The sequence below is a fragment of the Benincasa hispida genome, chromosome 12 (assembly GCF_009727055.1).
Source record: "Benincasa hispida cultivar B227 chromosome 12, ASM972705v1, whole genome shotgun sequence".
Lineage (NCBI taxonomy): Eukaryota > Viridiplantae > Streptophyta > Magnoliopsida > Cucurbitales > Cucurbitaceae > Benincasa > Benincasa hispida.
The window spans coordinates 57968708-58112886 of record NC_052360.1 but is presented as its reverse complement, the minus strand read 5'-3'; the positions used below and the strand labels follow the sequence as shown (position 1 = coordinate 58112886).

The following is a 144179-nucleotide window of genomic DNA, read 5'->3' as shown; positions in this document are numbered from 1 at the left end:
CAGGTTTTGATAGGTAAGATTGATGATGTTCTATGCTCGAAATGATGCGATACTACTTATAAATATGCGTTAATTATGGATGTTCATGTAGTATGCCATGCGTTGTCACAAGTTTCCTTACGATGGAACCAAGTGTAATTCCACCGCAAGTTTCTCGATGTGATCCAAGGTCGAACACGGGGACTGATTTAGGTTATTGTGGTATTTCATGATATATGCGACCAGGTTTTCAATCTTTAAAAATGTGTTTGTACAGGTATATAAATTGCGATAAAATAAAGTAAAGCAGTAAAGATGCGATAATAAAATGAAATACAATAAACCTAAGCTAGATAATACAAGATACAGGCTTCATGTACAAGATGCTGGGGTCAAGACTGGCTGTGAAAGTTGTGCAAAGACGTGGAATGCGGCGACAAGTCTTATGAATAGAATAGAAAGAGAAAGACAAATAATATAAACAATGCAAGTTCTCAATTGCATTGAAGCTACAAATGTTGTTTCGCTCTTCTCTTGGCGTACATTTTTTAGTGATCGGCCGCGCTCACACATGTCTGTGGTGAAATAGAGACTAACGTAATGAACGCAAGATTGCTTCCATGTCTGGAAGTACTACTTGCTTTAGTTAACGCATTCTTCTGACTTTCTTTGGATAGATCAGAATGACATCTTCACTTCTACTCTCACAGATGAAGATGACATCTAACATGCCTTAGCTAAACGCATTTTATATCTTTAACACAGATTAAGTACTTAGTTAATTCATAGTGCTTATTAGGGAATTAAGAAGACATCATGAAGAAAGTGATTGACGGGTGAACGAAAAATAGACAGAAAATGGTAAATGAAAGCTATCGAAACATTTAATATCTCTATTAAGCGTTTGATACATGGTGTGAATGTAGAGGTAAAGAAACAATGAAAGAGATAGAACAGATACAAACAAGGGCCAATGTCTTGGCACTGATTCGATGGAGATCTGCTTGCCGGATAGGATGGATTTGATGGTAGAAAGAGCTTCCCTCTCAGGCTTGCTCCACTGGTAGCAGGGATCTTTACACAGAGCTTTCAATCGGGTGTTTGGTAGATTAGATTTGAGATTCACCTCTCAGCCTCATCTCGTCTTCTTCCCGGATTTCTTCACTTAAACACTCAGCCCAGCCTTTTCTCTTAACAGTTTTGCAGCATTTACCTCGTATCCCGTAGCTTAATTTTCTCTGAAATCAATGGAGTATTTATAGGTGCAGATTTTTTACTCCGACCTTGTGGTCCCTACTTGATTGTCATGGTAATTCCGAAGATGAAGGGATATTATTCCTTCTGTTATGCAATCAGACCGTCAATTCTGCAAAACCATTAGTTGTATGCGTGTCTCAATCCTTCGCTTTTGCGTTGCTCAGCTGCATATTTCGATATGGATTCGCATGCGGTGTTGTTTTTATTACTGTATGCAGTTGCACACAGCTCTGGATCGACTGTCGCATTGTGCCGTCATTGCGATAATCGTCTCTTCATTGTTAATTGACGAGTGTAATGCGACAGAGATGCGTTGATCAGTTTTTCGTGAGCCTTGAGCGCAAGTGGTGACTTGGTCTCCTGCAGAATAAAGTAAAATTTGGCTTGTATTCCATCTTTATGGTGTTAGTGGGTGTAATTGCAAACATTTATAATTATTGTAATACCAGGCTAATTTTCATACAATCGGCGCATATTCACTAACTTTTGGCCGTAATATCTAGATAAGGTGGCATAAATAACTTGTATTTCTACAAGTTATCAATAGACTTCATTTTGGGATCTATAACTTTGATCCATTCATCTTTGTCAATATACTCCATTGCGTTATTGCAAGACAATAGATCTTTAACATCTTCGTCAACTACCATAGCTAGGATTTCTGGTAAACCTATATAACAGACAGGTGGGTTCACAACCCTCTCAGTACATCGAGGTTCCCTTAACACTTGAGGTGGATTTGAATTGCTAAATGAACCAACTTCAACAACTCTCATTGAGGTGTTGGGATATTCAACAACTCTTGTTGAAGATTCAATAGTTTCCTTGAAAAGTTCATTCAACACAATTTTACTGTGGGGTTTATGCTCCCTTATGTGGTCCTTTTCTAAAAATGTAGTGTTTGTCGACACCAACAATTTATTTTCTTTAGGATCGTAGAAGTAACCACCTCTCGTTCCTTTAGGGTAGCCTACAAATAGACACAATTTTGAACGAGGTTTCAATTTCTTAGGATTTGCCTCAAGCACATGTGCTGGGCAACCCAGATCCTAAAATAGTATAAACTTCTTTTATGGCCATTCTATAATTCCAAAGGTGTTCTCGCAACACTCTTGGATAGAAAACAGTTCAAAATATAAATTGTAGTTTGTAGTGCATATCCCTAAAATGAGTCAGTTAAGGAAGCATAACTCATCATAGACCGAACCATGTCCAACAGGGTTCGATTTCTCCTTTTTGATACACTATTTTGTTGAGGTGTACTAGATGTTGAGAGTTGAGATACAATTTCAAGTTCTATCAATTAGTTCTAGAATGTAAGATCCAAAAACTCTCCACCTCTATCAGATCGAAATGTCTTAATTGTTTTATTTAATGCATTTTCAACCTCAGCCTTAAACTCTTTGAACTTTTTAAAGGATTCGGACTTTTGTTGCATTAAATAAACATACTCATATCTTGAACAACCATCAGTAAAAGTGATGAAATATTCAAACCTTCCTCTTTCTTTAATATTCATCGGCCCACATAGGTCAGAATGTATAAGCTCTAAGGGTTCTTTGGCCCTATGACCTTTTCCAGTAAAAGATCTTTTAGTCATTTTGCTTTCAAGGCATGACTCACACACATAATTTTCTTCTAACTTGCTTAGAAGTCCATTCTCAACCAATCTCTCAATCCTATTAAGATTGATGTGTTCTAATCTTAGGTGCCAAAGATGAGCATTTTCTTTAGGAGAAAATTTTAAGTCTTTTATTTTGAGTTACCTCAGTTTTAAACATTTCAGTGTTTAGGAGGGCTTTAGTTGATAACGGTCTTAGCACATATAAACTACTTTCCAGCTTAGTAGAACAAATATCTACACCATTCTTGGAAATAAATGTTTTATTTATAGAGAAAGTAATAGTATAGTTTTGTTCAATCAAACACTTTACAGAAATTAAGTTTCTTTCTAAATCAGGAACAACAAATACACTTTCAAGTAAAATATATTTTTCTGTAAAGTAAGCTAGAGTTCTTCTATTGACACAACTGAGACGACGTGCCCAGTTCCAACACGCATCGTCATCTCCCCAGCTATTAGTTGCCGCTAGGAACTAATTCCTTGAAATGAAGAACAAACATGGTTAGTGGCGCCTAAATCAATTATCCAGGCTGAATCATCATTCTCCATTAAACAAGTCTCCAATACAAGTAAATCACATTTACCTTGCTTGACCTTCTTCTTTTCTACCAAGTACTTGGGACAACTCCTCTTCTAGTGTTCCTCGTGGTTGCAATGGAAATAGATTCCCTTTGCAACCTTGGCCTTCTTGCCCTAATGGGAAAAAGCTGGTTGATTAGCTTTCCCCTTTCCATTGTTTTCTTCTTCCACTTTTTGGTGCCAGAAGAAGAAGATACAGACTTAGTTCTAAAGGACGATCCTCTGTAGAACTTCTTAGAGGAAGAAAAAACATTTTCCTTTCCCTTTTGTTCCTTTCTTTTCATCAAGGACTAGAAAATCTGTAACTCATTGAGCAAAGTGGTTAGGTTGTAGTCAATCCTGTTCATAACTATATTTCTTTGCTACAAAATTGTAGGAAACTTTCAGGCAAAGATTCCAAGATGAAGCTAACCTGACTGGTTTTATCAATGACAGACCTATTCATCTCCGCCACGTTGAAGTGGACCATTATGTTGAGAACGTGTTCTTCAATAGATGTCCCCTCTTGTATACGTGCATTGAAGATATGCAGACAATTGTTCGAACATCCCCCACAGGGATTCAGAAAGGCTTGTCAAGATATATGCTCGGGCCTTTTCATTTCCACTTATCCAGCTCTCGTATGCCTCTCGAATGTTTCGAGTGGCATTTTTAGTAGGAGTAGGAGGACAATCCTCCATAAGGACAAAACAAAGGTCATCGATGATAAGTATTGTATTGATTATGTTTTTCCATGTTGTATAGTTTTCACCGGTAAGTTTGTTGGCCGCGAGTAAATTCAAAGTCGTGGAAGTCATATGTAATTTACTAAAACCATACAATTTATTTATATTAGTACTCTATGCATTAACCCATTTGCAAAAACCAATCAAATTTAGTAAAATAATCTAATACACCCAAAGTGACATCTATTTTGCAATAATATTTCAGTGAGATAGGAAAAAAGCCGCCGTAGGGTGATCAGGTGCCCCTTCACTGAAATAAGACTATCTCAATCAATAGACAAAACAACTCCTTATTACTGTAACCACCAGTCACCATTGTTCGGTCCAGAAATTTTTAAACTCGCTTAATATTTTCTTGTAAATGTAATCCCTCATTTTAGATTCTAGAGTTTTGCCCCAATGAGCCAATCGTAGGGAAAATCTGATTAGGACAAAAACTAAAGTAACCTTATCCATTTCTGGAGTTTGAAATAAAGAATCATGCAAAGGTCATCCGTAGGGGGACAAAAGCAAAGATGTCTTGAGCCTGAGCATGAAAATTTGCTACAAATTAATGAGAGAGACCGTGGGATGTGTTGACACACATCCCGCTCCCATTTACTATAAACACTCTCTTCATTCACCTTAATATTGATCTATACAAACACCATCCATAAGGGGACACAAGCAAAGGTGCCTCGAGACCGAGTATAAATCTCACAGTGTGAACTTTTAGGGAGAAACGTGAAAAAGGTAAAATGAAGTATCATATACCTCATTTTCCTCCCACTAAGTGTTCTACCTAAGGTTATTTGACTTAAGAAAATCTGGCTACCAATTTTAACTAAGTGATTGTTTAAATTTTTCCAAAAGTAACACTTACTTTGGATGGTTAAACAACTTTGATTAATGTTTATTAAACACTTTAATAAACTTCAATCAACCATTTCCTACTTGTAGAAAATTTATATAATTCACCTTTTCAGGTAAGTTCCTAGGTAGGGGTGTTACGTTTCCATCAACTTAAATATCCCAGCCTAGACAGAACTAGCCTTAGACAAAAGGCCCTTTATAGATACATTTTCTACACATTTAATCTTTTAATTAAGAACCAATTTAATCCTATTAAATTGATTAAAAGATTAAACTTAATTTATAATCTTATTAGAAATATGATCTTAGGTCTATGTGAATTATATTTTAAAACTATTTTAAAAAATGATTTTAACCTAAAGTTTGTATGCAATTCTGAATTATTGATTTTAATTTCTAATTTCATTTAATTATAACTTTTATAAAATAAATGAAATAAATTAAAACCATACTATTGCATTCATTGACACACTTAATAAAAATATAACAATTATAAAATTACCTAAAGTAGTGTCATACTTCAAGCAATTCCATTTCATTAGTAAACATACATGACACTTATATATTAAAGTAATGAAATAATTAATAAAATACAACCATTCATCCGTCCATACTATATATTATAACTCTTATAATATAAATAATGCATGGATACACTATTAATGCATGCATGCATATACTATAACATTTATATTTCCAGAAAGCGTAATAGGAACAGAAGGGAATTCGTCTACAAGATAGGGCGCCAGGGATTATAGGGTTATAGGCTAAGCCGGAGACAAGATATACTGCTTATCCTACAACAAGGCTGTTTACTATCTATCCTCTTTCTACCTTTCAAGCTACTACAACACGGGGAATGACTAGCTCTTGCTGCAAAACTAGCACCTTAAACAACCAATCTCAACCAAAGACGCAGCCCTTGCCTTAACCCGCATCTCTCATGTCATTCGCGAGTATGGCAAAGCAAGGAAAGTGACTAGAAAGACAAAGAGCTAATGATGACTAGCCTTAACAGGCGCGGGAGAGTCCCAAGGTTCGTTCATTAGTAAGTTGTCGAAAGCAGTAAACTCCCTACGGGCGGTTGTTCGTCGTTGTAAAGTAGTCCCCGCGAAACTTATATAGCATAACATAGTCATAGAAGTGCTATCTGTTTACTATGTATTAATTGTTAATTAAGTGGGCAAAAGAAAGATTATTGATCAATTGCTCTTTTATTTGAAGTCAGTTCCTTAGGATGAAATCTCCTTCCTAAAGAGGTTTGAGATCCAGTTTCAGTTGGAGAAGCTTTTCTTTTGATGGTGATCCCCGTTTATCCAGCTAGCTTTTCTCCGTGGTACTCAAATTCTATTTGTGAGAGCTCCTATACACTCTCTTTTTTATTTCTTTTTCGATTTCGTCTATAGGCGTGAAATGAAATAAGGTGTATTATCGACCTCTCTATATGATACTTGAGTATGCTATAAAAATAAAATCAGACAACTATATATTATAACATTTATAATATAAATGATGCATGAATTGTGCATAACCCACGGTGAGATTTTTACTATATGACATACATTATGACATATAATAATAAAATAAATCGTATATCAAATGCATAATTTTAAATAACAATTATTGGACAGCGATTGGATTCCTAAACAAATAATTAAATTAATATAACATTTATATTAATTTAATTAATTAAAACAACTAACTATTAAAACTCAAAAGCCAAAACGTTTCAAAATAATTGAACTGGGTCTTGAATCGCATGAATCAAACCGCCCAGCACCTGAACCACTCGAACTGCTCAAATCAGACGAGAATTAGTCAAGCCATGAATCGAATCGTGTGCGAACCGGTTCATCCTTTCCATCTTGGAGCGTTGCAACGCTGCGGAAAAGATGATATGTCTGCCTTTCGTAGCGTTGCAACGCTAGGGCACAATGTTGCAATACTGTTATACAGTCGCCTATTGTACAGACACGTTTGTCATCGAATTTTCTTTGATTTAGGCCTCGTTTTCTCCAGAAAATCATCAGAAACAACCATGAGTGACTTAATACATTCAAATACAGACTCTATTGCAAATTATGCCAAAAAAAACAAATGGTCCTTACAAACCAATTTGTAAAATAAACGGTAAATGTATACAGCCTAATTCCACATACATCAAAATTGCAAACTATCATTCAACAAAATATTCATTGCATGAATAAATTTTATAGATTGAACACCCACAAAAACTGTAATTCAATTATGGAAAAAAAAAAATGGGACAAAAACCTGGCTCTGATACCACATGAAGAACCCTATGAAGGTTCTGAGTAGAAACGTGGAGATTAGTCCCAATTTCAGTTTTACACAGAATACCAATTACAAAAACAATTATGCAATCCAATTAAAATTTACAGCATGCAATAAAAATTGAGAAAATGATTAGAGAGGGAGGCTTGCCCTTGAAGAACCTTTTCTTCATATATTTCATTTTTTCCAAAATTGCCATGTACTGCAACAAACTCAAAACCCTAATAACACCACCAATTGGAGCCTTCTGTATTCTCTAGGATGAGAATCACAGGAGTTTGTGGATTCTTTGATTTTGGAGAGGGAAAGATATTGAGAGGAGAAGAATTTATTGGGAGGAAAAATTACAGAGAGATCTCTTAGAGAACTTTTCTTTTATGTTTCCTGTAAAACTAAGATGAAGAAGAAAAACCGTATCACTTCTCAACTCCCACCTTGATCGTGAGTCTAAAGAGAGAATTAAAGGAAGGGAAGTTATTTCCCTCACTTTAAAATTTAAATTCAAATTAATAAAATAATAAATTAATTTTAATTTAAAATTATATATATAATAACTAACTTATTATATATATATAACTATATGGTATATCATATGTAACATATAACATATGGCTTAATATTGTATTGTATACAATATAACCTATAGTTTTAATTCTCTCATTAATGGTAGTTAATATAAATCCCATTTATTTTAAATTCAATTATATGAATCCAATTCACATAATTAATATTTGAATCATATACAAATATCTATTTCTTCTCAAATAAACTTTATATTATAATGTATCAAATACATCATATTAATTATATCATATATAATTAAACTAAATTAATTATAACATATATAATTAAATTAAATTAATTAATCATAGATGATTAATTCCCTCATTTAATTGAACAATTCAAATTAATCCAAAATTGATTTTCATTAAATCCCTATTGAGCTACAGACGGGATCTTACGGACCTGTAGATTGAAGCTCTAATGGTACTTGAATAATTAATTAAACATTTTCAATTAAATTATTCAACATTATGATGGAGTAAACTAATATGCAGCGAAAAAAATTAGAATAAATAAACACTCTAATTACGAATTCTAGTTCCTGCTGCTCGACCTTCTCCACTTCTTTCTTCAATTACATCCTAATTGCAACTCTAATTACTCCAATCGAATTACAGACACTTAAGCACACATTAAGACCCATCAGTCAAGAGCCAATTACAAGAATTACAACATAATTAAAGAGATTTAAATGCCATAACTTAGAAAAACCATATCAGTTCACCATTTTTATACAGTTTATGAAAAACACAACCAAACTCAAATTAACAATAATTAAGTACTTAAATCATGCTCTGATACCAATTGATGGAGTAAACTAACATGCAGCGAAAAAAAATCAGAATCAATAAGTACTCTAATTATACTTAATTTGAGTTTAAAATATGCTTTAGAAAAACTATTTCACAAGAGAGTTTGCTGAACACAATACCTTTGATGAATCTTCTTTAAAACCAGCTGAGTTCCACAAAATGATGCTTCAATCTTCAAGCAGACAACCACAAAGATCTTTTCTACTATTTTCTTACAAGGATTGTGTGGTGGAAACACTAAATTGAGCTAAATTTGAAGGATTTGAAGAAGGTAACTTGAGGGTTTCAAATTCTGCAGAATTTTGGTAAAAATTCTGAATGCATGGCTAATCATTCAGCCTAACACTCAAATTTATAAAGCTTTTAACATGCAATCACAAAGCTTGCATGAAGGCCAACTTCTTCTTCATGAAGTTAATAGAGATTGATGGAATTGGATGAATAAGGTGTTTGCACTTTTAGTGGAGATTTCAAACTTTTGGAATTTTTCTTTTGTTTTTCAAATTGAATTTTCAAAATTGATTTCTAAAATCAATTTAATAAATAAACTGATTTATTTGTTTATTAGTTTTATAAAAATTAATTCAATTAATTAATTTTTAGATAAAACTAATTAATTAAACTTTTTAATTAATTTTGTTAATTTAATATCTAATATTAAATTAATAAAACACCAATTTCACGATAATGAATTTAATTTCATATAATTTAAATATTAATTGATTCTCCAATTTTGTTTAATTTCGATAAAATTAAACATTTCAATTGTATCAAATACAATTAATAGAAACCCTAATTGAATTTGAACATTTCAAATTCTAAACCCTAATTTCAAATCTCATCAAGATTACTCAATTTACTAATCCATTTTACGAGCTAGTAGAGGGACCTTATGGACCTATGATCATGAGCTCCAACGATTTGCAATTAATCGGTTAAACTCTTTAAGCTGGATTAATCACTATTCGTTAACCATCAAGACATACCACTATATCTCGATAGTTGCACTCTCCTCACTGTAAATGTATTTCTGTCCATTTTAAACATTTACAACCACAAATTGACGTTTGAATGAAACAAATAGTCAACAATACTTGTTAACTATTATGTGGTTGTACTTGAAATAAATTCATCAACACAGCCTGTACCCTTCAACTTTTCGAATAAATAAGTATTTGTCACACAAATACATCATTTTACTTTGGAATGTTCAAAGGAATATTTAGATATATCTCGAACATTACTTTCAGTAAGGGTTTGTTTTGACACAAGCTCAACTTACCCAAAACCTGAAATATCATAAACAAGTTTTATAACACTTCCATAATACAATAATGTTTCACAAACACGTTGACAGAAATAACGTTCAAAACAATGCAATCTATATCACATTACCTTAATGAAGCCATACAATAATGTAATTTAAAAACACCAGGACTCAGTTCAACAAAGAACTTAAAATGTAGTAAGTTGAACAAGGTCATATTTCTCCTGTAGCAAAATGTCACACAAATTATACCAAATAATCCAAGTGAGATCTCATATCATCTTTGTCAATTAGGCTTAGTACATCAAATATATTGTACTAATTATGATCAGACCATAATGTCACAATACGTTTGCATAAGTGATTTAAACTTTAATCTAAATTCTTTTGAACATTTCAAAGAAAATAAGACCTGAGTTGAATTGGAATAGGGTACATTTATTCATAAATACTCATCAATCATATTAAAGGATTATCTATGAAATCAAAATTATGCTTTCTAATATAGGACCATTTGGGTCAAAGAAAAAGAAAGAAAGTCTAACATTGGCTAGATAACCTTATCTAATAAGGTTTAACAATACACTTGCATGAGAAGCAAGGCTTTTGACAGGTAATGATAATTTAACTCCAACTCTTAGAGAATTATTCGTACCTGTCATTTCTAAAAACCAAAGTCATGTATCCTTCTGGAGAATAAATTTTGTCTTTAGTTTCGGATTCATTAATCCTTACACTCTCACAGTAGTAAATGTGTTAACCTTTAACACGCAAAAATGTGTATATCTAATACCGAACATATTTTCAAAACAACTTTTGAAAACATGTCTAATTACCAAAACTATTCATACGTTTTGAAATATTTTAGTAATTTTCCTTGGAGAAATTGAATGTCTCTCATGGTGATAAAAGCACTATGCTTAACATAAATAAACATCATTACATTTTAATGCACAAAAATGCATTTAATTAAAGCTGGACATGTTTTAAAAAATGACTTTTGAAAAAACATGTCTTATCACTAACTATTCATACACTATGAATATTTAGTAATAAAGCTTGAAAAATTGGAATTTCTCTTATGGTGATAAAAACACCATATTCAGCAAAATTAAATACATTTAATGCCTTCTACTACTTTAACTCAGATGAGCATCCTGTTGTCAATTAGTAGAACCATTCCACTTATACAAGTATTCGCCAAGGTTTATAATCTAATTGTAATGAAGAGGAATTATGATCGTGAATTATTATTCAGCTATCAAGGTGTGAATTTGTATTCTCCAATGTGAACTTAGTAAATTAGATTTACTTGTTCTCATTTTTCTTCTCTTTGAGACATTTCCAAAATCTCTCAATAACTGACATCTCAAACTAATTAGGAAAATTTTTCCTCATTAGCTCTAGTTATTATAATTTTCTTGGAACCCCGATGATACTTAACTTTGTAGATCATTTAACTTCCCATGACTCCAACATACAATATGTTTTGTCATGTTTTTATCTAGACACATCATATGTTATGTAGATAAATACAATAAGCTATCGCTGCAAAGTTTATTTATGAACACTTCATGAAATGACAACAATTCTTTTGAGAATATTTCCCAAATTAAAAGAAAATTACACTTCTCTTATGTGTTGATGAAATTTCAATGTAATATATTCATCAAAATCTTTGACTTATATCGGTAATTAAAACTTTTAGAGAAATTGACATAACTGCAATTTATTATCCATTCTAATTCAGAAAAGAAGTTTAAATATGAACCCATGAATTTAAATATGAATCTTATTCATATAAATGCAAAATTTCTATTGCTATGATACTCTAGTGAGTCAAAATAAAAGCCATTGTAGGATAGTCAGTCATTCCTTCACTGGATTGAGACATTCTCAATCAAATATTACACTAGAATAACTCTTTATTCCTATAACATCTAGTTACCATATTTTGGTTAAGAAACCATTAACTTAACAATTTATTATATGTGTAACCCTTTATTTTAGATTCTAGAGTTCTGTCCTAATGAGCCAATTGTAGGAAAAAATCGATTGAGGCAAAAACTAAAGCAATCCTACCCATTGATGGAGTTTGGGTAAAATTTCATGTAAACACCATTTGTAGGGGGACACAAGCAAATGTGTCTCGAGATGAAGCATGAAAATTTACTGCAAACCAAAGAAGGAGACCGTGGGATGTGTTGACACACTTTTCTCTCCCACTTACTATAAACACTCCCTCCATTCACCCTAGTATTGACCTATGCAAACACCATCTGCAGTGGGACACAAGCAAATGTGTCTCGAAGCTAAACATAGATCTCACGGTGTAACTATTTAGGCTAAGCAAATGTATCATATACATCATTTTCCTTCCACTGAGTGTTTTACAAATGAGGGTTTATAGCTTAGGTAAATTAGTCTAATAAATTTATCTAAGTGAATTGTTAACTTTACCCAATATAATAATTATATTGGATAGTTTAACAATGTTGATTCTTATTTATTAAACACTTTAATAAACCTAAATCATTCATTGTATGCTTATAACATTATTGTCTAATTCACCTTCTAGGTTGGTTCCCAGGTAGGGGTATTCCATTTCCATCAGCTTAAATACCTCAGCTTTAGATAGAACCTTCAGACAAAGGTTCCTTATAGACAATTAAGTTATAAATTTAATCTTTTATTTACTCCAATTTAATCCTATTAAAAGGGAATTAAACGACTAATTCTATTTCTAATCATATTAGAAATAAATATTAACATAGGTCAAGGTGAATTTAGTTTTAAAATATTTAAAATTAATTTTAACCTATGTTTGCATGCAACTCTTGATTAAATATTTTAATTCTAATTTCATATCTAACTTATAACTATTATAAAGTTTGATGAGACAATTAAAACCTAAGCCATGCATCTAATGACATACATAAAAATATAACAATTATATTTCTAAGGTAATGTCATGCTTCATGCATTTTTATTTTCATAATATAACATAACATTTATATTATCAAATAATGAAAATAAGTAACAGACCCATCACATAATATAACACTTATATTATACATCATACAAATATAACATTTATAATAAAGTATGATGCATGGACGTGTTACTATGCATGCAATCATATAATACAACTCTTATATTAAATATGATGCATGAGCATTCTTAACTTAATCACGCAACCATATAATATAATTTTTATATTAAAATGATGCATGATTTTATGTTTATCCTAGGTGGGATTTATAATATATGACATACAATATGACATATAAATAATTAAAACCATACATCATATGTATAATTAAATAAAACAACAATATTGGACCGAGATTGACATCCTAAACATTAATTAAATTAATATAACACTTATATTAATTTAACTAATGAAAATCAAAAGACAATAAATAATTAATTATTACAAATTAATAATTAAGAAAATGGAAACACTGCAAAGAAACCGTTGAGGAGACTTAAACCCACAATCTGGAGGAATCCTGACGCATGCGCTGACCATCCGGAGTGTTGCAACGCTGGCTTTTATGTTGTCGCAACATTGGGCCACGCTGTGGTATGAGCGTTACGATGCTGCACAACATAATGCCTACTCTACTTCGTTGTTCATCTGATTTGCTCCATTCTTGTTCCAAAAAATCACCGATTCGAAGCCAGAACTCCATCACGAATGACACAAACAATTACAGACTTTAAATACTTTCAAAGCAGTAAAATCTAGGCCAATTTCGAAACCATCCAATATGAAAAACATACATTCATAATGTATCATGCACCCACCAAAACTCTGAATTAAAGTTCCAAAAACGAAATTTAGAGATTCGAAATGGCTTTAATACCAATTGAAAGGATTGGAATTCCCCACAGCGAAAGCAATTGGACACATCAATCTCTAAATTTCGTGTTACAAAATACACAGGACTCAGAGTGATGGAAACCATTTAAAAACATAAACCTAAGCATGCTTTCTATAATTCAAATAGTGAGGAAGAGATTAAGAAATCACATACCTTTGAAGACCAAATCTTCACATTCCTTTCAAAATCAAGTCATCTTCTCTCGATCTCACAAACTCGGCATCCATGAACTCAACAAATAGGAATGGACACCACCAAGGAGTCTTCCCTGTTATTCTCAAAGACGAGAACCATGCAGAGGTATGGGAAAAGGAGAACCACAAACAGAAGGAGAACCAAAGAGAGACACAGAGAGAGAATTTTCTCTCTCTTCCAATTTGTTACATGTGAGAGGGAGAGATTAAGGGGTGAATTATATNATATTAACCACTTAATATATATTTAAACTATATGTTATATCAAATATAACATATAACCTATAGTTAATATTATATACATAAATTATAGTTTATTATTCTCTCAAACAACCTAAGATACTAATATGAATTAGTTTTAACCTATAGTTATTATATGAATCACATTCATATAAATAATAATTGAACTATATTCAAATTATAACACTTCTTAATAAAATACATAAATTTAATATGAATCATATTCATATTAATTTTAATATATAGTTCCTATATGAATCATATTCAAACATTTATTTCTCTCATAAAACTATATAAATTTAATATGAATCATATTTACATTAAATTTCAACATATAGTTTTTATATGAATGGTATTCATATAATTAATATTCGAATCATATTCAAATATTTATTTTTCTCATAAAAATGTATCAACATACATTATATTATATAATGTATCAATATACATGATTTAATTGTATCTTATACAATTAATTCCCTTTAATTAATTTGAACGATTCAAATCACAACAAAATTAATTTGATTTCCACTAGTCTTCATTGATCTTACGAGGGGACCTTATAGACCTATAGATTGAAGCTCTAATGATACGAAATTAATTGATTAAACTCTTTTAGTCAAATTAATCAACATTCATTAACTATCGGTCACTCCACTAAAGACCGACAACTGAATTCTTTGCACTATAGATATATTTATGTATCCATTGGATATAACCAATCAATAGTGCATTGACCCTTCACAAATTGCTCGTAAATATAGCTAGGTCAAATTACCGTTTTACCCCTGTAGTTACATCTAACTCTTTAAGTACCACCGATTCTTCTAATAAACAATTAGTCATAGTTCAAATATGACTGAACCCCTCTCAGGTCAGGAGAGGGTGAGACACCTCATTGTTCAAGCCTCAGAATCAGCCTTTAAGGGAGCAATTTATCTTCTTACCCTAACTATAGGGAAAAAGTGAATTCCTTCTTGTGTAGTTGTGTTCCCCAACTCCTAAATTAGACGAATCCCTAAAATGGTAGACTTACTGAGTTGGCGAATCTAGCCACTCTCACCCATACAAATTAAAGGATTGCCCTCATAGACAAGAGTTCACAACTCCCTCAGGATTAAGGTCAAGTCACCTATGGTCATCCTGGTGAAATGTAAGTCTCTTCTAGCAATGATGTTATAAAGAGAGACTTAACATTTCGTGGTCCAGTCTTTATACAAACTCTTTTGTATAAGATACCCCTGCTTACATGTCTCCATAAGAATGATCAGGATCAGATTATTTATAGTACTTTACAACAATTGTAACAACTACAAAGTAGGTTGTATCAGTAGTGTTGCCATGATAAGGCACCCAACCTTATCCATATACTATAGACCATTTAGGTTATCACTTAAACATGATCCATTTGTATGTCTCCACATACATGTTTACGTTACATCAGATAGCCTTGGATCTTAGGTTAATGGATTATTGCACAAGTAATATAAACTTAATCAACCATTGATTTAACTTATATAAAACTATGAGGCTTTAGGGCATACACCCCAACACCAATAAAAACTTATATGTGGTCTCCGACACTACTACAGAAATTGGATTACTTGACGTTTTTTCAATGTCAAATAGAGAGTATACTTGATGCTAATAAAAGCATTGTCTATTCGACTATCAAGTATAATGTCATAACTCGATACTGTAAAAACGTCAAGAGAAATAATTCTTGACACAATTTTCGTGTCAAGAAATATAATACACTTGACACTAATGACATATCAAATGTTTAATTCTTGATACTTATTATTGTGATTACCCTTGACATTTTTTATTTATCAAATATATTTTTATCTTGATACGAAATAATGGTAAAGTAATCTAATTCTTGACAGATGTCATTTATGTTTTTTTTTTCAAATTAAACGATCGAATTTAATTTCCATTTCTCATTTCCTGCATTACATTTGTTCTAATAAGAAATTTCATCAACTAAAATAAACAGTTACACATATTTCAGGTCTACATATCAGTCCAATATATCCAACGTAACAATTCAGAATACTAAAATAAACAATTCCATTCTTCTATTACTCATATCTATATGAACGATTCCAAAATTTACAAGACCAATTGTACAACAGTATATACTCTATCAACCCATCCAAATATATGATAATTCCAAAAAATATAAGACCAATCTATATGTGCTATGTATCCCAAAAATTAGAAGACTAAAATTCTATCATCCACCACACATTTCTTTGAAGTATATAAACTATAATGGCTTAACAAAACATTTACACAAAAAAAGTTTTGGGCATTCCCATGTAGCCACATACATAAAATTTATAGGAAGTTCATCAAATATAGCGACCTAAATATTCACCCCATTCAACGCGTACTTCATCCAATTCAAATTGCGAGTACGAGCTCCTCATATCAATCTATAAAACATAGAAAGTGAAATATATATATTTATTTACTATTTACACTTGAAATATATATATTTATTTACTATTTACACTATCTATAATGTTACAATATATATAAGTAGTTTAAAAACATACTGCATCTGTGATAATATTATTCTCTTTAGTCACGATTTCTCGCATATATCTCATAACGTAATACCCACATTATACAGTTCCCACTTGTAAAAGACACTACAATACAAAGCCAATAATTAATACACATATTATACAGATGCATTAAATAAACATCATTCTATTAATTTTTTCAATGCTCTTATACTTACCTTTACTGTTTTCTAGAATGTGATTCTTCGAGTCTTTTGCAAATTTTTTTTAGACTGAAAAATGATCATTGCCCTACATTCATCAAAGAGTATAGTATAATATTCAGAATGATCACTAAATAAAATACACAACTAATTAGTATGGAACATGAAGGTTATAGTAAATGACCGTGTTCAGAATTCATTAATCTACTACAAAGGTTCCAAGCTCTACAAAAATATACTTCGATCCTTTATTTGAATCAACAATGAACGAGTGTAGGTACCTACAATAATAGATCGAACAAATTAACTTACTACTAATTAATAAAGTGATAATATATCATAAACAAGTAACATTTACTTACGCGATATAAGCCACCATTGATAAAGTCTTCACTTTTGCATGCTACAAAACTCGATCACATGTTCATTCCTAAATAAGATAGAAGAACATGAGACTTATACAATTCACCTTCAAGATTGGTGGTACACTAATAGTAATCACTTCTTCATCTTTTCCCGTATTCTCTGAAACTTTCTCCTAACATCACCAAGTTATAATTTTATAAGTAACTAATAGTAAATTTACCTCATAATATATATAATTCACCTTCAAGATCGTTGTACACTAATAGCTTCCATCTCCTTCACCTTCTTCCCTTCCTCATATGTGGTTGATGAACTAACAACTTCCTTCACCTATGATATAAATATAACAATACAAATTAAACAAGTTAAAAATTATCATAATTAATAATTGTAACCTTAATGCATAAATTAAATAAGATAGAACATAAGACTAACTGTGACCCCTTACCCAAAAAATGAACGACGCACCTTACCCAATAGTGGTTTGATCCAAAACCACCTCAAGATCTCAACTCCAACCTCCAAAGTCGATCACTGAAACAACTGGACAGTAACGACTTCAGATCTTCAGTTGAGTGACGGTGCGACAACGAACAGAGCTATGGCGAATGGCTTCAGATTCAACGAACGGCTTCAGATCCGGCTTGCAGATTCGACAAAAAATGTGTCTGGCGACTGAGAGGGAGAGGTGGAGATGGGGGGGTCTGGCGGCTTAGTGGTCTTCGAAGGTATGAAGTCGAAAGTACGAATCATATAAAGCATAAAAAGGAAGAACAATTAAACATGTAATATTCTACCAAAAAAATATTCAATTCGTTATGTTTATCAACGAGTCAAAGAAAAACCAATTCAATAGTTAAGAAAGGACCATGTCAGAATGCACAAACACTCAAAGTTTATTCTACCAAAAAAATATTCAATTCCTAAAGTCTACCAAAGAGTCAAAAAGAAAGGGAAAAAAACTCAACTTTTAAGAAAGAACCATATAAATATCCACATTTCTCAAAGAACCACACTACATTGAAACTCACTTCTGTCAATAAATTCACTTCATTCCCAGCCAAATTAGTTAATTCAGAAATCATTTTCATTTAAATCTACCAAATACAAATACAACTAAACTCAAACAATAAGCATTCACAAGATTCTAAATCCTCAAACGACTAATTTACCAACTGAAACCAATAACAAAAAGAATTATATCCATCAATAAACTCCATTCCTAGATAGCAAGGGAATGTGTTAAAATAATAAAGGAAAAGAAGAAGAGTTAATTTATAAAAGGAAAGAAATAAGACACAAGTTTTTGTTCAATCCAGAGAGTGGTAGTTAGTACATTTGAATGAACTAAAATAGAGAGAGTGAGAAAACTCTAGTCATATCCTTTTTCTAAATACTTTTCAGTACAAAAGAATGATTAGTTAAGTAAGGTATTACCAACATTATTGTGAAAAAATTAGAAGTTACCGGTGGGCATCATCAAATGCTCAATATTATTGCAATGATCAAAGTCATCGTTCATCAGATTTGCATAATGAGTCATGTAGTTGTCTTCTTCCTCTTCCCCCAACAACCTTTGAAGATACCTAATATTATCGATCTCATCCAATGCCATCACATCTTCTTCATTATGGTTAGCCTCAATCACAAATAAGTCATCAATAAAAGGAATCAATACTTGAGGAATGGAATCCTCTCCCATTTGAACTGAATTTTTCGAACACAACTCCCCAAACAGATTTTCATGATCAGCTAATTCCATGAAATCGATCATTCCATTGGCGGCTTCAATCTTCGCTTCCAGTCCTTCCATGAACTCTCTTAATTTGTGTTCCGAAAAATGATTAAGCCGCTCATCCCACTTAGGGCATATGAATTTATCACGTAGCTTACACGTCTCTGATTCGATTTTCCTCTTCTGATCCGAGAAATAGTTAGTCAACCCGAAACACCAGCATTTCTGGAAATTACAATAGTGGGTGGTTTTGTTATTCCCTAAACCATGAAATTCTTAGTCCCCAGCAAGGGAATGGAAAGCAGTTTCAAGCTCGGTGAGGGCATGTGTTAGGGTCTCGGAAGACCACTAAGCCGCAGAGAGGGAGAGGTGGAGATGGGGGGTCTAGGGGCTGGAAGAAGAAGGGAAGGGAAGAGAAAGAAAAATAGAAAAAACAAGAGAAAAGGAAAGAAAAAATAAAATAAAAATACATAAATAAATATTATATTATAGTTCAACCAATCAAGTTAAGTGGCTTGTGTGTCTCTACGATCATAGAATACATAAATATCTTCCTTTTCCCTCTCAAAATTTTAATCTCTTAGATTCTCTAGCTAATTCAAATCCCTCCACATTTTTTAAAAAAAATTAAACTAAATCAAATCCAAAATTCCAAATATCTTAACCAATATATTTGAACCAATTATCATATCAAATTATCTCAAACTCCAGCTCCAATCAAATAAAAACCCAAATAATTTAATACAATTAAATTAAAATTACCTAAAGTTAGGGAGGAGAGAGGGAGAGTCGGCGGCTGGTGGGTGCTGCGAAGAGAGGGTTTCGAAGGGGGGAGGAGTTTTTTTTACTAGGGCATTTAACCCTTTTACTTGTTTAAAATAATAATTTATTTGATAATTTTGGTAGAAGGGAAACCAAATTTGAGAGGGAAATGAAAATGGGGAGGGAGGGAAACAAAAAATAAAGATTAAAAAAATTATTTTTATATTTTACTTGACCCGAAAAATATGTCAAGTAAGAGTTTCTTATATTTGACGCGAAAAACGCGTCAAGCAATTCCTTATATTACTTGACACGAAAAACGTGTCAAGTAATGGATCGCGTGAAAATATCCAAAACATTCCGTCAATCTCAGCCTTTATAACCCTTTTACTTGACATTTTTTTTTCCCTGAAAGGTCATTACTTGACTTTTTTTAAAAGAAATGTCAAGTAATTAAAAACTACAAGTGTTAAGTAATGTAGATTTTGTAGTAGTGCGAGTCTATGACATGGAACAATATGTGGGCCTTCGGGTTGCCGATGATAAGTTCTAAGCGTATCATGCCTACTGCCCTCTGACTGCCCTAATTGAAATCTTGAATTACTAGCTTGCTGTTTGACAATTCTTCCATCAGGATGCCTAACTGCTTCATAGTTGACTTCAACATTATATTGATGGTTGATCCATTATCAATGAGAATCTGACCAACTCTTTTTACTTGAACATATCTTGAGACGTACAATGACCTATTATGGAGTTTTAATCCCAATAGCAAATTTTCATCTGAGAAGCCTATAGACGTACAGCAAGAGGCACATGTGCACTTCATAGAGGTCGAAGCACTAGATTGAACTTATCAATGCGTCGATGAGAACCGTTTTAGTTGCCGAACAAGTCATTTACGGTGAATGATGGTAAGTCTTTCAATTCTTCCACCATCTCCAAAGAACTTAGAGGAGCATCCTCACTCTTTGCCATACTGACAACATGACATGTGACGACTTCTAGTGCTTTCTTTGAACAATCATTGTAGAAGTTCTCTGGAAAGAAATCTGCTAGTGTCATTTGTCGCTTGGATCGAGAAAAGTCCTCATCTTCATCCTCAACAAGTTTAAGCTTCTGAGCTTTATTTTTTTCCCTTTCTTTTCTGAGTCTTGTTCCCTCTTTTATACCTTTGATAGGAGCGCGACTCTTTTTTTTGGTATAATTCGACTTCCATTTCCTTCTTCGAGTCATAAGGATCCACCTCTCGTTTATCATCATCGTCGACATGCTTATCTTTATTATTAGGATCCGTCTTCGAGTTTTCTTGCTAAAACCAAACAACTACCGATTCGAGGCTCCTAATCTAGACCAAGCTTTCTCTTTCCTCATAAATCATAGTTGATGTTAGAACACTCGGAGTCAATGTGACTGCAACATGATTTGCTTGAGCTACTTCATCCAAATCCAGCTCAATCTTCTTCTCACGAACTAACCTTATAACTAGCTTCTTCAATACAAAGCATTTTTCGACCGGGTGGCCAACGACCCTATGATACTTGTAGTAGTTAGGATCATCCACTTTTTCTGTTTGTTTCGATCGTTTGCATTCTGGCAACTAAATTAGTTGCTTGGGCATATCCGCAACATCCAAATCAAAAAATGGATAGACCTTCTCCTATCTTTCTTTTAGAGTCAGGCGATGCCTTTTACCTCTATCACACCTCTTTTTAACTTTGTTCTCTTTTTCATTGGAAGAAATTTTAGCGGCATCATATTAATGACCATTTATTCCTTTGTGGCACTATTCATAATCTTTTTGGTGTCTTTTGATTCCTTCTTATCTTTTTTTGCTTTAGAGCCATGAAATCTTTATTTTCCCTATTGTGATACTCAGCTTCATATTGTGGGCATGAGTCGCCAACTTTTCAAACATTTAGGTTTTTATCCCCTATAGAATGTAAATGAGCCAGCAGTGCATGCCCTGGGTACACATCTCCACAGTAGACAATTCGCTGAGTCTTCCTTTGCAGTCAAGATTTAGAGCTCTCCATCGGTTGATGTAGTCGATGACCGACTCTCCCTTTCGTTGCTTAGCATTCATAAGTTCCATCATGCTAACAGTATGCCTGGTGCTGTAAAAGCAGTTCAAGAACTCTCTTTCAAGCTGCTCCCAACTGTCGATCACCTCGGGCTCTAGATCAGTGTACCAGTAAAAAACGTTTCCTTTTAGGGTTCGGACAAATTTCTTGACTAGCAGATCTCCTCCTATCCCCGTGTTCTCACATGTTTCAACAAAGTGGGTAATTTGTTACTTTAGGTTGCCCTTTCCATTGAATTGCTAGAACTTTAAGGGTTGGTATTCAGCAGGAATCCTCAAGTTGTCAATTCTTTTAGTGCATGGCTTGGAGTACATAAGAGAAGTCCGAGACGGGCCTCCATACTGAGCTCTAATGGAGTTGGTGATCATGTCCTGTAGTTTTTGGACTAACAAGGAGGCAATGGAAGTTGATTGTTGTGGCAGATTTTTCTGTAACACGGTTTTCCTTTTGTCATGGGTCTTGTCAACAAGAGTTTGGCTCGACTTAACTATTTCACGAGGGTTGGTATCCAATCTCTTAAGGCCGTGACTTCATCATTTCGCTCTTCAACAACTTTCATCAGAAAATTTATTTTCCTCTCCATCTCCGCCATGGATGCTTCGACCATGACGTTTGCCATCATAACAGACATCACATCAGGGTGTGATTCTTTCCTAGATTGATCGGAAGTAGGAGCATAGTTATAAAACAAGGGATTTTCTTTGATGATGATCCCACCTTTTGGAGATCCCGTTAGCTGTTCCCAGATTCTCTTCGCGATGACAAGACTTTGCTCTTGCTCTTGCATGATTCCCTTTGAACGACTGCGGGTGACATGTCTCGTGTAGGTGTCGCTTATAGTAGTAGTTCCGGATGCAGTTTTCTTTGTTGCCATTGATTTGTTTGAATGTTGAGAGAGAGATGAGAGGTAGAGACGTCCCACAGGACGTGCCAATTTGTTCGCACGAGGTTTTTGGAGAAACTTGGTTTGTGGAGTTGAACTTGCTATTTGTGTTGATTTGATGCGGATGTGGTTCGATCTCTAGAACTTGATCCTTTGATTCTCTTTTGATTGAATGTGTATGCTTGATATATGGAAGTGGAGCGTGTGGATGTTCTTGAAATTGGAGTCTTGAAAGAATGCTTGTATTTGATTATATCTCCAAAGGACTTTAATCTTCAAGTGTAATCAGCTTCAAGAGTCAAGGGATTTTCTCATTGTAGAAAATTCTCTCTAGGCTCTCTAGGGTCTACAATTTATGACCCCATAAATGGAGAGAACTCATCTATTTAAAGAGTTCTTAGGTGGACTTTGTGGGCTTAGGCTTGGTTGGTCCATAGACCTAGCCCTTGGGCTCAACTGATTGGATTTGGGCTTTATTTGTCATTTAGGTCAAATTAAGCTTATTTTTGGGCTCAATTGGAATTTAGCTCAAGAAAATAATATCAAATTGGATCAAATTATTTGATTCAATCCAATGGTCATGACAAAAACACGTGGCATCCTCATGATTTGCTAATTTATGTCTTCAATTTTAACTCAAGATACATATCAATTTTTTTAATTAGTACTAAATTAGATTATTTGTAAATTCATCATTAATTTGGTAAATGACGTGACAATTTATGATTGGTCCAAAATTTCTCTTTTAACAGTAATCTTAATAAAGATGCTAAACTATAGCAGTTTAAAATTTTAATTAAAATAATTATATTTTTTTGCACGATATTTTTCGAACTAAGTCTGAAAGAAAGTGTAAATTGATAGACGTATGAACGTTTAAAGTTTAAATTGATACAACCCTCAATAGGTTTCAATTGTACTCTTTAAAGATTGAAATTTTTAATTTCAACCCTTGAAGTTTGAATTTTTTTTCTTTTTCAAAACAACTTTGGAAGGCTTTTGCCTCAAGTAAATTTGGGGATTAGTGTCAATTAACAAGAAAATACATAAAATTGAGAATGCGAGGTTGAAAGTAGGGAAATTACAATAAGTATGGGTACAAACATGTCATACGTCTTTATTTATTTATTTCTTTTATGTATGTATTGAGATTTGCTTACATAGGTCGATACAAAGTTTTTACATCTATGAATTAGAACAACACAGTACCATATTGTTTTGAAACAAGTTCTACATCTATGAATTGAACAGTAGAAATCTACAATGTTGTTTGAAACAAACTTCAAATTTAAAAATTGAAATGAAGTTTTTCAAAATTTTTCAAACTATAATTGAAACCAACTAATAGTTGAGGGATATTTTTTTTTTTATAATTTAACAATTTCATTATAAAAGAATTTTGAGAATGGGAGAGGAGGAGAGAGAAAGGGAAAGAAAGCACTAGCATGGTCAACAAAGGTGAGAGGGAAATGCAATGCATAATGACTTTTTTTAGTAGTCCTTTGTTTGAGCTATGAATTAGATTCTCTAGTCTTTCCCAATAAAGTCTAGGTTGCAATATGAATTTCAATGTTAACTAAAATAATATAAATAACATTTTTTTTAAAAAAAAAAATCAAAGTGTTAACTTTATAGGGTTTTGTTAAATTCACTCAAGGATCATGACGCATACTCCTCTATTATTATTTTAATTATTTTGTTAACTTTTTCTTTTTTGAAATAAACAGTAGTAATCTAATGTGAAAACCGTGTGACTGTTTGTAGGTTTATTATTCATTTTATGGAAAATATGTTCATTAATTTCTCTTTTAATTTGAACCTTGTTATGGATACTTCTGGACTTAATGAAATACAAGTCGAATATATCACTGTTCGAGATCAAGTCGGAAGAAACAAGATTTTCAAGATAAATATCTAGCCTAACAAGTCTTGGACTAGGCTTGCCACGAGCCAATATTTCTAAATTTATTTACTTATTATTCTTTAAAAGAAAATATATATATTTTTTAATTTGTGAAAATATTCTTTAGAAAAATTAGATATTGTCAATAAAATTAAAATATTAATTCTGTTTAAGTTACAAAAATCAAGAATAATATGTTTTGAATGAGAAATTAGTTCTTCGTATCAAATTATGTGTACTCTAATTACTCTTTACAAAAAGTGTATTCTAATTTCTACTTTACAAATAAGCATAGATCTTGAAAATCATCCTACAAATAAAATACTAAAATTAAGAATTCTTTGGCTTTTGATGCAAAATAATATGATTCTCTCCCATATACAAGTTTATTTGTTTTTTTTTTTTTTTTGGATAAATCATTTTCCTTTGATTTTTTAAATTAGTTTATAAACTCACAGTATGTTATTTTCTTTCTTTTTTTCTCCACAAAACCACGTTCTTGAGTTTTCTAATTTTGCTAATTGGAGCTGTAAGTTTGAATAGATTAGAACAAATAAAAATAGTGTATACAAGATGGTGATTAACAATATTATATAAGATAATATATAGTACAAAGCATATGTAATATCATAAAATTTAATTTAAATTATGCCCACTTCATATAAAGTTAGGGGACATGCATACTTAAAAGTTGTAAAGTGTGTCAACTAAGGTATAAAAAAAATATATATATATATATATATATATTACACATGTTTATACAGTTGCCAAAGGTATCTAATTAATTTATGTATATAGTGTTGTAATGGAAAAGAGGGGAGGATCCTAAACATCTATATAGAGAAGGTTGAAGAGCACAACTAGAAAGTTACCCTTTCAAGTGGGCTATGGTTGAAGGGGAAAAAGTACATCCTTAGCCTTTGCCTTTCCTAAATTTAATTTAAATTATAAGTTTAGTTTCTTAAATATATGAACTTTTAAAACCTATCTAAAAATAATAAGATCTCTTAAAACTTTCAATTTTATATCTAATAAGGTTTCGAACAACATAAAGGACATTGAGGATGTTGAGTTGATTATTATAATCTATGAGTTATAATAATTTGTGTTTGCAGTGTAGAATATTTTAGTTTATTTAGGAAATAGTAAACCATGTAACAGAACTAGGGGTGTTCAAATAACCCGGATTATCCAATCCAAAATGTAAGAGTTGAGTTGGAAACTTTATTTGGGTCATTTGGGTAGCCAATCAAACTAACCTGAATTTTTGAGTTGGTCCAAAAAATACCCTCAACCCAACTCATGTACACTCCTCAACAGAGGGAGAGAGGGGATAGATAGAGAATGATGAATATTGTAACAAAGATGAATTTCAAATAGTATAACTGTAGTTAATTGTAGATTATAAATAGTTGTAAACATTACAACACTACTATTTTTGGAACTCCATCATGGAGTGAACTATAATAGTCTACCCCATCAACTTCAAGTCGGGGGCTTAAACAATCCAAGTTAGATTATTAAATTCATTTTTTTTAATAAAAAAAATAGCTAATCTATTAGAGACAAAGATCAATTTTATTTATAATAATATTATTGATTTTAAAAATATCGAGCGTGTTAGGTGCATAGTAGACATAAAAATAAGTTAAATTTCAATTTTATGTTTATGTAGTTCTAGTTAAAAAAAATATTCTAATTAATATTTAAACGGTTCAGTTCATTGTCTTATCCCTCCAAATATCTAAACATATTTCAATTCAATCCATCACATCATCCTTAAAATTAGAAACTATAAACTTTAAACTTTAAAATTAGAAACATAATTAAAAATTAAGTAATCAAATTAAAAAACGTGTAAATAGAACTAGATAAACATAACCTTAAAAATTTCAAGAAACTATGAGAAGCTTTTTAAAAGGTAGAACTCAACTTTGGAAGTTTAAAAGATCAAATTTGTATTTGAACTTATCTACATTTATTAAAGTTGGTAATTCCAAATTTGACTGTCCACATAATCATCATTTTTTACACACTTAAAATGACTGCCTACTGCCTACTGCTAAAGTATGTACGTATATATAAGTATTAATTTATTTACATGTGGAATGTTGTTTCAAAGTAAAATAAAAAATATAAAACATATGAATATAAAAATGACTTGAACTCGAAAAGGAAATGAATATTTATAATAATAATAAAAAAAAAAGAAAAAAAAGAAAAGAAAGCAACATGTTTAGGAATATATATGAGAGTTGAAAGTGAGAGCAGAAGACTAGTCAATAATAACATAGCCGACAAAGAAAAAGATGAGTTTGGGTGGTAGAATTAATCCTTGGTTTGGTCTTTACTTTATGTTATAATAGAGATTATTATTTGTAATGCCTATGTTCTACATAGGGTAATCTAATAGCTGTAAAAAAAGGGCCCTTTTTTAAAAGCCAACAGCTATTAACAAAAAGCATAGCTTTTCTTCCGTATGTTTTCCAAATTAAGGAAGTTTGTCCTTAAACTATTCATTTGAAAATCACATCTTTCCATCAATACCCTTTAACACATAAGGAAATTGATTGTTTTGTTTTATTTATTATTATTATTATTATTATTATTATTTTAGTTAGGTAATTTAAGTATTTTCAAATTGAGGTGTGAAATTGAATATGTAATTATGTAATTGATACTTTTAAGATCAAGATATTATTTTTCCCACAATATTTCAATTCATGTGGGTTAGGTCATTCAAACTATTAGATAAACATGAAACTGCAACAAGATGTATTTGTGAGGTATTCTCATCATCTTGTATATTTATTTGGTTTTTCATGACTCTGATACCATATTAGATAGATATAAAGTTTCATCCAAAAATCAATGATGACAAAGAGGTGAGTAACTCATGTATCTTATAAAGATTGTGGGGGGTTTCTCACCTTTTTAATGTGGAATCCTCAACGCAAACACACAATTTCTTAGAGGAAGTAGAAATACTTAAGATCCAAGTAGCTATGTTCTCAAGTTGGCAGTTAGAAAATGATTTGAAACCTATTGAGAATGCAACTAAAGTCTCACATTATCTAGATACGAGAAAGATCGTATATATATAAACGGGAGACAACATCTCCTTTGTGTTGGAATACATGAACAAGCAACGGAAGAAAACAGGATCATTAAACATTTTAATTCATTAATTTTGACTTCAAATTCAGCATGCTCATAAACTAAAAACAAAGTTTCAACACTAACCTTTGAAATACCTCTTGAATCACGATCTTCAGATGCAATCTCCTTTTCCTTTGGTTGTGAACCACCATAAGGTCTTCCCTACTATTCTCTTGGAGCCTTAGATTGAGTTGTGAGACTCAAAACAAGCTTGAATCGAAGGGAATTGGAGAGGAGGTTACTGGTTTTACACAATGTGAAAAATACTTCTTTAAACACAAATTCTCAATAAAAATGCAACATTTTGCATCCCTAATTTCCACTTAGAATTGAAGTTTATATTACATGACATTCAAGCAACAAACCTTCTGCATGAATTCCAACTCCACCTTCATTATTGAGCTGGAATTGAAGTGAAAATATGAGTAAGATGCTTGGTTCCAAAAGTGGGAAAACCCCACTTTTGGGTTTCCATTTTTTTTTCATTTTGAAAACTATTTTCAAAATTAAAAAAGATTTTTAGTTTTTAATTCAAAAAAAAAAAATGAAATTTTATCAATTTTTCTAATAAAATTAATAATTAATAATTAATTAAACAATTTAATTAATTCTATTAATTTAATATAAAATATTAAATTAATTTAATACTAATTCCACCTTCTTGAAACCTTATTCATGAATTTAATATTTAAATCATATTTAAATATTAACCAATTCTCCAATTTCGTTTAATTCCAAAATTAAACGTGTAATTATATCACATATAATTACTAATTCCTTAAATTCTAATTTGAACATTTTAAATCAACTTATCACGATACTCTAAGGCTAATCTGTTTGTGAGCTAGTAGGGGGCCTAGTGAACCTACAGATCATAGGCTCCAATGATCCGAGATTAATTGGCTAAATTCTTTACACCGAATTAAACCTCATTCGTTAACTACTAGGCCACTCCACTAAAGCTTGTAGTTGCACTCCCCTCATTGTAGATATATTATGTCCACTTGATATAACCATGATTAGTAAGTTAACCCTTTACAGGTTGTTCGTATAACAGCTAGGTCAAAAGGTTGTTTTACCCCCGAGATTACCTCTTGTTCCTTAAGTCCCACTAATCCTCTAATGAACAATTGGTTTGTGATCCAATCATTAAACCAAGTCCCTCTCGGGCCAATGAGAGGCTAGGGCCCCTTGTTCAAGACCTGGAGTCAGCCTTAAAGGAACAACCTCTCTACTATCTCTAAAAGCGGGTAGGAGTGAATTCCATCGTTGCACCCTATATCTTTAGCTATCTATCCGGTCTTACTCCTGAAATGGAGGCTTATTGAGCTGGAGCTAACCCTTACCTATGCAAATCTAAGGATAATCTCGAATAAACAGGAGTTCATAGTTAGCTCAGGATTAAGGTCAAGTTACCTAAGTTATGGTTTTGAAATAGTCAGTTTTAAACAATAAACAACGTTATAAAGTAAGAGTGACTTATTTCTTGGTCCGATCTTGTGTAAACTCATTGTACAAGATGCCCCCGCTCCTCATTTCACTACATGTACGAATCAGGATCACTTCGTCTGTAGCACTTTACAACTCCTTGTAACAACTATAGAGTGGACCGCATCCGATAGTGTTACCAGAATAAGGCACCCAAGCTTATTTATATACTATAGATCATTTAAACTATTTACTCGAACCCAATCCACTTTTATGTCTCCAAATAAAGTTCAAGTACTCATGTAATAATCATGAATCTTTTAGTTTATTGGATTTATTTCTAAAATGATAAGCAATTCATATATTCAATACAACTTTATTGAATCAAACTTCAATAACAACTTTATTTATTTATAGAAGGAGTTTATTATTTACAAACCACGAGTTTTAGAACATAAAACCCAACACTTTGGTATGAGGTATTTTAGATAAAACAAAAAATAAAGCCAATATAATTTATATAGTAAATAGTATGATACTATTGTGTTGAGATATATAGAGTCTCATCAAACAATTGATATCATAGTTGAATCCTTTGACCTAGTTGTGTTGGTGGAATCTAACAAAGAAGTCATGAGCCTCAAAGGATATAGCTAGCCATCGTGGAGATATATGATTGAGGATCAATTGGATCGACAACATATTACAAAAGAAATGATCAATTAACCTAGATAAGAGCTAAACAAAAATAGTGACTATTTGAGGGGAGATTCAATGGTAATTTCTTCAATATATTGTTGAGAATGCAAACCAAGTTCCACATTTGGCCTATTGAACAACATTCTCAATAGTACAAAGCCTTTTGAATGAATCCAAAAATAAAGTCATGAAGATTTACATCCAAAGTGAATAATATCATCTATTGTAAAGATATATAGAGGATTTATTGTCCCTAATAAAACCTAATATCATATAAATTATCCAAAATATGCCAAAGTGAGCTTGGCTCTTAAATAATTGGTATGACCTTTCACTCTAAAGGTTGTTGGAGGTTTAATTTTTCATCCTCACAGTTGTTGTACTAAAAAAGATTATCCAAATGAATCAAATAATCTAAATCCTAGCAACAAAAAAACATGCCCAAATTTCTCACCAAAACACAAGACTCCAATCAAAATAAATATTGAACACAACCATAAGAACTAACACTCACAAAATTAGCATTACCTAGTAGCAATTGGCAAGCATGCACAAAAACCTAGCATTTTTTCCCCTATTTCATGGCTTTCATGACATGTAACATCTTCTTGTTCAATATTAACTTCACTTTTAAGGTTTATTCACCCAAAATTATTTTAAAGAAGCCGTCACAACATAGTCTATAGTTTTGCATCATGAATGCATGAGAGAGAATTGACAAATGTACTTCAAATCTACATTCAATGGCTAATAAACACATACATGTATTCAAATCCACTAATAATTATTAAAAAAACATCGATATTTTAACAATTGTGCTTCATTGAGTAAATTTTCTATCTCGACGTGAACATGCAAGAAATCCAAAAAGGAAAATAACGGCTTGTCAAGAAATTTCTCCATGAATGACAACCTAACTAGCTAGTCGATCATCGAACTTGTTTCCTAATTGAGCCAGTAAAATGGGGAGAAAATCAAGGGAGTAATGATGAGTATGAATTTAGAAGAGAAAAAATGACCTAAATCCAATTTATAAAAATTTCACCTATTGTTTTAAATTGATTGATGTTTCTAAGAAATTTCTTTATATATGAGGTGATTTTGTAAATACCACAAAGGGGAAGGCCATCAATGTCAAAGAAATAAACAGGGGAATCCTATTTGTTCCCTGTCCCTATTATTTTTGTTGTATTTTCTTTTGGAAGAGAATGAGGATCAAACCTTCTGAATCTTCTCTCTCTTTCATATATGTTCATTTAATTAATTTGAAAAGACCTAGCTAGAGAATATTTGGATAAATTATATTGAGAGGCTCAACCTTTTTTAATTTCCTACAACTCACTTGGACTTTCCATTTTGATATTTCTATTAATTCCATTCTATTATTCTCTCTCTCCTTCCATCTAAGCATGGTTGGATATCTCATTTCTATAATGGTTGAACTTAAAAAAAATTAGGAAAAAAAATCTTTGTAGTATTAATAATAACAACATTCAAGTCTCCTCCATAAAAACTTTTATAAAAATAACAATTTAATTAGTCTCTAAATTTTAGTTTATAACGCTTTAATATATATACTATAGATCTGTAACAATTTAGTCACGAAAATTTAATGAGTAATAATGATTCAATCCATATACTTTACAATTTTTAACGATTTAGTCCATATTATAAAAATTTCTATAAAAAGTTCAACTTTTATTAAGTAACAACTTAGTGTTTATATTTTATAAATAAAAATTTTATTTTTGAGTAATTTGTACTGTGTAAAAAAAAAAATCATACTAATATTTTTCATGATAGCGTAATTATTACAAATTGTAAAGTATCTAGATTAAATTGTTACTCAACTAAAGTGTAGGGAAAATTGTACTTTCATGAAAGCGTTTTAGTGACCAAAAGTGTTTTTTTCTGCGAGGATGAGAAATTGAATCTTCAACCTCTAGGGAAGAAAGTAATATCAATTATTGTTGAACTAAGCTCCTATAAGTATTTTTTTAACCTGAAGTTAAAATGTTGTTTTAATTTTTTTACTTTGGATCTCTTATTCCATTTTAGTAATTATATTTTTTAATATCTAAGTTTAGTCTTTTAGTCTCTCAATAAATCTTAAAATTAATCCTATTATTACTTAATTTCTAAAATTAATTAAATGGTATGAAATTGAAAATCTTAGGAATTGAAAATTAGAAATCATGAAACCTAATTCTCAATCACCAAAACCCTCAAATCAACTCAATTTCAACACTAAAAATTGGTTTAGACACGGATTGCCTTAAGATCAAATATATTGAAACAAGAATAGGTTTCTTGTCCCAATATTCAAACACTTCACAAATAGAACGATCAATCTCACCTGAATGTTTTTAACATGTAATCCAATTGATATTATACAGGGAAATGTTACAACATCTTGGTAACACATTTTATCTTACTTTTTTTCTTTAGTTATCACAAAAATTTGATTAGAAAAATACAATTGTTTATATATCAATGTAAAAAAAAAAAAAAAAAAAGGAAGAAAGATACAATAACTTTTTTCTTTCAATTTCATTAAAAAAAAAGGGAAACTCTAAACTTGAAAAGTAAGAATGATATTTAATTCCATCCATTTTCAACTTCATAAAAAAAAATTAACACAATTTTTATAAGATTTTTAATTTGAAAATTGATTATAATATATTGTGTTAGGGTGAAACTATCGACCAGATCTGTCTAAAATCTAAACGTAAGGTAAGTGATACAAACATGAGAAGATTCGAATCCAAATGATTTCTAGATGGACCAATCGAATCTCAAACCTCGAGGTCGATAGTACAAGTATTATACTAGTTGAACTACGTTCTTATTGGCAATTTGATGTCTTTTTACTACTCTCGTATTAGAGTATCATTAAAATCCCAAATTTTGACCAAGATAACAATAAATTCATTATTTCGTTAATCTATGAAACTTATATATATATCTATATGTGCGAATGAGGTATATACAAAATACACTTAAATATCTTATTTTTTATTGTTTAAGTTGTTCCAAAACTCAGTGTTAAATTAAGCATCAGAGAGTTTGTGATTTAACACCATATTAGTGCATAGTTCTTTTATTTTATAAGCTTTGGTTCGATTTCAATTATACAAATTTATCGTTAAATTTTCATTGTCCTCGAAGGATGTAGAAATATCTTAACCGGGGAACTATGCTGGCAAAACCAACACACAAGGGATTTTCTTGGTTGGATATTTCCTCTTTGTGATAAATTCTCCATTTTATTCCATAGTTTGCTTTATAGTATCAAAAACAAAACACATCATTTTTCCCAAAAAGAAAAAAAAATGGTACAATTCAAGTGGTGGCAGAAGGAAGCACCCAAAAAAAAAAAAAAAAAAAAACCCACTTTGTCACTTTTTGAAGCCCTACAAATTCCCCCCCTTCCCCCTTCATTCTCTCCCCATGCCTTTCTCCAATTCCCTTCTTTCCCTCTTCTCCCCTGTTCTTAAAAACCTTCACTTTAATGGCTACCATGGTTTACCGAAGTTTACAATCATGTCTTGACTCTAATCTTGTCGATCAAAGAACCTTCATTTTCCCTCCCTTTGATCTCCCTTTAAAACACCCCTTTCCCGACTCTTCTAAATCCTTAATCCATTCCGATCAATGCCAGATTCCAAATAATTCTTCCCCTGCTGGAATTCCCAATTCCGGAGCCGGAGGCTGGACTTTCCTTCAATCCCTCGATGTCGGCGAGACTCCGGTGAGTAAACCAGAATCTTTTTATGTCCACCCACTTGCTAAACGGTTTAACCCAACTGGCCTGAGCGAGAAAAGCTTGAAACTCTGTACTGAAAATTTGGGTAATGAAACCGGTAGTGATATAATCGAGAATAATATTTTCTCGCCGGAGACTGACGGTGAGGATTTGCAGAGAAAATGGGAAAGAAAATCCCATTCTTATTCTAATTCTCATTCCCATCAATTTCCCCCGCCGTTGACAACGATTGGTGAAACAGAGTCGTTTAGGGTGATGCCCCACCGGGAAGAGGGGAGGCTGATAATTGCGGCGGTGAGAGCTCCGGCGAGGCTGCCGTGTTTTCAAGCAGAGAGAAGTGGCGGTCGCCTGAAGCTCTGTTTCATGACAACAGAGGAAAGTGAAGAAATGGACAGCGGCGATGAGGAGGTCGGAGCTGAAACGGAGACGGCGACGATGATGAAAAATGAAGAAAATGGGGAGAACAATGGTCGAGTAAATTTGGAGCAATTTAGTATTGCTACTTTTTGATTGTATAAAAATAAAAGTCTTCAAGTTTAATTTGTACTTTTTCATCCACAAAAGTTTAAGTTTAGTTTCTTTTTGTCTTATTTATATCGAAATCTTTGTCAATCATAATGACAAATATCAACCTAACTTAACAAGGGAAAAATACCTAAATATTATTAGGTGAATATCATCTCAAAATTCGATAGTTTAATCTCTTAAATACTTCATAATTATTTAAATTTAAAAAGAATTTTGGAATCGCTTTTAAATTTAAAAAGAATTTTGGAATCGCTTCTTACTTTTATCATAATCAACAGTTCAATCTTTTACTTATAATTTGTCAACGTGAGATATACTCACATGCACTCATTTCTTCTATGTCGAAGGTTCAAATAAAATCTCTCGATTCTAGTTTAAGTCTTATTGAACTTGAAAAAGAAAATCCGTTGTTAAAGCATTAAGTATTAAAAATTGAAAGTTTGAATTTTTATTATAAGTTTTATAATGATGTATTATAAAGACCGAAATGTTAATGAAGATAAACAATGGAATCCAAAGAGAAGGTTAGTGGTATATTTGAAAAATCTTAAAACTTAAAAGTTTAACGAATTTGGTGGTCAAAATTCGATTTTCTCTTTTATTTACTACGGTGACGAAGAATCAAATTATCACGAATTTGGTGGTCAAAGTTAGTTAGTGATTTTTTAAATTATTTTTATAATATATGTGGGAAAATATCGAACTTCTGATCTTGAAGTCAATATTACAATTTTTATATTATTTTAGCAAATCTTAATTAATTTAAGACTATGGTAATTACTAAAAAAATATATAAATGATAAAAAAGAGAGATTGATTTTTTTTTTTAAATGGAGTAATTAAAATTGTCATAACAATATGTTTTATTGCTTTGACTTTTTTCTCTTTGTCTGTTCCATATATCCTTTTTGTTCTAAATTCCTTTGTCTCGTAGTTCATGCTTCGTGATAGATTGACAGCCGTTATTTTTAATTTCTTTCTTTTCTCTCATGTAAAAATAAAAATATTGATTAATTAGGAAATTTTCTTTTATCCCTCAACTTTAATTTTGATTTAATTTGTCTAATATATAGAAATCAAGTTAAATAGAGCTGTGAAATTAATACATTTTAAAATGTAATTAAATCTTTAAAAATATTGAAACTAACTATTTGACTGCTTATTTTATCCATACTGGAACTGAATTAAATTAAGAGTTTAAAATTAAATCTATTTAACATCTACGTGTAAGATTAACTAAATAAAAAATTTTAAAATCATTATCATCTCAACATAATTCAAATGAATAAAAAATTATATTTTCAATTATATTTTTTTTAAAAAAATAATTTGTAAAAATAAAAGATTCGAATATTTGACCTCTTGATTATCTATTGAACTTGATATTATTAATCGGGTTGAGAATTGATATAATTTTAATTTTAACTATATCACATCCACTAAATCAAATTTATAAAAATATGTTGATAAAAGTTGAAGGTTTTTTTTTAATGAATTATAACTTCTAAAATTTAAAGATAAATTACATTGGATAACCTAAAAAATGTTAAAAATTTTCATTTTTTTTTTCAATATAGTATGAGACTGCATTTTTCTATAGTTTTGTAAATTACTCAATTATTATTTTTTAATTATTTGGATTATAGTATGTTATTCAATTAAAATTTATAGCTAAACTTGAATATACATATTCATTTTTATACTTTTGGAAAATGTTTATTTTATAATATATATGTAAAATCCATATATAAAATTTAATTTATAATATATTGTGATGAGGATGACGTTATTTTCGTTTGTCTACTTTCAAGCCAGAGTAGATAATGAAAAGGAAACTTATGCCTCTTCTTCTTCTCCAAGTGGCAATATTATAATAACATCTTTTATTTATTTTCTGTCCTCTTTTTAATTCCCTTTTAATTCCATTGAATAAAACAACACTATTTTTCAAGAATAAATTTACAATATTGTCACCGTTAAATTGGTTATAAAGTTATGATACATTTTCTAGTCCAAATTAAGATTCATATACAATTTCGAGAATATGGTAAATATTTGAAATCTATTTTTCTTAATTTAAATTTGGAAAACTGCCATGAGTGGCGATGTAGGAACGGTATATGGGAGGCCGGTCACCAGTGGCGGAGCCAAGAAATTTGCATAGGAGAAGCACTATGTAATTAAAAAATTCTAAAAAAGGTGTAAAAAAAATTCATAACTTCATCAATTAACTAATTTAATACATATTACAACTGTTTTCTACGAGTTTTCATGTTTTAAAATTTATCCAAATTTCTTGAATTAAAAAATATGATTATGAGGCAGATAAAAACATTGTTGTAAATATGCTCTACGAACTTGATCTTAAATATTATCATTATACCTAGAAATTTTAGTTTTTAAACTAGGATCTATAGGTAATTCTTCTAAGTTGATTTCTATATAATATATATCATAATTAGAGGTATGTTTTCTTTTTGAAGATGATGATTATGTAGTTTATATTGTTATTTTTTTAAAAATATCTCTTCATATTGATATAGACCCTACAAAAGTATTATCAATAAAAGTATTATAATTTATTACATAGATTTAAAAGTATGAAAATTAAAAAGATTTAGAAAATTTAGAAATTTACTTGTGAATGATATGAAACGTATATCTGACGAAAAACGAGAAAATTATCTTGTAGTTTAACTCTTAAATTAATTTAAATAAATATATATTAAGTAATACAAACTAAGAATTAGGTAAAAAAAAAAAAAGTTAACAATACCTTTTCAATAAAATGTTGTCTAGATTTGGGAGTAAAAATTTAGGTTGAAAAAAATATCTAAGATCAAAAGAAATTGCTGCTGATTTTTTTCTTTTAAATTTTTATTGGGGCGACAACTAGAAATTTTAAGTTAAGAATTGTTTTTTTTTTTAGAAAACCTAAATTTTTTTTTTATCATTGCCTTTTTTTTATATAGAAAAACTTAAAAGTTTTTTTTTATATATAATATATATATAACACACTAAATTCCTTTAGGCAAGTATTACAACAATAGGTAACACCACTACCAAAATTTGATTTTAAGATAAATTATAAATTAAAATTTAATAAGATGGATTCAAACCCACACCTTTGATAATTAGGGTGTGCCCCCCTTACCGTTGTACCACACTCAATTCGCCTAAAGAATTTTGGTTATATATATATATATATTTTGTTAAATATTACTTTAAAATTTATATTCAAAATACAAAATACGATAAGTCCATGGGGGCATGTGCCCCTGCCCCTATATGACTCTGTCGGTGCGTGTCACAACTTTTTCTATTTCGCAAACACAACACTTTTTTTTTTCATGAGTACTACTGTTATTAAAAATAATGAAAAACAACTTCAAGCTTGTTAGAATTTAGTTATACAAGTTGTCTTTATATACATATGTACTTTCTTATACAAGTAAGAGAGTGAAAAAAAAAAAATCAGTGAGATCAAGATAGCTAACAACTTATCTTGTAAAGTTCTTGTTGTAACTCCCTTATCAGAAATCATCAGCTTCTTCGTGGATGTAGGCTACCTTTGGCTGAACCATATAAAACTTTTGGCGTTCTTTTTCTTCCCTAATCTTCTTTAACTCTATCGTGTACCTTGACACGCTTGTCGTGTAGACTCTCACTCGACAGCAACCTCATCGTCTAGACGATCCTCGACAGAACCTTCATTATCTAGACGAATTTTACCTCATCGTCTAGACGATTCTCACCTTCATCGCCTAGACAAAGACCATCAGCATTTCCCTCTGGTTCTCCTTCTCTTCTCTCTCGGTTTTCTTCTGCAACAAAGAAAAGAAAGGGTTAGTCATTGAAGTGTCTGTATTTTTCCTGAGTGCTTGAAGTTAATCTCGGCCATCAAAGTATAGGGTAAAGATTTTTCTTCACGTGGATTGTGCTTTTAGCACACTGTTTTTGTTCAAGTGCTTTCCATCAGTGGTATTCGATTTTTCTCATCGAGCCAGGCTTTCATCTAAGCCCAATTAATTTTTTGCTTCAAGAAAACAGTGGTTCACACAACCCATTAAACCTATCAAGCCCAACAAGTGGTATCAGAGCCTGCAAGAAAACTTCAAGATTAGTCAAGATTCTAAAGAAGCAAAAATCTCGGAGCTTTCAGACAGAATTTGAAGCAAAAATGGCAGTAGCAAGATATGACATTAAAAAGTTTGATGGGAAAGGAGATTTTGACTTGTGGAAAGCCAAGATCAAGGCTATTTTGGGGCAACAAAAGGCTCATAAGGCCCTTGAGGATCCAGCCAAGCTGCCAATTACTGCAACAGAAGAAGAAAAGGAGAACATGGAGCTAATTGCTCATGACACACTTGTTCTTAATTTGTCAGACAGTGTTCTAGGACAAGTGATCGACTAAGAAACAACATTCAGGATGTGGAGCAAGTTGAATGAGCTTTATGAGACTAAGAATCTGTCCAACAAGCTTTTCCTAAGGGAAAGGTTTTTTTTACCTTCAAAATGAGTGCTTTGAAATCCTTGACAAAGAACTTAAATGACTTCAAAGGATTACACTAAATTCAAGACTCAAGGAGAAGAGATTGAGGTAGATAATGAAGCCTTTGTGCTTCTCAGCTTACTGTCGGATTCCTATAAAGATGTAAAGACTGCCCTAAAATATGATAGAAACTCTCTAACTATTGATATTATCATTTCAGCTCTTAAAATTAGAGAGATGGAGCTCCTAACCAGCAAGGAAGATAAGCCCAGTGCTGAAGGCTTATTTGTCAAGGGTAAGTCAAAGTAGAATAATAAAGAAAAGGGGAAACAAAGCTCAACAGAAGAGGGGAAAGAAAAGCCCAAGGTTAGATGTAAATATTGCAAAAAACTAGGACATCTAATCAAGGACTGCAGAACTTTAAAGTGGAAAAATGAGCAGAAGAACAAGCAACCACAACCTCAACAGAAAGTCCAACAAAATCAGTCAGGTGAAGCCTCAGTTTGTGAGGATTCTTATTTCTATTCAGATGCTTTAGCTACATCAAATTGGAAGGCAGATGAAAAAACTAATAAGAACCTAGATTGGGTTCTAGACTCAGGGTGTTCTTTCCACATGACACCCCACAAAGACTGGTACAGTACTTATAGAGAGTTGAATGGAGGCTCTGTCTACATGGGTAATAATAACTCATGTCCAGTGGTAGGTATTGGTTCTGTTTCACTCAAACTTGAAGATGGATCAGTCAAACTATTGAGAAATATTAGACATGTGCCTAAGTTGAAGAGAAATCTGATTTCACTAGGCATGCTTGATTCTATTGACCGTGAATACAGAGGAAAGGAAGGCTACTGTGAAGTCTTGAAGAACAGTAGGCCTATTCTCAAAGGGGTTAAGATTAATGGTTCCTATGTTGTTTAAGGAGTTCAGAAGATGCATTCAACCTTGTTTGTGATTCAGAAGTAGCCTACTGAAGGAGATCTTTGGCACAAAAGACTCTCACACATTAGTGCCAAAGGTCCACAAGCTCTTGCTAATAAGGGAATTCTACCTAAAGGAATTCATCAAAGCCTATCCTTTTGAGAACATTGTGTAATAGGGAAAACTACAAGGTAGAGTTTTGTAAAGGCTCAGCATACAACCAAGGCCATCCTTGATTATGTGCATTCGAACCTATGAGGTCCTTCACCTTTCCAATCCTTAAGTGGAGCCAGGTACTTCTTAACCTTTGTGGATGATTATTCTAGAAAATGTTGGATATATTTCCTTAAATCTAAGGACTTATTATTTGATAAGTTCAAAGAATGGAAGATTATGGTTGAAAAATTGTCTAACAGTCAAATTAAGTGTCTAAGAACTGACAATGGGCTTGAGTACTGTGTAGAAGAGTTTAATGTTTTTTGTAGACAGCATGGTATTACTAGACACAAGACTGTTAGATATACACCTCAGCAAAATGGGGTGGTAGAGAGATTGAATTGAACTATTATGGAAAGAGTAAGAAGCCTACTGTCAGATGCTATACTTCCTGAAAAATTTTGGGCTGAAGCAGCTTCATATACTTTCTATACCATAAACAGATGCCCTCATGCATCTCTTAACCTTCTAACCCCTGAAGAAAGGTGGACCAAACAACCTCCTAACCTAAATAATCTAATGGTGTTTGGTTTCACTGGATTTGTCCATCAGAACAAAGGAAAATTAGCTGCCCAAGCTGTAAAATGTATGTTTTTGGATTTCACAGAAGGAGTTAAGGGGTTTAGAATGTGGCACCCTACAGAGAAGAGATGTATTACAAGCAGAGATGTTGTTTTCAGGGAGGATGAGATGTTTATGCAGGGATCTACATCTTATGTTACAGCACCTCAAATGAAGAATGATAAAATTGAGGTGGAGCAAGTTCTCAACCCTAGTTCTGATCCTTCAAGCTCAGAATCACCTTTTGATCAACTACCTCATCTTGAAGAAGAAGTAGAAGATGCTATTTTTGATCCCAAGTAAGAAGAACCAGATTTGAGGGGGTACAACCTAGATAGAGATAGGCAAAGAAGAACTATTGTGCCACCTTCAAGATATGATGACTACTTAGCTTTAAATGCTTTATATTTATATAATGATTCAGAATCCTCATCTTTTAAAGAAGCAATGAGTTGTCCTAAAGCTAAGTTGTGGATAGAAGCAATGAATGAAGAAGTTGATTCACTAGTCAGAAATAACACTTGGGAATTGACACTCTTGCCCAAAGGTTGCAAGCCAATTGTATCCAAATGGGTGTACAAATTAAAGGAGGGATTTCCTAATGATCAAGGATCTAGATATAAACCTAGGTTGGTAGCTAAGGGTTTTACTCAAAGACCAGGTGTTGATTTCAATGAGATATTCTCTCCAGTGGTCAAGCAGACTTCTATCAAATTATTATTGTCTATTATGGCTCAGAATAACCTAGAGCTGGAGCAATTTGATGTTAAAACAACTTTTCTACATGACTTCTTAGAAGAAGTTATCTATATGAGCCAACCTAAGGGGTATGAAGTCAGAGGGAAAGAAGACTATGTTTGCCTATTTAAAAGGTCTATTTATGGCCTTAAACAATCCCCTAGGTGCTGGAACAGAAGATTTAGTGACTTTATGCAGAAGAATGGCTTTAATAAAAGCTCCTATGATAGCTGTGTTTACATAAACACTGATACCTATATTCATCCTATCTATTTATTAATCTATGTGGATGACATGCTATTATCAGGAGCAACTATGAAAGAGTTAAATAAAGTCAAAGATCTACTCAAATCAGAATTTTAAATGAAAGACATGGGCATGCAAAGAGAATTCTAGGCATTGATATAATCAGAAACAGAAAACCAAGTATTCTCAGCATTGATCAGTCATAATATTGTCAGAAATTGCTTAAGAAATATTATATGGCAGAGGCTAAATCAGTGTGTACTCCTATTGCTAATCATTTCAAACTCTCAGCAGAGAATTCACCTAAAGAATTTGACATTGAACATCAGAAGGTAATGTCAACTGTCCCCTATTCCCAAGTTGTGGGAAGCTTAATGTATCTAATGGTGTCTACAAGGTCGGATATTGCTTATGCTACTAGTCTGGTAAGTAGATATATGGCTAATCTGGGTAAAAGGCACTGGGAGGCAACTAAGTGGACTTAAGGGTACTACAAGTGCTAAACTAATGTATCAACAGCTTCCAAACAGAGAACTAGAGCTGATTGGGTATGTTGACTCTGACTATGCTGGAGATCTAGACAAGTGAAGATCCTTATCAGGCTATATCTTCCTATATGAAAGGTGTGTTCTAAGTTAGAAGGCTACATTGCAAATAGTAGTAGCCCTTTCTACTACTGAGGCAGAGTTTATTGCTCTCACAGAAGCAGTAAAAGAAGGTTTATAGATGAAGGGTCTCCTAAGTGATTTCGGGATCAAACAGAATACAGTAAAAAAAAATTTGTGACAATTAGAGCACCATAAATTTATCAAAGTATCCACATTATCACAACAGAACAAAGCATATAGATATTAAATATCATTTCATTCGAGAACAGATTGAAGAAAAACAAGTAGAAGTTTTGAAAGTTCATACCTCAGAAAATGCCTCCGATATGTTGACAAAGACTGTCACTCAGCTCAAACTTCAGAAATGCCTCGATATTATAGGGTTTGAGTTAAGAGACAAAGATTAAAGAAGAAGAGATTTAGTACAGAGAAGCTGAAGAAACACTTGAATTTTCTTTCAAGGTAGAGATTGTTATTACAAATAATGAAAAACAACTTCAAGGTTGTTAGAAATTAGTTATACAAGCTGTCTTTATATACATCTGTATTTTCTTGTACAAGTAAGAGAGTGAAAAAAAAACTTTGAGATTAAGATAACTAACAACTTATCTTGTAAATTTCTTATTGTAACTCCCCTATCAGAAATCATCAGCTTCTCTGTGGACATAGGCTACGTTTGGCTGAACCACGTAAAACTTTTGGCGTTCTTCTTCTTCCCTGATCTTCTTTAACTATATCGTGTACCTCGGCACTCTTATCATGTAGACTCTCACTCGGCAGCAACCCCATCGTCTAGATGATCCTCGACAAAACCTTCATTGTCTAGACGAATCTTACCTCATCGTCTATACGAATCACAACTTTACCTCAATCGTCTAGAAGATTCTCACCTTTATCGCCCAGACGAAGACCAGCAGCATCTCCCTCTAGTTCTTCCTCTCTTCTCTCTCAGTTTCCTTCTACAACAAAGAAAAGAAAGGGTTAGTCATTGAAGTGTCTGTATTTTTCCTGAGTGCTTGAAGTTAATCTCGGCCATCAAAGTATAGGGAAAAGATTATTCTTCACATGGATTGTGCTTTTAGCACAATGTTTTTGTTCACGTGCTTTCCATCAGTGGTATTCGATTTTTCTCATCGGGTCAGGCTTTCATCTAAGCCCAATTAATTTTTTGCTTCAAGAAGACAGTGGTTCACACAACCCATTAAACCTATAAAGTCTAACAACTACCATATATGGTGAAGACGAAGATGATAGTGGCCGCTTCCAAAGAATTCTTCATCATTATTATCTCTGATCACTACCATATTTTCAACATTTTAATTTATTTGCTATTTGATTTTTAAATAACAATAAGAACAACAAGTGAGTATTTCAGGTTCAACACACAATCATCTTTCTCTGAATCTTTTACTTCGTTTCCAACGCGAGATTCAGAGACGGACGTCTAATTTCATGATTTCTTCGGAAGAACATCGTCAATCTGTTCCAGAAGGTTTGGCAATGGCGTCAATTGAAAGAGAGAAAGGTTCTAATCTACTAGCATCGAGCGACATAAGTTTTATTATTAGAGATGCACTTATTTAGTGTGGAGTTGTCCCATACAAGTGACCTTCGGTTAGGATAGCTCTTGAGTTTCAATGGCGGCGACATTGTTCTTCCTGACGAAGATTGGACTGAGTGAGATCAGCTGCTTTTACTCTGATTTCTAACATCGGCTTTGAGAAAGTTGATCAATGGCGATGGAAACAGGTTGAATCAAGTGTATCAACTGTACATCAAGTGTGTACACTTGATACAAGTGTGAGAGGATAAAGTGTGTATCAAGTGTATCAAATGTACATCAAGTGTTTATGAAGTGTATCAAGTGCACTTCAATAGTGTATCAAGTGTATCAAAAGGGTATCAAGGGTATTAACTGTATTAAGTGCATCAAGTGTATCAAGTGTATATCAAGTGTATCAAGTGTATATCAAGTGTATTAGATGTATCAAATGTATATTAGTAATGAGACCATTGCGACATTTACATTTTTACATATGGGCTAGGTTGCATTTTTGCCATTTTAGCAAACAATAAACATGTGGGTTATAGGCCTAATTAATATATTTTATTTTTTCCTTTTTGCAAGTGCCCCTTTAAATTTATGGTTGGCAGAATTCGTCGTCTAATTTCAGACCAAATAAAATAGTCGTTTCTACCAAGTTTTATAGTAGTGGTAGCATGAGTCGAACACAGGGAACTGAAAAGTTTCTCATTCAAACAGTTTACAGTCCGAGGTAACCAGAGAAGGGGGGGAGGGGAGGGTTTAAAGTTGGTTTGATTGCAATAAAATGTAAATAATATAAAGTAAAGACACAAATTAAAAGTTTGAGAAATTAGATGAGAAAGTCCTTAGGTTATAATGGAATTTTCTTATTCAAAGTATTTGATCATTGATAGCTCTCAAAAAGAGCTATAATTCCAAGCTTAATTTAGGCTCGTAAATGGATTTTTAATGTTAATTATCCTATTTTGTAGATGTGTGAGTGTCCAAGGGGTAGAACCGAGCATTTGAAGCCAAACAGGGTTAATCTGAAGTAATTTGGAGGTAATTTAAGCTTTTGAGCTTCAAAGGAGGATAAATTACCAAAATGCCCTTGATTGGAGCATCGCAGCCCTGGTGCAACGCTCCCAAGTAACGCTGTAAAATAGAATGTGCGGATGCAGGATCAGCGTTGCAATGCTACAAATTTTGACGGAAAAGTGCTAAAATCCGCATGTGCCTCACCTTTGCATAAGAGTTATAACGTTGCCTCAACCCTACCCCAATGCTCGAGGGTTGGATCGACAAGAGCGTTGCAATGTTGCAATTGTAATATAAATTGTTTCTTTCTGAATTAGGTAAAGAGGGAGGAGAGTTAAGTCGTCTTAGAGAGCATGTTGTTCAGTTGTGGTCATTTCAGGCCAAAACTTATGAGGTTTCTTTTAATTTTGAGTTGTAATTGTAAATCTTAGCTTCATGAGTTAGATTTGATGAATGATTGAAGGTCATGACGTTAGGTTTTTAGGTTTGTAGGGATTTTCTTGAATTTATGAGATTTTCTATGGATTTTTTTATTGGATCTTTTTGGTTCTTTATGATTTCCATTCTTTGATTCAATTTCTAGCACAAACATATAAAATTGATGAATTGACGATTCAAATTTCTTATATGTTTGTCTTTGCTATGTGTGTTTTATATGTTCGTAATTGCATTGAAAACATGCTCAATTCAGTAGCAATAAGTTTTATTTTGAATCATGGCATGATTTTTAGGCTATTTAGGATCATCTAATTGATAACAAAACCTAAAGATTGAGAATGCATTAGGATAGAATTGGCCATTCTTGCTTAATATCTTAATCAATCCATGAACGTAATGCAAATAACTAAGTAAATTACCTTTGTAATGAGCTTAATTAATTTAGGGATTAACGACATGTTGATCTCATTAGGGAGTTTGTATGGGTTTTCCCTACATTCAATTAAGCTTAAGAAATAGTTAGTTCATGATTATTTTCATAATTAACATCAAATGTATGAAGTGTACACCAATAATGTATCAAGTGTATCAAAAGGATATCAATGGTATCAACTGTATTAAGTATATCAGATGTATCAAGTGGATATCAAATGGATATCAGGTGTATCAAGTGTATATCAGGTGTATTAGATATATCAATTGTATATTAGTAGTGAGGCCATTTGCGACATTTTAAATCTTTACATATGGATTGGGTTGCATTTTTGCCATTTTTGCAAACAATAAACATGTGGGTTATAAGCCTTGTTAATACATTTTGTTTTGCCCTTTTTGCAATTGCCCCTTTAAATTTATGGTCGGTAGAATTCGTCACCTAATTTCATACCAATAAAATAATCGATTCTACCAAGTTTTGTAGTAGTGGTAGCATAGATCGAATACAGAGAACTGAAGAATTTCTCATTCAAACAGTTTACAGTCCGAGGTAACCGGGGGAGAGGGTGAGGGGTGGGTTTGAAGTTGGTTTGGTTGCAATAAAATGTAAATAATATAAAGTAAAGACACAAATTAAAATTTTGAGAAATTATATGAGAAAGTCTAACTTAGGTTGTAATGGAATTTCCTTATTCAAAGTATTTGAGCATTGATAGCTCTAAAAAATAGCTACAATTTCTAGCTTAATTTAGGCTTGTAAATGGATTTTTAATGTTAATTGTCATATTTTGTAGGTGTGTGGGTGTCTAAGGGGTAGAACCGAGCATTTGGAGTCCAACGGGGTTAATTTGAAGCAATCTGGAGGTAATTTAAGCTTATGGGCTTCAAAAGAGGAGAAATTACCAAAATGCCTCTGATTGGAGCATCCCAACCCTAGTGCAACGCTCCCGTGCGATGCTGTAAAGCAGAATGTGTGGATGCAGGATTAGCGTCGCAATGCTACGAATTTTGTTGAAAAAGTGCTAAAGTCCGACGTGCCTCAAATTTGCATAAGAGTTACAATGTTGCCTCAATCCTATCCCAATGCTTGAGGGTTGGATTGACAAGAGCGGAGTGTTGCAACATTACCACTGTAATATAAATTGTTTCTTTCCGAATTAGGTAAAGAGGGAGGAGAGTTAGATCGTCTTGGAGAGCATGTTGCTTGGTTGTGGTCACTCTAGGCTAAAATTCATGAGATTTCCTTTAATTTTGAGGTATAATTGTAAATTTTGGCATCATGAGTTAGATTTGATGAACGATTGAAGGCCATAACGTTGGTTTTTTAGGTTTCTAGGAATTTTCTTGAATTTATGAGATTTGCTATAGATTTTTTTTATTGGATCTTTCTATTTCTTTATGATTTCCATTCTTTGATTCAATTTCTAGCACAAGCATATAGGATTGATGAATTGACAACTCAAATTTCTTGTATGTTTGTCTTTATTATGTGTGTTTTTTATATCCATAATTGCATTGAAAACATGCTCAATTCAATAGCAATAGGTTTTAGTTTGAATCATGGCATGATTTCTAAGCTATCTAAGATCACCTAATTGATAACAAAAACCTAAAGATTGGGAATGCATTAGGATAGAACTGGCCATTCTTGCTTAATGTCTTAATCAATACAAGAACATAATGCAAATAACTAAGTAAATTACCTTTTTAACGAGCTTAGTTAATTTAGGGATTAACGACATGTTGATTATCATTAGAGAGTTTGTATAGGTTGTCCTTACATTCGATTAGGCTTAAGAAATAGTTAGTTCATGATTGTTTTCATAATTAACCGATGATTAGATTCATAGAAAACCCTACGATCTCTAAACCGACGTAGGTAATCTTGTGTTTGATCTCTCTCTTTCTCAATATATCTTACTCTTTTGCATTTTAATTTCTGCATTTAGTTACTTTGTCAATCAACAACCAAAACCCCGTTTTTACTACTTTCCACAGTCAAATTTAGCTTAAGAGATATTTAATTCTTGGTCTCTCTGTGGTTCGACTCTGTACTTGCCACTTGTGCTACCTAGTAGTATAAGTAGCAGTTCGGTGATTTTAAAATATATTTTTTTTAGGCTAGGGGTTTAAGAAACAACTTTAAATTCCTGCCCGAATAAAAATGGCACTATTGTCGGGACGGCAAGCTAATTAATCTTTTATAGTTGAATTTGACTTGTAATCTTTAAAAACCCCAAAAATATATATATTTTTTTTTTATGTCTACTTGTTTTATCATAGCAGACGATTTGAACATCGACTATGTGCTTCTTATGAGGTAAGCGGTTTAGCAAAGAGAAAAATAGGTAAGAGAATTTATTGAGCTTAGAAATCAAATATCTAAACTAACCTCTCTTGTTCAAATTTTGACTACTAGGCAATTGCAGGAGCTTGAGACATGTCGAGTCTGTTTACTTCAAGGACATTCATCTAAAGCATGTCCCCAATTTCACGTGGTCCTGTGCGCGATACCTATTTCCTTTGGGAGATACCTAGCCCGAGCTTGATGTTGATGCATGCTTCTTCTGCCAGTTCAGGTGTTTCGTTAGAAGATTTGATCAGGAACTTTCTAACAACTCTAGTGAGTTTGGGCAGGAACCTCTCTATAGTCATTAGGAATTCTCAAGTTACTAGCAGGATAACTTCTATTATGGATCCAAAACTAGAACTGATTTTCAGAGTCTAGGTGACCTTGTTGTTCAGGTCACTGAATTAGTTAGAAGACTTAAAGAATATCTTTGGTGCATCCATCTTCTGAGAGTACCGGATGAGCAGAGAGATGACTGACATCAACCACTCCGTTGAGCAGCTGATTCCTCACATTCCTAGCCAAGGTATTACGTTGTGTACTTTAATGTATGAATATGCTGATAGTTCTTCTCAGTGTGTGCATGAGTCTATTAAGTTTCACTTGGAGACTCAAGCCCACGTGCTAGTTGAGATGGATCCTATTTCTCAACTTGCAATTTCCATGCAGACACTAGAGAGTCATCCAAAACTTCATAACATTTATACTATTAAGACTACATTTGTGGAGGAATTTTACCCTTTCGATGATGACGATGTTTATTCTCCACCATGTCCAGAACAAGTCTGTGAGGTTAAGTATGAGCCTGAGCTTCATCTCGAGGAGCCCCAGGTGATAGAGTTAGAGACTTCTAGGCCTCAATCTATTCTTCCCTCTGGCATCTCGTCGTTTTTCCCTCATAAGTCAGAGTCAATTGAGTTAGTCGAATCAGAGTCTTCAATTTCTAAGGAGTCAATCTTAGAGACTTTTATTTTAATTCTTTTTTTTTTTTACAAATAAAAAAATCATAAATTCAACATGTCTGGTTATTTTCAAAAGATAAGAACTCTTATAGCTTTGTCAAGCTATAATGACTCATCTAAAAAGGGACCAGAAGAATACGAGAATCTTTTTGTGCCTTGATAGGGAATAAATCACGTCGAGCAACTCACGTTAAAAAATTTTCCTTCCTAGAGGGAGTTAGTGAACAAATTTACTTGCTTTCTTTTATTGCTTTCCTAGCTTAGTTTTTAATTTTCTTTTGTAGGTTCCTCTCTTTGGATCTGAAGAAGAAAGAATAATTAGATGAAGTTGCCCTCTTACCTACCATCCCGTGAACGAGAACATTTATAGGGGAGGTTTTCTATTCCCTTGTCTCTTTTTATTTCATTGAGCCTAACTAGGATAATGTATCAACTTAAGTTGAGGGTGGGGTACCTATTGGGTAGTTTTTCTTTATAGCTCGGGGTCCTTGAGCGTTGTGCTTAGAAAATGTTGTGTGTTTAATTGTTTTGTTTGCTCTGTTGATTAGTTTGTTATGATTATAATTTATGACGCACTCTTCTTGTGATAATTTTGCATGAAATAATGTTAGAATAGCATAATCATGATTTTTAGCCAAATTCTAAAAAAAATTATTGTCTCTCATGCATCTTTAAGTCATTACTCTTGCGAAATTAAAGTCTTGCATGCTTAGAATTATTTTATCTGGATTATATTTTTGTTGTCATCACGAAAGGCCCACCTTTGGATTAGAAGTAACCTTACTTGTTTTAGAGCAAAACTAGACAAAGTGGATAAAAAAGGGTCTGGTGTGAATTAAAAAAAAGATTAAAAAAAATAAAAAAAAATGACGCAATTGTTAGCTTGCCTGCAAAAAAGAATGTATATATAGCATGTGTGTGTGCATGGATAAAGGTGAAAAGAGCTACCTCCGCCATGTCTAGTTAGGACCCAACGAGAAAAGATTGGATAGGTTCTCGATGGTTGAGTATGAAAGCTGGCCCTCTAGGTAAAACAAACGCCTTCTATGTTTTGTGTGCGTGAGTTTAGGTACCTTTATCTTATTGTTGCCTTTTTTTTTGTAAGTTTGGTATGTCCAAGGTTGATAACCAAGCCGGAGTAGGGGGAAATGAATTAAAAACCTTATAAAACCTTTCCAGGTTGTACGAGCTTAACTAAGCTTTAGGCTCACTCATGCATGAATAGATTTAGAATTATTCTTAAAAATGTGCTTCATTGATTTATTGTAATCAAATTTAATTACTGATTGTAAATTTTATCCTATTTGACTGTTAAGACTAGAGTAACAATCTTAACAATTTGAGCAAGCATGTTTTGTAAGATTGAATGTATGGCTTGAATGTGTTTTGATCTTACTCGGGACGAGCAAGAATTAAGTTGGAGGTGTTTGATAGCTCTAAAAAAGAGTGATAATTCCTAGCTTAATTTAGGCTCATAAATGGATTTTTATTGTTAATTGTCCTATTTTGTGGGTGTTGAGTGCCCATGGGGTAGAACCAAGCATGTGGAGTCAGACAAGATCAATTTGAAACAATTTGGAGGTAATTTGAATACTTGGGCTTCAAATGAGAAGAAATTACCAAAATTCCCTTGATTGGAGCGTCGCAGCCCTAGTGCAATGCTCTCATACAACGCTGTAAGGCATAATGTGTGGATGCGAGATCAACGTTGCAACATTACGAATTTTGATAGAAAAGTGTTGAAATCTGCACATGCCTTAAATTTGCACCAGAGTTGCGACGTTGCCTCAACTCTACCCAATGCTTGAGGATTGGATCGACAAAAGTTGATGATGTGACATAATTTTTCTCATCAAAGTGAACTAATTGAAAGGTACCACTTGGAGCAATGGAGGAGCGACACATGGTGCACTTTTGATTTTTGGATTGTTTTTTTTAAAAAAAATTGAATTTTAAAAAAATGAATTTAATACTATTTTATGTTTGTGTTTAACGGCTAGTTTTTGACAAATGGTGGACTCTTGTTTTTTTTTGTTAGGCTTTAAAAGAAATGATTTTAAAAGATATATATTATTATATTACTTTTTATTTATGTCTAACAGCCAACATCCAATGGCCCAAAGTAAATTTGGATTTCACCATCCTCATTCTCTATTTAAATACATCTTCTTCTCCAAATTAATACAATAATTTTATACTATTTTTTTAAACCTCCATAACTTAAAGTTATCATTGTTATTCTCTCTCTCTAAGTTTCAATTTTCTTCTTTGTGTGCAAAATCTTGTAAATCTACTCTTCAAAATAGTTTTTCTCATATTGTTCTTCATTTCCAAATGCATTGTAAGGGTTACATATGATCCCTAAAATGAGTGGTTGTAATGGTTTGATGCTCAACCGTGGAAAGCATCGAGTTTGTTCTTGCACCCGAAAAAAGAACGTTGTAGCAGTTCGACTCTAAGTCGTGGAAAGAGTCAAATACTTATAGTAAAGTACCCAAGAGAAGTTGGGGAAGTGGACGTAGGCCGGTTGTATCGATCCACTATAAAATTTTCGATGTTAATTTTTCTATCCCTCTCCTACTTTAATTTTGCAATTAATTTGATGTTATATTTTATTACATGAAATTAATTACAATATTTGTTTCCTAAATTAATTACTTAACTTTTATTTATGTTGGTTGGATTTATCTTTACATATCTAATAACAATTATTTTATAAAATCAAATTGGGTGCTTAAACGTGTTAGTTTTAATTACTTGGCTATTTTGGGTTGAATTTATTTGCATGAATTTATTGTTTAAATTATTTATTAGCGGAAAGTTTGTTAATTTGTTTAATTAGGCCCACATTAGTAGAAATTTTAAATTAGTTTGATTAAACCCTATGCACCTCCTCTAAGATTGTCATACCGATCCTACATTAAGAAACAACATTAAATGCCTACTCGAATGACCCTAGCGTTGGGGTAGGGTTGAGGCAGCGTTGCAACTCTAGTGGAAATTTGAAGCGCGCACGAATTTCAACATTTTTCCGTCAAAATTCATAGTGGTGCAATGTTAATCCTGCATCCACACATTCACCTTATAGAGTTGCACAAGAACGTTGCACTAGAGTTGTGATGCTCCGTATTTTGATAATTTTTCCTCCTTTGAAACCTGGATGCTCAAATTACCTCCAAATTGCTTCAAATTAACCATGTTTGACTCCAAATGCTCGGTTTTACCCTTTGGGCAGTCAACACCTACAAAATAGGATATTTAACATTAAAAAAAAATCTATTTTCAAGCCTAAATTAAGCTATGAATTATAGCTCTTTTCGAGAGCTATCAGTCATCGAATTCTCATTACTAAAATTAAATAATTGTTTACACCTAATCAATTCAATTAGAAAAGCTAATTAAATCCTCCTAATCATCTAACCAGTCCAATTCGAATAGATAAAAAGTATGCAAATTCAAATTGTACTAATTACAATAAGACCTAAGGAACCGTTAGGTAGAATATTTAATTTTCAAACGCCTAATTAAATATTCGTTTGATTCAATTCTAGGTCGATTAGTTCAATACTAACCTTAATCGATTCGCAAACCAACATAATCTATTGCTTCCTATGAATCGACATACGATCAAGTGCCACGAACAATATATCAATTAAAAGAGAAGTCATACAATCCTCAAGAGTACGAAAATATGATAATAATCTCATAAAAATAGAATTGAACCCAGTAATACAATATAGAATGCGGTTCAAAACTCACGAATACATGAAAATAGGGGAAAATCATAAAACTCAAGCTAGACTATGATTACCTTAGCTCATAATCGACATGCCGATTAATGGGGTACAACTTTTATACAAGTACAGATAGAAAGAATAAAAAATAGAGAGAAACCGAGTTCCAATCAGCAAAAATCGAAGAGTCCTCATCCTAGGCAGCTAAACAAATTATTTATAAAATTAACATGATGTCGCGGCACTGCACCTAGTAAATCACGCATGCCCAAACTTCGAAAGGTCGTAACGTTGTGCGCTTTTCACGAAAATATGCCTTCTACCTTGTGGAGTCGGGCACAACGCATAGCTGACCACTACTGTGCTCTCTCTAGGGGTAAAATGGTAATTTTTGTCTTCTCTTTCCCCATTGATACAATTAAGCTCCATTTTAGCCTGTTTTAGCTCCTTTTCGATATTAACGCCCCATTTTACCCTCCAAATGCTTGAAAACTACAAAATGATCAAGTAAACACATAAAATACAAGAACAATCTCAAATTAAGTAGAGCAAGATAGTATATTTTCGGTGCTATCAATTTACCCTTCTAAAATCTTTGCTATAACAAATCAGCTATATAAATGGTATATGACATTTAAATCAAATATACAAGTGTTATTGATTATGTTATTGATTCCTCCATCAATATAATATAGAAAATCAAGTATATCAATATTCATATTAGGTATATATAAAAGACAGACATTGAGAATATAAAAAAAAATATATCTTAACTTTACACAATATGATATAAATCTATCATAGTTATATCAGCACTCATATCATGCATTTCAAGTATAATTGGTATGTCCACACATATATCAAATCATAAATATTAATCAAGTAATTAGCTATTGCTATAAAATTGAGGAGTACAACGGGAGTATGGATATAAAAAATATAATATAATAATATTTTTATATAATAATAAATAAATAAATACCAAAATTATAAAATTGGACAATGGAAAATTTTAGTAGAATTTGGTGTGGATTTCTCACCAATGGCTATATCATTTTAAGATCCACCAAACACTACTATTTATAGGTAAAGTGGCAAGTAGGATATGGACTTACATGAGCACCAAACATGAATTACTACAAGGCACATGGACAACATGAATGGTGACACATGACCTTTGGGACACTAAGCAATGAACATCTATTTTTATTATAATATTCATAATACTCCCCCTTAGATGTTCATATATATATATATATAGATGAAATATGTCTTGTTAGAACCTTATTAGGAAAAATCCAATGGGAAAAAACCCTAGTGAAGGAAAAAGAATACATATTTCATATAATACATACCCCTAAAAGAATACAATATATTTACTCCCCCTCAAGATCTCTGAGTCGCCGCATTCCAATATTGTGCACCAATTTTTCAAAAGTTGCGGTTGGTAATGTCTTTGTAAATAAGTCTGTTAGGTTATCCTTCGAACAAATTTGTTGTACAATGATGCCATCATTTTCTTCAAGATCATAAGTGTAGAAAAACTTCGGTGAAATATGTTTTTTTCTATCTCCTTTAATATATCCTCCTTTGATTTGGGCTATGCAAGTTGTGTTATCTTTGTATAATATTGTTGGAAGCTTTTTATTAGAAGACAAGCCACACGTTTCACAAATGCGTTGAATCATTGACCTTAGCCATACACATTCTTGACTAGCCTCGTGAATTGCAAGAATTTTAGTATGATTTGAGGAAGTGACCATTATAGTCTGTTTCACCGATCGCCATGATATAGAAGTTCCTCCACATGTGAACAGATAACCTGTTTGAGATCTAGCTTTGTGTGGATTAGATAAAGATTTGATTTATTTGAATAAAACAAACTCATATCGATTGTTCCTTGGAGATAACGGAGTATATGCTTAATTTCGTTCCAATGTCTTTTTGTAGGATAAGAACTATATTTAGCTAATAAATTTATTGAAAATGCAATATCTGATCTTATATTATTAGCAAGTGCACTAATTTCACTAAGATATGGTACTTCAGGACCAAGAAGTTCTTCATTATCTTCTTGAGGTCGAAATATATCTTTCTTTATATCCAATGAACGGACTTCCATTGGAATATTTAATGGATGTACTTTGTCCATTTAAAATCTTTTCAAAATTTTTCCCATTGAAGTTGACTGATGAATAAATATTCCATCTGCTAAATGCTCAATTTGCAAACCAAGGCAAAAAATTTCGAGATCTTTCATCTCAAATTCTTTCTTGAGATATTTTATTACCTTTGAAAGCTCTTTAAGAGTTCCAATTATATTCAAGTCATCAACAAATACAGTTATACTAGTAAATCCTTATTGTGATTTCTTTATAAAAACACACGGACATATTGGATTATTTTGATATCCTTCTTTCAATAAATATCCATTTAGGCGATTGTACCACATCCATTCTGATTGTTTCAATCCATACACTGATCTCTGTAACTTTATTGAATAACATTCCCGGGAATTTTATCTATATATTTCAGGTATCGTAAATCCTTATAGGATTCTCATATAAATATTATTACCAAGAGATCCATATAAATATGTTGTGATTACATCCATAAGATGCATATTCAGACTTTTATACACAGTCCAACCAATTAAATATCTTAATGCAATTGCATCCACCACCGGAGAATACGTCTCATCAAAATCAATACCAGGTTTTTGTGAAAAACCTTGTGCAACTAGTATTACTTTATATTTTATGACTTCATTTTTTTTTCTTTTTTTTCCTCACAAATACCTATTTGTATCCCACAAGTTTAACACCTTCTGGTGTTTGGACTACTAGTCCAAAAACCTGACATTTTGAAAGTGAGTTTAATTCTACCTCGATTGTTTCTTTCCACTAAAGCCAATCTTTTCTATGTCGACATTCTTCAACAGATTTTGGTTCAAGATCCTCATTTTTATATATAATATCAAGAGCAACATTATATGTAAAAATTTTGTCAATAATTACATTAGTTCGATTACATCTTTTTCTTGTCATGACATAATTTATTGAAATTTCATAATTATCTTTAGGTATTTCACCTTCCTCACTAGTCATGTCGAGGATTTCTTTATGGGTATTTACATCCTCAACCAAGTTTTTTTAACTATTAATTATTTTTTGTTTTCCAGGATTTTTATCTTTGGAACCTACTGATCTACCACGCTTTTGGTGTGTTCCAGACTCATTATTGACAACTTGTTGTGTTGGAATATCAATTTTCATAGAACATTTGCAACTGGTATATGTGAATTAGTTACATTCTTTGCATCTATAAATGAATCTAGTAAGTGATTTGCTATATTTTGCAAATGAATTATTTTCTAAACTTCAAGTTCATATTGATCTATACGGGGATCTAAATGAAATTGAGGAGCACAACGGGAATACGGATATAAAAAATATAATATAATAATATTTTTATATAATAATAATAAATAAGTAAAAACTAAATTTATAAAATTGGACAATGAAAATTTTAAAGGAATTTGGTGTGGATTTTTCACCAATAGGTATATCATTTTAAGATCCACCAAATGTCACTATTTATCGGCAAAGTGGGAAGTATGATGTAGACTTACATGAACATCAAATATTAATAACTATAAGGCACATGGATAACACGGTGATACGTGACCTTTGAGACAATAAGTCATGAACATTTATTTTTTATTATAATAGCTAGGTCATTGTTTTGGACTCTGTTGGTTAAGAGTATATTAGATTTTTCCTAATTTTTTCTGCGAAGGTGGGTCCTCAAGATTTTTCTATTTGTGCAAAATTATAAAGGAGTTGATAAGTATGAAAAGAAAATACTGCAGATGAATTATTGTCATAAAAGTCTTTAAAGTCAAATGTCGATCAATTTTGAGGTCTAAATTATATGGAAATACTAATAGAAATATCAACAAAATATCGATGTCGATAATATATTTATAAAAAAATACAAATAAAAAGTTAATAAAAAAAATATTTAAATTAACAAATAAACTCTCCATCCATTTTAAATAAGTATAAAATTTGATCTTGTCTAGCTGTCAATCAAGCTTAAATCCCTCTTGGCACGTGAAGCTCTCTGTGTTTGAATCCTTTGATCAGTCATTTTCCTAAGAAAAAAAGAGAGAGCGAGAGAGAGTTTAGTTTTTTTTTCTTATTATAATTAATGATATTTTTGTTGATATTTAGTTATATTTTATTATATTTTTTATGATATAATAGAAATGTCGATGTGAACCTATAAATATATATAAAAAAAAATTACAGAAATATTGAAATTCAAAACATTTTGTTTCATAGTATTCCTTTCACTCAATAATTACCAACAAAATTCATTTGATGTAAAATGGTATTTTCCAAATTTGTATACATATGTGTGTACAAATATATTATATGGAAGTCAACTTTGCATAGGCTATTGAAAGCAATCTAACGTCAGATCAATATTGAAATATTTCTTTTTGTAATTTTGGTGATAAATACCAATATTCAACAGTACCTTAAAATGAATAATTTTATCCAATGCTTTAACTTAAGCTATGATCAAACGATATTTCAAACTACTACAATTTCAACCTTTAACAATAAATCAAGCTTCATCACAAAAGCTAATCAGTATATATATAATATATAAAATAATTTTTATATTATATATTATATTTATATATATTATATATTATTATAACTCAATTCATACAAGACTACATCTCACCATTTTTACTAAACAAAATTAAATCATGATTATCTTTCTTTATTATTATTTTAGAAAACATAACACCATATATGAAATGTGAAAGTCGTCATAGGAGCCCAATTTTTCCTTTTTTTTTTATCAGTAAATGTTCAGACTAGGTGACACACATACTGACTAATCTCATGGAACAAACTCACCTAACCCTGTGTTGATGCCAAAATCTGGAGAGGGGAAAACACACTTGATATTCACGTGACAACAATGGTAAATTTATAGTTTGAAAAATAACGTGACCTACAAGATGGAAAGATCTGCACACCTGTGTAGTGCATGCCACACAAGCTCTAATGTTTAAGTGAGAAAATCTCAAGTATAGCAAATAGAGAGTTTGAGTAGTAGAATGAACTTTTTCCTGGAACTATTATGATATATTTGTAGCTAGGTGGAGTTGATCTATAACCTTCCCATTAAGGTTTCAGAGTTGCATTGGACTTATTCTTTGACTTACTGAATTGGGGCATGGGAGAGGCATACCTTGTTTCGTATTTTGCTGGGATCAATCTCGATCCAAGATCGAGGATAAGCACATTCTTTTAGCTATCTTGGGCCTAAGATGATCCCTCGGGTTGAGGCATGTGTGAGGTATGCCCCATTAGGTAATTGGCGAGGCTCGGCCTCGACCTTGGCTGAGGCTGAGCACATTAGGTTGGGCCAAGCCAACCTCTTTTTCTAGGCTCATTTTGGTCCTAAGTTGTGACTTTTGACTCGAATCATGCTATCTTTTTTACTTCGTTGTTTCTATTATACTCTTTGGATCAAAATCAGTCGTAATACCCTACAATATTTTTTTACACCATATATGCCCCTTATTGAACATTAGGCCGACCCTAATAATGATTTTGTCTAACTCATATGGAATGACGAGATTCTCTAATCTTGTACGTGACAATATATTGTGAAATTTTCTTACTCCGTCACAATATTTATCATCAATCTTGAACAGATAATGATATTTTATTTTTAGAAAATGGCACATGGTAGATAAAACTAGTATAATGTGAGAGAATTAGGAAGGATGACATTGGAGGAAGAGTTTGATGAAAGGAAGAGAAGTTTAAATCGTGGAATTAGGGTATCCATTCATTCACAATTCTAAGAGATATGGTAATGCATATCTGCCAGCCAACTTCATCATTCACATTTCTCTTAGAATTTTTTTAAAATAAATAAATGATATGATAATAATAATAAAAATAATAAATATTTGGATTGTAGGGAAAATTCCAAAACATACCCATTTTCTTTTATATAATACACTACAACCCATCATCCATCTAGAGATTACTTAAAGATACGACCATGAATTTTTTTTTTATATATATTTACAAATTGGGAAGTTATCAACGAAAGTTATAGTAGAATATAAGTTGATTGAACGATGATTTGGCATCTTGCAAATCTCTAGTACTATTATACAATACTAAACTATAATGGTAGTGGGCCTCTCAAGTTATTTTTAGATATTGTCGTGATATATGGTAAAATATAAATGATAGTCCTATGAATTCTGATATGGGATATTGAATTTTTTTAAAAATTAACGAATATAAGATACGTGAATCAATGAAGATATTGAGACCTACGAATCAAGAGAAAAATGTATATATATATATATATATTTTGCTGATGTCAAAGTGGAAGACAAAAGTTGGTGATGCAATGAATTTTTTTAAAATAAAAACATTAGGATTTTGAGATTATTTTATTTATGAATTTGTGATTTATGTGAGAGCATTTTGAATTTTCTAATTTATTTTCCCAATAAAATCTTTCAATTATTTCTTCCAATCAAAGTGTTTTGGCAAACGCTGTCCACGGAGCTATTGTTGTTTGTTCCAATCCAATCCACTATTCGATTGCACCATTAGTCAATCTCCACGTGTAAATTATTATTATTATTATTATTATTAATTTGCAAAAAAGAACCCATACCGTTAGATATTTTGTACTGCACAACAAAAGACAACAATAATTAAATAATGATGATAAGAGTAATAAAGTTGCAGAAATCATTTTTTTAAGCAGAAATTTGTAAGAAACCGAAACCAAACCATCAACAACTAAAAACCATATCATAGCTACTTCGTTCCTCGCCCTCGGGCTGTTAGTTGCGTAGCAACTACAATTTTGAAGAATAAGGAAAACATATAAGTTGAAAAGACATCTTTTTTACGTCAAGGAAGAACAAATTATCTCGTCAGCAGATGACAAGGAGCCATGTAAAAGCTAATATGAATGCTCTCGCTGGTGTATATGCTCTCGCTGGTGTCGCTGGTGTGTATACTCTCGCTGATGCTGATGTGTATGCTCTCCTAACAACCTCTGCCATATAATTATTCTCTACCAGCTGTATAGAAGAATTCGTTTTTTTGTCTTTATTCTAAAACTAAGTGTATATATCTATACATCACTACCTGTATATTGTGGTGGGGAAAAGATTTAATATACGAAATCAAATATACAAAAAATGGAAGAGAAATTGCTCTCCCAGATCTTCATCCTTGTTGCAACATTTTTATTTTTCTGCTTCAAGCTTAGCTTATACAGCAGCTCAATATTGATATCAGAGCTAGGTTAGCGATGGCAAATCAACCTTCTACAAATTTTTTCTCACTTATTTTTTTCTGGAGCTGCTAGTATTGGAATCATCACAGGTCCTCCCCCTAAATCAACTTCTCAACCAAGTGACATCCATCAAAATGGATAGGTTCGAACTTCTTGCTTTGGCAGAATCTTACGTCGCCAATTCTAAGAATCTACAGATTGGAAGGTTATCTAACTGGGGAACTCCTTGCCCAGATCGTTTTATTCAAGTTCCAACCAGTGGTCGATCCGGTGAAAGTTCCAGTGCAGATCCAACCATGTCTCAGTCCAATGTCGAATGCAATCAAATCCAGCTTATGATGCCTGGGATAGCAGTGGAATCAGCTCTTTTGGGTCTGGCTATTAATAACTCAATGAACCAGAAGATAGCAACACAAGTGATGGGTTGAAAACTTCCAAAGAGCTCTGGGAAGCAATCCAAGAGTTGGTTGGAGTCCAATCCAGAGCTGAAACAGATTACCTCAAAAGAATGTTTCAGCAAACTCGCAAAGGCGCATTGAAAATGAGTGAGTACCTTGCTATGATGAAACGTTTTGCTGATGGTCTTGCCCTTGCAGGTTTCCCCATCTCCTCATCTGATCTACCTTCACAAGTGCTAGCTGGTCTTGATGAAGAGTATAACCCAGTTGTAGTAGCAATCCAAAGCAAAGGAACAACACGATGGTCTGATCTGCAATCTGACCTGCTGTCATATGAGAAAAGGCTTGAGTATCAACTTACTATCAAGACAGGAATCACCGGAATAGCTAATGTCTCACTTTCACCCAGCCCACCTTCAGCCAACATTGTGCATAATCAGTCCAATCCTTCAGCACACACCCCTCGAAACTCTTCTGGATATACACAACCACCAAATTTTAGGGGAGGAGGAGGTCGCAACAGGGGTCGTGGTCGTTGGAATAATGGATCCACAACTAGACCAACCTGCCAAACTTGTGGAAAACTTAGGCATACAACTGATGTTTGCTACTTCAGATACAACAAGGAGTTCGACAACCCCAGACAAACTTACACTCGTATTGAATCTACTCAACTCCCACCAAATCGAAGTCAAGAACAGAACACCTTTGTTCTTCTTACTCATTCAGTTGTAGCTTCACCTGAGTCAGTTGCTGACCCCAACTGGTATGTAGACAGTGGGGCGTCCTCACACATCACCAGCAATCCAAGCTTCCTCCAATCCTCATCTGCCTACACAGGTAATGACAAAGTAGTGGTTAGAAATGGTAAATCCCTTCCTATATCTCGCTATGGACATACAAATATGCCTACTAGTTCTGGTGTTCTGTCATTATTAAATATTCTTTATGTGTCTGCCATAGCTAAGAACCTGATAAGTGTATCCAAACTTGCCAAAGATAACAATATAGTGGTTGAATTTCATGGTGACTTTTATGTGGTCAAGGACAAGGAGTCGGGAGTACCAATCCTGAAAGGCCGGCTTAAAGATGGGCTATACCAGCTGGATGATGTCAACCAGTCTATAAATAATGCACCACTTACTTCAAGATTGTCAGATGCTCGCTTGACTGCTCCATCCAAAGAGTTCTCACGTCAGCTTGCTTTTCAAACCAGCAGGACAGTAACCACAATGCTTCTCTACAGGCGACTTGGCCATCCATCCCCTAAATTTTTGTCAAAAGTAATTAGTGGATGTAACTTACAAATTACTGATAATGAGAAGTTATTTTGTGAAGCTTGTCAGTTTGGAAAGTCTCATGCCTTACCCTTTTCTGACTCTCTTTCCCATGCAAGCACACCTTTTGAACTAGTGCATACTAATCTATGGGGGCCAGGCCCAATGCTTTCTGCAAATGGATGTAGATACTATGTGTTGTTTGTTGATGACTGTAGTCGATTTACTTGGCTATACCCGTTAAAACATAAAAGTGACACTGCAATTGCGTTTAGACACTTTCAAGCCTTTGCTCTTGATCAATTCAATAAATCCATTCACATGTTGCAAATGGATGGTGGAGGTGAGTATAAAGCAGTGGCACATTTATGTGATCAGCTTGGAATTCAAATAAGGGTCTCCTGCCCCTACACTTCATCACAAAATGGTCGAGCTGAACGTAAACATCGCCATGTTGTTGAAACCGGTCTTACTCTCTTAGCACAGGCTAAGATGCCACTGCACCTATGGTGGTATGCCTTTCAAACTACTGTTTATCTTATTAACTCTCTTCCTTCTCCTATCCTTTAGGGTCATAGTCCCATGGAAGTGTTACTTGGAAGCAAATTGGACCTGCTATCTCTAAGAGTCTTTAGGTGTGCGTGCTATCCACACCTTCGTCCATAACAGCACCATAAGTTTGTCTTTCACAGCCGCAAATGTGTCTATCTTGGCCCTTCCCCAATACACAAAGGTCACAGATGTCTTACTGAGGATAGGAAGGTCATCATCTCTCGCCATGTCATATTTAATGAAGATGAATTTCCATTCCAAACAGACTTTGCTAACCTTCAAATCTCTACTCCCATAAATATAGCTCCATCAATCTCTACATGGTTCTTTTCACCTCCTGTCCATCCATCCTCTCCACAACCCTCACCTGAAACAAATCCCTCTATCCAACCTCAATCTCCTCACACTTTTCCTACACCAGCCACAAGTTCACCTTCCCCACATCTTAGCCCATTACTGTCTCCCTTAACTACTTCTCAATCCCCTACAGTGTCACCCTTAACAATACCTCTACCCTCCCCTCCACAGCAATCCCTACAACCTACCACTCAACCTCTCATTGGCACTCATCTAATGATCACCAGAGGGAAGGCTGGTATTTTCAAACCCAAGGCTTGGGTTGCTGAACATATTGAAGACCTTACCCATGGTGAACCAACTTCAGTCTCTCAGGCTCTTACAACTCCACAGTGGCAAGAAGCTATGAATGAAGAACTTGCTACACTACAACGTACAAATACTTGGTTACTGGTACCTCCTTCATCTGATTAAACTATTGTTGGTTGCAAATGGGTCTATCGTATTAAACGTGATGCTTAAGGCCTTGTTCAATGGTATAAGGCACGTCTTGTTGCCAAAGGGTTTCATCAATACCCTGGCTTTGATTATTTTGATCATTCAGTCCTGTTGTCAAGATGTCTACTGTTAGAATTGTGCTTACTTTGGCAATGTCTCATCACTGGCTACTTCGCCAAATTGACTTCAATAATGCCTTTTTCAACGGCAAGCTGAAGGAGACTGTCTACATGTCTCAACCCCCGGGTTTTGAAAGCAAAACTCACCCACATTATGTTTGCAAGCTCAATAGAGCTCTCTATGGTCTCAAGCAGGCTCCTTGTGCGTGGAATGATGAGCTCAAAGCATCTCTTTGTCAACTCGGCTTCAAAGTAAGCTCCCTAGACACTTCTCTATATTATATGCGTACCTTATCCTCCATCACTCTGCTACTAGTCTATGTAGATGATTTGATACTCACCGGCAGCGATCCAACTCACATCGATCATCTTGTTGTCCGACTGCATACACAGCTCTCTCTCAAAGATCTAGGATAGCTCAGCCAATTTCTTGGTGTCCAAATCTCTTATACACCCTCCGGCCTACATTTACATCAAGCTCAATACATAACTGAGCTTCTCTCTGAACTAAACATCAACCATATGAAACCTTGTCCAACCCCTACAGTTGCTGGCATCTCTCTGTCCTTGAGCATTGGAACACCCCTCCATGACCCATTTCTATATCGTAGCACGGTTGGTGCTCTTCAATACCTCACTAATACAAGACCGAACATTGCCTTCATTGTTATTAAGCTTGGTCAATTCCTCAAAGCTCCTACTGATATTCATTGGTCAGCTGTCAAACGTATGCTTAGATATCTTGCAAGGACTCTCCACTTTGGCCTAACCATCAACTGTGATACTTACCTCAATTTAACAGCCTATTCTGATGTAGATTGGGCCTCAAGTATTGATGATCGAAAATCTACAGCTGCTTATTGTCTCTATCTTGGATCGACTCTCATTTCTTGGTCATCTAAGAAACAAATGACAATGGCTCGCTCCAGTACTAAGTCCGAGTATCGAGCTATTGCTCATGCTGCAATCGAGATCATTTGGGTGAAAAATCTGTAAACTGAGATTGGTTTCTCTCCAAAGGGTATACCTGTTCTCTGGTGTGACAACATGGGTGCAGGTGCCTTAACTACCAACCCTGTCTTTCACGCACGAACTAAGTATATTGAAATAGATGTGCACTTCATCCATGACCTTGTCCTTCAAGATCAACTGCATGTTAAATATGTACCCTTTGTAGAATAATTGGCGAATTGCCTAACTAAGCCTTTACCTCTTGATACATTTGTCTACCTTCGAAGCAAGCTCGGACTAAAGGACTTACCCTCTTGCTTGAGGGAGATGTCAAGGAATAACAAATTGCCTCGTCAGCAGATGACAAGAAGCCATGTAAAAGCTTATATGAATGCTCTCGCTGGTGTCGCTGGTGTGTATACTCTCGCTGATGCTGATGTGTATGCTCTCCTAACAGCCTCTGCCATATAATTATTCTCTACCAGTTGTATAGAAGATTCGTTAATTATTTTTTTGTCCTTATTCTAAAACCTAAGTGTATATATCTATACATCACTACCCTGTATTATGTGTGGGAAAAAGATTTAATATACGAAATCAAATATACAGAAAAGGGAAGAGAAATTGCTCTCCCAGATCTTCATCTTCTGCTGCAACATTTTTATTTTTCTGCTTCAAGCTTAGCTTATACAGCTGCTCGACTTCTTAGACTTTGTAGAACGACAGAAATCATCTTATTAGAATGTGAAATAAAAAAGAAATTATTGTAAGTCCAACCATAAACTTGAAAAACTAATCCAATTAAAATATGATTGATATTGAATTTAATAGTGGCCAATAATTATGTTAATATTATTTGTGTAAATTAATGTATTTTTGGTGTATTTGGTGGATTGTTAGGATGTTATGTCTATTTCTAGATACTCACATGTGTGTGTGTGTATTTACTCTTTCGTAAAGATTCACAAATTAGTATATCATTTAAGGGTTGTTTGAGGCACTGGGTTGAAATATGATGTCTAAAGTTCATATGTATGTATTTAGGTTGTAGAGTTATTTGGTTTAAGTTAATATATTTGTGTTTGGGGTGTGGAGTTGAGTTCATATGTCTGGGTATCTAGTGCAGTTTTTTTAATTCTAAATAATCTACTTTTATGATGGTTATTTTTGTTTTGAAACTTTTTTTCAATAATTCTATACATCTTTGTGTTGAATAAAATATGGATTGTAATTTTTCTTTTTTTAATTTGTTAAGTTTTTATTTCTTTCTTTCTTTCTTTCTTTCTGGATTATGAATAACAACTAATTCGCTACATTTCTTGCAGGAATATAGTAAAATGAAATGGGAAACCAAAAACAAATCGAAACTTTTGATTTCTAATTTTTCTCCATGAATTTCACCTTCTTCTTTTTCTTCTTCTTCTTCTTCCTCCTGTTGTTGCTCTGTATTTTTATTCTGTCATTAATTTTTTTTAATTGAATCACCCTCATCATCTTAATAATCAATTGAATGCTATCACATTTCTTCAACAATTTCACTTTCAATTCCTCCAAATTTGGAGGATCATCAGAGAATGATTCTCCATTTTTCACTATTTTTTGCCATAAAATATTCTAAGAAAAAATATCCATTTTATGGGTTTTTTTTGTTATATATTACATACTTTTCAACTGCATACATACTTTTCCAAATATCATAAACATTTATTTCATATGTGAGTTCAGTTAAGTAAATACATATTTTACAAATTTCTACATATAAGTATTACACTTATTGTAGACAAAATAATATTACTTATATAATCAACAACCCTACAATACACTTTAATGGTTATCGGTCTTATAATAGTCAAAAGTAATTGTCGAAGTTGATTATCGAAGATGATTTTTTATGGAGTTTGTAGTTGGAGATGGTTGTCAAAGTCTGAAGTTGGTTGCCACATAAAGGTGGTATTGGAGTTGGTCCTCGAAGTTTTTCGTCGGAGGTGGTTTTCGAGCCCGATGTTGGTCGTCGGAATTGATCGGCGAAAGTAGTTGTCAAAGTTAATCATCCAAGATGATTTTCGCTGGAGTTTGTTGTAGAAGGTGGTTGTTGGAGCTCGAAGTTGGTCACATGAAGGTGATATTGAAGTTGGTTGTTGTAGCTACTCGCTTGAATGTGGTTATTGATGTTGATCATCAAATGTGATTTTCATTGGCATTTGTAGCCGAAGATGGTTGTCGAAGCTTACAAAGGTGGTTGTCGGAGTTGGTCATCAGAGTTTGTTGTTGAAGGCGGTTGCTGGAACCCAAAATTGGTCATCGTAGTTGGTCGCGCGAAGGTGGTCGTCTGAGTTGGGTCACTGGAGTTGTCAATGGAAGTGGTTCTCAGAGCCCCGTAATTGGTTGTCATAATTGGTCGTCGGACTTGTCATTAGAGGTGGTTATCAGAGTTGCTTGCTTGAAAATGGTCATCAAAGTTGATCATCGAAAGTGATTTTCATTAGAGTTTGTAGTCAGAAGTTGTTGTCAAAGCCTATGAAGGTGGTTGTCAGAGTTGGTTATCGGAGTTTGTTTTCAGATGTGGTTTCTAGGACCTAAAATTGATCGTCAAAGTTGGTCACGCGAAGGTGCTCATCGGAGTTAGGTCACTAGAGTTATCATTGGATGTGGTCGCCGAAACCTGGAGTTGGTTGTCAAAGTTGTTATCTGAGGTGGTTGTCGGAACCCGAAGTTGGTTCCCAGAGTGTGGGAATGATAGTTGCCGACGGTGGCCCATGGATGAAGCCATTGAAGACATCGGAAGAAGGGAGAGTTGTGGTGAGTGGAGGTAAGTTGGTAAAATATATCAACTCAACTCTACCAACATTTAATGTTGGTGGACCAAATATTGAGTTGGTATATTATACCAACTCAAATCAACTCATGTTTGGTGAACCAAACACTCCCTAATTGTTTTTCGTAATAAGGAAATTCTTACAAACCAAATAAAAAATTATTGTATTTCATAATCTTATTTTAAAAAATCATATTTTCAAGAATTGTTCGATTTTCTTTTTCTTTATAATCAGACCAAGAGTTGGATAACAACCATTTTGGAAATTCGAATGCCAAATATTTTAAATCTTACATTTTTTAAAAAATATATATATAGTTTACTAATTAAATAAAAATAAAACCTATAGAAATTCATCTCAATAATAACAATTAGTGGATATTAGGTTAATAGAATTGAGATGGAGGACCTTTTTTTATTTTTTATTTTTTTTAAATAAAAAAATAAATAATAATAATAATAATAAAACCCCAAAGGAAAGGGAAATTGCTTACTTGATGGTTAAGACTAAGAATTTGTAAAGCTATTTTTTTAGCTCTTGAAAATAAAAGTTCCACCATCTTCTCAAAGTATGGAAAAAGTTAATGTTACATCACAATTAATTTACCTACTTCACACTTTTCCTAAACTTTTCAACAATGTTGTTCCCTCACTTTATTTCCCCTTTTGGAAAGTGAAAAAAATAATAATTATATATATTTGGTAATCAATCTAAAAACAGTGATTCCAACAAAAGCAATGGCCTTAATTATCTCAATAAGAATCAATCTCCTCAAATTATTTTGCACACAATAATTTCATTATAATCCATCATTGTTAAAACTATGTGCTAGAAATGAAATGTTTTACTCATTAAGGAAAAGAAGAAAGGAAATGAAATGTTACCATAGAAACATATATATGACTTTTGAATTCATTATGTTGTTTCAAACATAGCTATAAACTTTTTATGATAATCTTACTGCCTATAGAAAAGTGATCATCAAGAGTTAAAATCTTTCCATTCTAATTGCCCTCTTAAACAATGACTACTATTTTTTGTTCTTAACAACTAAAAATAATAAATAAATATTAAAATATTATTTTCGTCTATTGGTACATACTTGTTCTCTTAAATGTCTAATTTTACTCTTTATATTTTTAATAAATCTTAAATTTAAGGGTAATTATTTTAAATGGTAAAACTGCTAAAATATTTTCAAGTATAGAAAAATGTCATTATCTACAGTAATAGGTTGCGATAAATTGTGATAGACATCTATCACTAACATTAATAGATGTCTATCGCTGTCTATTACTAATAGATAGCAAAATTTTACTAAATTTATAAATAAATTGACTCATTTTCCTTTATTTAAAAGCAACACAAACGTAATCGTACTTTCAATTTGTTGTTTTATTTTTCTTTTAAATCTATCTATAACCACTTTCACTATAAACTTTTGGAAACATATGTACTTATTATATTTCTTTAATATAAAATTATTGTTATTATTTAATCAATTTATATAAAAATTAACTTCAAAAAATTACATTTAAATTCTATTGAACGTGTAGGGATTAAAATTAGATATTTAAAAATATAAGAATTAAAATAGAACAAAACTCCAAAATTTAGGTAAGAAAATAGTATTTTAACGGTGAAGAAAAGAATCTTGTCAAAATGGGCAGGTTCATCTAAATGATGGACATATCATAGACAAATAAAATGCATTTGAAAAGCACAAAAAAGAAAAGTTGGAAAGACCTTTTAGGAGACTTTTCTTTAAAATAAAAAGGAAAAAAATAATAATAATAAACCCACTTATTAGTGTCCTACATTCACTTCCCTCTTTGGCCTTAATTCCATGGCAAAAACAAATATATTTTGTCTTTCTTTTCCTATTATCAATCAATACATGTCTTTTCCTTCTAAAATCTAAAAGTAATTTAAGAAAAACATTGCCTTGATTTCCAATAATCAAGGATGAGATGTCTCACAACATTATACTGCTTGAAATTTGTCTATATATATATATATATACACACACATACAAACATACATCAATATCTACGCATTTATTCATTAATACTAATTAGAGGTGTACATGGATTGAGTTGAATGTATTTTTAGGACCAAATCGAAAATTCGAGTTGATTGGGTTGGCAACCAAAATGATCCAAATAAAATCTCTAACCCAATCTTTAAAATTCGAGTTGGGTTAGGTTGGGATGTTGGGTTAACACATGACTAATAATTAAAATCTCATGAAATTCAAATGTTAAATACCAAATTTCTATTATATTTATTGATAAATATCATAACAATCTTAAAAAAAAATATTAAAAAGTCACAAATTAATCAATACAATAATCAAACTTTAAACAAATTCGGGTTATGTTGGATCGACCCAAATTTTTTTTAGCCAATCTACAACCTATCCCAACCTAATAAAAATAGGATAAGTTGAACAAAACTCAATCCAAGAACAAAACTAACCCAACCTAACTCTTACATTTTGGGTTGGGTAATCCTAATTGTCGGATTATTTGAACACCTTCTAATACTAACACAATTAAATTCTAAAAAGAAAATTTAAGGGTAAATTTAATATGCAGGGCAAACTACTTTTTAGACTTGAGTTTTAAAGAATAAGTGTGTTTGGTCCTAAATTTTTTAGGATAGATGCAGTATTCTCTTTTGTAAAAAATGACATCTTTAATAATACATATTAGGAAAAGTTACTTTTTTTAGAGTTTGGAAGAATATGTGTGTTTGTTCTAGTTTTCAAAACATAATTTTTTAGTTCTTAGTTTTCAAAATGTACATTTTTAGTCCTTAAATTTTTAAGAATATGTTTAAAAAGTCTCGTAACTATTTGTTTTATTTTATATAATTATATGAAATATTGAACTACAAAAAATATGTTTAAAAAATAATTTTAGAGAGAACAAGTAAAGTTGGTCCCCTTTTCGTTTTCTCGAGGCATCAAGCGCTCTTGCTCTTTTGTATTTTTTTAAAAATCACTTTGCTAATTTAAAATAATAATAAAAAAAATTATTGCATGGACCTTTTAAACCTAATTTTTAACTTCGAGACTAAAAAAGATATATTTCCAAAACTCCGTGACTAAATGAATATATTCTAAAAAAACTTAAAAGACTAAAAATGTATGTTTTCAAAATTTAGGGACCAAACACATATTCTTCCAAACTCAGGAACTAAAAAAGTAATTTTTCCTAATATGTATTATGAAAAATGCCATTTTTTTATGAAAAGAAAACTACTTGAGTGTGAAATATACTCACACGAACCAATCTCTTCATATATGCTTATAGTTCAAAAACTTATTAGACAAAACTCATAGTCCAAAACCAAACTTGTAATCTAATCTAACCACCAAGTTTCATAATCTTTTAGACATCAACCTCCAGCCTATACTTCATTTCAAAGATAACAATAACAACAATAATAATAAATAATAATAATAATGGTCTGATGAAGCTGATTTGTGAGACAGAAATTCAAAAGGATGTTCTTAAAGTGGATTAGAGAGGCCCCACAAATGGTTCATTTTGCCATCTAACACAAAACACAAACAGAAACCAGAATTCTTAAATCCTAGGGCGCCTTCATAATTGTCGTTTCAGCCGATGAACTGACCACCATTATCTATCATTTTTCCAACTGTTTACCCATACTAATCACATGATTTCATATTTAATCAAATAATACATCTCTAGAGTCAAATGGACCAAAAAAAGGAAAAGAAAAAAGATGGACCCCTCCCCTCCAAAGGCTTGGAGATTCAATCAATATGCCAAAAGAACACCAGCAAAATAAGAGCAATTTTCTTTCACAGGGAAAGAGTCTGATTCTTCACAATCAAAATCAGCCCCCACCAATCTCTAGATGACATTTGTAACCAAAAAATATTCAACAAGTTTATTGAACTGCTTAGGGAATCAAAATTTAAAGTTGAAACCAATATTCGAACCTGAAACTTCTGTCAGTTTGGTAAATTAATTCTTTTTTCTTTTCTTTTTTGGTAAAAGGGGAGATAATCTATCATTGAGACAATAGACAGAAGGCACTTACAATACATGTTTTTAAGAAACTCTATTTCTTTGTCACACTTGGAACATCAAGTAAAAGACTCTCCAAGCCACAAATTTTCACCAATAACATAGAAGATAACAGGAACCACCATAACCGGGTGTCGTGGGGTGAGGAATGTAGAAAAGCTGGTGAGATGGGGAGGAGGATGCAAATATTAATAATCAAACGAAAGAAGTGTAAATATATATAACTTATCAGGTTTTTCCAGTTGAAATGCTTGGACTTCCCTGTGAGATTGCTATGTGCTGAGAGACCATGAACCGCACCCACCTTTTCTGAACATTGCTGGTGAAGAGTGTACATACATTACTAACAATTGCAACGATGAGAAGGCACTTGTATCCCCTGCATAGTACAATAGGCTACACAGCATTTTACTGCCAGGGGATGTGAGAGTGAGATTCACCGAGATTTCTGTTGTTTTTACTCTGGAAGATATGATGATGTTAGTGAATTGCTCCTACAATTCCTCTCCGCATCATTTCTGCAATATGCAAAGCGTTTGCATCATCACAGTTTCAGTATATAATGCAAAGATATTTCCAGAAAACACTAAAACCTAATATGATTATCATTCCATTTAACAGCCTAATGTAAATGATCCTTTACCAATAAATCAAACCTATATCTCAGTAGGCTATGGTTATTTGATTTGTTTGGTTGCTTTACAAATTGTAAAAATACATAATCTTGTTGGGAAACCTCCCTAGCCCATCGAAGAGGAAAAAATGTCATTGGCCTTTCCCTAAGGCTGAGTTGAGATGGATCATCGACCACCCAGGGGCAGACATGGCTTACTGAGCTAAGTGTTAACCGAGAAGACACATGTGTCTCATCCTTAATCCTAGTCAACTCATGATATGGCACTGATACACATACACATGTCAAGAAGAAAAACATACAAATATCAGGTATGGCTTACCGAGCTAAGTGTTAACCGAGAAGACACATGTGTCTCATCCTTAATCCTAGTCAACTCATGATATGGCACTGATACACATACACGTCAAGAAGAAAAACATACAAATATCAGGTCTTGTTAACAAATGATGCAACGAAAAACTCACACCCCCAAACACTTTGGTCCCTATCAATTGAAGAATGTATCAGACAACTAGCCTACCACCTAACTTTTTCACCAAGAGTCCATCACCCACCTAGTCTTTTCATGTATTCCAATTAAAAATCATCTCTAGGCAACGATGCCACAATCCAACCACCACACCACTCATAGATCACTTTAAGTGGATAGTTGAACTAGAGAAAGTATTGGATCCTCACAGGGATCCAAATTTATCATAATGGGAGCTCCTTGTTTAGAGGAATTCATTCGAGACAATGTAAACCCAGTTTCCCTACTCCACCCTGAGAACAAAGCGGCTTTGACCTAAGGGTAACCACCCCCACCCCCACCCACCCCCCGGTTAATACATCGTTTAGAAGGGAGGAGGGAAGAAATTCACCACTTGCTATGGCTGATTAGGTATGTATGTTGTTATTTAACTAGTTATATTTTGATGATTAAGCATGAGGTAAAGTTAAGTGTGTAAGCTTTGACTTTTAGTGTAAAGACCCTTTCTCCATAAGGGTGTGAACTTTGACTCTTTCAATCATTCTTTAATATATTTCTTTATTATAGTTGGGATAGATATCTCACATAAAAACCAACAAAGATTCATTGAGACAAAAACCAACTTAATATCATAAGATCAAAGTAAACTAACCTCGTTTCCTTTTAAGTTCTTCCTCAAGTTCTTCTTCCCATAGGAAATGCAACAGGAAGATTTATGAATATTTATTCATTCCATTTATTTTTCTTATTTGATTGTTTTGTTCATAGTTAATTTTTCCATTACGGTTAGGCCTCTTGTATTCTTTCCTTATCTTTAGGATAGCAATTTATTGTTTTCCTTCTTTAGTTTTCTCATCGTTGTTTTATAAGGAAGTATTCTTTGTAATTAATAATAATCTATTGTAAAAATATGTTTTGATTGAAAGACCCAATGTTCTTCATGGTATCAAAAGTGATCCTACTTTAAAATCATTCCTTTCTGATCTTTCTAAACACTCTTTAACCCATATCATAGCTAAAACCGCAAAAATTGATGAAATCAATCATAGCCTTGAAAGCCTTGGAAGGATGATGAACACTATGCAACAAGAAATGTAGAAGCTAATGAAAGGAAAAGGGATCCTACCAATGTTCTTGATGGTATCAAAGTGATCCTACTTTAAAATCATTCCTTTATGTTCTCTCTAAACACTCTTTAACCCATATCATGGCTAAAACTGCAAAAATTAAAGAAATCAATCTTAGCCTTGAAAGCCTTGGACGGATGATGAACACTATCCAGAAGCTAATGAAAGGAAAAGGGAGCATAGATACCAACTTTGCTCACACTGCACTTGCAAATTTTTTAGGTACTAATTCTTTTCCTGATAATAAATGGATTGTTGATATTGGAGCAAGCAATCATATAATTCCCTGCTTTTAAACCCTAACGAAACCTCAAACCCTTGAAAAACCAAGTCTCGTTTATCTACCCAACATTGACTCTGTCTATGTTACAGTGTCATTACAATTGCATGATAGTCTTGGTTTGAAGAAAGTGTTGTTCATACCTAAGTTTAGGTACAATTTGCTATATGTTAGTAAGATGACTAAAAATAGTAGCATGAGAGTAATCTTTTACCCCATTGGATGTCTATTTCAGGACCAGGAGAATAGGTTAATAGCCATTGGGAGACTTAATCAGGGCTTATATAAGATTGATGGAACAATGGAAAAAATACAACAACTTTTTGGGAATAATATGATTGTGGATAGACAGTTTCAAACTCTATTTTCTAGAAATGTTAGAAACTTTGAATGTAATGAGACTGATGCTTTGTTATGGCATGCTAGAATGGCACATTGTTCTTTTAATTATCTTAATCATATTAAGGAATTAAACATCCAAATTCCGAAGAATTATGTTTGTAATGTTTCTCCTATGTCTAAGGAGTGTAGAATAACTTTCCTAGAAAGAATTACAAAAATTGGGAAATCTTTTGATCTGATACACACTAATTTATGGGGTCCTTACAAAGTTAAATCCTACTCTGGAACTCATTATTTCCTCACAATTGTCGACGACTTTACTACTTGTCCATATTCAAAAAATCCTCAATGGGGTATTGTATTTTACTTGGCAGCTCATTAATTTCCTAGAAAACAAAGAAACAAGCAATTGTTTCTAAGTCATCGAAGCAGAATACTGAAGCATGGCCACTACTGTAACAAAACTCCAGTGAATAACTTCCATTCTTCAAGACTTGAATGTGAACTACTCTCTTCCAATACAGCTCTTTTGTGACAACAAGGCTACAATTCACATTGCCTCCAACCCTGTCTTTCATGAAAGGACAAAGCATCTCGATATTGATTACCATATAGTAAGAAACAAGCTCAAAGAAGGGTTCATCTCTGCCTCTTTTGTAACTTACTCCCAGCAACTTGCAGACCTATTTACGAAGCAATTGAGCTCGTCCAAGCTTCAAAGCTTTATCTTCAAACTTGGTTTTGGTTACATGCTTACACTATCTCCCAGCTTAAGGGGATATAGGAAATACAACAAAAAGATTTACGAAGATTTATTCATTCCATTTATTTTCCTTATTTGATTGTTTTGTTTATAGTTAGTTTTCCCATTATGGTTAGGCCTCCTCTATTCTTTCCTTATCTTTAGGATAGCAGTTTATTCTTTTCCTTCTATAGGTTTCTCATTGTTTTTTTATAAGGAACTATCATTTGTATTAATAATAGTCTATCGTGAAAATATGCTTTGATTGAAACCCTACCCTAATGTTCTTTGGTATATAATGCAAAGACATGCACAGAAAACACTAAAACCTAATATGATTATCATTCCATATAACAACCTAATGTAAATGATCATTTACCAATAAATCGAATCTATATCTTAGTACATTATGGTTATTTAATCTGTTTGGTTTCTTTCCAAATTGTAAATACATAATCTTGTTGGGAGAACCTCCCTAGCTCATTGAGGAGGGAAAAATGTCATTGGCCGTTCCCTAAGACTGAGTCAAGATGGAGCATCGACCACCCAGGGACAGAGATATGGTTCATCGAGCTAAGTGGTAACCGAACAGACACATGTGTCTCATCCTTAATCCTAACCAACTCATGATATGTCAGTCCACATACGCATGTCAAGAAGAAAAACATACAAATATCGGAAGGTCTTGTAGCCAAATGATGCAATGAAAAATTCACACCCCCAAACACTTTGGCCCCTAGCCTACCGCCTAACTTTTTCACCAAGAGTCCATCACCCACCTAGCCTTTTCATGTGTTCCACTTGAAGTCATCTCTAGGCGACGATGCCACAATCCAACCACCACACCACTCATAGATCACTTCAAGTGGATAGTTGAACTAGAGAAAGTATTGGATCTTCACAAGGATCCAAATTTATCATAATGGGAGCTCCTTGTTTAGGGGGAATCATTTGAGACAATGTAGACCCAATTTCCCTACTTCCACCCTGAGAACAAAGTAGCTTTGACCTAAGGGTAACCACCCCCGTTTAATACATTGTTTAGAAGGGAGGAGGGAAGAAATTCACCACCTGCTATGGCTGATTAGGTATATTGTTATTTAACAAGTTATATTTTGAGGATTAAGCATGAGGTAAAGTTAGTGTGTAAGCTTTGACTTTTAGTGTAAAGACCCTCTCTCCAAAAGGTTGTAAACTTTGTACTCTTTCGATCATTTTTTAATATATTTCTTTATTATAGTTGAGATAGATACCTCACATAAAAACCAACAGAGATTCATTTAGACAAAACCCAACTTAATATCATAAGATCAAAGTAAACTAACCTCGTTTCCTTTTAAGTTCTTCCTCAAGCTCTTCTTTCCATTTCCTTTGTCTTTCAGAGAAACTGCAGGCAAATTTTCCATTATTGACTGTTAAATAACTTACCACAAATAAGGTATACATATAAGCTAATAAATTACAACCTTGGTGTTGAAGAGTCTGGCTGGGTTTGAAGTAATTTGTTCCATTCCCCAAGTTGCGGGGACTGAATTTCCTGAAGAGCTCGATCTTGCAATATGCTAGCTTGTTTTATACGGCTCTGACGGCTGGAACAGTTACCAGCATCAGTTGATGAGAGTCTTTTACCACGCAGTTTACTTGGTGACCCACATTTGGGAGGCAATTTCAAAAAATTAGATACACTCTTGATATTCTCAATTCCAACTGTTCCCAAGGCATTAGCTGCATTAACTGTGCTGCGGAACTCTTCGTATAAAGGTGTTTGCAGCTTCTTCAGTTCTAGAGCCTAATGTTTATTTCAGAGGAGAAATATTAATTCTGACATAAGAAATATCATGCTGCGTTGTGCAAGCTTAATAAAGAAAACAATAATTCCATCACTCAGAAATATCTTGGAGAAATAGAAGTACCTTTTCATCCAGGAAGGCTTTAATCTTTGATTCCGTAACCTCTTCGTCATCCTCAGCTGCTGATTGACCACAAGGAAAAGTGAAGTCACTCCCCTTTCCAGTTTGAACGCCAGACAATTCCATTAAATTCCCTCCCAACTCTGAGCTCTCATCCAAGTCATCAGTGGGTTCACTCATAGGATTGAAACTCTGGTAAAAATGGAAATGTGCTCATTCTTGGTTTTATTTAAAACAAAACAAAATCAGAGAATCAATATATACCTTATTCAAATCAGTTGATGATATAATAGATTTATACTTCATTGATGAACTAACAAATAGATCTTTATCATCTATCTGGCACATATCATCCTCAAAATTGCTCGAGCCCCAGTTGGACCGTGACCCATAGTTCCCAGAAAATACAGAAGAGCACCTCAAGCTACCCATTTCACAAATATTTTTCAAGCCCTCACAGGTTGAACGTTGGATTGTAGACTTCTTACTGCACATGGCCAACAAAAAAACATTAGTCTAGAGTGCACAGTTTGACAGTGGGCAACAAAAATCATCAACTAAACCCAGAAATTTAACAAGCATTAATTGAGGTCCTTACAGATCATTAGAGTTCAGCCTAGAATCAGCAACCTGTTTCCCAGATTCCTGCAATAGCAATGATGTTAAGATGGGATGGTAAAACCATTGAAGAAACTAAAGTTATACAACAACTATACAAACCGCAAAAGAGGCACAGACTGCTGCAACAGGTTCTTGATACTCACATAAGACAAATGGATGCTACATATCCAATGAAAATGGGTATGAGTAGAGCTTTCTCGAACACAGATAAATACATATCTTGACCAATTGATAAGAAACGCCTAAATAATTTAGATATACCTGCAGCAAGTCTGATGCAGTAGGCCTTGAGTTTGGTTCCCTGTGAGCATTTTTGAACAGTTATAGATGAAGTTAAACAGAGTAAATGTTTCAATCAATCTTATTGATAATGAAGATATCATTAACTCTTCCAGGGAAAAAAAAGTCTAAGTGAATAGCAAAAGTCTGAGTTTCGAAAGTACTCTTGTAGACATTTTAACAGAAAATCTTTAGCCTCAGCAGATAGATGCTCAGGAATGGGCGGATGGGACTTAGTATTCCCTATATGGAAAAGAGCAGCAACCTGAAAATAGCATTCAAAAATCATTGATAAATTATTCGAAGAAAATGTAAGAACATACATGCATGTTAAAGTAAATTCACTTTCTAACCTCTTGATACTGTTGGCTCCATGGAGGTTTCCCTGTTGCCATTTCAATAACAGTACACCCCACACTCCATATATCCGCAGAGCTAAGACATCAAATTAAGAAGAGCAAGAGTTCTAAATGTTAGCTTCTTTAGAAGAAAACTTCATGTTTTTCTTCTACTACTTTTGTTACATCACCATTATTATTTAAGAATAAGTTTGAGCACATTTGCATATCTCCCATGCACTACAACAAATTGGTTCACATCAATGGCATGGTTTAGATTTCAACACATTTGAATTCTTCCTATGCATTAAAATATATGTCCATGTCAACGGCATGGAGTGAAACAGTTAAAGCAAACAAGACTGTTCACCATAGGATGATGATTCTTACAAGCTATGTCCAGTCTGGAGAATAACTTCAGGAGCCATCCAATATGGAGTACCCTTCATTGATTTGGCTCCATTTATAGTTGCCTGTAGCATAAATGCTAATTATTATGTTAAGAATACTAATAATTAATTTAGATAACTAAATTAGATAAACAATGGGCAATACCAGCTCAACAACTTTCTTGGATGCACCAAAATCTGCAAGTTTAATACACCCCTTATTGTCTACAAGAATATTTGCACCCTATGTCGAGCAGTACATTATTCAGTTAATTTCTATTTAAAGAAAAGAAAAAGAAAAAAAAAATAGAAGGTTAAAAGTTAAAACTCTTCCTCCTCTAAAAGGGGTTTCACCATCACCTTTATATCCCTATGCATGATGCCGTTCTTATGAAGGTACTCAAGCCCCAATAATAGCTGCTTCGTGTAGGTTTTTATAACCTAATTTAGAAAAAGATCAATAACCATTAGCAAAATTTCAACATTAAGTTTATTCTATTTCAATACTGAGAGGTTCAAAGACTAAAGATACAAATATACAATCACTTACAGACTCAGGAAAAGACCCAAATTTCCCTAACAGAGATGATATTGATCCTCCAGGAACAAACTCCAATAGAATATTTAATGAATCTTCCTCTCTAGCAGTTCCCAGATATCTCTAAAATCACAAGAAGGAAAATAAGGAAGAAGCTACCACAACTCAAGAATAAAAAACTAGTAAATTCCAGTTACCACAATATTGGGGTGAGAAAGATTCTTCAAAAGCCTCACTTCCTCCTCCAGCTCCCGTATGTGAGCCTGAATAGTAATGTTAAACGTAAAGTGTGAAAGTGTGTTCGGGGAACTCAATTCGAACCGAGAAAAGTACAGAAAAATTGCTATCTAATTTCAACTGCAAGTCATCCACATCAAGCAAGCTTCAAATTACTAAACGTTCTCACTTGGGCTTTCTCCCTTGAAGCACTATTAGCCGCAATTGAGACCTGCAACCGACGCAGAGGAATTTAGAAACCAGAATTTCAAAACCGATTACAACCAAGAACTTCATAAAAAATGATCTACAATAACTGACTTGTTTGACTGCAAGAAGCTCTCCAGAATCGAGATTCATCCCCATATAAACTCTACCAAAAGCACCACATCCGATCAACTCTCCCTTCCGCCACCAAATCGGAGGCGCATCTTCCTTTGCAACCGGAGGCAGAGCCCGCAGTGACTGCTTAGAAAACAGTCCATTACGAGATTTACGGATGCTGGAGCCGATCTTCCCTACAAGGCCACCGAACCTCCCACCGTCGTCACCGTCGGGAGCAAGAAATACCAAGGATCGACGAACAGATCCGAAAAAATCTTGCATCGTTGTGAAGACTCTCAGATCGCTAGAAGTTGATGGAATTGGGGGAAATTAGTGTTTAGGGTTCTATGAGACCAAATCTAACTGTGGCCGAGTGGGAATTTGAATGGAGATAACAACGGTCGAATTTCTATTTTCAAAATTAAATAATTTGACGAATTTGATATCTTTGAGATGGTGGACTAATATTTGAGGTTTTTGCATATCTGACCCTATACTTTTTGTATTTTATATTTGCTTCGTCCCCGAAGGTTCCTTTGTTATACCCTATTTTCCTCCGTTTACGTGTCATCAATGGGAAATATTAATTTATGCCCTGGGTTGCATCAAAAGTAATAATTATACCAATTTTTTTTTAATACAAATAATTATACCAATTTAATCTTTAAACATTTACAATTTATATCTTTAAAAAAAAAAAAAAAAAAAAACCTAACGAGAGTTTAAGGACTATTGTTTTTAAACAAGTTTAAGGGTTATATTAATACAATTATTAGTTTGGTTTGCTTGCATACTTAATTATTTGATTAAATTAGTAAATGAGCTACGTGTATTGCACGTATTTTTTAATCTTAAAAATACCTACTTGAGTTGAATTTGAGAAAATCTACGTTTATTATTAAAGATTAAATAAAATAATATTTGAATAATGGCATTGAGAAGATCTATTGATTTTCTTTCACAATATTGTAATTTTTATGTTAATTACATTGATTACTTTAATTGTAGGATTTACAAAATCATTTAAATTTATGTACCATTGGAATTTAGAAGTTTTCAACGTATTTAAAGTATAGATTTCAACCCCGATACCCTACTATTTACCAAGTTTAATTTATAGTTTGTTCATTTATTGGAGTTGTAGATGTTAACCAATTAAGTAAAATCATGGATAGGCAAAACTATGATATAAATTTAATTTTAAGTGAATTGATAAATAGTTATTTTAGAATTATTTAAATCTACAAATGTAATAAATAACCTCTCATTCAAATATTTTATCTAGTTTTTCTGATAAAAAAAATTCTAAATTTTGATTTTTTTTCTTAAAAAAAAAAAATCGATATAGCATGTAGACTTTTAATTTATATATATTTATGTTATTTTTAAAAATTTTGTGATAATCCTTCCTTAGTTTAAAAGAATAATTTTTTTTTTATTTGGATGATTGGATTGTTTTTTTTTTAATTTAAACCAAAATATATATGGTTAGAAATTTCTTGATAATCCTTCCTTTTTTTATTATTATTTTGATTGTTCTCCGAATGGTAAACTTTAACTTAAATTAAAATATTTTTCCTATTTTTTAAAAAAATTCTGTGATTCAAGAAAAACGAAAGGACAAAAAAATGAAAATGATTTTTGACCTTTTTGAGCGAATATAATTCTATGGAAAAATAGAACATCTTGAATCGTCCATTTCGATGTATAAAAAATGAAGAAGAATTTACAAATTGATAAAACCCGACGGGTGATAATTCTTCATTGGTCACAAAAAATCTTAATATTATTTTTTAATATATATATTGAACTGATGATTTGATTATCATCTTAGTTTCAATCTTTAATTTAAAACAAAGTATCTTTTTTAATTTCGTTATAATTTTCTCGTAGTTAAAAAAAATATTTTTAATGTTGATTAAGATGATGTTATTATCCTTTCAATTTCAAACTTTAATTTAAAGATTATTTTTTTCCATTGTTGTAAACAATTTTGTAATGATCGCTAAAAAATTTAATTTTATGAGATGATTTCATTATCCTCCTAATTTTAATCATTTTTAATAAACTAATAATATTTGTATTTATAATCAGAAAACTTTAAAATAAAATTAAACCACTTTTATTAGAATTAAAAATCTTTTTTAATAGGAAAATTGTATTGGGTAGTTAAATATAATTGTGCATTTGTAATTGTAGCTTGAGTTTCTTAATCCTTTGCATCTATGGCAAAGAAAACATGCAACGTTTTTTTTCATGGTTATCACTTGTGTGTTTTTCTTTTTTTTTCTTTTTTTTTTTTGTTGCTTTTTTGCGTTTTTCTTTTTCTTTTCTTCTTCTTTTTTTATCATTTACTTTTTTTTTTCTTTTTCTTTTTTACAATGTTGTGCATGAATTTTTGTATTTCTTAGGTGTGAGGTTTTTTTCTCATTTTTAATTGTTGGTGTGATTTTCTCTCGTATATTTTTTGTTATTCTCTCCTCTAGATCCTGTATGAACCATATTTTGTTCTTTTTCTCAATCTTATGTGATTTTTTTATTCGACTTACCTTTTTTTTTTCTCTCAATTCCTTGTGATTTTGGTTTTTCTATCGATCATCGTTTCTTTTTCATAGTGTGAGTTCTAAAATTTAAATATACAAAAAAGAAGAAAAAAATAATAAGATTTACAAGTGTACCTAAAACCAAATAATGATGTTATAATAATATGCTTGGGAGATAGCAAATCTTCATTTTTATTGTATTCACTTTCTCAAATTTAGTATATCTAACAACAATGTACATTTAGTATATTATTTTGAAGTAAAGTATGTATCACTTAAAATGTGGTATATTAACAAGCATATCTTACAATAATCAACATTTCAAGTGTATCAACATTATATCTAATATTAATCAACATTTAATCAGTAACTTATTTTAAAGTAAAACATGTGTGTTTCATTTTATAAGCATAATATTCCAAGTATATCAATTCTAAACATGTGTGTTTTTATCCTTTTTCTTCTTAGTAATAATATATATATATATATATAGTATAGATATAGCTTTTTTTTAATATAAAAATATGTACACTTTATAGCAAAAATATCCAAAAGTACAAAGCACCTTTGGAACTTTTGGCTATAAAGTGTAAATATTTTTAGGATTTTTCTATTTATAAAAATTTTCCTAAAACGAATAAATCAAAATTTTCTAATTCAATTCTAAATTTCTAAATTCTAAAATTTTCAAATTCTCCAGATCCTCAATTATCAAATCTCATGTCAAACTGCGTCAAATAATTGTTTTATCAATTATCTCAATTATGGCTCCAAACATGAAATAGAAGTTGTATGATAATCAGATAGCAATCACAAAATACTCAATATCAAATAGCAATCGGTATTACTAATTGCTATTTGATTGTTGTAATCAGACAAAATCAGGTAACAATTAGTATAATTGACAATTTGACAACCATTATCATATAGCAATCTGTATCGTTGATAACCATTATTAGATAGTAATCAGACAACAATCAGATAGTAATTGGTATCATTGACAATAATAATAATAAAAAAACATTCAATATCAAATAGCAATCAAACAACCATTAGATAGCAAATAAGTATAAGATAGCAATTAGATAACAATCAGTATCAATTAGCAATCAAAGAAAACAATCAGTATCATTGACAATTAGGATATCATATAGTAATCAGGTAACTATCATATACAATAAAAAATCAAATGAAAATCAGATAGCAATCACATAACAATCACATAGAAATCGGATAGTAATCAAATTCCAGGTGAAAGCCAGTGAATCGTGGCTGCACGGGTGGGATTTTCCATATTTACAAAAAAGCATAAATTAGGGACATACTCTAAATTTTTTATTTATTGTTTTAATTAAAGTTGCAATTGCCTCTTTTTAATATACTACAGCTACTATTCACTTTTTTTTAAAAAAAAAATCTTTTGTTATTCTTCTTTTTTTATATAAAAAGGCCAGTTGCAAGCATATCAAAATAAGTTATAAAAATTAGACACATATCCACATAATATAAATTTTGTAAAAACAACAAAATCAGTCCACCAAGCCCAATTTAAATACTTACACATGGAATTTAATTGTTATCTTATTGCTATCCGATTATCATATGATTATCTTCTATTTTTTGTTACTTCAAATAGCCATTTGATTACTTCTAATTGTCATCTGATTATCTTTTATTCTTTGACACATAGTTACTAGTTTATGATATTATCATCGGATAATATTCTATTCTTTGACACGTGGTTAGTTGTTTATGTCTTGTCATCCAATCACTTTCTATTCTTTGATACATAGTTGTTTATGAAATTGTCATTTGATTGTCTCCTGATTACCTTTTGATATTTATCTTATTACCTTCTAATCTTTGACACGTAATTAGTAGTTTCTAATATTGTTACTTGATTACCTTTTATTTTTGTTAATTAGTGAGTAGTTTCTGGTTGCCTTTTGATTGTCTTGTTCTCTGCTGCGAAAGTAAAAAATGTCTTTATTGACTCAGATACTTATTTGTTATATAATAATTGATTGATTACTAATTGATTGTTTTTTTATTATTATCTGACGTATGCATATTGTTATCTGATTGTTTACCTTGAAAATAAATTCAATTGCATGTTGATTACCAATTACAAGATTCAAAACATGGGAGAGTCCATGTCGCAATTAGGCATCAACTACAATACATCCAAAACAACAATCAACCCATAAATCAAAACCCCAATACAAAACACATCCACAAAATTGCAAGAGAAAAACCACATCCAACTTTCCCAGGAATAATGCAATGCTAAATCATCCAATTATATCACACTTGCATTTACAAAATCATTAACCAATGCAGGGAAATTTAGGCACATACTAAAGAGAGAACTTTGTTTAGCATTATCCAATCTCATGACGCCAAAAAAGATATAACAAATTAGGAGTTATTTGTACAACATTATTAGTTTTTGGTTGAGTTCTTCCTCTAATCCCTGGCTCTTTAGTTCTTCAACCTTTATATTATAAGCAATAATAACCTGTAACAAATTAGGGCTACTCAAGATCAAGGATGATTTCTTGGAATTAGGGTTTTTATTTTAGTGAATTGATTAAATTCAATTAAATTACTTAATCGTATGAACATCCTCTTCAGAGTCCGAGTCTTCCGTAGTGATTCACATATATAACTGTTGTATTACAAGAATAAAGTTTCGGAGGAATTTAAGCGAACTTGAGAAATATGGAAAATGTGCAAAGAGATTAGGGTTGTTCACATTACGAATTCCATGGAGGGCTCGTTTGATGTTTAGAGTCAAAATCAGATTTGTAGGTTTTTCCATGAACAACTTCTTGTAGAAACAAAATTCCAAAAAAAAAATTGATTGCAGAGATGAAACAGAAAGAAGAGAAGTTGAGAATAAGTCTCTGCGACCTAATTTTAATTTCTTAAAATCCAAATCAAAGTAAAGATGAAGAATGTGAAGAACATGTTCCATCGATCGATCAAAACTCACCTCCTTCGAAATTGGAGATTGTGAATAGGAAGTCACGTAAAATAGATTCATGATGGCGATTGTATTAATTTCATCACTATTGACGGACAAAACGAAGGTGATGGTGGTGGGAAGTGATGACTGAAACTAGAAGAAAAGTTTAGAGAGGAAGGGAGAGAGAGCGAGGAACTTGCAGATGAAGGGGGTTTAGAGAGAAAGCAAAGGGGGTTTGAGGGTAAAATGGGAATATAGAAAAATTAAAAATGAAAGTTTGAATTTTTTGCTATTTCAGCAAAATCTAAAACATATGGATGCTATATGCAACTTTAGTTTACTACCTGATACAATTTCTCAAAACAAAAACTATTCAATTTAAATCTCAATCTTAATCTCACACACAATCAATAAAAATAACTACAAAGAAGATTGCCTTCATTAGATATCTCAAATAGAATAAAAATGGTAGAAAAGGAATGGAGAAAAAATATAACAAAATATAAAAATAAGTAAAAGAAATAAGAAAGAAAGAAAAGAGAGAGCTTCTAAAAGAAATTGAGAGCATAATCTAACCATTTATATATGAAATTTAATTTGATTTAATCTTAAATCAAATCTCCAAATTATTAGTTAAAATTATATTTTTATTTTTATTTTTTTCTTTTAACCTGAGATAAAATGTGATATAAAAAAACGGAAACAGAGTATCATACAAAACAATTTCTTTAAAAAATGAGAAACATTAAATGAGAGTTAATAATTGGCCCTAAGATAACAATTTTAATGATACCTATAAGATAGAAAAATGGTAAAAAAAATAATCCTTTTAGAGTTCTACCTTTCACAACTAGCATGTTATTTGAAAACTCTTAAAAATTAGCTTTTTTAGGTGTTTCTTGACCAAGATCGTCATCGAGATTTGTATAAAAAGTAACTTTTTCAATTTATATCCAAACTATTGATTCTTTTGGACTGAAATCTCAATCAGAATGAGATCTAAATCCATTTAGATATCAGTAAATCAATTTGAAAATAAGTGGAAACATAAATTAGGAGTAAAATTTGCAACATTACACAAGATTTTAGATTATTTGAGAAAAACTAAGAAGAGGCAAGAGTTGATATAAGATTTGGAAATATTGCATAATATTTGTAAAAAATTTTGTGAATCTTGGTGTTCATACCCAGCAAATTTTCATCGAAAAAGTTGACCTCGATGTTCATCCCAGACAAAATTGTATTGAGAAAGCTCGTTGGATAGAAGATGAAATTTTATTTTATTTTTTAAAATCTTGATGTCATCTTGATGGAGAAAAATTATTTGAAGTGCTAGTGGTGAAAGATAAAATTTTAAAAAGTTATTTATGATTATTTCCTAATAAGATAAGATAAAATAATTGTTAAAAAAAATTAAAATTAAAATATAATAAAAAATAAAGATAAAAATATCCACGGAAGACGAAGAACTGAAGAAAGCTCAAAAAAATCTTTACCATCTTACTCTGTCTTCTCAATCTCAACCTAACGACGTTTTTCTTCAAAATTCACAGGTAATTGAATTGAAACTCCGCACACAAATTGGATTTCACTTTCGTTCATACAGAGTCCCATAAATTCACGATTCCGATTCCCAAGAAGATACATATTCAACTGCTGCATACCATATATATATATATATATATATATATTCCTTTGTGTCACTTTCATTCGATTCCTACCTGCAATCGGATCACCATAGTACTTCCTTCAATTCCTTGTTGCCGCTTTCATGATTTAATTTCACTCAACACCCATTCGTCTCTCTCTGCCCTTTTTTCCGGTGGGTGGGAATTGGGATGGATCTGGAATCTTTGTCGGAGGCAACATCCGGAGCCATTGGGTCTCTGGTGAGTACCACTGTTTTATATCCTCTTGATACTTGCAAAACTAAGTATCAAGCTGAGAATCAGTCTCAACATCAGCGGAAGTACAGGTTTGTTGCTCTCAATTTCACTCCCTTTTTTGTTGTTCGCCCACCTTTCCTAAAATGTTAATTAGGTCGGATTGAATCTATTCTGTATTATTGATTTTGATGAGGAAGTTCAATTTTTATATTCATGATCTTTACTGCTGCTGTTATGAAATTAGGGCATTTGATCAGTGAAATTCTATTGTATTTGTCCGGGATAAACTTGTAGGGAAATAGAACATCTCTAGCGTATTCCAGGTGTAGGTGGCTCTCTGATTTACATGTTAGATCTACCATTACATTGGATTTTTGGCCCACTAGAAAATTTTGTTTGAGTTCAACAAAATTTGGAGTTGGTAGGTGTCTAAATTAGTTGAGCTATACTTTAGGTTACTTATCCACTAGATAATTCAAATGGTTCGATCATCAATTTCTAGGAAGCTTCACCGATATAAAACTTAGGGACAATATGTGGGACTTTGACCTCTTATCTCTGATCGAGAGCATATGCTTAAACTAGTTGAGCTATGTTGAGGTTAGCTTGTACTTGGGTCTTGTACTTAGGGTGTCAAAGCGTGTTTCCAAATCAAGTCCTTGCTATCAAGGTCAGTTGGACATTGATCCCTGTATTAGGCATAGATGGAATTGGATCCGTCAGTGGCAAAGAGTGACCGTGTATGTCTTTTTGATGGTTGAAAACTGGGAGATTCTCAATAATGTAGATCGTTTGCATAATTGAAGTTTGAATTATGTTGTCATTGGACATATGTTTTTCAATATTTTGATTTAGGTTGTGCTGTGGTTTAAAATTACTGTGATAAACATGACTTAGTGCCATGGCAAGGTTTGATTGAATGAGAAGTTTATGCAATTTTACTCTTTTGTCCTTATGCAGAAACATATCCGATGTGCTGTGGGAAGCAATTTCAACTGGTCACGTGGGTTCATTATATCAGGGTCTTGGCACAAAAAACTTCCAGTCCTTTATTTCATCGTTCATCTACTTCTATGGATACAGCTTTTTAAAGAGAATCTACTTGAAGAGAAGTGGGAATAAAAAGATTGGAACAAAAGCAAATCTGATGGTTGCTGCAGCAGCTGGGGCCTGTACGGTTGTATTGACACAGGTGTAAATAACTAACAACACTTCTTTACTTATGTATATTATATATTTATGCTTTTCATTAAAAAGCCTCTGATTTTAGGAGATATTTTGTAATCAGTCTTTTCTTTATTAACCTCAACTGGAGGTACCTTTTTTTTTAGAGGTAATTTGGCAGAGAACCTTCTTCCTCTGGCCTCTAGGTTGTATTCATAATTTCATATATCATGGCTCCATGACATTAAACTTCATATCATATGGTTCTTCTGGCTATTTCCCCTGAAATTGAGTGGACCAGTTTACGCTTTTTAGGAAAATCAGTGAGGGTTAATCTGTACTAAATTCAATAGCTTCCTTGAACTCCCCCATCTTTTTTAACGGAACACAGATCTTCCAGTGAATTATTTGTTGTTCTGCTCAAGTAATCTTGGTTTATTTATCATTTCAGCCTTTGGATACAGCATCCTCTAGGATGCAGACAAGCGAGTTTGGGAAGTCCAAAGGACTCTGGAAGACACTCGCGGAGGGTACCTGGAGTGAAGCATTTGATGGTCTCGGAATATCCCTTCTTTTGACATCAAACCCATCTATTCAGGTATTTTGGATTCCTTTTGACAATTTTAGATACAAAACAGATGTAGAAGTCATGTAATGCAATTACTGCCGCCACTTCTAGGAGATTTTTGCTCCAATATTCCAAATAGACATTAGTTTCACAAATTACATGCTGGCAGATCAACTATATGCCATGCTTAGTTATATTTCATTTAATAATTTTCCCTGAATGGATACTAGAACGAAAATGTTTATAGATGTCAGAAGAAACTAACATAGCATGTATGTATCACAGTACACCGTGTTTGATCAACTGAAACAAAGGTTACTCAGGACTCAACTGACGCATGAATCGGGTATAGAGTCATCCCCAGAAGCTCTCTCGGCCTTTTTTGCTTTTGCGCTTGGCGCCCTCTCGAAATGTGTTGCTACAATCTTGACATACCCTGCTATCAGGTAAAAAATCAATTTGAGCTACCATCTTAATATTGAGACGTGTTTTCACCCCTAGCTAGATTTTGTTTTAAATGTTCTGCCCCTTATCAGATTTTTTGGGGGGTTGTCACACGTCTAGATCTTTTCTTCTGTAGGCAAAGTAAATTTCACACTTGCTGTAGCTCTGAATTCCTCTACCCTATGCTAGTACATACTCCCATTCAATGTTTGACATGTCATTAAATAATATATTATTTTATTTCATGAACCCACCCCGTTAAGATTAAATAATATATTATTTTATTTCATGAACCCACCCCATTCTTAACGCTTCTTTTATGACAAACAATGGATGAATGTAGGATAGACTGTAATACTACAAATTTTCTCCAATGCTTTATTAAAAAGTGTAGTGAGGTTTGGATATAGGTGTAAGATTGTGATCCAGGCTGCGGAATCAGATCAAGAAAGGAACAAGGACAAACAACAGGACGATAAAAAAACCATCTCGGGTGCACTTAATACTATTTGGAAAAGAGAAGGTTTGCTAGGATTTTTCAAAGGATTAGAAGCGCAAATACTGAAGACTGTGTTGAGTTCTGCATTACTTTTGATGATAAAAGAGAAGGTGGCAAAGACCTCTTGGATCATATTGCTTGCATTTAGAAAGTATCTCTTTGTTACCAATACAAGATTAAAGGGTGCTTGAGTTTAAGCATTAGGCTTAAATTTTTTAGGCGATATCTAAGATTTGATATAGTCCCAATTGGATTTCTGCAACCTATGAAGGAAAACAGAGTTTCTTTTTATTCAGTTTGTTGCATGGTATGCTGTATGAGTTCAATAACTTTACATTTATCTATTTTTTCAGTTTTTAATGGTAGGAATTAGGTCATAGATTCAAAGTGTAATCTAGTATTCTAAGAAAATATCTTGTTAGATTGGATTGGTTGAACATTGTTAATTATATAATAATAATGATTATTATTATTCTATATCTAGTGATTATGGAAAAACAAGTATCATTAACTTGTAAAAGTTTCATCTAATAAGCTTAAAACTTACAAGAAAGTGAGGAAAGCAGTAACCATTGCCTCTTTGCAATATGATTCTCATATCAGACTGTTCAAAATGAAAAGTATGACAGAAACAACGAAGGCAATATACACTTTTGATCAAATTTAAACCTGATTTCCATTGATCTTTGGGTTAACAAAACTAATATTTTTTGGTCATTAAGCTTTCATTTTAGTTTATTTGGTTCTTAAATCTTTAAGTTTTAATTTAATTTGATGTCTAATTAATCTTATATGATCCTCCAGTAGAGTTCAGTGTAAGGAAATGATGGCGTGACATTGAACTTATGCTGACTAGACTTCATTGATGTGTATTTTTAAGATTATATAGATATTTGGTTTTTTTTTTTTTTTTTTCATACTAAAAAACTATCAATTTCAAACTCGAGGACCAATTAAAAATCAAATTCAAACTTCGGAGATTAAACACATTGCTTTTGAAACATCTTGATCAAATAGAAATTAAGGTCATGTTTATATGATGGAAAAAGTAATATTTGAATGATAATCTGAAAAGTGACCTCAATGAATTAAAATTGTACTGACACGTGAAATTTACTATCCGGTATGTAATAAAAAAATGTAAATTGATTGACGAGTGAGGTAATCAATCCATTTGCATTACCGTTAACAATTGTTACAATATGAGAAATATGAATCAGTCACATTTATTGTAATCGTTATTGTTATCATTACCTTTATCGATACCGTTTAGTGTCATTATAACAAATTTATAATTCTCATACTATAACAAACATTAACAATAATGCAAATTGATTGATCACCTTTCACTCATCAATCAATCTATATTTTTTTTATTAAATATTGGACGCATCAAGCGATTATGACCCATTACGATTGTTTTATCAATAGAATTTCATTACGGTTACATCAATTTTCATTACGAATCGGTAAACATGACCTAAATTCAATTTCAATACCATAAGTCTTAGTTTTGGCAATTAACGAACCAACAAGCCACCTGCTTGATGAGCAATATATATAAGTAATTTATATCTTCAACATCAGAGTTAAAGAAAGTGTTATATGAGAAAATCCCAAAGCTCTTTAATCTTTCGTTCATTTTCTCATTTTTGTGTGAAGAAGAAATTTTTCCATACACAGCTAAATTATAAACACATAGATGAGCATGAAAATTACTTAAAACATGTAAAGTACAAATATCATATTATAGTTTGTATTGTATTGCATCGTGTAGCAAAAAGGATCTGGTGATTAGAAGTAGTAAAATCCAAGCAAGACAAGGCAAGCAAATCCTCACAATAGCAAGACAAAAGAAAGAATCAAGAACAGCAACTGAGAGAACAAACCAATCTTAGAAACGGGAGTGGCTGTTGATCCTACTGCTGGCGCAAAACTTCCTTCTGCTGTGCTGGTGGTAAGAACAACGACGACCCAGTTGTCTTCAGTACCAATGCCGATTCCCGTGTACTTGGTATCGTTAAGTTTACCCGAGTACTGAGATTTTGTGAAGTTAGTAAGAACAAGATCAGCAACACGGTTTGGAACACAAGCAGGCATTATGGTTCCATCTCTTGTGTTGGAGACATTCAAATTGCATTTGGCTAACAGGTTTGGAAAGTCAGAAAACTGAGGTTCTGTTCCAGATATTGTGTTGGAACCTGTGGTGTTTGTACAAGGTTGATTTTTGAATTTCTCAGCAATTTCTTCGGCAAGGCACTCTGCGTTGTCGTTCTCAACCAGTGCTGTCAAGTTCAAGAATTGACGATAACTGTTGATGCCTCTATGAAGATCATCGTCTGTAGAAATTTAGTGGCATCAATGTATGTCCAAAGGGAGATTGAAAATCAGACATAATGCATTTAAAGGAGCTGCCTTCCACAGAATCAGCTCCCAGAAATCTATTTAAGAAAGCAACCAAATTATGAACAATGCTTGTTTGCTCTTTACAGTTCTAAGAAAGGAAAACACAAACAGACAAAGCTATAAATTTTGTGAAATATACAAGATGAATATTCACTGCCATATCAAACGATACCAGTTTCCTTATAGAGTGTGCTAACAGTAAGCCCTGTTTGATAATCTTTTAGGGGGCGTTTGAAGCAAAGATTATCATAAGATTATAATAACCACCTCTTACTACGGTAAATACTATTTGAAAACTCCCAATTAGCTAAAGTAAATACTATTTCAAAACTCCCATTTGCTACAAAACTCCATTTGCTACACTCTTGATCAAAGTATTCTAAAATCTAGAGACTGATCATGGGTAGTTGTAAATTGTAAAAGAACCTGCTATGCTATGCCATGGATGCATAAAGGAAGCAGGTTGTTGTAGTAACAATCCCAAGGTTATGCTAAACTGGAAAAATAAAAAAGTTACACAGATCAATAACTTGGCAGCCATGGTATCCTAATTTGATTTCATAAACAAGATCACGAATCTCAAAACAGCCATCTAAACCCATAGTGATCTCCATGCAGACCAAAAAAACACTCCCATTACAATAGATAAAAGACAGCACATTAATATTTCACAGTGCTACTAATTGTGATTAGGTAATTCAATTGTTCAGTTCTTCTATTGAAGGCTTATATGCCAACAATGCATAAATTAACGAGAATTACTCAGTGAGTCTCACCCTCTAGCCTCTACCATCGTTAAGAGACAGACCATTAGAAGCACAAATGTAAAAGATAACCCATCTCATGTGAATCCACCTAATCCAGAGCAAGGAGAGGTCAAAAACTAAGAACAAAGAAACAAAACTACAAAAGAAAAAGAAAATGCTACCCATTTCAAAACACAACGTGATCAAACAGAATCTCCCAAGAACACAAAACCCCAGCATATAAACAATCATTAACGAACCCAGATCTCAAATGACAATGCATGATAAATCAAGATCTAAATTCAAAAAACAAACTAGGAGTCTTTGAATGTTCATTAAAGAATTCAGTTAGAATGAAAGAGAAAGAGAAAGAGAAAGAAAAGAGTAGTACCGTCGCATTGGACAGGGTGATTGGAGAGGAAAATGGAAGCAAGAAGCAAAGGGAAAAGAAAACAGAGTTGGGTTTTCGCCATTGTTGCAGCAGAAGAAAAGGGATCGAAATGGAAGCCGGAAAATGCAGAGAAAGAGATATAAAGAAGGAAGTTCTTAGGTCTGAATAAGTTGTTGGTAGATGGGGATAGGCCTTTTTTGTTAGAGTGGATGTGAAGTTACTTCAAAGGCTACCGCCAAGAATACGACTGCGTTTGGTGCGCCTTTCAGAGGTCCCACAAAGATTTTCTTGAAAGGTTGCTCCCTTCCCATGGTTTTTTGTTCTTTACTCCCCTAATTTATTGTTTTTTTATATAGGATTGCACCCATTTTTTTAAAAAAATATATATATTTTCGATTTGTATTCCTTTACAACATGTGAAAATAATTGTTTAATCAATTTTTATAAAAAATAACTTTGAGGTCAAAATAAATACAATTCAAATGATAGAGTGTTTATACTATTAATTTCGAAGTCAGAGATTCGATTTTCTCATTCTACGTATTTAATTTAATATTTTTGCAAAAAAAAAAATTAACTTTGAAGGCTTATATCCATATACCAGTTAATCTATATACATTTTAGTTTAATTATTCCATTTTGAAATGTTATATTATAACGTTTTAAGTTTTTTTTTCTTTCTTTGGACCACAAAATTGCTATTTTTGTCCTTGTAATCTTACATCTCTAATCATTTAAAGACATAGATATATGAATTTTCGATAACCCCTCTAGTTTTGAGACAAGACAAAAGAATGGGGGCATGGGCTACCTCATCATCTCGATCAAAAGCCTTTTTTTTTAGCAGCAGTTGTAATATAACAATTAAACTAAAAAAATTAGCAAATATAATGCAATACAAAATAATTTATAAATATAGTAAAATTTAGATCTAATTCTCAAAATCTATAATATTGCTAAGAGAAGTCCATCAGTGATTGTTCAAACTAGGGTTTTGCGCTCTAGGGGCAATTTTGTCTTTTTCATTGTACCCTGTTCTCTATTTAAGTTGTTGGTCTACTGTATTCCATTGTATCAGTTTCTAATAATAATTCCCTTATCCCATGGTTTTTCTCCCTAATTAGGGTTTTTCACGTAAATTCTTGGTGTGCTATTTTCTTTTCCCTACTCTTTTTTTCATCATAGTATCAGAGCATGGAGACGAAACCCTGGCCACCATTGAGAAAAATCCAATAGGAGAATCCAAAACCAATAACTCAGATATAACCACTATTATCCAAAAAGCCATTGATAGATACTTCCAAACCATTCTTCCCCACTTCCGTGAAAACTAGTCGCCACTGCCCTATCCACCGCCAACCGTTTCCATCGAGCCAGCTGCCTCCCTCGAAGTCCCAACCGCCAGCTCCCTCGAAGACTCATCCACCAGCCGCACGCGAACGAAGTCCCAATGACCAGCGACTAGCCGCGCGAAACCAGTCCTACCAGTCCCAGACGATGCCGACCGAAGCTGTGGAGCACCGATCTATTATACCCAGGACTGACTAGACCAGATCTGCGATGCCCGAGCTCCGATCTGCTATTTCCGGCGCCGATTAGTCCAAATCTGTGATGCCCAACGCCGATCAGTCAAGTTTCCGTCCTTCGAGAGTATCGTCGGCCTTCTCCTCTCAGATCGGAGCCTCATCCCAGTTTTTTCCGCACCAAAGGACAGATGAAAGAGGTATGGGTATTTTCCAGCTGGGTATAAGCAACCGAATGGAGCAGTTTTCGCCAAGTATGGATGAGTTTGGAGGGGGCGAGTCTTCATCATACCACCAGGACCAAGGAAATATAATCAAAGATCAAGTTACCCAGTTACAATTGCAGATTAAACAACAGAACGAGATGTTTCAACAGCAGCTTGCTGCTATTGAGGAAGCCATGGGATCGAAATCCAAAATCCAATCAGATCTAAATCCATACCCTGAAAACTCAGTAACTTCGTTCCCTACTTACTCCTCAAATTTATGTTCTGGAACTATAGGCAATTCTTTTGGAATTATTATAGGGGAAAAGTTGAATGGTGATAATTACTTGTCTTGGTCCCAATCTATTAAAATGACTCTTGAGGGCCGTCATAAATTTGGATATCTGACAGGTAAAATACCAAAACCAAGGATCGGTGACCCCCAAGAGCGAATGTGGAAAGGAGAGGATTCTTTGTTGAGATCAATTTTGATTGGCAGTATGGAACCTCAGGTTGGAAAACCTTTATTGTATGCAGCTACAGCCCGTGATATTTGGGAGACAGCCCAAAAACTCTACTCCAGGAGGCAGAATGCCTCACGTTTGTATACTCTACGTAAGCAGGTCCATGAATGCAAACAGGGAACGATGGACGTTACCGCTTACTTTAACAAGATATCTCTGTTATGGCAAGAGATGGATTTGTGCTGTGAGATGATCTGGAACTGTCCTTGTGGAGGAGTATTACATTATTAGTCTGAAGAAACGGATCGCGTGTATGACTTTCTTGCAGGTCTCAACTCTAAATTTGATACAGTGCGCAGTCGTATACTAGGGACCAGACCTATACCATCCCTAATGGAGGTCTGTTCTGAAGTTCGCCTGGAAGAAGATAGGTTGAGAGCCATGAATAGTACACCTATAACACCAAAAAATTCCACTGCTTTCAAAACATCAGGCCCGGTACAAGATAAATAGAATAGTAAGTCGCCCCCAGTGTGTAAACATTGCAAGAAACCCTGGCACACTAAAGATCAATGCTGGAAACTCCACAGCCGACTGCCTAATGGTAAGAAACGACAACCAAGTCGGGCTCTCATAGTTGAATCTGTTACTGAAGATACTCAGACTCAGAATCAGGAAACTACTCAAAACACTACTACAGTGGGTGTAAGTGCAATCGCTTATACAGGTACTTTTCAATCTTTTGGTCTTGTGAATATAACTAGTAATAAATCGTGGATATTAGACTCAAGAGCCACAGATCACCTCACTGGTTCTTCTGATTAATTTTTATCTTATCAACCTGGTGCTGGAAATGAAAGAATCAGAATTGCAGATGGGTCCTTTGCTTCTATTGCTGGAAAAGGACGAGTGTCACCCTTTGTCGGCTTAGTACTCCAAGATGTGTTGCATATGCCAAAAGTGTCTTACAATCTGTTATCTATTAGTAAGTTAACAAGAGATTTAAAGTGTTGTGTTAGTTTCTCACCTGATGATGTTGTGTTTCAGGATCTGACCTCGGGGAGGACGATTGGCACTGCCCGGCATGACAGGGAACTCTATTTCCTTACTGAAGAAACTTCCTTTAGGCTATGTGATAAGACTAGTTTGTTTTCTTCTCATTTTTCCATTTCTGAAACTGATTATATGTTGTGGCATTATCGTTTTGGCCATCCTAATTTCCAGTATATGAACTATTTGTTTCCTCATCTTTTTCGCAATGTTAATATCTCTAAATTGAAATATGATATGTGTGTCCAGGCAAAACAGCCTCGTGTTTCTTTCTCTTCTCAGCCTTATAAGCCGTCTAAACCGTTTACTCTATTCCATAGTGATGTCTGGGGTCCTTCACCAGTCACTATCATAACTGGGAAGCGTTGGTTTGTAACTTTTATTGACGATCATACTCGTCTAATCTGGGTTTTCCTGCTGACAGATAAATCAGAAGTCACTTCAGTTTTCCAACAATTTTACAATTCCATAGAAACCCAGTTCAACGCTAAAATTGCTATTCTCATAAGTGATAATGGTCAAGAATACCTTAGTAACACTTTACGAGAATTCCTTACCTCCAAAGGTGTTGTCCATCAGAGTTCCTGTGCGTACACTCCTCAACAAAATGGAGTGGCCGAACGGAAAAACCCCCACCTAGTCGAAGTTGCCCACTCTCTTATGTTGTTTACCTCTCTTCCCTCTTATTTGTGGGGTGATGCTATCCTGACAGCATCCCATCTAATAAATCGCATGCCATCCCGAGTCCCAATCTTTCTACATTACCTGAACCTGAACCCATCCTTGATGTCAGTGTCAACACCAACACACCCATCCTCCCAACTGAACAAGTCCCTTGGATCACATACTATAGAAAGAATCTCAGGAAAGAAATAGCACCACCTGTCATCTCTCCAGCTCCAGTTCATAAGTCTAAACAGAGATCAGTTCCAGGTACTAGTAGTTCTATCCCTGATCATGATAATAAATGTGATAATACTGATGCTTGTGTTGAAAATGTTGAGAGCAAAAGCAGGGAAGATAATGCCAGCAAGGATGTGATTGAGGTTGACGATGGTGCAAAGACAGATGAATGTGTGACTCTTGAGGACATGGTAGAACCTGGAAAAGAAGCCTCTCTTATTCCCACTGGAAAAAATGTTGAGAGTGGGAAAATAACAGAACCGGAGGGAGAATGCAGTATGTCAAAAGAAAATAAAGATAGAGATGAATCCCTTGATCTTCCGATTGCCCTGAGGAAAGGTACGAGATCATGTACTAAATATCCGTTGCAAAGTTACTTGTCCTATAGTAATTTATCTCCTGAGTTAAAAGCCCTCACTACAAGCCTAGACACAGTGGTGATACCAAAAAGTATATACACCGCATTGGAAAGTCATGAATGGAAAGCAACAGTTATGGAAGAAATGAAAGCCCTCGAGAAAAATCATATGTGGGATCAAGTCAATCTTCCAAATGGTCATAAAGCAGTCGGATGTAAATGGGTATTCACAATAAAGTATAAGCCCGATGGAACTGTTGACAGATACATAACAAGATTAGTGGCCAGAGGTTTTACTCAGACATTTGAGGTTGATTATTCAGAGACTTTTTCGCCAGTTGCAAAGCTAAATACAGTTCGGGTCCTCCTTTCTATTATAGTTAATAAGGATTGGCCCCTTCACCAGCTTAATGTGAAGAATGCTTTTCTCAATGGAGAACTGGAGGAAGAAATCTATATGAGTCCTCCCCCAGGATTTGAGAAACAGTTTGATCACCGAGTTTGCAGATTGAAAAAGTTCTTATATGGGCTAAAACAATCACCAAGGGCTTGGATTGGCAGATTTACTATGTTAGTAAAATCTCAAGGATATAAACAGGGTCATTCTGATCATTCTCTATTTACTAAAAAGTCTGTATCCGGGAAAATTGCAGTTTTTATTGTTTATATTGATGACATTGTTATTTCAGGTGATGATACCTCAGAGATTAACTGATTGAAGGCAAAGATGGTTGAGGAATTCGAGATCAATGACCTTGGAAAACTAAGATACTTCCTCGGAATGGAAGTAGCTCGATCAAGAGAAGGAATTTCAGTTTTCCAAAGGAAGTATACTTTGGACTTGCTCAAGGAAACAGGTATGACGAGGTGCAAACCAGTTGATACCCCTATAGAAGCCAATGCAAAGTTAAATAATATGAGTAAAAGTGTTCTAGTGAGCAAAGAAAGATATCAGTGACTTGTTGGAAAATTAATATATCTTTCTCATACTAGACCTGACATCTCTTATGCAGTAAGTATGGTAAGTCAGTTCATGTAGTCACCATATGAAGAACACATGAGGGCAGTAGAGCGCATTTTGAGATATCTGAAAACTTCTCCAGGGAAAGGCTAGATATTCAGGAAAACTGAAAAACGATGTATCGAAGCTTACACCGATGCTGATTGGGCAGGATCTGTAGTAAACAGGAAATCAACATCAGGATATTGTACCTTTGTGTGGGGCAATCTTGTTACATGGAGAAGCAAAAAACAAGGTGTTGTTGCCAGAAACAGTGCTGAGGCAGAATACAGAGCCATGAGTCAGGGAATTTGTGAAGAGATCTGACTTGAAAAAGTCTTGAACGACCTTGATCAAGAGCATACCAGCCCAATGAAACTCTACTGTGATAATAAAGCAGCCATAAGCATAGCAAACAACCCTGTTCAACATGACAAAACAAAGCATGTGAAGATTGACCGACACTTTATCAAGGAAAGACTCGATAGTGGCAACATTTATGTTCCTTATATTCCCTCCAATCAACAAATTGCAGATGTCCTAACAAAGGAGCTTTCCAGACAGTTGTTTGATGCTTGTGTGAGCAAGTTGGGACTTATTGACATCTACGCCCCAACTTGAGGGGAGTGTTGAAATTGGGGTTTTGCGTTCTAGGGGCAATTTTGTCTTTTTCATTGTACCCTAGGGTTTCCCTGTTCTCTATTTGGTCTACTGTATTCCATTGTATCAGTTTCTAATAATAATTCCCTTATCCCGTGGTTTTTCTCCCTAATTAGGGTTTTCCACGTAAATTCTTAGTGTGCTATCTTTATTTTTCCTACTATTTTTTTCATCAGTGATAAAGTCATATATCTGATAGGAGTCTGTCATCGATATAGTCTATCATATAGATTTTGCTATATTGTTATATCCTTGATTATTAACCCTAAAGTGCTATGCATTGCAATTAGTCTTTTTTTTTTTTTTTTTTTTTTTTTTTTTTTTAAATCAATGTTGTAGGGGGTTTCACATACATGGAGGTAGGAATTCGAACGTCCAACTCTCAAAATCTATGATATTGCTAAGAGAAGTCCATCAGTGATAAAATCATATCTCTAATAGAAGTTTGTCATCGGTAGAGTCTATCATATAAATTTTGCTATATTTTTAATTCTTTAAAAATGTTGTTATACCCTTAATTATTAACCCTAAAGTACTATGCATTGCAATTAGTCATTTTTTTTATTAATATTTTGGGGTGTTTAACATACATGGAGGTAAGAATTCAAATGTCTAACCTCTTGATTGAGAAATATATCTTAACCAATTGAGTTATATTGAGATAAGCTATAAAATCATTCCATATGCTATATGTATTTTCTAAACAAAGTTCATGGGATAAAATATGGTTTTCTTAGTTATCTTAATAGTCAATTTGTTTCATCGGTCTTGCCATGGGATTTCAGACATGAAAGGATCAAATCCCAAGCGGAAGCGTGTGATCGTCTTGCAATTTTATTTTCGATTTTACATAAACAAAATACGGTATAAAATAATAATATAATGGATAAACCTTACCTTTGTAGATTCCTAAATTCTTCACGATTCCCTTTGCATCTTCTCCGGAACGTCTCTTCAATGATCAAGGGACACCACCACAAGTGAAATCATGTTATTCTTTAGGAACCCAAGAATTGGATGTGTGATCTCTAAGCTAGGTTCCCAAGAATTGGATGTGTGGTCTCCAAGCTAGGATCCCAAGAATTGGATGTTTGGTCTCTAAGACTTAGAAATAGGGTTGGCAAAAATCCCCACGAGGTCGAGTCCCCGCCCCGACCGGGGATGGGGGTCAAACCGGGGATTATAATCGGGTCCCCAGTGAGGATGGGGAGGGCCTCGCCCCGTCCCCATCCTCGATTAATTTTTTTTTTTTTAATATATATAACGGGGATGGATCCCTGCGAGGACCCGTTTCCCCAACGGAGATGGGGAGAAATACCTTGCGGGGACGAGAATAGGGAGTCCTCCGCCCTGCCCCGTTCCGGTTGCCAACCCTACTTAGAAGAGGAAGAAGAAGTAGTAGAGAAAAGAAGATAGGTTTTTTTAGAGTAGTAGTAGGAGAGTAAGATTCATAATTCCCAATTCAAATGTGTCACAAACATGGGCCATGAAGACTTATTTATAACGAGAAGGGGTGACTCCCTTCTCCCAGTCTTACCTATTACCATTCTAGTTCTAATTTAATTAAATAACCATATATATTAAATCTAATTTAATATATAATAAATAAATAAATAAACATCACATATTTATTTATCTCTACTTTTTAAAAAATAATTAATTAACTAGTAATTAATCAATTAAACAACTATATTAATCATATTTAATATAGAATTAATCAACATATAATTATCACATATTTATATGTATACATCTATTTAATATTTGAATTTTATTCAAATATTTTTCTCTCTTAATTATAGATCACATCTATAATTAACCATATATATTAATCTCACTAATATACAGTTGATTTGAACAATTCAAACCATTCCTCTTATATATCCTTTAGTGAGCCAACAAGAGAACCTTATGGACCTACAGATTAGAAGCTCCAATGATATAGCTTAATTAATTAAAAATTTTAATTAAATTAATCAATTTTCATTAACTATCGGTCAATCCACTAAAGATTGATAGCTACAGCCTTCACATTGTAGATTTATTTATGTGTCTATGGATATAACCAATCAACAGTGAGTCGAACCTTCACAAATTGCTCATAACTATAGTTGGGTCAAAATACCGTTTTATCCCTGTAGTTACATCTAACTCCTTAAATACCACTGATTCTACTAATGAACAAATAGTTTATAGTCCAACTATAAACTAACACATCTCGAGCCAGTGAGAGGTTGAGGCCTCAATATTCAAGACTCGGAATCAACTATTAAGGGAGCATATCTACTTTCCTTAAGATCGGGAAAGGAGTGAATCTCATCTTGTGTAGTTGTGTTCCCAGCTCTTTACTCGGACAAGTCCCCAAAATGGTAGGTTTATTGAATCTACTAACAAGACTACTCTCGCCCATACAAATCAAATGATTGCCCTTATAAACAAGAGTTCACAACTCACTCAGGATTAAGGTCAAGTCACTTATGGGCATCCTAGTAAAATGTAAATCTCTTCCAGCAACGGTGTTATATAGAGAGATTATTCATTTCGCGGCCTGGTCTTATACAAACTCTTTGTATAGAATACCCTCGCTTATATGTATTCACATGAACAATATGATCAGACCATTTGTAGCACTTTACAATAATTGTAACATCTACAAAACAAGTCGTATTCGTAGTTTCACTAGGATAAGGTACCCAATCTTATCTCTCTACTACATACCGTTTAGGTTATCACTTAAATGTGATCTACCTATATGTCTCCACATATATGTTTAAGTTACATAAAATAACATTAGATCTTAGTTTATTGGATTGATTTAATGCAGTCTAAACATTAATAAAATACTTTTTATTTTATTATCTTTACAAACTACAATAAACACTCGTTTTAGGACATTAACTCTAACAAAATAGACGTTTGATACTTTATTTGTTTCATAGAATTTCACCTTCTAAAACCCAAGATATTATTATCCAGTGAAATTCAAAACCCATCAGACACAGGATTTCCAATACCCTTCAAAAAAATGAGATTTTTATGTTGGAGAGATGAACAATAAAAATATAGCTTAATTAATTAATATATATTCATTATTAATATTAATTTCAATTAATTATCAAATATAAATATATTATTTAGACTCAAGAAATTTTAACCAGTACATTTACCATTAATATTTTATGTTATATTAACTATTTGAATATAAAATTTTCTTATTAATTATGTTCTAATTAATATATATTTAATTAATTACTTTTAGTAATTAAATTAATTTTAATTATTGTTCAGCATAAAAACAATAATTTACTTTTATTTTAAGTGATTTAATAATTAATTAACATTACAATATATTAAAAATGATAAATTTAATTTATGACTATATAAATGGTTCTTTTTACATTTAATTAAGTAACTATTTAATTCTGATTTTTATATACAAAATTCGTAAATCGATCACAAATATTTAACTTCTAAATATTAATTATTTTGAATATTCAGATATATACATTAATTATCACAAATATTTATATTCAATATATTTAATATCTATATATATAAAACAATATTTTCGATCCATAATAAAAATGTAAAGAGTTATTAGAAAATTTGGAGAATAGATAGTGTGATAGTAAAGGTGTCAACGTTGAGAGAAACTAGTGAGAGAGAGGTTGAAAGAAAGAGGTTGGATTGAAAAAAAATTTAGACAGGGTTTTACTTTAGAGGACAAAATAGTAAATTCATAATTCTAAAAGTCCTATAAATCTTTTAAAATAAAAGTAATCCAAAATGTATTTAATATTTTTTTGGGACTGTTTTTGGCATAAATAAACCAAAAGCCATGAGCCATATTCTTTTGGGAAGACACTAGAGATGGAAGAGAAAGCTAGATTTCTTGAAAAAAGAAAATTGGTGGATGAAATTGAATTTGGATAAAGTGGACCCAAATCCTTATGTACACACATGCGTATCACTCAACATACAACCAAATACAAAAACTCCATTGCTATCTATATATCTGATTCTTTTTCCCTATCCACATCAAACACTTCCATTCTTCTTCTTCCTCATTGATAAAGCATTGAACCAGAATATGGTAGCCTATGCTGCCGCGCACTTGCACGGTCCAACGACATTGCAGAAAATCAACAACTCCAAGTTGCAGGTGAGGTTCTGTAATGGAGAATTCATGGGGAGGAAGCTTACATTGCAAGTACAGAGGAAGCAAGATGTTGATTACATTCCAAATCTCAAAAGGAAAGTTTGTAACTCGTCTCTTATTGCCAATATAGCGGTTGAATCCAAGGTGAGCTAATGCTAGTCTCTTTCAAATTTTGTTCTATGTGTTTGAGAGAAACAATCTTCATATATATCACTAGCATTTGAGGTTTTAATGGTGTGGTTCAATGTAGTTGAGGGGATTGAACATGGAAAAACGTGATCCGAGGACGGTGGTGGCGATTATACTGGGAGGTGGAGCGGGTACTCGTTTGTTTCCGCTCACTAAGCAAAGAGCAAAACCGGCGGTGATTATTAGCTCTTTTTGAGTTTCTGTTCTTATTGGATTTCTTGTTTATGTCTTGTCTTATCTTCAATTTTCCATAAATTTTAGGTTCCAATCGGCGGAGCTTATAGGCTGATTGATGTGCCGATGAGCAATTGCATTAACAGTGGAATCAACAAAGTTTATATTCTCACACAGTTTAACTCTGCATCACTTAATAGGCATCTCGCTCGCGCATATAATTTTAGTAGTGGAGTCACCTTGGGAGACGGTTACGTTGAGGTCATTTCTTAATTGTTCATGTCAATTCATCGTTTTGCATTTTTCTGGTGAATAAAAAAGACAGGTGAAGGATTTCGATGAGATTCTCGTTATTATGGCTATAGGTTCTCGCGGCGACTCAAACTCCGGGAGAGGCCGGGAAGCGGTGGTTTCAAGGAACTGCTGATGCAGTACGACAATTCCATTGGCTTTTTGAGGTACTTAGAAATTAGAAATTAGAATCACTTTCTTTGTTAAAATTGCACAAATTAAAAGTGCATAAACTTAGCTATGTTAGAGAAATACAAACATTAAATGCATTTTCAACCATTTTTATTTGTATGAAGCACTAATTGGATTTTTTTTTTCAAAACTAGAGCATTATCATCATCTTTTTTCAATTGAAAAGTTGGTCGGTTGAAAACTTAAACAACATAGAGTGTTCATATGGATTTTCTTTCGTTACAATTTCTGAAGGGAAATTAGGATGGTTCACCGCATCAGGAAATCCTTGAGTCTCCAAACAAAGCCCCGCATGAGCTTTATAGACAAACCCTCCTTTTCCTGTCACATTTGTAAGCCCATTGCCTGTGTAAAACTGTAATCCTTCGGCGGTGGTCCACAATTCCAATACTCGTCCGGACTTCCTCTCTCGTAGAGTTGCAGCTTTTTTCTTTTCTGTCCCCTTTAATCCATCAAGCACATAGTAAATGTCAAACCCATTTGGTAATTTGCTCATATTGTTACCGATGATTTGAGGTGTCAGAAAATCATAGGGCGTTCCTTGAACGGCCTTGATTTCACCGGTAGGAATCATCTGGTTATCTACTGGAGTGATTTGGGACCCAAAGATTTGGACCTGGTGAGAGAGAATATCCCCACTAGTGTGGCCACCAAGGTTCCAATAGGCATGTTGCGCTAGGTTCACAGGAGTTGGATGATTTATAGCAATAGCTTTCATTTCTACAGCTAAATGTGTTTCTGAGAGGAGATAATAGCTCACTGTGGCGGTTAAGTCTCCTGGAAATCCTTCTTCTCCATTGAAACTTCTGTAAGTAAAATTAATTTGAGGAATAGGATCTTCAGGATTGTAATTGTTTACTTCCCAAATGACATGACTGAATCCTTTGGAGCCACCGTGAATGGTGTTGTTCCCATCATTTGCTTCCAATCTATATACAGTTCCATTTAAGGTAAATCGAGCATTACTTATTCTATTAGCAACTCGTCCAACAATGGCACCGAAGTTACCTTTTCGCTGAACGTAATCCTGTATTGAATCAAATCCAAGAACGATATCAGCTAGATTTCCATATTTATCTGGTACAACAACAGAGACGATAGAGGCACCATAATTAATGAATTTCACAGAAAAGTTCCCTTTCTTGAGCTCATATACCCCAATCTTTTGACCACAGACATCACCATTAACATATCCTATAAAAACAAAAAGGATCACTTGGAAAAGTGTAGAGAACTTTCCCATGATTTCACATGGAAGTACGAAGCTGAAGATTGTCTTTTCTATGAACAATTGCGGATTTTTCTTTTCTTTTTTCAAGTTGGCATTAATTGTTTTAACTGATTAACAATTTAATTGGGATGTTTGGGATTAGGATTTTTTTTTTTCTTTTACTTTTTTTTCGCTATGTAACTCCAAAGAAACGCATTTGAAAGAAATTGTCTCTCTTTTGATCGTTAATTTTTATTCAACTATCTTGTATATTTTTTTTAATTTATATTTTCTTTTATTTTCTTTTTTTAGAAGTTATATTGTTCCATTAATTCTCTAACTTCAGTTATTTTCTAAAAATTATTCCTTCAATTCTTCAATTTTCTCTTTCTTATATTAATTTCTCTCCCCCTCAAAATCGTTCTTAAATCTTAGGAGACACATTCTAAAAAGTTTTTCTTTTACGTGCTTTTTATTTATTTATTTATTATTATTCAACTTGTTTTTTTTTTTAATTAAAATCTGGATATATAACATAAATCTGGAAAAAAAAAATAGGAGTTGTGTAAGAGTGTGTTTGGTTTAATTTTGAAAATAAATTATTTTGAAAAAAAGTTAGATGTTTAACAACCACTCAAAAGAACTTTATATATATATATACATATATTATCAAAAACGATATTGAAAACTGTTATAAACCTATGCTGAGTTGTGTTATGAAGTAACTAACATAATCAACTAGACGGATATTTTGTAGGTTCATTATTTTGAACTTAAATTCTTCAAGAGTTGGACTATTTTGAAACAATTTTAAAGTTGGGGAGTTAGAATGAAACTTCGGAAGTAACAATAAGATCATTTAAAACTATCTCACTAAGTATTAATTAAAATTTGTCAATGGTGTCTATGTATACCACTCTTTTTATAACTTACCATATCATAATTTTGTCTTCATTTTAATGAGAAAAAATGGATGAAACTGTTCTTTTGAGCGAGATTTAAAATGTCAATGTGTCTTCGTCAATTTTACAGGAATGTTGATTAAAATATTGATATCGATAAAAAAAAATTAAAAAAATTAAATTAATAAATAGATATTTTACACTCTTTTAAAACAATTAAAATGTTTATTATTTATATTAGGGCAAATTGTTAAACCACATTTGAAGTATGGTTTTAACACTTGTATAATTTTGAGGACTTAATTTTTAAAATTGAAAATTTGAGGATTTAATTACAATTATTACCATACTTTAGAAGTGGTCTTTGCAATTTGCATTTATATTATATTCATATTAATGCCATTTTGTTACTTATCTTTTCGTGTTTGATGATTTTTTTACGATATAATGGAAATGTCAATATTCTTTTTTGAAGGGAATGTTGATAGAAATTTAATACCATGCTTTTGAGATTTTTTTTTTTTTATGAGAATCGTATATCTAACTATGAGATTGACAATATAAAATTTATGTTGAGTTAGAGACCATTTTAAAGTTCAATACAAGTGAAAATTTTTAAATTCTAAGATAAGTAAAACGACAATGATTAGGTGCACCTAATCCATATATCATTTTTTTTATTACATAGTAAAAAAAATTAATTAATTTCTTTAAAGAAAAAATGCAACCAAAACATAACCCAAGACTTTTTTTTTTTAGAAAATTGAATTATTTTTAATACAAATATCAATTTATATCCCTAAATTTTGGGGATTATATTAATTTAAACCCTAAACTAAGAATTGCATCAATTTAAACCTTAAATTTTGGAGATTGTATCAATTTAAACTCTAAATTTTGGGAATTACATCAATTTAAACCTTATTTTGATTTTAATTTTTATGTAGAGAAAATGGGGAGTTTGGAATTAGTGCACCTAATCATTTCCATTTTAAAAAAGAATTTTGTGGGGCATAAGATTTTTTTTATACTTATTCTTTGGGAAGAGACTTTACCATTAATGACTCGCCTCCTACCAATGTATGAAATCACATAAGTAATTAAATTTCATATATTTATGTGGATAGCAATCATTAATCATAAAGGGTATGTGAATAATTGATATCCTTACAAAAAGAAACTCATGGCACAAAGATGCAGTCTAGGAAAGTTAATTTGTAAACAAAATCCACCTTAGAATTAAGTTAAAGGATATTGAATAGAACATAACATTGGGGATGCAGTCATCAATGAAGGAAGAAGAGAATACAATATCTGAAAGAGCTACTTCCTTATTTTACTGCAGGATGCAAGAAGCAAAGAAATTGAAGATGTGTTGATTCTTTCTGGGGATCACCTCTACCGAATGGACTACATGGATTTCGTTCAAGTAAGAAACAAAATGAGTTTGAGTTCAACCCTTTTTTTCCTCTCTTTTTCAATCTTTTCTGAACTATTGAATTTTTTGTCCCGATCATCAGAATCATCGGCAGAGTGGTGCGGACATCACTCTTTCTTGTATTCCAATCGATGACAGGTATGCTGGATCACATTAGTTCTTTACATTCAGGTTGGTACCTTCATCTTCAATTGTAGTTTGTAATAATACTATCAATTATTTTATCTTCATTCCTTTTTGCTCAGTTTGTTTATGAGCCTCTAGATTTCTTTACATTTCAAGGGAAATAATTCTTATATGGGTGTATGCCTTGTATCTTTTTTTAAATGAAGTCGAGCTTCAGATTTTGGGCTAATGAAGATCGACAGTAGCGGAAGAGTTCTTTCATTCAGTGAAAAACCTAGAGGGAAAGACCTGAAGGCAATGGTAATAACATAAAAACAGTACTACAATATATGACTGTGCTTTTTGGGGTGTGCTTTTTGGGGGGTTTTATACGGATGACCCAAATTTTTTTTTTGGGAAAAATGAAATTTGCTCTGCTTTTTTAAAATGAGTTTTTAACAAAATCTTTTATCCACGTCAAATTTGAGTGAAATTAACAAAACGAACTTGTGCTTGCGAAAAAGCTCATCTCGCTCTTGCTCCCTTTCTTCATTCACAAATCGCTCTCCTCTCTCTCACTGTCTCATTCTAACATTCTCTTTCACTATCTCATTCTCTCGCTCTCGCACTATTGTTCATTTTCACCCTCTCGTCCTCTCGCACTCTGGCTTTGCCAAAGTTGGTCAAATCTGCTCTCCTCTCTCATGGTTGGACCAACTCCAATGGACTCACTGGAATTGGTGCATGGTTTTGCTGAAGTTGGTCGAGCATGAGTAGTTGTAATCGTGCCAGAGAAAAAGAAGGAAATAGAAAAAAGAAAGAAAGGAAGAAATTTGAAGAAAGAGCAAACTCGTAACTTCCCTCGTCCATGACATTAGTAGAAGGTCATTTAACATTATTAAATAAAGTGGGGCATTTTAGATTTTACATTTTGGGCTCTAAAATCAGCTGGAATTTTCTCAAGCATTTTTTTACGGGCTTAGAAGCTAAAATGGTAAAGTTTGTTAACATATACATGTTATATATATAGGAAGTGGACACAACAATTTTAGGATTGTCAAAGGATGAGGCACTGAGAAAGCCATACATAGCTTCTATGGGAGTGTATGTCTTTAAAAAGGAGATACTTCTAAACATTTTAAGGTATCAACCACTTTTGTTTCTTACTAATAACCTAGCATGTTTTTTGGTTTATATCAATTTAAAATATGAGACTCTAAATGCCAGAAATTGTTTGCGTCAGATGGCGCTTCCCAACCGCGAATGACTTTGGATCAGAGATAATCCCTTTCTCAGCAAGAGAATTCTTGATGAAGGTATGCCTTATTGGAGATTTTTTTTTCGATGCTTTGGCTCATCATATGCATTAGATAAGCATGAAGTTCCAACTCAAAACCAGTTGGTTATGAGAAGAGTAACCTGTGTATCACAATATCTTATAAAGATTGTGATAAGATCTCTCTATCTTTTCGATGTGGGATCTTCAGCTTATACATGCCATTGCTTGCTTCCTAAATTTCATTGATTTAGAGTATGCAGAAAAACTAAGTTGGTCTTGACTTTTGAATGTATAGTTTGGTTGTTGCACTGGCATTGTTGCTCTGCTTGAAGTTTATCAATACATGTTTTGTAGGCATATCTATTTAATGATTATTGGGAAGACATAGGGACTATTAGATCCTTCTTTCAGGCAAACCTTGCGCTGACTGAGCAGGTATGTATCTACTCATTCTGCTATCTAAGAACGCATGTTGATGAATTCAAGTAAAGTTCTGAAGTAAGAAAACAAATAATTGAGGCTCCATTTGATAACAACTTGTATTTAATCTTCTGTTTTGAAAATTTATGTTTGTTTTCTCTCAATTTCCTTACTATGCTTGTCATATTTTTTTAGAGAAATATTTGAATTCTTAGTCAGAATTCTAAAACAAAAACAAGTTATTCAAAACTATTGTTTTTAGTTTTCAAAAACTTGACTTGGTGTTTGAAAACTTGGTAAAAAGTGGAGAATTAAACAAAGAAAATTATAGGTGAAATGAATGTTTATAAGCTTAGTTTTAAGAAATTAATGGTTATCAAATGGGGCTAAACCTTTTCTTATAAAGCAATCCATACAAATCAGTGTTATGCAGTTAAACATGAGTGAAGTTGAAGCTTGTTTTCCTGTTACCACTTCCACTTTTTTTCATTATTAAATGCTGTTGTTGGAAATTGATACTCAACTTGTCTACTCAAGTCTATATTATTGAACATACAGATGTACTTTAATTTCTGAATTGCATTTTATGTTTTAAAGAGAAATACTTTGGTACATCTTGAGATGCACTCATCTTTATGTATCACGCTCTTATCACACATATAAACTATTTCAAAAAAGGAGTAAAAAGAATTTGCAATGTGAAAGATTATGATTTGACAATTTAGTGAGATACATAAAATAGATGCAGCCCAGGATGCACCGAAGTATTATTCTTCCATATATATTATTGTTCGAGAATAATGCGAAATTTATATCTTTCAGCCACCAAGATTTAGTTTCTATGACGAAACAAAGCCAATCTACACTTCAAGAAGAAACCTACCTCCAACAAAGATTGACAATTCCAAGGTTAGCAGTTGAGAAAATCGAATGAATACAATCTTGTCAAGTATGGTTTTATCTCTCAAAATGGCAGACTCACTTCATTCAACTTTGTCTTGACTAACTTCTGTTCAATATCTTCAATTTTCATGCAGATTGTCGATTCAATCATATCTCATGGATGTTTCTTGACTAACAGTTTCATAGAGCACAGTGTTGTTGGTATCCGATCTCGCATAAACTCTAATGTGCACCTCAAGGTTTGTCTACATCTCACTCTGTAAGAAATACCAACAATTCAATTTGGTTAACGTGTGCGTGTCCTGACACATGTCAGACACATAATTAAACATTCCTGGCACAAAAAAATTGTGTTAGACAACACTACACACTAGTTTTACAAAGTCAATATGAATCCGGCTCATGCTTCTTAGAATGGAAGCTTGTTTATCAGTATTGCAAAAACGCATTTCTCTCTAACATTCATTTTGACAATTGCAATTTTTTTACTGCAAAGTCTACAATCCCATCTCATATACCTGTTTACGTAGGGCTGTTTGGAATGACAAGAGAAAAAAAATATTTTTTCTTTTAAAAAAATCATTTTCATTTAAACTCTTTTGATAAAAACGGTTTAAAATACATTTTGAAAGTGTTTCAAATGCTATTTTTGAGTGGTAGTTAAACAGTTCGATTTTTTTTTCTTTTCTAAAATGATTTATTTTCAAAATTAAACACTTGAAAAGTTAAACCAAACACACCCGTAATCATGTCACTATCAATGATTTGGCAAAAAAAAAAAGGAACTAAAATAACAGTGCGTGGTGCAGGACACAGTAATGCTTGGAGCTGACTTCTATGAGACAGATGGAGAAGTTGCTGCACTTTTAGCTGAGGGAAGAGTACCAATTGGAATTGGAGAAAATACAAAAATCAAGTAACAGTCCAAAATCTTTCCTTTGAATTTATTTCTGTTGCTGCTTTCTTGTTCTTATTAACCACTTTACAAATTAATGATGAGCAGGGACTGCATCATTGACAAAAATGCCAGAATAGGGAAGAATGTTGTTATTGCTAATTCAGAGGTACATGCTCTTAGCCAGTTTACCTGAAACATTTTGTTCTATCTGTAGATAGATATGTTTTGAAAAATCTTCTTACCTACCAGACTGAAAGACCCACAGAAATATAAGGTTAAGTTTCTTATGATTAATTTAGGTTTAAATAGTAGGTTGGTTCTAGTACTTCCAAATGCTTTATTTTAAGTTAGATCGATGATAAAACCTGATATCCAAGTAAGAGTTTCTTAGTCCAAACTCATATAATGTTGTTACATTTCCCATTAATGTTAACATTCACCTGTTTCGCTTTCCATAAATTTTCAAGTCCACAAGTGAAATAGTGGTTGCCAAGATGAGCAATAGTTTAGTGATAATTAACATGCACTTCTTTCTCTAAGGTCAGAGGTTTAAATTCTCATATCTTACATTTATTGTATTAAAAAAGCAAGATGAAGGGAGTGTTATTATATCAATGAAAAAAATTGAATTTATAGTAACCCATCCATTTAAACTTTTGAAGGCTCCCAGACCTGGAGATATCAAAAGTTTTTTGGTATTAAGCACACTCAAAGATTCAAACTTGAAGCCTCTAAAATCAATATGACCAAAAGACCCCAAAATCTTGGAAATAGGGCCTTCCCTTGGGCACGGTAATTTAATATGGTATCAAAACAAAAGGTCATATATTCAAGCTCCGGTAATGTCATTTCCTCTCCAAGTGAGGGAGAGTATTACAATATTGATATAAATTTATGGTAAAAACATAAATTACAGTTTCATATGATGTAATGTGAGGTTTCTTGTGTCAAACACACCTATTAAAGAAATACACACCAAAGGAAGAAAATGACTTTCCATTGCATAGTTTATAGAACAAAACATAGAAATTTGAAATAGGATTTAAGTTTACTACTAATTTTATCTTATGACGGTCGAAATGATGACGGTCGAAATGAAATGCAGGGTGTTCAAGAGGCAGATAGGTCCTCAGAAGGCTTTTACATACGCTCTGGTATTACCATTATACTAAAAAATTCAGTTATTAAAGATGGCTTTGTCATATAGAAATTCTTCTTTTCCTTTTTTTTTCTTTTGGGCTGAAAACTACTTTTCATAAATACCATGCTGGCGGAGGGGGCATTTTCCATATGTAAATGTAACATTAATGCCATTTCATCCATGTCACTCACACTTGCATTTTATTAAGAATAGGAAGTCTTCTACTTTTGTGATGGTTTTGGAATTTGCCACCAAATGAAATTCCCGTTTTTTCTTTTATAACAGTTTTGTTTTTAGTTCGCTTGTTTCAAATGATGGTTCGTTCATTTTTCTCAAAGAAACACGTGAATTCTTAATCAAATTTCAAAAAAAAAAAAAAAAAAGCAGTTATTTTCCTCCACAATTTAGCTTGAATGTTTAACGACCTTAGAAAGTAGATAATAGAAAAGTAACTTATGGGAGAAGTAGAATTTATAAGTTTAATTTTAAAAGATCTAAAACTAAAACTTGAGATCATGTTTAATAACCGTTTGATTTTTTGTTTTTAGTTTTTAAATATTAAGCATATTTTCTCCGAATTTATCTTTCTCAATTAAATTCTTAACCAAATTTCAAAAACAAAAACATGTTTCTTTTTTAAATATTGTTTTTAGTTTGCAAAAATCAAAACTTAGTTTGGTTTTTTTAAAACATGTGTAGAAAGTATATAACAAAGCAAAGCAACTTAAATATAAAAATAGTGTTTATAAATTTATTTTAAAGAAGAAATAAATAAATAAATGGGCCTAAGTGGTTGTTAAATAAAGACTAAGGGGGCAAGTGATTTGAGATTATGAAGATACCAATATTAAAAGACATCTAGACATTTCAAATACTTGGATGTAGGGGGGAAAAATCCACAAGGGGCTAAATTTTGCATTCTAACTTTAATATGTATAGTCTTTTCTATTTGTATAACTTTTTAATTTATGACAAGTTAGAGGCATCTCTTCCTTTCTTCATCGCTTCATCTTCTTTCGATATACTTTTAAAAAGATTATTGAAGTAAAAGACAATCCTAACCATTTTATAAGAATCCTAAAGTATCTACAATATGACATTAATGTGTAATTAAAATTTCTCTAAAATTATGTTGAAGTATGTAAATAAATATCTCAAAAACAAGATTGATAAATATCTTAGGTTTTCTATAGGTTCCAAGTTCAAATAAGGATAACCTAAGAAATATCTAGAAAATTTGTAGAATCTAAGACGAACTTAGGCGATCCTTTTACCTGGGCTCCAAGGATCGCATGCCTATAAATATGAGGTATAACTCTATATGTGAGTCAAGTAAAATAAAACTAGAGAGTTAGTGATGAAAAGTGAGTGAGTAAAAGAGTAATCTCTCAAGAGCGTTCGTCTTTATATATTATAAATAAAAAAATATATTTTTTTTATATTTTGAATAGGTTGTCTCTTTTCCTTTTGTGTCATTTCTTCAACAAAAACTAAATTGGCGGTATATAGCTTTTGCATACTTTATAACTTTTTAAACTTTTTGAGATTCTCGTTGTAAGCTTATTGATCTCTCTTTGGTTTTTTTAGATTATATCTCCACTCAACATTTTTATCAACTTTCTCGCATTCATGCAAATTGAATCTAATAATCTTACAATGCCTAAATCCTCTAAAAGTGAGTAGAAACATTACAATATGTTGGAAACGGCTCCCCATGCAGATAGAAGAGGATAGTAATTGACCGACTGGAATGACACTCATCAGAAAAATAAAACTTACAAAACGAATAAACGGTGAAAGCAGAGTCGTGGATATCGCTCTCTTTAAGATAGTTCACGGCTCTGCCCTTTATGCAAGCAGTTCAGAATAAGGTCACGTTGTCCCCAGGATAAAATAGCCCAGAAAAAACATTATCTCAGTCGGAACTGCACTGGAACCGACCGTAATTCTGACACCCCTCTAAATTGACAACCGCTTAGAAACTTGAAGGGAAAGTAGCTGAAGGAAGAAAGAAGTGAATGAATGTTCCTTCTCTAAAGAAAATCACTTCATTTTATAGGTATGGAGTCCAACTGTAAATCGTGCACTGCGCAAAAGTGGAGGATGCACGCGACTGTCGGAAATGGAAAAATGTGGTGGACGACCATGTAAAGTGCGAACAATCACTTCATTTAATAAAGAGAATAAAAATAAAAAAAAAAAAGAAAAGTTATGAAAAGAAAAAAATATATTTTTTATTTTTTATTAAAAAATAATTTCACACACGCGCACAGTGCTGCGCCTTGTCATGCCCGTGTGGAATGTCCATCATACCCACATTTACCTATTCGGATACCCCTCGGAGTCCAAACTCATAAGCAAATGTGGGGTTATATGATGAGGCTTTCCATTGATAAAATAACTAAGTTGGAATTCCTTTTTTCCCTTTTTTTTTTTCATTTTAAATAAATTTTCACTAACATAATATCCCAAAATTCCATTTTTTGAACTGTTTGTTAAAAGAATGGAATTTGAGTCTATAAGTTTGTTAGTCTACAATTTGCTATTAAGTCTATGAAAAAGTGGAATATAAAGTCTTGGCCTGCACCATATTTGGTCCCACCTTTAATTCAAACTTTACAAACTTTTATTCTGCCATTGACATTGATGTTTCCAGAAGACTTCAAAAATCAACGGTCAGGATTCTTCACAGACCATTCATCCTTTTTATTTATGTGGAAAACGTGTCGGTATTTGGTTGGCCTCTTTTCATTGTTATTTCTTTTATACTTGCCTCCAATGTGTGACTCTCATCAATCTTATTAATTTTTAATTTATGTTATGTATTTCTCAATCCATATGAGTTATGTATATATAATTCACAAGAATAAATGTAAAAAAATATAAAATTAGAAAAATAAAAACTCTAAAGATAATTCGTGTATCAAATATGAGATGTGTGTTTTCGAAATCTAATTTAAACCTTTCTAGATTTTAAAATATTATGATCTTTAATTTGGAATCACAATTACTAAAAGATATAAAAAAAATAAACTAAATTCTTTAAAAATGAAAATAAAAATAAAAACTAGACATTGAATTATAAAAAAAAAAATGAGTGCTAGGATTTTTCAATTATATTTCTAAACTTTAAAAGGCCTTTTTTTATCTATGAATTTTAAACTTGTTTTAGAAAATATATTTTCCATAATTAGAGTATAAAAAATGACAAAGCATAATTAATATATAGAAATTAGAAGGGGTGAGTAATATTATTTATAACTATAATAGAAGATTAAGATTGTTATTATCGTTTTAAGTAATTTATATAATCATCTTTTACATCAATGATCACGTTTATTTACGTGAATGATGTTAGAAATGATGTTGTAAATATCTTCAAATTGTTACACATTAACTGTCGCACTAAATTTCATCTTGTTTTAACGAGAAAAGAAAAACTCTCCACGACTCCACCATTAGTTTATGGATAAATACGATAAGAGTAAAAATATAATTGAAAGCTATCTTTCTTATAAAAAAACTATTTTGGTTCCTATATTTCAAATTTTGTTCAACTTTAGTCTATATACTTTCAATTGTTTAATTTTAATCGATGTATTTTCAATAAATATTAAATTTAGCCCCCGATACTAGTTTATTATTGATTTTCTAAAAACTTTTTGTTATCTAATAATATTTTTACTATAAATTCTAAAAATATATTCACATATTATATTTTTTGCATGGAAATTATTATTATTATTTAACTAGTTTTAATGAAAATTAATTTTGAATGACTAAATTTAAGATTTATTGAAATTAGGAAGATTAAAATTGGATAATTAAAAATATAGGTACTAAAATGGAACGAGATCAAAATGATAGTTTAACCTTGTTTTAACTTTTTATTATTTAAATCATTTATTTATTTACAATTTATAACAACGGGCTCAACTATGATGATGCATTAATTTATTTATAATCTATATATAATTAGTTATTGGTCAATTTTCTTACCCTTATTGTCAAACTAAGGGACAGAGGAACAAAAAACCAAAAAAAGTTGTACAAAAATAATAAATGGATGATTGGTCAAACTGATCGATAATAAATGAATTATATATTCATTTATTAAAAAAAACAGAATAATATATTGGTATTGGTATTTAACATAACTTAAATGATACCATATATTCAACAAATAATATATTGGTATTTAAAGATTTCGACAAATTAATAGAAAATGTGGGGAAAAAAAAGAGAAAGGGAGAAAAAATGAAGGAGGAAAAAAAAAAAAAAAAGCTCAATCTATATGCAACTTAGAACCCAGGATTAAATTACTAATAAAAATATCGAGATATCAATTTTACAAAAATGTCGATGGAAATTATTGTATTATAAAAATGAAAAATAAAAAACGATATTTAAATTAACAAATCAATATCCTCGACAAATAAATTTAAAAGTGTATATTATTTATATTATATTTACATTAGTATCGTTTTGCTGCTTATTTGGTATGTCTTATGATTTTTTTTACGGTATAATGGAAATGTTAATTTACTTTTTATGTTAATGTCAAATCCATAAAAATATAAAAAATATTGATAGAAATATTAACCGGTCGAAGAAAATGTAATACCGTAGTTATAATCAATTAATATTTTTTTAAAAAAGTGATTATGAATAAACCTAAATTGTGGTAAAAGATTAATAATCTAAAGCTATTTTAATTGGAAAATTTTGCAAAGTATGTATATAATAGAATAATAAACTTAGTATGTATTAATATATTCAAAATTGTGTCTAAGAAGTCTATAGATTTGGCTACTTAAACGTAGTTCATTGGTCAAGACACCTGTCATCAATAAAAATACTAGGGGTTTGAGGTTGAACTAAGAAAAATATACGTAAACGGTAAGAGAGACAACTTTAGATGTTTAAAGATAATTTACAAGTTTGGTCCTAAAACTTTGATATTTATAGATAATTGGTTTAAGAAGTATATAACAAATAATTAAAGACTAAACTTTCAAGCCTTATAAGTTCTTAAACTTTAAAAATGTTAAACAAAATTTTAAAAGTTTTAACTTCATACCGTGAAGGTCTCTAACAAATTCGATATTTTTTTAAAAAAACAATAAATTCATTTGATATAGAAATTGAAATTTGTGTTTAATGTGATATTAAAATTTCAATTTTCTATCAAATAGGCGTCTAGTTTTAAAAAAAAAATGTTAAAATACCATTTTGGTTTCGATATTTTTAATTGTCCAACTTTAGTTGTTATACCTTCTCTAAATCTTAAATTTAGCCCTCAAAGTTAATTCTGATCAAAATTGGTTAAGTAATAATAATAATTTCCATACAAAAAAAGATACTATGCAAATATTTTCTCACAATTTCTAAAGAGAATGCTAATAGAAACTACATTTTTCTTGGGAAAAAACAACAATAAACTAGCTACACTAACTAACAAACTTAAGATTTATCGAAAACACATTAACTAAAATTGTACATTCAAAATGAACCAAAATGAAATAAAACTCAAAATAAAGGGACCAGAAAGATATTTTAATCTTCAGAATATTTCGAATTGGTCAAAGACACATTTATGAACTTTTTATTAAACACTTTTTGACATCTAAAAATCTAAAAAGATATTTTTTCTAGTAAGGAGTGGAATAGTGAGAAGTAAAGAGTTATGAATAAAAAGGGAGTTGTGAATTCTTGGAGTGTAAGGAGTTGATATAAATTTGGCAAAAATTTTCAAAGTCGACCCCCACAGGTATTTGTCTAGAATCCCTGTTTTGACCGAGAATGTGGTCAAACCGGGAATACAAACAAGTCCTCAAACATAGATGGGACGAACATACCTCTCCATCCCCACCCTCAACCTAACCCTAGATATTTATTATTTTAAACATATATATATTTATATAACAGTAGTTAAGCTATTGTTTCCATTATTATTTTTTATTTTTCTTAATTTTATTTTAAAATCTAATAAACTTTTAATTTTATATTAAAATTACAATAAAAAAAATCTAATTTTCAATTATTAATTTAAATAAATAAAACAATACTAATACTGATTTGTAATCTAAAATATTTACCATTTAATATAAATACTAAATTTTAACTGATTTTAATTAAATAAAAAATAAAAATAAAAATATAAGTGGAAGATTTTTTCTTGCAGGGACCCGATCCTTGAACAAAGATTTTCCGACCTCGATCCCAATTCCCCCAAACAGGAAATGGAGCAGAACTACCATAGATCCACTAATTCCTTGAGTCAAAAGAATGATTGAAGTTCACAACTTACTTTCAAACTCTTTACTTCATAATTGCTTAGGCCAAACATATCTTACAAGTTCAAGATTTAATATTTCAGCAATTAAAGCAAAGTTCGTGGACTAAACTTAAAATTAAAAAAAATAATAATAATAATCAAACTAAAACCACATGGGGTTTTAAAACAAAATTGATATTTGTTTTGTTAAATAAAAAGTTGGGGAAAAGGGAGTTTTGAGAGCAGACTGATTCCACTTCCACCAAACCGTATGAATCGGTTTGTTTGCTGCAAAGTTCTTCAGATTTTTCCTCTTCTCCCCATAAACTCTCTTCTTTGACCATTCTCCTTCTCTTCTTTCTCTACACATTTCTAGGTTTCAGTTTTTCCCCAATTCCCTCTTCTAAAATCCTTCCTTCCTTCCTTCTCCCCTTTGATTTTCTCTGCACTCACTCCATGGCCAATTTCACTTCTTCTTCTTCCTCTCACAATCCCAATGCTGTTTCAGCTTCTGCTGCCTCTGATGATGCGTTTGATGACGCTTGCTGTATTTGCCTAGACCCATTTACCTCCGATGATCCCGCCACTGTAAGTTCATCACTGAAACTTCTTTCTTCACTGCAGATTATAACTTTGTTCAATACTTGTAACGGGGTTTGAGTTTTTGACCTGTTTTGTGTTCTGAAGGAACATTCGGTTTCTTCTTTTTGGAGATCGTGTTCTCTTACCCTGTTTTGCATCTTCAAAATGAAACAGGGTTTTCTTTTTTCCTTTTGAAGTGTTTGATCATCTGAGATTGAAATAAAGGAGGAGACCCTTTTTTTGGGAGAAAATTGTGAAGAAGTGTACCTATTAAGTTTATGCTTAATCTGTTCTATAGTGTATCTTTTTTATGCAAATGGGTCTGAATTTTATTAGCTGGATGTTATTTGAATCATCGACTACTAAATGTACAATGTGATCCTCAATTCTTCAGTGGGTGCTTTTTATATAATCTCCAATTGGAGGTTTACATGATGATTTTGTACCCTGCATATAACCAATGAAGACCATCTCTTGCTAGACTTGGGCTAGCTCTTACTTTTACTCGAGGCAATTAGTTTCAGACTAACATTCATTCGCGTCTTAAGAAAAGGGTTTTGTGCTTTCTTGTTTATTTGTATGAACTTATGAAGTGTTACTGTAGAATGTAGGTGAGCAGGTTTCTGATGATGGTTTTTCAACTTGTGTTCTGGGATTCTTTTGTTTTCTGTCAAACTACTTTGTTTGTATAACGACGTGATATGATTTATTGTACATATTTTGAATAAATAACTTATTCATCGTTATTGGGATATTTAAGTTTGTTGGAATACTTTGAATCTGTTATCTGGCACTTCGAATGACCAAGTACGTGTGTCGTTGTGTCAATTCCCTATTACTTTACGTTTTATGTTTATTTTTTATTGTCGATTTTTTGACAAAGTCAAATGCATAATTTGTAAGTATATAAGTGAGACCGAGATTGGCTGTCCAAGTGAATGATCGTATTACTGTTTTAGAAATTTGAGATCTGATGAAGTGATTTCTTCACTCCCTCTTGCTAAGGGGCTTTTGTCTCAAAGGTGTTGCTGGTTTATTCTAGATGGTTTATGTGGCCTTTATGTTTGCATTAATTGTGGCTATTGTTCAAATTTCAGATTACCAGTTGCAAGCATGAATATCATCTCCAATGTATTCTTGATTGGTAGGCTTCTTGAAGATTTTTCCCTTTTATCTGATCTTCTAAAAGCAGGTTGATGCTAGTCTTACTCTTTGGGTATTGATTTTTCAGGTCTCAAAGAAGCAATGAGTGCCCAATCTGTTGCCAGTTGCTCGTGTTGAAGGATCCTGTTGGGTATGTAACTTTGTTACAGAATGTTTAATTCCTTTCACATTTTCCTCCCAATTCTCGTGCCTCGCTCTATCTCTCTCAATCTATCTACTGAATGAAAATGATGCAAGCTTTCGAATCAAGCATGTGCTAATTCAACTATTCGACAGCCAGGAGCTTCTAGCAGCCATAGCTAGTGAAAGGCTTTTAAAGTTGAGAAGCTTGTCTTCTGCTGCATCCACTTCTTTGCGTTTCCACGAAAACTTTGATATTGATCATGTGAGTAGTTCTAATAAATCTGACAATCTATCGGACTTCCTTGTGCTTAATTGTTGCTTCATTGAAGATCAACCATTACTAAGCAGCAAAATTGATTCCTTCAGGACTCCGCTCACTCGGATGACTCTGACTTTGATGACCTGATTATGCAGCATCTTGCTGCTGCAGCTAGCAGAGCTCGGTATGTTCATAGAAGGGAGAGGCAAAGACATTTTGGACTTGGGCCTTCACAAGTTATCTCTGCATGTCCAGAAGAGGTTCCAATGTCACCACGATTTCAAGATGCAACTCTAATTTCACCTAATAGTGATTCACCATCTCCTGGTTCTCCGCTGTCATCTGTTGGCCAAACTGGAACTAGTAAAATCTCGCATAGGTACATTACATGCCTTGACTAATGTATCTTCTACATGCTTTGCTCCTTAACAGAAACCATAATTAACTTACATTTTAAGTTGGTTTCTTATGCTTGGGATGAAAAGTTAACAGTAAAAGAGAGAGTGCCTCGCCAGTATTCTATCAAGAAATTCTTTCTTCCCTTGATTGCAACCTTAAATTCTCAAGATTCCCTCAAGCTTCAAAACAAGCAAAGCTTTCGTTTGTTTTACTGTCTAACATGCATCAACCTTTTTTGTCATTTAGTGTTATACTGCTGCCACCATCTGGTAGTCATCAGAAAACAAACCAATCTGAGGGGCTCTCTTTCCCAGATTCTATCAAATCCAAATGGTCTGCTACTTCTGCAAAGTAAGTGTAATGGAGTTTAGTTCTGTTAAATTAGTTTCTTTCTACATGTCACATCATCAATGCTAAGTTGCATATCAAGATTTCTAAATTTGTACTAATACAGGTACAAAGAGTCAATCTTGCGAAGTACTCAAGGTATTAAGGAGAAACTGCTTGCTCGTAACAGCTCCATGAAGGAGCTAAGCAGGGGAGTAAAGCGTGAAGTTAGTGCTGGGATTGCTGGCGTTGCTCGAATGATTGATCGCCTAGATTTGACTTCAAAAAGGAATACTGGTTCAGTTTCCTTCTTCAGCTTCAGTGGGGGTACATCAAACTCCCTGAAAGGAAAGAACGTAGTGCAAGAGAGTGCCGTCACTGATGGTTCAGTTAAAATTGATAGAATATGTACTGGTTCACCTTCACAGGTTTCCCCTACTGTTCCAGGCTCCGTCGAAGTTTCTTTAGCTCAGGTACTTCACCTTACATTGTTCGATGATTTTCAACACAAACCAGTATCAAGCTATACCCGTTTTCATGTTAACTTTGTAAAAGACTTTTTCACTTACGCTTGCTTGATGATATATACTTGAGGCATTCCAACAATTTGTGTTTAATGTCTTTATTGATTATCATTCATCTCTTTGGCAGAGAGGAGATTGAAGTGTGGATGTTAGGATTTGACTCATCTAGTTGAACATCTTATCAACTCAACTCAGTAGAATGCACACTGCAGCAAGCGACGTATTACGATTTAGCCAACATCCTTGTTGGTTTGCGTCCTGCATTTTCTTCTTTTTATAAATCTACCAAGGAAAAAGGTGTAACTTTCGTAGTAATTCTATTTATATTTTTAATGTAATGATGATGTTCTGCTTCATGATACTCTATTTCTATGTGGATGAGTTTCTTTCTATCTCTTTGAGATTGGGACTGAAGTTGTTCACTATCAATGGAAGGCCTTGACTGAATGGATGTAACCTCATTGGGATACAAATGCTTCTTTCGAAGGGAAGAACATAAAAAGGGAAGCTGGTTTCTGTTCTGATTTCTGAATACTTTTGAAGCCAACCTAAGTGTAATGTCAAGGGGAATTTGGGTTAGGGGTGGAAGTTGAGATTGCAAATCTCGCTGCATTTTTTTTTCTTTTTTTTTGGGGTGTGGGAGGAGGATAAGCAGTTAACATATTGGAACTTTGAAGATGCTTCTTCACAATTTAATTCCCTAACAAATTTGCAACTTCAAAATTAGAATTGTTCTCATGGTATTATTTTATTTTGTTTTATTTTTGACATGTCGATACTTCTATTTATTTTTCTACGTTTCCTTGGGTGTGACATCGACATTAAAGTGATTCGGCTTTTTTATTATATCATAAAGAGTTATGAAACATAAAAAATAAGTAACAAAATGTTACTAATATAAATATAATACAAATAATAAGTATTTAAAAGTTGATAAAAGTATATATATATATATTTTTTAATTTCAAAAAATATTCTTCAATTTTGACATTTTGAGTATTCAAATGTCGAAATCAACCTTTTACATCTTATTGTTCTAAACACACAACTTTTGTTGGACACCAGTAACTGGGGATAAAATGTCTTTGGAACAGGGTCCATAATAATATATGCTCTTTGGAGATTGAACTTCCATAGCCAAAATTAAAGAGAGGCATTAGTCCCCACAAAAGTAGCAATGGTAGGAAAAATCACTTTACAATGAATTATGGATTGATAGGAATGTGTTCAAAGCAACAGACACAAAAATAAGTAAAGCTTATGCTTTAGGACTTTGGTTTTGAAAGATGTGCAAGAATAAATTCTTTTCTCCCATTGGTGGTGGTTGCAACCTTTGAAAAAATTGATTCCTCCAGGATTATGAGCTGGAAAAAGATGGTCTTCAATGAAATACTTTGAATACAGTAAGGTTGGAGAGTAATTTCTATGTTTAAAATACTCAATTATAATTTCTACAAGTATAAATTTCAATATTACAAGTGCAACATTGTCTTCAAAATATACACACATTAAAATAAAACGCGGCAGAGATGGAGAATGGGTTAGAAATAGGGACGATACATATGAACAGAGTATAGAGTGAAATTGGTAATTGGACGATGGAACCAAGAAATTTTTTTATACTGCGGTCGTGTGGATAATTTTCCATACTACCTCAACTTATTGTATGTCACGTCAATACACATTTAAAAATAAGCTGGGACCCACTGACGTTAATGAGATTTACAAATGTTTATGAAAGCAAATTTATAATATGAACAAGAGGATTACGATACTCCCGTGACACTAGAAAAATTTCAGACTTTCGTATGATGATTTTGTCTATAACACAAATTAGTAAATTGAAATTTTCAGTGAATAAATGTGCTAATCAATCACCTCACTACTGCAGTAGTTGAACTATTTTTTTCTTTTTTTTAAAAAAAAAAAAAGTTCGAAGTCTAGCACTTTATTTTTAATACAATACTAAAAAAGAATAGTAAATATCAAAAAGCATTTAGTAAAGGTTTCCTCTTATATCCATTTTCAAACTGATTTTTATCAACCATAAGAACTGAAGAACCGGATAAAGAAATTCAATCAACTTGATACTGACATTTCACTCGATCAGTTTTATGTAATAAAAGTATCAGATGATGAAATCAAGACCAATCCAGTTTAAAGCTAAAACTTTCTCCTCATCTTAACTAGAGGAGCAAGGAGGTCAACCTCTTTCAAACATACAACATGGATTCTGGCAATGCAATGTAGTTGGACTCTCATGTCGATCCGAATGAATCATCCTTTCCACGGAGGTAAATCTTTGCCACGGTAGGACATGTATTTCTATTACTATGAAATTCATAAATGAAGTAGTTAATGGTGGGGTTACCATTATCCTTTTTGCAATGACGAATCTTGTATGTGTTCCGAAGAAAAGTTGTTCATTTTTCGGGGTCTCGAAGGGGTGTGGAAACACATAAAAACTCTGGAATGGAAATGGAAAAGAGATGTAATTCCAGTTCCTTCGGAAATGGTAAGATCTTTGGCACAAGAAGAAGGGGTTGATCCATATCATCTTGACTGGGTTCTGATTTCTCTATTTTTTTAATAATACCGAGTTGGGTTCTTTTCCTACCCGTATCGAATAGAACATGCTGAGCCAAATTTTCTTCATGTAAAACCTGCTTTATTTAGATCGGGAAAATCATACGGTTTTATGAAACCTATTTACGATAAGATTTAGCTAAGGTTCTCTTGATACTTATCGTTTATTCCCGTTCATGGTTAGAGTTTAGGGTTTAGATTTCATATTCCAATTAAGAAGTGCTGGTTTGGACGGAAGAATTCTCGTTTCTGAATCCAAGTTGGAACGTTTTATATATGAAGAACAATAAGTGAAAGCAAAACATCGAAGCAATTGTCACTTGGGATTTACTTGAGAAAAACAACCAAAAGAAAATCTCTGAAATACATTACTCGTTTACACACATGGTCTTATTCGGAACTTGAGAGCTGGTGTTGGTTGCTATGGAAACTGACTCTAAATTTGATTCAAAATGACCTCTGCCCCAGTAACCTTAAAGTCAGATGGAGCTTCCTCTACGTTAAGAGCCTTAACTTTTCCATCTACAACATATGCTGACCATCTACAAACAAGAAGAATGTCAAAGACAGTACAAATATCTACATAATTGGATCCCATCTAAAACTAAAACATCTTCCAGGCAATCGAAATCTAGTTTGATAACCATTTGGTTTTTGAAAATTATGTTTATTTTCTCTAAAATGATCTTTATATTTCTTAAGAAAAGATTTGAGTTCCAAAAACAAAAACATATTTTTCAAAGCTGTCTTTTTAGTTGTCAAAATTTTACTCAAATTTTGAAATCATTCTTAAAAAGTAGATAACAGAACGAAGAGATCAATAAGTGGAAGTAGTATTTGTAACTTGTAAGCTTAATTATGAAAAACTAAAAACTAAAAAACCAAATGAATATTAAATGGGGGTTGAATAACCAAAATCCAGAAATTTCTTGGCATGTCAAAGACAATATTGATCATACCTTTGAGAACGGGGACCGAGCAAAGCAACAGAAAGATCTTTATCTAGTTCCAAACTCTTGTGAAATCTCCCATCGAAGTCCCCAAAAAATTGTATCTATATAGGAGTAAAAGATGATAATTACAGGAATAAATGACGAAAATCAGAATAGGCCATAATGATTAGGAAGGAAAATAGTTGAGAAATTGTCAAAAATAGCACGTTTAGGTTTCGCTTTTTGAAAACTCATAAAAGTCGTTTTTCTCAGTCCATCTCAAGCGAGATCGACCACCGAGAATTATTATAAAATCAACTTTTTCTAATTGTTTTGGGTCTTCTTGGTACATCTCACTTGTTTACACACGGAGATTTGCTAATTTTTGTATGTAATCTTCCAAAATCTTATAATTATTAAAATAGATTTTTCAAATTGATTCAACATTTTTGAATTTTGGGAAAGATCAAATCTTTTTAAAAAGTTGGTAAGATTTGAAATATATATAGAATCTCGGTGTTAATCTTGCTCGAGATTCCACCGAGAAAGCTCACATATATGAATTTTGGTGTTAATAATGCTCGAGATTTCACCGAGAAAGCTCAAATATATAGAATCTCGATGTTATTTTGTTCGAGATGCACATAGTTTCGTTGTATAATCTGGTGAGATGTACCGAGAAAGCCCCAAACAATCGATAGGTTGGAAAAAGTTCACTTTTTAACTAAAATCTCGTGGTCGATCTTGTCCGAAATGGACCGAGAAAAACTATTTTTTATGAAGTTTCAAAAAAGATGCTAATTTTGTAAGGTAAACACTTAAACGTGTTATTTCTGACAATTTTCCAAAATAATTCCTACTTACAAATAACTAAATTACACACCAAGTAAAGAAAATTATGCAGTTTTCTAATAACTCTGGTCAAGGAAGCTTACGGCATCTTTTGCTTCAAGTTTTTCGGCCCAGCCATTGAGAGTATATGGATCATTAACAGACACACAAATAACAGAATCAATTCCTTTAGCCTTGAACTCATCAATTTTATTCTTGTAACTAGGAACGTGCTGCTGGGAACAAACTCCTGTATATGCTCCCTGGGAATTGGAATATCAACTTTAGAATGTGCATCATATAATTAACTTACTTAATAGTTAAAAAACCAGAGAGAGCAGTTATATCTACTCCATGTTCATCAAAGTTTTTTTTTTTTTAATCTGTGGGTGTCTAACCAGTTTACGTGCACCTTAACTAATCTCATAGAGCAACCTATCTAACTCTACAATATTTGGGCGTCAAGAAATCTCATAGGATATTAAATCTATGAACACATGACCTCTTAACCCTTTATCAAGGTCATGCCCCCTATTTACTATTAGACTAGCCATGATGGTTAAAATGTTAAATGTTGTTAATAATAATAAGCAGCTTGTTTCCATTTTTTCAAATTTTCAGATACAGAAAGAAGACATTTTTCACTCTTAAGTTCCTAACCAAGGAAATAAATAAGCTATCTACCTCCCATAGGGTAACTCCAACTGATAAAAAACTAGTTTAGAATAAAGATCCCACCACGATTCAAATCTCCATACCACCAAAGGCGTTTGTCAAGGGAGAAAAAAATAAAGAGGGAAAATATGTAGTATCATAATAAATAGTGTAATGTCGATAATTCTTTAAATTGTAGAGTTTCCTACCGAGTATAAAATAATGTTCATATATTCTCTGATTTAATTTCGTGGCAATAACTTTAACAATTCTTCTTCCTCAGTACCCCGATCAATCTTATAGAGGTCAGATATACAAGGTATACCACGAAACACTGTTACTGATCTCTAAAATAAATCCTCATTTCACTAAAGGATGAAGGCATTGATCATGAAAGTTCTAGTCACCATCAAAGAGCACACCACGTTGAAAAAGAGATGAAGACATATACGTTGGAAACTATTTGGTATAGAATTCATGATTTCCATAGCATATATACAAATGTAAAAGACTATATAGATTGACTTACAGGAAGCCCAAAGATGACGACCTTCTTGCCCTGAAATATCATGACCAATGAATCAATAAGACAAAGACTGATTAAACTAAAATTATCATTCAACGTAAAGCGTAAAACAGAACATTTAAAGCTCAAATGTGGCCTTTAACGCCTTCAATTTCATGAACAACCAATATTTTTAAATAAAAAGCACAAGAATACTTCAGAAATACACGAAAATTCGAAGAATAGACCTTGAAAATGTCTTTAAGCGGAGTCGTCGAGAACTTGGAGGAGACACCTTCGTCCCAACTCCGAGCCTTCTGGAGAGAAACGTCCGGTGCAGCGGAGATGATGTCAGTTCCGACCGCCACCGCCGCAAAAGCTCGCGATGAAGCTCCGATTCGCGTAGATTCAACCAGGGAGCTCCCTGCGGAGGCACTGACTCTCTTGAGAATCGCGGACGCCATGGATAAGCCTAGCTGATACAAGATCGTCAACTGTCAAATTGAAGAATGGTACTCGGTGTCTGTGAATTGGTTGATGATCGAGAGATTTTGCCGGAAAATTGGAAGGAAATGGCGTAGCGAACTCAGAATTTTCATCTGGGCTTTCATTGGGTGATCATTGGGCTACATGCTAGGCCCATGTGAGAACTGGGCCACAATCGAAACCCAAATGTATCACATAATGTGTCCATGTTTTTTAGGATTGTTTCCATGGTAGGAGTGTAAATGGGCCGGGTCAGGTTGGGTTGATAGTGTTTTTAGGATCAACCTGAAAATTTGGATTGGTTAGGTTGACAACTCAAATAACCCAAAGAAAGTCTCAAACTCAACCCAACTCAACCCTTAAAATTCGGGTTGAGTTGTCGGGTTATAACTTATTCATTTCTTTTTAATTAAAAATATGTAAATTTATATACAATGCATAACTAAAAACTAAAATGTCATAAAATTCAAATGCTAAATACCAAATATCTTTAATATTTATTATAAACTTTCAACAAAGACAAAGATCATAACAATTTTTAAAAAATATTATAAAATTCACAAATTAATCAATACAAAATAGTCAAACTTTAAACAAATAGATATATATATTATTAATATATATAAAATTCAGGTTGGGTTGGGTCAACTCAAATTTTTTTTGACCAATCCACGACCCAACCCAACAAAAATAAAAAAAAAAGTTTAACCTAACCAACCCAAAGAACAAAACTAACTCAACCTAACTCTTATATTTTAGGTTGGGTAATCCGGGTGGTTCGATTTGTCAGGTTATTTAAACATCCCTAATAGATAGCGGGACTAAATAGGTCAAATTACACAATTATCTAAACTTTTTTTTTTTAATTTTTTTTTTATAAAAAGCTAGCAGGCTATTATTTTATACAAAAATCTAGCCTATTTTACTTTTTTTAGTCCTCTTTACAATTGAAATTTTTAAAATAATATTAATACCAAAAAATACATGTATGAAAAATTTCTAACTTTTCAAAATAATATTTTTATTCCAAATCTAAATAATGGTGAAAAGGTTAAAATTATTATTCAAAGCTCTTAATGAAATAATTCAAAATCAATGTAATTTATAAAACTAAAGAGTGTAAAAAGGATTTTTCATACAAAAATCTCTGGTTACAAATAAGAATAATTGTTTAAAAGAAATTTTAGTGAAAAGTAAAAATTGGAATACTTATCAATGTCTAAATTATAAAAAGTTAGAAAGTAAAAATTGATATATTTTGCCAAGTTTTAACCAAAGTCCAAATTTCATTTTCCCGAAAAAAAAAAGTAAAAGAAAAAAAAATGGAGCCACAAATTTGAAGGACTTTTAATATTAATATTGTTGTTTTCAAAACTTATTAGAGAAATATTGTTGTTTTGGGAATTCGAGGCTAGAAGTTGAGGATTTAGGATTCGACTAATGTTGAGGTCGTTGAAAACTCAACAAACAAAGAAAAACTTGGAAACAATACGTAAAATAGGATTGTCGAGGTTGAAGTTTCAACATACATAAGTCGAAACTTCAACCCTCGACGAGAAAGATAAGTGGGTGAAGCAGATTGTAAGAGAGAGCGAGATTGAAAGCGAGATTGTAGGATGGGACAATCTCCAACATCTATGGAATGTATGTGTTTCGATCTCTCCTACAATCTCGCTCTCTCACAATCTCGCTCAAAATCTCGCTCTCTCTTACAATTCAAAATTCTGTTATTGTTGTTATTTTTTCATTAATGATTACTAGCTTTTTTTTTCTCATTTGTCATGTGTATATATATATATTTCTATGGAAAGTAAATAAATTTATTGTATATTCATTTTTTTTATTATAAAGTTGTACATTATTCTTTTAATTAACTTGTACATTATTCTTTTAATTAAGTTGTATATTATTCTTTTAATTAAGTTGTGCATTATTCTTCTAATTAACTTGTACATATTCTTTTAATTAAGTTGTACATTATTCTTTTAATTAAGTTGTACATTATTCTTCTAATTAACTTGTATATTATTCTTCTAATCGAGAAACAAATATTTTTTTAATTGAGAAATAATATTTTTTTTCAAATCATGGCTTTAAACCCAGGACCTGTTGATCCAGGTGTTTTGTACGACCAGTCCACTCATCGATCATCTGTTGTATGGTGAGATCATACTACTGGAGAAATATCTTGCAGGCGTCGAGAGACAGTTCCCTAGCGCACTATCCCGCTCCACCCTCGAATACTACCGCTACTGCGCACATCTGGATTCTATGGGGTTGCCAGATAGGATTTATTTAGTTGGACTGGCATCTGATCGCAACCTTGGTCGAGAGATGGATGCCCGAGACGCATACATTCCATATGTCTGTTGGAGAGTGCACTATCACTCTACAAGATATAGAAGTGTTGTTGGGGTTACCCGTTGACGTTGAGCCGGTCACCAGAGTGATGTACGATAATTGGTTAGAAGTTTGTCAACTGTACCTCGGTGTGACCCCACCTGCCGACAAGATTAAAGGATCGAGGTTAAGTTTAATATGATTAGGAACACAATTTCGTGAGCTCATAGATGATGCAGACGAGGAAACCGTCATAAGATATGCACGAGCATATATACTACAAATGATGGGTGAAAGTCTGCTTTCAGATAAAGTCATTTTATTCATTTGATGTTCCTGCCACTGTTAGCTAACCTCCATGATGCGGGGCAGTATTCATGGGATGGAACATGTTTGGTATGGTTGTATAGACAACTATGCAAAGCAACAAGACCTGAGGTTTAGCTGGGCCTTTCATACTTTTGTAACTATGGGCTTGGGAGCAATTTCCAACAATGGCTCCACAGCTACAACATGTTAATGATGCTCCGTTAGTTGGACGAGCCTACAGTTCTCGATATGTTGTTTTAATTCAATTTAATTTTTATATCACTGATCTAGTTAATTTAAATTCTAAATTATCAATTTAAAAATTTAGGTTGAGAGACAAATTTTGTGTGATTAGGACAGCCACACATGGCTTCTGCTTTAACTTGAACAGGTACATTACACTAAACTTAATTGATTATTTTATACACATTTTTATTGTATTCGTCTTTAATATTCTCTAATATAATATTTTATATTTCAGGTTATTTGGGAGCCGTACAAAATTATTATGCATATTTTGCCTAATTTTTGTACGAATGGTCAAAACATATGGCGAACAAGTCCTCTCATATGTTTTCACATTGGTGAATGGCATCTTCCTGACAGGGTGATGAAACAATTCGGTTTTCAATAGAATGTCCCGTCGCCTTGTAATATTGAACCTGTACTGCATGATATTGACTTAAAGACTCGAGATTGGTCCGAAAAAGTTGCACACACTATCGTGCAAGGTTTATTGCAGTGGAGTTTCTCTTCAACAGTTTGACCCAGGTGTCACTCCAGAATATATTCATTGGTATAATAATATCACGAGGCGCTACGTCACTCGTCCAGGAGCAGCCGTGGGTCATCTGGTAAATGAATATTATCTAATTATTTTTAATTTAAATTTATTTTAAATATTGTCTAATTGTTTTATAATTCACAGTGATCGAACAACCGTAGACTCCGTGAGGTTGCGAATGATCTAAACCAAGTTCTTGCTATATGTAGTGACAACCAAAACTATATGGAGGAAATTCATTATATGTACAATATACCTATTGTTCCTCCACCAGCTCCTAGACGTAGAGGACCTGTTCGGGAAGAGGATGAGTTTGATGAGGTTGCACATAATGTGGAAGAGTTGCCCCTATGATGCAGACGCAGAATCAAACTGATTATGTTAGTCCGATGATGATGATACCAACATTTGGTTCAGAACATTATGACTCAGAGCCTGGTCCTTCGTCTTCATACGTGCATGGACATGGTGGGGGTCGTGGAGAGCATAATGAATATTTATATTATGAAGCGCCTACAGAGGTACTAGAGCAACATCAAGAAAAACCCGAGAAACCTCAAGTTCGAAGTCGACGACGACAACCAGCTTGAAATCGACGACGTCCGCCTTGTGGGACACATTGATTTTTATAATTATTTTTATATAAATGAGATATTTAATTTACATTTTTTTTTATTTTTATGAGATATTATTTTTTTAATTTATTCTTTTATATATTATGAATAATAATTATTTTGATATAGAAGCTTTCAAATGTCACTGACATAAATAATAACATCAGATAGTTTAAATCTAAAAAGTTAGGTAAAAAAACTTCAATATTCAAATTTACATATTTTAGATAATAATTTGGGGACATAATAAATCAAATCAACAATCAAACCTTGCATGTATAAAAAAACAAAAATTTTAATTAGTGAGGTCAAATAGTTTAAAAGATTTTACAATAATAATCTTGGATTCCTTTTGTACATTTGGTACTAAGATTTTGATGGAGTTTTTTTTCTTTTTTCTTTTTAAAATAATTATAAATAATAAAAAAATATTTTAAAAATTATTTTTATAAAATGAAAAATTAAAAAAAAAAAAAAAAGAAAGGAAAGAAAGAAAGAAGAAGGTGGAATGTGTAATAATTAAAAAAAATGAAAAAAATGAGAAATTTGTACGGATATCTCAGTCTCGCTCTCAAGATCTAGCTCTCGCTCTCACATCTCAAAAATCTCGCTCTCTCGCTCTCGCTCTCACTCTCAAAATCTCGCTCTCTCGCTCTCTTCACTCTCTCTCAAAAGATCTGCTCTCTCTCAAAATCTCGCTCTCTCTCAAATCTCGCTCTCTCTCATAATCTTGCTCTCTTTCTTACTCTTCCCTCTTTCGTTCTCTCCCAATACAAAATTATTTTTAACACATCAAATAATTATGAGTGTTATGAGGAAGGTCTTCGGAATGTCTCGAGGAAGGTCTTTCGTTCTCTCCACATCAAATAATTACGAGGATGGTCTCCGAAATGATAATTAAACAGACTCAGTAATAATGTTAGGGCAAGGTCGAGGGTTCGAAGTTCCAAATGTAAAGTGAAAGGGAAGGTTGAGGGTTCAAAATAATTTTGAACCCTCAACTTATTTTTAAAAAAATAACAATATTTTTACAAATAGTTTGAAAACAACAATACTTTCCTAAATAGTTTCTAAAAGGACAATATCCTTTTAATTCTTTTAATTTTACCCAAATTTGAATGGCTATTAGTATTGATGATATTAATTGCTATTACATTTTAATATTTAATTAGTCTTATATATGAGTTTTTTTAGAGCTGTTCATCTATATATATAGGGGTAAGTTTAAAAATATCGTATTTTTGACAAAAATAGGGTAGTAAAATCTTTTTATGTCGAAAAATAAAACAAATCTATGTGAAAAAAAAATAGATTTAGCCTTCATTTGTGGCTACAAATTTGATTCAATTTTTATTTTACCGTAAACCTTTAAAAATTTGAATTTCACAGTAAAAAATTCTCCAAAAATACAAAAAACACTAAAAAAAATAAATGAAGAAGACAGAAGTTAGGGAAAATGTGAAAAACATAGATTTAACCTTAATTCGTGGCTAGAAATTTGAATCAATTTTTATTTTACCGTAAGCCTTTAAGAATTTGAATTTCACAATAAAAAATTATCCGAAAATAAAAGAAACACTAACAAATAAAAGAAAAGACGGAAAAATAAAAGAAGAAACGGGAGAAAATGTGAAAAAAAATAGATTTAGTTTAATTCTTGGCTATAAATTTGATTCAATTTTTATGTCTTTAACCATTTGAATTTTACAGTAAAAAATTCTCTGAAAATCCAAAAAATACTAAAAAAATAAAAGAAAAAGACAGAAGTTGGGGAAAATGTGAAAAAAAAAATAGATTTAGAATTATTTGTGGCTAGAAATTCTATTCAATTTTTATTTAACTTTCTCTGAAAAAAAAAAAAAAAAACACTAAAAAAAAAAAAAGAAGAAACAGAAGTTGGGAAAATGTGAAAAAAAAAATAGATTTAGAATTATTTGTGGCTAGAAATTCTATTCAATTTTTATTTAACTTTCTCTGAAAAAAAAAAAAAAAAAAACACTAAAAAAAATAAAAGAAGAAACAGAAGTTGGGAAAATGTGAAAAAAAAAATAGATTTAACCTTAATTCGTGGCTAGAAATTTGATTCAGTTTTTATTTTAGTGTAGACCTTTGAAAATTTGAATTTCACAGTAAAGGATTATCCGAAGATGCAAAAAAGCTAAAAAAAAATATAAGAAGACAAAAGTTGGGAGAAAATGTGAAAAAAAAATTGTCTTAATTCGTGATTGGCCTTAAATCGTGGACAGGGTACACAATTTAGCCTGTGGATGGAGTACGGGATTTATGTGCTAACTCAAAACTCGTGGATCCCATCCACGATTTCACAACCCTATTTTTGTCAAAAGTTTCAAACCAACCTTATTTTTATCGATAAATATTAAAATAACATTATTTAAAAAAAATCATATATAGGTATACTATATTAATAAGTAAAGATCCTAGAAAAACATTTTTAGACTAAAATCTCATTTTAAATTTTATTTTATTACAATTGTGCTATGTTTATACTAACTAGAATTTTAATGAACCTTTGCAAATTTTAGCAACTTGTGTAACCGAACCTATTCAATGAGTTAAAATCATATAGCATGTTGTTGTTATTAATTTTGAAGCTGTTACAATTTTCTAATTTAATAATAGTTATAATATTATTGTTTTGGTGTTTTTTTTTCCTTTTCAAATTTCAAATGTGAGTTACAATATTTTATTTTCTATTTAAATTTAATATTTTTTAATAGAGACCGGTTAAATTTTTCTTATTTAATATTAGAACATTTACAAATTAAATATTTTATAATGATGGCTTTGTGAAATAGCAATTTGGCGTTTTCTTTAATCAATGATAATGGACAATTTTTGTAATTTTCAATTTTACGAATGAATTATCTATATTAATTATATTTCATTTAATAATGGAATTTTAAGGAACAACTTCTACTCTTATAACTATTGCATGTTTTTCTAATTCTTTTAATTTAAATTTCATGAATGAATTACAAAATTAATTACTTCATTAATTATATTTAATTTAATAATAAAAATTTAAGAATTTCGTAACCTTTCTAAAAATATTTATCGTCTACCATTTTTTTCCACAAATATTTGAGTGTCTCTCTTCTTAGTTTGTTTCATTCTCTCTTATTTTTTTCTTTTATATTTCTAAGCTTAAATAAATATAGATTAATAATAATGCATCAACGAGAAACGAAACGCTTCAACAAAATATATGCTCTCAAACATAAATATCAATGGTTCCTATTAGATATTTTAAGTTATTTTATAATTAATCATGGTTAGGATTTTCTTTAATGGTTAGGATTTTCTATTTCAATGTTTGTGCATTATAAAATTTTTTAATTCAACTTTGATAGAAAAATAATAAAATGAGGAAGAAGCGTTATTTATGTAATAAGATTGTTTCACTACTTTCTCATTCTGAATTACAACTACATAAAAAAATATTTTTAAATCATTATGTTTTTTTTTTATTATATTTACCAAGCATATAATTTTCAATTTTTAATTACTTTGGTTTACATAATGCCAAATTCGAAGAATACGAAGAAAATGTGAGAAGTTTTGCATACTTATATATAGAGACAAATTTTAAAAATATATATATTATTTCACATTAATTATAATTAATAATGTAAGTTCAAAAGTCACATAAATCTCATCCATTGTTGAAGGTATCAAATTTTTATATATTTTAAATCTATTATTTATAATATATTAAATGTTTCAATCTTTTTTAGACAATTATGTTCCTTCCTTAATTTATATGTTTTCAAAATATACCATTTACAATTATTAATTATAAATAATAAATTAGACTTATGAATATAGATAAATAATTAATAAACAACCATGGTAAATTTATAGCTAATTAACAATAGCATTTGAGTTTTGAAAATTTTAAAAATTTTCATATACATTTTTTTAAAGAAACACATATACTCTTTAATTGAATTGATTTTTCAATTATGATACTAAAAATTAAATATAATTCAATAGCTTAAATATAATTTTTTTTCCAAGGAATAAGTTTATTGGTAATTACTAATTTAAGGATTATTTTCAAATATAGAAAAATGAGTCAAATATTACGGTCTATTTGTGATAGATTGCGATAGACTATTGTCTGTGTCTATCCACAGATAGTAGTCTATCACTGTCTATCGCAGTTAGGGTTGGCAACGGGGCCGGGGCGGGGTGGGGAGGGTCCCCCGTCCCCGATCCCGTGGGGAAAATTTCCCCCATCCCGCCCCGTCCCTGCTATTTGAAGGTGGGACGGGGGTGGGGATTCCCTGTCGGGAAAGGGTCCGCGGGAATCCCCTATTAGATCCCTGCGGGGATTCTCCACTTTTTTCTTTTAATTTTTTAAGTTTCGACTTGACTTTTGGGCTTAAATTTAGAACTTAGATATTCAGATTGGGCTCAAAACAATATAAATCTATTTAGTATACATTATAAACATATATATAAATAAGTTTTTTTATATATTAATATATATTTATAAAATATTAAAAATATAACTATATAAAATCGGGGTTGGAGCGGGGATACCATCCCCGTCCCCGCCCCGTCTCCGGACGGGGTTTCGAAAACATTCCCTGGTTTGACCCCATCTCCAGTCAAACCGGGGATTAGGGTGGGGCCTGCAGAAAATTTTGTCAACCCTAATCGCAGTCTATTACAGAAAAACCGTAATATTTTGCTATTAATTATAAATATTTTTAGCAGTTTTATCATTTACGAACAAGAAAATAAATTATTTATAACGGAAAATTTCTTAACAATATAACAACACAATACTTTTAATTGTCATTAATGTTATTATTGTTTTAAAAATAAAAAATTGTTATGGTTATCAAAATAATAATGTAACTCATGTCTAATTTCTAATCTAAGCTATTTAAGGTAGTAAGTAGTCTTTTTTTAAAAAAAAGAAAAGAAAAGAAAAGAAAAAGTAGTAAGTAATCTAAAAAGTTATTTAAAAAAAAATAAAAACAAAAATCTACAAAATTATATAAATAATGATTTTTTTTAAAAGTTTTTTCCGCACAAACTCTTTTTAAATTTAAAATTTAACCAACTGAATTATATTATCTTACATATATTTGCAATACATATATTTGCCTTAGTGATATTGACTTACTTCATAAATGTAACATTTACCTTCTTACGGAACTTAACTAATTGGCTTGTAAATAAATTAAAACAAAATTTATATAATTTCCATAATACACCACCATCTATATGTAGAGATTCAAACGTACATTTCTACTATTACTTTAACGAGATATGTATTATTACAAAATAAAGTAGATATAAAAATAACTTTTAATTAGTTTTAACTATACCCAACATTTTATTGAAAACATTAGGATATTATTTAAAATTAAAAAAAATATAAGTACATGCATTACACGTGGTAATACACTAATATTTTTAATAGAGAAAATGTATTTGTATGAGAGGTTTTGGGTTTAACATTTTTGTTACTTAATTTTTTTTATTAAATTATTAGATGTAAAACACTCTTAACATAAAATATTTCAATATTCTTAACATAAAAAGTAATTGGCTAAAAGAGAGATATTCTTTGTTGTAGAGGTTTGAGCTCACTTTTTTTAGTACCAAATGCTTTGAACTATACAATATTTTAGTTGGATTGTTTTATCATAGAGGGGATAAGCTAGAGAATATTTGTTGCATCGTTTCTTAGTACAAATTGAGAATGGGGAGATTTGAACCTCAGAGCTCTTGGTTTCAATATTTGATAGTATGAGGTTTCATACTAAACCAATTGGTTATAGAAGAAATAGCTCATCTATTTTAATACGAGTGTAGTGCCTCTTTTGGATTCACCATTCTTGTTGGGATCTCAATTTTCTTTTATTGGACCGAATATACGTTTGGGCTTTATAAGCTCTGATACCATCTTAAATCATCAATTGATCCAAAAGTTTAAGTTGATGGGTGAAGACAAATTTAATTATATCATCTAATACTCAACACATACAGATGCCAATTGAGTTGGACTCTTGTTGACATATTTGTTGCATCGTAAGTTGATATAAAGAAATGCAATACATATTTTATATGTCTTGAATTCTCTTAAAGAAAGCTAGATAGTTATGTCTTAACCGTATTTTTTACATCTAAAATTTTTGCAATGACAATTGTCCCCAAATAATAGTTATTCTAAATATGTGGAGGTTATTAGAGTTGAATTCAATCATATTACAAGATTAGAAATTATAAAGTACCCTTAATTGTATTTACCATCCTAGTTTTCAAATACTTTCAAAACAATTTTATATTATATAGTTCTTTAAAATAAATTTGTGGTGGAATAGTAACCATTTTTCCTTCAAGTTATTGTACCTTGCTTTTCTTTAATTTACACAAATGATAATATTGTTATTTCTTTGAATATTACTATTTTTTCTTAAAATTTTTGATGTGTACTATGGATAAGTTTAGATCAAATGAATAAATTCAGAAGAGATAATTGGAAACAAGATTGAGACCAAATAGGACGGACTCTGAAGACTAAAGACTAAAGGCAACTGACCAAAAGAATAAGGAAATTGAGCTTTGGGCCGACCCTCACATCAATTGCTAAAAAGTCCAATTTGTTTACATACTCCGACCTGAGATGTCCACAACATTCCTGTTAACTTAATCTATGAAGAAATGGAAAGAGATCTCGGTCAAACTTACTACAAGTACACTGTTATAACTTCGAGAGAGATAACTCCACTCTTCTATTAATACTCAAACTCCTATTTTCTTATTATTTTGCATGTCATGGTCACTTTCTTTCTCTAACTCAAACAACACTTATTATATGATAACATGAAGTTGAGGTGTATTGTCAAATTTTGGCATCAAGAATGTGTTCCATGAAAGGTTTTGAAACAAATGAGTGGCTGTTTCACTTGATCTCTGGCAGTCCTGCCTCTTTCAATTCATTTTTTCAAAGTATTCATAGTCTTTTCATTGTTGAGTTACATTGTTGGAGTCAATATTGCCTCAACCGACACAAAAACCAATCATTTGGTTTCCCTCCCCCTATTTTTAGACCATATATATATATATATATATATATATATATATATATTATATTATATATATATATATTAGAAAACTTGAAAATTATTCAAAAAAATATTTTTCAATTAAAAAGAATAGAATAAAATTAATAGGTAAAAATTGTAAAATACATCTGTGATACTATCTACCATATATATATATATATGAGATTTTTGTTACCATTTATTTTCTCTCATAACATTGTAATAAATTATTATGAATATAATCGATTTTACACATTAACTTAATCTATGTGAAAGTTGTTTAAAGATGAATGTCACGTTATATGTCTTTTAATTTTATTCATTAACGGTCACATCAATACACATCTTAACTATCAGGACAATAAACTCTCCAAAAATATTTTTTAAAAAAATAAATTAAAATTCAAAAATAAAATGAAACTTTTCAAAGTCTTAAACATAATCTACTTTTTAAAGTTTACAGATATTTTTATAATTTAAACTAAAATTTCTCTTTCTATTCCTTGTATAAAGAACATAATTTGACCCACGCAAATAGAGAGATAGTAGAATCAGAGGAGAGGTTTAAGGAACGATATCTCTTGAGATTCAAAGAAAATGAAAAAGTAAAATATGCTTTGGGATTTTTTTTTCATTTTACTTTTTTTATTAATTTAAAAAAATAACAGCATCTTAAATCGAAGGTTCTTCTAGATAAAAAAAGTACCATAATCTAGTAGGCGAGAGTTTTTTTTTAGTAAAATAATGAAGATATTAAGCTTTGAATTTCTTAAGAAAAAAAAAAGTATCTATCAATTACCACATAAATTATGTTTATTTTTAGAAGTACGCCATAATGAATCGTTATAACTTTTAAAAATATTATTATATCTAAATCTTTTTATCATTTTTATTCTCTCAAGAAAAAAGAAAGAAATTTAGATCTCTAATTCTACGTAGCTTTATTTCATAAGTGATGTTTACCGACTTATCACTATCACAAACGATTTTATCAAACAATTTAATGTTAATGTAGAACTAAAACTCGGACAAAATTAGAAAGGATAGATAATTTATGAGCTTAGCCCTTTTTGGGCTCCCAATAATACATTGAAGATGGTTGATGATCGAGGCTCTTGTTTTTTGTTTTGATTCTATAGCCGGCGACGCTCCTCTGCTTCCTCTTTGGCGGTGGCAACCGTGCTGGAATGAAAACTCCAGTGCCTTTGCTCTCCCTTATGAAACCATTCTCGTAATCCATCATTAATGGAAACTGCCTTGGTCGGAGCTGGTGTACTGTTCTAGTAAAGTCCTGAAATGTTAATAATAGGTCGTGTTACAAGTGTGATCCCTAAATTTTCAAAAGGTTATTTCAATTGTGGGTTTAGCTTCTTAAGTATGCACAACCAATATAGAATTAAGGGGTGAGCATCGGTTGGTCGGAGTCGATTTTTCGACCAAATCATTATCAAGTCAACTATGATCGGTTTTGTAAATATTCAAACCAATTTCGACCGTCGAGGAATAAAAGTTGATCGGTTTGGTCGTAAATTTTACGATTTGGAATGTTGTCAAACCAACACCAACTGACCCTCTCCTTTTCTTACCGATCTGCCGGTTCGATTTTTCATGCTCACCCCTAAAATTAATGGGTATGTAGCTCACCATCCAAACTCATGAAACATATTTTTTCAAAACCTTAAACTTTATAAACTTGTACTTGCCCAAACATGGTCATGTGAAACCTCTATTTAAATTGCAAAGTTACAAAACCTAGTCTTAAGTCGGACTCATTCCCCAAAATTATACATTAAATGGTTTTGAATAGGTTCAAGGCATCTAAACTTTACGCAACAAAATTTTAGCAATGGTAAACATTCAATTTAAGTATCAAATGATTTTTTTAACATTTATCCTTTCTAAGCTTTGAAGTTTCTGTCTAACATTAATTTAGCACTTGTTGCATTTAAGTAACTCATAAACAATTTGTTAACTAAACTTGTTAAACAATAAACAAACACAAACATAAAAGTTGGAACCAAATAACAAGTACACAACTAAACAAACAAAATTGAAAAAGTTGGGTACTGAACTTAATAACCATACTAAAGTTTAAGAATAACTGTATAAGCAAAAAAGGATAAACCGAGAAAAGGGAAAACAAACCGTATGAACAATCGGAAGCTCGTCATCATCCATAATGAGAAGCGAAATCCTTCTAGTAAGCTCTGCAAACAACAAATCGTCATTTTCTACTCCCATTTCCATGTCAAAGGCTAGAACAAAGCCAAAGAAAAGGAAAAGGGAACTCAAAAAAAAAAACTCTACTTTGGTTTGGTTTCATTTCCACTAGATTTAAATAGGGAAAAGAAAAAAAGTGAACATAAGAGAAAAATGTAGATAGCAAGTGGGGGACACCAAAAGAAGAAACCAGCTAGGCAAATTTGTCTATGAAAAAAAACATAAAAGAACAAACAAAAATGAAACTGAAATTTGATGTGTATTATGTTATGTTATCCAAATGGAGAGAAGAAAGGAAGAAGACATGGGTTTAAGTGTAAAGGATCTAATCCAGAGCTTTATCTTTTGTTCCTTATTGGTTGAGGGAGTGTGGTGATGAGGATGTCCTTAAAATGGGCCTCTGACACACTCACATTGTCCACATATTATTAAGGTGAATAAACTTAGTTTTTTTAAAAAAAAAAAAAAATTGAAAATTTTAAAATTTGTACACCACAAGTAATATATTTGTTTGAGTTCTTTCTTGTTTGTCATGACAAAAAAAAGTGTATAGATGGTTGAAGGGATAAATAGATGGGTATGGCTCGAAATTGATGTAACGAAGCTCGTTGTTTGTTAAAAACAATACCTGAATACATATGAGTAAGTAGAAAGTTTTTACTTTGTTACCTTTTTACTTGATATATTTTTATTGACTCAAAAATTTAGTGAAAGTTACTAATCAGTTAGATAGAATTGAAATACAAATAAAAATAAGTCATACGAGAAAGTAAATGAGAGCTTCTATTTATCTATGTGTTGGTTAGCCACCCACGAAACTCAAAAACCAAAGAACCCCCAAAGTCTTCCACGGAACAAGATACACACAAAACAACATTCCTTTCTACCTCAACACTGAACTAAGTAAGGCAATGAACAATAGAATTTCTGAAACAACTACATAAAGAAAAAATAAATTGGCTCAAAGCTTTGGGCTAAAACAAAAATATATCATCTACAATTTTATAAATTTCAGTAAAGTCACAATCTTTTCTGTCAGCAACTTTACCACCGCGAGGGTGTCCAAAATCACATTCAACCTCCTCGAAAAACATAGATCACTGTCGAAGACCCTCGTAAATCTCCCAAGCTTAAAGAACCTATATGCTCTAAAAGAATGGAATTCTCAAGAAGCTTAACATCAAGGGAAGATCTGAGGGAGTCACCAACCACTCACCTAAGAGATCTTGAGTTGAGAGAGTCACTCCAAGATGTATAATGATGCGTCCACACTTAGGTTCCATACATCCGAAGGAGGAGGAGTCCAAGAACCATGACTCACAAACTTCTCCTTTTGTAAAGACAAAATCAAATCCAAATCAGACTCAATCCATTGGTCAATAATCACTTTTTCATTTGTTAAAAAGATATTAATTCTTTTTAAATTTGCAATATTACCTTGTAAATATTACAAAAATAGCTTCATGAAGTCAAATTGAGGTCTAGAATGGTGTGAGTGGTGATTCAAGTACCAATTTTTATTCAGAATTCTAAATGTTTTTTACTCTAATGGTAGTTTTCAAATACTTATGAAATGCATGATATTACAACTTTTGAAAGAGTAGAAGTATGTTATAAACAAAAGATAAAGTTCAAGAGTATTTTTGTGATTCAACCGATTAATTTAATATCTATGATTCATGTGTGATATATCAATAAAAAAAAAACAAGTCGGGAGTCAACTCTTAGATAAATAATTTGAGAATGCTAGTTGACAATTGTACATTGTTAGATGTATGATAGAAAATTTAAAAAGAGCCATATTTCAAACTATATCAATTATTAGACAATCGACTAATAAAAAACAAAAATCTACATTCAACAGTTATTATTGGGCAGTCGTATATTGGATACTAATTGAAAGTACTAAATTGTAGTGGAAATATATGTGAATTGAATAGATTCTCAATGAGAGAGTTTTTTAGCTGTGAATTGAATACATTCTCAATGAGAGAATTTAAAGTACTAACTTTAGATGGAACAGAGGACCTCCCTAATGTCTAAAGCCTTATGTTTTCTTACCTTAAAGAGATGAATCATGAGATCTATGGGCCATTGGGTTTAATCACCAATTCATTCAATACTCTGAATTTGTTCACTTCAAGTTTGGTGAAGAAATATGCTAATTTTAGGCTGGCAATTTCGAGGTTGATTTGTCTTATAATCCGTCTAGATTGACTTGAGAAAAATATATTTTTCAAAAAAATATTTTTATTTAAACTTTTTTATTAAAACTCTTTAAAATACACTTCAAAAGTTATTTTGATTAATTGTCAAATATTCATTTTTTCCCCCAAAATGACTTGTTTTTTTAAAAATTAAACACTTAAAAATGTATTTCAAACACACTCTTTGTGTTTCTAATTTTCTAATAAAAATTTAGGAAATTAGTCTAGTAAATAACTAATGTTTTACAAATGTAATAAATTTTAGTAATAGTCTGTAACTAATTTTAGCAACATTTTAAGACTTTTTTTTAACCATGTGAAAATCTTTCTCATCTTTTACTTTTGTAATATTTTAAAATAAAAAATATTTTATTTATGGATTTTCTATTGATTATATAAGGATTTTAATTTTTTTCAAATACCATTAATTACATTCTCTCTCATTAATAAAATTTTGAAATATTTAATTCTTTACTTACTAATATCATTTCGAATTTAAACTTTATTTTTTTATTTATTAATTTCGATAATATTCATTTATTGCATGATATTTCAAATTAATGTTTTCTTCATTTTAAGAAAAAATAGATCATTCTCCATCGTAATCTCAAGTATATGCCAAATATACTGGTAATATACTGAAAAATATAAATATACATCACATATCTTATTGGGTATGTAAGACTATATATTTTACAAATTGTTGTCATTCACCTATAAAAAATACCCTGGTTTATTTCTATAAAATTCAAA

The 144179-nt window shown here is 32.3% G+C and overlaps 9 protein-coding genes across 10 annotated transcripts; 4 read left to right on the top strand and 5 right to left on the bottom strand.

The window, feature by feature from the left end:
* The first annotated feature begins 33429 nt into the window (after nucleotides 1–33429).
* LOC120067721 (protein FANTASTIC FOUR 3-like) lies at nucleotides 33430–34420 on the top strand. Its single transcript, XM_039019277.1, has one exon. The coding sequence runs from the start codon at nucleotides 33543–33545 to the stop codon at nucleotides 34305–34307; it is 765 nt and encodes a 254-aa protein (XP_038875205.1). The 5' UTR covers nucleotides 33430–33542; the 3' UTR covers nucleotides 34308–34420.
* Nucleotides 34421–70662: 36242 nt separating this feature from the next.
* On the bottom strand, nucleotides 70663–79610 carry LOC120092656 (mitogen-activated protein kinase kinase kinase NPK1). Of its 2 annotated transcripts, XR_005486112.1 has the most exons (18): nucleotides 79136–79610; nucleotides 79005–79046; nucleotides 78796–78861; nucleotides 78611–78721; nucleotides 78421–78501; nucleotides 78227–78304; nucleotides 78062–78144; nucleotides 77687–77768; nucleotides 77498–77598; nucleotides 77316–77355; nucleotides 77154–77213; nucleotides 77032–77078; nucleotides 76698–76920; nucleotides 76437–76625; nucleotides 75990–76312; nucleotides 75849–75910; nucleotides 71759–71950; nucleotides 70663–71444 (listed from the first exon to the last, which is right to left on the bottom strand). XR_005486112.1 is itself a non-coding variant. In XM_039050803.1 (17 exons), the coding sequence occupies exons 1-17, from the start codon at nucleotides 79418–79420 to the stop codon at nucleotides 71407–71409; spliced, it is 1911 nt and encodes a 636-aa protein (XP_038906731.1). In that variant the 5' UTR covers nucleotides 79421–79609; the 3' UTR covers nucleotides 70672–71406. The 2 variants fall into 2 exon arrangements, 1 of the variants encoding a protein (XP_038906731.1); XM_039050803.1 differs by lacking the exon at nucleotides 71759–71950 and having other exon boundaries at nucleotides 70672–71444; nucleotides 79136–79609.
* A 6503-nt stretch (nucleotides 79611–86113) lies between these two features.
* On the top strand, nucleotides 86114–89554 carry LOC120068444 (peroxisomal adenine nucleotide carrier 1-like). Its single transcript, XM_039020214.1, has 5 exons — nucleotides 86114–86624; nucleotides 87496–87727; nucleotides 88151–88297; nucleotides 88553–88713; nucleotides 89122–89554. The coding sequence occupies exons 1-5, from the start codon at nucleotides 86488–86490 to the stop codon at nucleotides 89399–89401; spliced, it is 957 nt and encodes a 318-aa protein (XP_038876142.1). The 5' UTR covers nucleotides 86114–86487; the 3' UTR covers nucleotides 89402–89554.
* A 1359-nt stretch (nucleotides 89555–90913) lies between these two features.
* LOC120067856 (uncharacterized GPI-anchored protein At5g19250-like) lies at nucleotides 90914–92965 on the bottom strand. Its single transcript, XM_039019460.1, has 2 exons — nucleotides 92754–92965; nucleotides 90914–91549 (listed from the first exon to the last, which is right to left on the bottom strand). Exons 1-2 carry the CDS (start codon nucleotides 92833–92835, stop codon nucleotides 91047–91049), a joined length of 585 nt encoding a protein of 194 aa, XP_038875388.1. The 5' UTR covers nucleotides 92836–92965; the 3' UTR covers nucleotides 90914–91046.
* A 9961-nt stretch (nucleotides 92966–102926) lies between these two features.
* On the top strand, nucleotides 102927–112497 carry LOC120067946 (glucose-1-phosphate adenylyltransferase large subunit 3, chloroplastic/amyloplastic-like). Its single transcript, XM_039019593.1, has 15 exons — nucleotides 102927–103220; nucleotides 103327–103440; nucleotides 103527–103700; nucleotides 103805–103897; nucleotides 107380–107463; nucleotides 107555–107610; nucleotides 107805–107898; nucleotides 108608–108720; nucleotides 108821–108893; nucleotides 109211–109291; nucleotides 110099–110185; nucleotides 110314–110418; nucleotides 110989–111095; nucleotides 111183–111243; nucleotides 112183–112497. Exons 1-15 carry the CDS (start codon nucleotides 103008–103010, stop codon nucleotides 112282–112284), a joined length of 1557 nt encoding a protein of 518 aa, XP_038875521.1. The 5' UTR covers nucleotides 102927–103007; the 3' UTR covers nucleotides 112285–112497.
* On the bottom strand, nucleotides 103911–105575 carry LOC120067947 (galactose mutarotase-like). The gene has a single exon (XM_039019594.1). It carries the CDS (start codon nucleotides 105163–105165, stop codon nucleotides 104077–104079), a length of 1089 nt encoding a protein of 362 aa, XP_038875522.1. The 5' UTR covers nucleotides 105166–105575; the 3' UTR covers nucleotides 103911–104076.
* A 6207-nt stretch (nucleotides 112498–118704) lies between the features above and the next one.
* Nucleotides 118705–122577, top strand: LOC120092533 (E3 ubiquitin-protein ligase RHF1A). Its single transcript, XM_039050647.1, has 8 exons — nucleotides 118705–119083; nucleotides 120175–120221; nucleotides 120309–120371; nucleotides 120518–120626; nucleotides 120731–121002; nucleotides 121269–121373; nucleotides 121477–121822; nucleotides 122001–122577. Exons 1-8 carry the CDS (start codon nucleotides 118952–118954, stop codon nucleotides 122010–122012), a joined length of 1086 nt encoding a protein of 361 aa, XP_038906575.1. The 5' UTR covers nucleotides 118705–118951; the 3' UTR covers nucleotides 122013–122577.
* Nucleotides 122578–124699: 2122 nt separating this feature from the next.
* On the bottom strand, nucleotides 124700–127960 carry LOC120092668 (peroxiredoxin-2F, mitochondrial). Its single transcript, XM_039050816.1, has 5 exons — nucleotides 127630–127960; nucleotides 127406–127435; nucleotides 126327–126485; nucleotides 125419–125513; nucleotides 124700–125001 (listed from the first exon to the last, which is right to left on the bottom strand). Exons 1-5 carry the CDS (start codon nucleotides 127843–127845, stop codon nucleotides 124896–124898), a joined length of 606 nt encoding a protein of 201 aa, XP_038906744.1. The 5' UTR covers nucleotides 127846–127960; the 3' UTR covers nucleotides 124700–124895.
* Nucleotides 127961–139920: 11960 nt separating this feature from the next.
* Nucleotides 139921–141498, bottom strand: LOC120067937. The gene is made up of 2 exons (XM_039019582.1): nucleotides 141145–141498; nucleotides 139921–140290 (listed from the first exon to the last, which is right to left on the bottom strand). Exons 1-2 carry the CDS (start codon nucleotides 141244–141246, stop codon nucleotides 140060–140062), a joined length of 333 nt encoding a protein of 110 aa, XP_038875510.1. The 5' UTR covers nucleotides 141247–141498; the 3' UTR covers nucleotides 139921–140059.
* Nucleotides 141499–144179: the final 2681 nt, after the last annotated feature.

Coding starts and splice junctions, on each gene's coding strand:
- LOC120067937 (XM_039019582.1), bottom strand. CDS start 141,246: ATGGAAATGGGAGTAGAAAATGACGATTTGTTGTTTGCAGAGCTTACT. Junction 140,291..141,144: donor AGCTTCCGATTGTTCATACG/GTTTGTTTTCCC, acceptor TTAACATTTCAG/GACTTTACTAGAACAGTACA.
- LOC120092668 (XM_039050816.1), bottom strand. CDS start 127,845: ATGGCGTCCGCGATTCTCAAGAGAGTCAGTGCCTCCGCAGGGAGCTCC. Junction 126,486..127,405: donor TCGTCATCTTTGGGCTTCCT/GTAAGTCAATCT, acceptor TCCAATTCCCAG/GGAGCATATACAGGAGTTTG. Junction 125,514..126,326: donor AACTTGAAGCAAAAGATGCC/GTAAGCTTCCTT, acceptor ACTCCTATATAG/ATACAATTTTTTGGGGACTT.
- LOC120067721 (XM_039019277.1), top strand. CDS start 33,543: ATGGCTACCATGGTTTACCGAAGTTTACAATCATGTCTTGACTCTAAT.
- LOC120067946 (XM_039019593.1), top strand. CDS start 103,008: ATGGTAGCCTATGCTGCCGCGCACTTGCACGGTCCAACGACATTGCAG. Junction 103,441..103,526: donor AGCAAAGAGCAAAACCGGCG/GTGATTATTAGC, acceptor CATAAATTTTAG/GTTCCAATCGGCGGAGCTTA. Junction 107,899..108,607: donor GGAAAGACCTGAAGGCAATG/GTAATAACATAA, acceptor TTATATATATAG/GAAGTGGACACAACAATTTT.
- LOC120092533 (XM_039050647.1), top strand. CDS start 118,952: ATGGCCAATTTCACTTCTTCTTCTTCCTCTCACAATCCCAATGCTGTT. Junction 120,372..120,517: donor GTGTTGAAGGATCCTGTTGG/GTATGTAACTTT, acceptor ACTATTCGACAG/CCAGGAGCTTCTAGCAGCCA. Junction 121,003..121,268: donor ACTAGTAAAATCTCGCATAG/GTACATTACATG, acceptor TTTGTCATTTAG/TGTTATACTGCTGCCACCAT.
- LOC120067856 (XM_039019460.1), bottom strand. CDS start 92,835: ATGGCGAAAACCCAACTCTGTTTTCTTTTCCCTTTGCTTCTTGCTTCC. Junction 91,550..92,753: donor TCACCCTGTCCAATGCGACG/GTACTACTCTTT, acceptor AAATTTCTACAG/ACGATGATCTTCATAGAGGC.
- LOC120067947 (XM_039019594.1), bottom strand. CDS start 105,165: ATGGGAAAGTTCTCTACACTTTTCCAAGTGATCCTTTTTGTTTTTATA.
- LOC120068444 (XM_039020214.1), top strand. CDS start 86,488: ATGGATCTGGAATCTTTGTCGGAGGCAACATCCGGAGCCATTGGGTCT. Junction 86,625..87,495: donor CAACATCAGCGGAAGTACAG/GTTTGTTGCTCT, acceptor GTCCTTATGCAG/AAACATATCCGATGTGCTGT. Junction 87,728..88,150: donor GTACGGTTGTATTGACACAG/GTGTAAATAACT, acceptor TTATCATTTCAG/CCTTTGGATACAGCATCCTC.
- LOC120092656 (XM_039050803.1), bottom strand. CDS start 79,420: ATGCAAGATTTTTTCGGATCTGTTCGTCGATCCTTGGTATTTCTTGCT. Junction 79,047..79,135: donor AGCTTCTTGCAGTCAAACAA/GTCAGTTATTGT, acceptor CGTCGGTTGCAG/GTCTCAATTGCGGCTAATAG. Junction 78,862..79,004: donor CTTCAAGGGAGAAAGCCCAA/GTGAGAACGTTT, acceptor ATTACTATTCAG/GCTCACATACGGGAGCTGGA.